The sequence below is a fragment of the Strongylocentrotus purpuratus genome, unplaced genomic scaffold, assembly GCF_000002235.5.
Source record: "Strongylocentrotus purpuratus isolate Spur 01 unplaced genomic scaffold, Spur_5.0 spur5_scaffold_2, whole genome shotgun sequence".
Classification (NCBI taxonomy): Eukaryota; Metazoa; Echinodermata; class Echinoidea; order Camarodonta; family Strongylocentrotidae; genus Strongylocentrotus; species Strongylocentrotus purpuratus.
The window spans coordinates 6,733,448-6,868,634 of NW_022145605.1; the positions used below are offsets into that span (position 1 = coordinate 6,733,448).

The following is a 135,187-nucleotide window of genomic DNA, read 5'->3' on the forward strand; positions in this document are numbered from 1 at the left end:
TTGACGGAATATTTTTGTCAATTGCGAGGATTACATAAGAGGTAATAATAGCATTCCTGACATTGCAACAATGACCGCATTATGTTGATGTATTGTCCATAAAGGTACTGAGGAGGTCTTTCTCCTTGTCTGCATGGAGGACACGCACTTTGAATATCCCCATAGAAAAAGGATAGAATGGGGCTGTAGTCTCATTTAAAGAAAGGAAAGCGATTTCGGGACAGTTCAAAATAATGCTGGGAAATGGAAATTAAAATGATACCGTTTTAAAAACCAGTTAGATATGGTTTTTGGACAAGAGGCATGAGATAATTCATTGCTCGGCAATCTGGACCTTCTTTGAAACAGAGCATCCAATATACCTGATGTGTAATAGTACTTTGTCGATTAAAACAACTACCTAAATAATAATGAACCTCTTTACCCAAGGCTGTGTGTCTTTGTCGAGCACAAAATGATTCTGCTCGGGTATGCAGGCCAGTTGTAATTAGCCCATATTGGGCTTGAATAGACTTGAATTGAAAGACCCTTTGTTTCACCTCGCGAAGTTTGGGCGCTTTCATAGGAGGAGTAAAACCTTGCCCATCATTGAATTCATGTTGTAAAGTTGTTTACAGACTGGAAAAGGATAGCATGGGAGTGTACAGATTGAATAAATGGATGTAAGTAGTACTGAAAGTGTAAAAACTTGTTTAACCTGGCAATAAGGGACTCTTGAATGTAGTTTAAAAATTGGACATGGCTTTGGGGCTAACGCTACCGGCCACCGGCTACGCTGACGACCGCCAGCTAAACAAAGACCCCCCCCAAAAAAACAAAACAAAACAAGACCCCCCCCCCTCCCAAAGGGGCTCCATTACAGTTTTTTCCTACACTTAGCTGCTCCCCCTCACCATAGGCCCTTTTTCAATTTTTTTTTGAGGAATCCATTGACATATTGTGATTCGGAACCCTTTCCCATACATCAACAACACCAACAATAATTATTTTATCACACCAAACTTTGAGTGAGATGAAAATGGGTTCTAACATCAGTTTTTTTCTTTTTCAAAGATTTATAATTTTTTTTTTTTAAAGCACTAGCTGGGAGTCGAACCCGATACCTTCCAGTTGCCAGGCGTTTGCCTATCCACTAGACTAATGTGTCACACTGGTAATCTCTATGTATTTTTTTCATATTGATACTTATTATTGTAGATGTAGCAAAAGACGTATTCTAACTAATTCAGAGAGTCGCTTGTTAAAGAAAGAGTATCAAATGTTATTTTCTCCTTTGTTGAGGAGGTGGGGGGGGGGTGTCCCCTTAAAAAAGGAGATGGACACGTCAATATCATGGGGTAAAGAAGAAAAAAATAAAAAAAATAACATGAGGTATAAAGAAGAAGCTGGGAGTCGAACCCGAGTACATACATACATACATTGTGTTGTGAAGCGATCAGTCTTATCCACAAGACCACTTTGCCTCACTGCTACTAACTGGTTCGCTTCTTGGTCTTATAGCACTTTCTGCATGTAAACGACTTTAATATGTTGATTTACTGATTTAACGATTTCGGGATGCATAATTATTCATATTTTTGCAGTCCGATGTTGTCAAGATTGCCCGTAAATGTTTTCTTTCAGTTACTGATATTTCTGATATAATAGTGAGGTTTTATGTCATTTTAATTTATTTTGCAAACTGCTGACTTAAACTTCAAGTGATATGACAATAGGCCACTGCCCTGACATAGCATAATGAACAGAACACGGATCTATTCAATTTAGGATATGCTACAAATTCTGTAACAGGGCACCAATGAATAGGGAAGCTTGGCTATTCGATTCTGTGTTCATTAGCTTGCACCTGCAATGTTTGAATAGTTACGTAGCAAATTAGTCAGCTCTTTCTGACATATGGCATCAATTAATGAATTGAAGAAAAAAAAACCGACCCTCCCTTCATTGACGGAATATTTTTGTCAATTGCGAGGATTACATAAGAGGTAATAATAGCATTCCTGACATTGCAACAATGACCGCATTATGTTGATGTATTGTCCATAAAGGTACTGAGGAGGTCTTTCTCCTTGTCTGCATGGAGGACACGCACTTTGAATATCCCCATAGAAAAAGGATAGAATGGGGCTGTAGTCTCATTTAAAGAAAGGAAAGCGATTTCGGGACAGTTCAAAATAATGCTGGGAAATGGAAATTAAAATGATACCGTTTTAAAAACCAGTTAGATATGGTTTTTGGACAAGAGGCATGAGATAATTCATTGCTCGGCAATCTGGACCTTCTTTGAAACAGAGCATCCAATATACCTGATGTGTAATAGTACTTTGTCGATTAAAACAACTACCTAAATAATAATGAACCTCTTTACCCAAGGCTGTGTGTCTTTGTCGAGCACAAAATGATTCTGCTCGGGTATGCAGGCCAGTTGTAATTAGCCCATATTGGGCTTGAATAGACTTGAATTGAAAGACCCTTTGTTTCACCTCGCGAAGTTTGGGCGCTTTCATATGAGGAGTAAAACCTTGCCCATCATTGAATTCATGTTGTAAAGTTGTTTACAGACTGGAAAAGGATAGCATGGGAGTGTACAGATTGAATAAATGGATGTAAGTAGTACTGAAAGTGTAAAAAACTTGTTTAACCTGGCAATAAGGGACTCTTGAATGTAGTTTAAAAATTGGACATGGCTTTGGGGCTAACGCTACCGGCCACCGGCTACGCTGACGACCGCCAGCTAGCTGACGACCAGGTCGTCCAGCTAGCTGACGACCGCCAGCTAAACAAAGACCCCCCCCAAAAAAAAAACAAGACCCCCCCCCCCCACCCAAAGGGGCTCCATTACAGTTTTTTCCTACACTTAGCTGCTCCCCCTCACCATAGGCCCTTTTTCAATTTTTTTTTGAGGAATCCATTGACATATTGTGATTCGGAACCCTTTCCCATACATCAACAACACCAACAATAATTATTTTATCACACCAAACTTTGAGTGAGATGAAAATGGGTTCTAACATCAGTTTTTTTCTTTTTCAAAGATTTATAATTTTTTTTTTTAAAGCACTAGCTGGGAGTCGAACCCGATACCTTCCAGTTGCCAGGCGTTCGCCTATCCACTAGACTAATGTGTCACACTGGTAATCTCTATGTATTTTTTTCATATTGATACTTATTATTGTAGATGTAGCAAAAGACGTATTCTAACTAATTCAGAGAGTCGCTTGTTAAAGAAAGAGTATCAAATGTTATTTTCTCCTTTGTTGAGGAGGTGGGGGGGGGGGTGTCCCTTTAAAAAAGGAGATGGACACGTCAATATCATGGGGTAAAGAAGAAAAAAAATAAAAAAAATAACATGAGGTATAAAGAAGAAGCTGGGAGTCGAACCCGAGTACATACATACATACATTGTGTTGTGAAGCGATCAGTCTTATCCACAAGACCACTTTGCCTCACTGCTACTAACTGGTTCGCTTCTTGGTCTTATAGCACTTTCTGCATGTAAACGACTTTAATATGTTGATTTACTGATTTAACGATTTCGGGATGCATAATTATTCATATTTTTGCAGTCCGATGTTGTCAAGATTGCCCGTAAATGTTTTCTTTCAGTTACTGATATTTCTGATATAATAGTGAGGTTTTATGTCATTTTAATTTATTTTGCAAACTGCTGACTTAAACTTCAAGTGATATGACAATAGGCCACTGCCCTGACATAGCATAATGAACAGAACACGGATCTATTCAATTTAGGATATGCTACAAATTCTGTAACAGGGCACCAATGAATAGGGAAGCTTGGCTATTCGATTCTGTGTTCATTAGCTTGCACCTGCAATGTTTGAATAGTTACGTAGCAAATTAGTCAGCTCTTTCTGACATATGGCATCAATTAATGAATTGAAGAAAAAAAAACCGACCCTCCCTTCATTGACGGAATATTTTTGTCAATTGCGAGGATTACATAAGAGGTAATAATAGCATTCCTGACATTGCAACAATGACCGCATTATGTTGATGTATTGTCCATAAAGGTACTGAGGAGGTCTTTCTCCTTGTCTGCATGGAGGACACGCACTTTGAATATCCCCATAGAAAAAGGATAGAATGGGGCTGTAGTCTCATTTAAAGAAAGGAAAGCGATTTCGGGACAGTTCAAAATAATGCTGGGAAATGGAAATTAAAATGATACCGTTTTAAAAACCAGTTAGATATGGTTTTTGGACAAGAGGCATGAGATAATTCATTGCTCGGCAATCTGGACCTTCTTTGAAACAGAGCATCCAATATACCTGATGTGTAATAGTACTTTGTCGATTAAAACAACTACCTAAATAATAATGAACCTCTTTACCCAAGGCTGTGTGTCTTTGTCGAGCACAAAATGATTCTGCTCGGGTATGCAGGCCAGTTGTAATTAGCCCATATTGGGCTTGAATAGACTTGAATTGAAAGACCCTTTGTTTCACCTCGCGAAGTTTGGGCGCTTTCATATGAGGAGTAAAACCTTGCCCATCATTGAATTCATGTTGTAAAGTTGTTTACAGACTGGAAAAGGATAGCATGGGAGTGTACAGATTGAATAAATGGATGTAAGTAGTACTGAAAATGTAAAAAACTTGTTTAACCTGGCAATAAGGGACTCTTGAATGTAGTTTAAAAATTGGACATGGCTTTGGGGCTAACGCTACCGGCCACCGGCTACGCTGACGACCGCCAGCTAGCTGACGACCGCCAGCTAAACAAAGACCCCCCCCCAAAAAAAAAATGACCCCCCCAAAAAAAGACCCCCCCCCCAAAAAAAAAAAAAAAAAAAAGACCCCCCCCCCAAAAAAAAAAGACCCCCCCCCTCCAAAGGGGCTCCATTACAGTTTTTTCCTACACTTAGCTGCTCCCCCTCACCATAGGCCCTTTTTCAATTTTTTTTTGAGGAATCCATTGACATATTGTGATTCGGAACTCTTTCCCATACATCAACAACACCAACAATAATTATTTTATCACACCAAACTTTGAGTGAGATGAACATGGGTTCTAACATCAGTTTTTTTCTTTTTCTAAGATTTATAATTTTTTTTTTTAAAAAGCACTAGCTGGGAGTCGAACCCGATACCTTCCAGTTGCCAGGCGTTTGCCTATCCACTAGACTAATGTGTCACACTGGTAATCTCTTTGTATTTTTTTCATATTGATACTTATTATTGTAGATGTAGCAAAAGACGTATTCTAACTAATTCAGAGAGTCGCTTGTTAAAGAAAGAGTATCAAATGTTATTTTCTCCTTTGTTGAGGAGGGGGGGGGGGGGTGTCCCTTTAAAAAAGGAGATGGACACGTCAATATCATGGGGTAAAGAAGAAAAAAAATAAAAAAAATAACATGAGGTATAAAGAAGAAGCTGGGAGTCGAACCCGAGTACATACATACATACATACATTGTATTGTGAAGCGATCAGTCTTATCCACAAGACCACTTTGCCTCACTGCTAATACTAACTGGCTCGCTTCTTGGTCTTATAGCACTTTCTGCATGTTAACGACTTTAATATGTTGATTTACTGATTTAACGATTTCGGAATGCATAATTATTCATATTTTTGCAGTCCGATGTTGTCAAGATTGCCCGTAAATGTTTTCTTTCAGTTACTGATATTTCTGATATAATAGTGAGGTTTTATGTCATTTTAATTTATTTTGCAAACTGATGACTTAAACTTCAAGTGATATGACAATAGGCCACTGCCCTGACATAGCATAATGAACAGAACACGGATCTATTCAATTTAGGATATGCTACAAATTCTGTAACAGGGCACCAATGAATAGGGAAGCTTGGCTATTCGATTCTGTGTTCAATAGCTTGCACCTGCAATGTTTGAATAGTTACGTAGCAAATTAGTCAGCTCTTTCTGACATATGGCATCAATTAATGAATTGAAGAAAAAAAAACCGACCCTCCCTTCATTGACGGAATATTTTTGTCAATTGCGAGGATTACATAAGAGGTAATAATCAGGCGCGGATCCAGGATTTTCCAATAGGGGGGGGGGGGGGGGGGGCCGGAAATTCGAAATTCGCGCAGACCGTTATTTAAACTTACCAATACTGACAAGGTCATATTAGAAGCACTGTACTTTAATAGTGTACTGGTACCTACAAACGGGCACCATTATTTTGGAAAGGGGACATGCTCACGTCACATCTCTTGTCCGATATCAACATTCCCCGTTTTCAAGTTATGCTCGCGCGCAATTTTTTTGACATTTCCATCAGTGGGGGCTGAAGCCTCTTGCTCCAATATCTGTTTCCTGGTTTAATAATTTGGCGAGCGAGCGAAGCGAGTGAGCGGAAATTTGAGCTTATGTATATATGTTTTGAAAGTGTTAATCGTCACCAAAATATACGAGATAAGATATAACAAATGCATATTGGTATTTTTTAAATTTTCGGGGAAAGAGAGGCTGCAACCCCATCCCGCATTAAACTGCAGGTGTTTTGAAATCAAATCAGACTCCCCAAAAAAGTATAAACCAAAACGCACGAATCCAGTTTCAAAAATCCAAAAAATGTCAGCTTCAGAGGGGGGCACATCACCCCTCAGACTCCCTCTAAAAGTATTAACCAAATCGCACGAATCCAGGTAAAAAAAATTCAGCTTCAGAGCTAGAGAGGAACCCCCCCCCTCCCCACACACCATGGGTGTCGATCCTCACGTAATACTTATTCATCAGGGGGGGGGGGTGAATGAATAGATCATCCCCCCTGATGAATAGGTATCAGTGACAGATCGACACCCATGCCACACACACATACAGACACCCCCTGTGCGCGCAAGCGCGAAATTAACGCTGGCGCTAATGCGTAAGCAGGGGCGGCGGAGCTATTTCCAAAGTGGAAAGCACCAACAAAAAAGGGCACCTACAAAGCGAAATCTCAAAGCGAAAATATACATTTTTTTAGACATTGGTATATACCCTTTCATTGTGATTCCATTATCAGGGACGATTTCAATATTTGTTTTTCTTTATAAAAAGATATTGCTTAAGCATCACACTTTCGGCTGGGTGTGATTGTCTGAATATTTATTTGCGAGCGAGCAAAGCGAGCGAGAACAAAATGTAAGATCTGTGAGGTCGCAGAGTGAAAAATTACATCTTATAAAGAGGAAAAAAACAAATCATGATGGGGTTATAAGCATCACGGAAGACTGAAAAAACTTTGTTTTAAAGTGACATAAAATTGTATCATCTATAAATGCGAGGGAGCGAGCGAGCTTTAGGGGAAATTACTCTTAGTCGCTTTAAATTAGGTGCAAGACTAATGATGAGCAAGTTAGGGGGCACGTCCCCCCCCCCCCCCCCGTGCCCCACATGGCTACGTGCCTGATGATGAGAGGTTAAGGGGACACTTATCGAAAGGGATAAAGACACTTATTAGGAAAGAAAAGGAGCATGTGTCAAGGTACAAAGAGTAATTATCAAAGATTCAAACGGGGCACTTCTTACACCTGAAAGGAGGCACTCACCAGAAATGAGATAGGGCACTTATGAGTATGGGAAATGGGCATTTGTCGACGGAAAAGGGGCATCCATCGGAAATTGATTTATCAGAGGTGAAAAGGGGCATTTATGAAAAGGGGATAGGTCCCTTATTAGAAAGGAAAAGGGGAACGATTCAAAATAAAAGGGCAGTTAGCAAAGGTGAAAATGGGCACCCATCATAGATGAAAAGAGTACTTATCAGGAGGGGAAGGGGTACTTTTCAAAGTAAAACGAGCATCTCTCAGATTTAAATAGGGGCAATTATCGGAGGTGAAGAGAGCACTGAAGTGAAAAGAATTAACTTCTCATATATGAAAATGGTCATTTACCAGAGATGAAAAGGGACACTTTTTATTTATGAAGGGCCTCATTTTTCTAAATAGCCCTTATCAGATAGGAAAGGGGGCACATGTGTTGATGAAATGTGCGCTTATCCGAGTTAAAAAGGGGAAGGGGCACTTCTTAACAAAGTAAAAGTGGCCCTTTGGAGGGTACTTGAAGAGTGGGGCGAACTTTGCCCCCTACCCCTGCCACCCGCCCCATCATCTGAAAATCCAAAATGATGTTGTAGGGGCCGGGCGCGGCTTTATCATGAGTGTTTTTATGTGAACCTCTTTTAAAAAAATATATTATGCTGGATTCCGACCCAGATTGCACACTCTAAAATGAAAGTATGATCATCCCCAATACGCTTGCAGTTCACGTATGCACCCCTTCCTCCTAATCCATCGTTACCGTCACTGCCATTTACGTATGGCCGGCCGGTGTCGTGGCGTTATGTGTCTTAGCGAATTCACGTCTGTACAGACGCATATCTATGGAAAGCCGTTGGTGACTTTATTCACGTGCCCCAGACGTATGGAACGCGGCACACGTCTGCTAAATTGACCAATCACCGCCTGTTATTTGGCAGGCGCATGCAAGGTGCGATAGCACACGCCTGTTACTTTCCCAGACGGATGCGCAGAACGCTCGTAAATTGACTTTTAAGGCAACCAATCAAGTTCGCTATTACAAAACTGCTCAGTACATGTTGGATGGGGGACACACCCACGGCCAGGCACGGATCCAGGGGAGGGCTGAAGGGGCCTGCCCCCTTCCCCGCCAAAAAAGAGAGAGCTAGAGAGAGAAGAAACAGAAGGGAAGGGGAAAGAAGAAAGAAAAGAGGGGGAAAAGAGATTGGCGGGGGGGGGGGGGGGGAGGCAACTGAGGGCCTTGCCTCCGAGGCTGTTGCCCCCCCCCCCCCCCCCCCCCCCCAAAAAGAGAGAAGGAAGGAAGGAAAGGGAAATAATTAAAAAAAAAGGAGAAGAGGAGTCAAAGGGAAGGGGGGAAAAGGAATAAGAAAAGTAATGAAGGAGGATATCAGTTACGATTTTCTCGCCAACAATATTTGTTGATCCTTGGGGGGAGGGGGGACAAAAAAAAGAGAGTAGGAAGGGAAAAGGAAAGAGAAGAGCTAAAGGGAACAAAAAAGGGAAAGAAGAAAAGAAACAGGTGAAAAGAAATGGAGGGGGTCAGATGCAATTAATCCAGCCAACAACATGTGGTTCGGGTAGGGGGTGAAAGGTCTTTGCCTCCCCATCAAACTTTAAAAAGAGAGAAGGAAGGGAAGGGGAAGGGAAAGAGATGAGAAAGGGAAAGAAAAAAAAGAGGAAGAAGAAAGGTAGGGGAGATCAGTTGCGATTTTTCCCGCCATCAAGGTGTGGATCGGGGGCGAAAGGCCCTTGTCTCCCCCTCCCCCCTCAGCAAAAGAGAGAGAGAGAGAGAGAGAGAGAGAAAGAAAGAAGGGAGAGAGGGAATGGGAAAGAGGAGAGAAAGGGAAAGAAAATGAAGAGTAAGAGGAAAAGAAAAAGGGGGAAAAGATATGGTTTCGCGCTCATCTCGCCTCCCCCAAACGAGATCAAGCGCCAGATACGCCACTAGACACCACTGGCGTACTAATTCGAAGGGGGCAGCCTCCCCCTTTAGTGGTTCATTTCTAATTCGATTTCAGTGATTTACAAATGTTGTAAAATGACATAATTTTTTAGTAAATTATACTGTTTTATGAGTTTGTTGGAAAATGACGAATTCCGAAAGTTACAGTCAGGCGAGAAAATATGCTTATTTTGAGGTCTGCACGTCAAGGCTCGCGGAACATAAATTGGTGTGGAGTCTAGGGGCGGAGCCCCCGGAAGCTCAGGGGCAATGGGCATTCATTACGTTCAGATGAGCATATTTTGATACCTTATATGACACGGGGAGGTCACTAATTGGCGTGGGGTCCAGGGGCTGAGCCCAAGGAAACTCAGGGGCTATCGGGGCATTCATTCCGTTCAGATGAGCATATTTTGATACCCCGGAAACTCAGGGATTTTTAGCCATTTCATAACGGTCAGATATAAGCATTTAGGGGCACGCCTTAGGGCCCTTGGTGGGGTCAAGAGGGTGAAGCCTCCGAAATTTCATTTAATTACGGTCAGTTGATCATATTTTGAGACTTCATTATTTTGTGACACTGGCAGGTCACAATTTATTTTCTTACTTTCTCCCTACTTCTCTTGAATATACTTTTTTTTAAATAGTGGGGGGACCAATGTCCCCGAGCCCCGCTGTTCCGCGAGCCTTGACATGTAGACTTCTAAATAAGCATACTTCTCGCCTGACTGTAACTTTGGGAATTCGTCATTTTCCAACAAACTCATAAAACAGTATAATTTACTAAACATTATGTCATTTCACAACATTTGTAAATCACCGAAATCGAATAAGAAATAAGCCTCGTTTTATTCTTATTTGGGGGAGTACGCCAATAGCGTCCAGTGGCGTATATGGCGCTTGGTCTCGCTTGAGGGGGGGGGGGGGGGGGAGCGCAAAAGCATATCTTTTCCCCCTTTTCTTTTCTTCTTCCTCTTTATTTTATTTCACTTTCTTTCCTCTTTCCCTTCCCCGACCTTCCTTCTCTCTCTCTCTCTCTCTCTCTCTCTTTCTGCTGAGGGGGGGGGGGGGGGGGGAGGGTAGGCAAGGGCCTTTCGGCCCCGCGATCAACACGTCGTTAGCTGGATTAATTGCAAGTGATCTCCCCTCCTTTTCACCCTTTTCTTTTTCTTCTTCCTCTTTTTTCTCTCCCTTATAGCTTTCCTCTGTTCCTTTCCCTTCCTCCTCTCTTTTTTTTTGGGGGGGGGGGGGCGAAGGGGGGCTGGAGGGGAAGGCAAGGCCTTTTCCCCCCTCCCCCGATCCCCTTCTTTTTACCTCTTTTCTTATCTTCTTTTTCTTCTTTCTTTCCTTTCTCTCCTCTTTCCCTTATTTCCCTTCATCTCTCTCTTTTTTTTGTCGGGGGAGGGGGGGGGGGGAAGAATTCACATTTTTCATGATTTAACTGAAAACAATTACTCTATATTAGATTATTAGTGCATCCACACAAAAACATATTATTATCAATATGACTTGGATGCTGGTGTTAAGAGATGAGATTCTCAGGGGGAAAGTGAGAAATGTATATTACCAATAGAAAGAAAACAATAAGAGGATAGCGAGGTATTGACGTCAGGCGCGGATCCAGGGGGGGCCGAATGGTCCTTGCCCCCCCCCCCCCAAAAAAAAAAAAGAGAGAGAGAGAGAGAAGGAAGGAAAAGGGAAAGAGGAGAGCTAAAAGGGAACAAAAAAGAGGAAGAAGAAAAGAAAAGGGTGAAAAGAAGGGAAGATCAGTTGCTGTTAATCCCGCCAACAGCGTGCGGAGCGGGATGGGGGCCGAAAGGCCCTTGCCCCCCCCCCCCCGGTCAACCTATAAGAGAGAAAAGGAAGGGAAGGGAAAGGTAAAGAGGAGAGAAAGGGAAAGACAAAAAAGAGAAAGGAAAAAGGTAGGGGAGATCAGTTGCGATTTTTTCCCGCCAACAAGGTGTAACGGAGGGGGGGGGGGGGGCACTGGTGTACTGATAGGGGGGGCGGGGGCGGCTTGGGGGAAATAACTTTCACACGTGGTTCATTTCTAATTCCATAACGGTGGTTTACAAAATATGCTAAAATGACATCATTTTTCCGAGATTCGTCCTCACTTTTTAGTAAATTACCTATATTTTTGTATGCGTTTGTTGGAAAATGACAAATTCCTAAATTTACAGCCAGGCAAGTAATATGCTTCTTGAGGTGCCTACATGTCAGGGCGCGCGGAACGGCGGGGATCGGGATCCTCGAGCTCCCCCCCCCCCCAACACACACTTAACAAAAAATTATATTAAAGAGAAATAGAAAGAAAGAGAGCAAGAAAAAAAAATGGTAATGAGGTATCAAAATATGCTCATCTGACCGTGATTAAATGCCTATAAAACCCCTAAGCTTTCGGGGGCTCTGCCCCCTGGATTCCACCTAGGGCCCTAAGGCGGGCCCTCAGATGCTCATCTGACGGTGATTTATTGCCTTAAACCCCTGAGCTTCCGGCGCCAAGGTGGGGCAGTGGGGGCGGTCCTCCCTTAAACGTTGGCCCCCCCCCCAAAAAAAAAAAGTAAGAGAGAGGAGAGAAAAGGCAGAAGACTTAGGAAGAAAAAGAAGCAGACAAAGAAGATTTTTGAAGGATTAAAATAAGAGTCGAAAACGGTACAACGAATCGTCTTCTTTCTATAATGACTTAATGAAACGTAAAAATTTCCGCGCTTTGCGCAGAAGGGGGGGGGCTGAATTTAGACGAGGATTAAGAGACGAGAACGGTACAGCGAATCGTCTTCTTTCTCTAATAATTTATTGAAACGTCAAAGCTTCCGCGCTTCGTGGAGGAGGGAGGGGGAAGCTCGCCCGTCCCTGTACCCACCCCCTATTACGTCACTGCTGGTCACCATTACGTACCAATATTTGGCTTGCATGATTTCAAATTTGGGCCCCCTCCCTAGGAAATCCTGTATCCGCGCCTGAATGACGTCACAGACTCATGAGTGAGTTGCCAATTTGTCTTGTGATTTTCAAAGTTTTTCATGTCATTAAAAATTCCAAACTTTCTTTTTAGTTATCCGATTTTGCAAACTTTTAGTTTGATTGGTTTGTTATTATTTTTTGAAGTGGACTTGCCCTTTAAGTCCATACAACCCCCTCTCTGTCGATTCCTTCCTTTGCTGTGGGTTAGGGGCATGATACACCAGCCCCTAGATGGCAACGCTTTACACCCCACCGCCCCCTCCCCCCCACCGTGAAACACACACAGGCAACGCCATCTATGAACATGGCCCCGAATATTTGTAGAAAACATTTATTGAAAACGTACATTTTTGAACAAATAAGAAATTTTATCGAACGAAGGGCGATATAAATGGTTTACATTCATCAGTGACATCACGAGTTCGCGGCGGCTTCTCTTCTGTGATGACCCTTAGCGGCATCTTGATAGAAAACAATAACATGCCGACACCCTTTGAGTCAGCCGCGCGGCTTCTTTCATGTACGTGTATCTATAAAAGGAATGTGCGCAATGTATGTTTCGAATTTATATATGGAATTATTTTAGCCGGGATATATTGGTTCTCACGGTGTTGGCGTGAGAATCCTCATTCACCTTGCAGATTTTTTAGAGGATGGTCATAGACATTATTCGGTGGCAAATTAATTTATTGGACTTTATTGAGGAAACATTGTAGTCGGCAACTATTAATATACTTCGGTTCCACATCGGATTTACAGAAGGGAACATTTTAATACAACTTGGTTCTTCAGAGTAATTATATACGGCGACGGGATTTTGAATTGTGTACATTTGGAGTTCATAACTGGTTAACTTTATATTAGCTACATAACTTTGTTAATTGTATCATCGCGTCGGGAATTATAATGCCGAAGGCTAAGCAGCAATCCAGGTGGACAACTGTTGACCGAACTGGGTCCTCACGTCCACGGAGAACTGCAACTGCAACAGCTCCGCCTTCCCAGCCCGTATCAGAGCCTCTCGTCCAGGCACCGCAGCCGAACCCCGGAGTGGAGCAGCGGGGACCGGGTCCATCCGCAAGTGAGTACGATTCTAGGCCGTTGGTTTGCGCGGGTATTGATACATTAAACTCAATTGGAGGCCCTGAGCAGGCGCAGCAGGTGGGGCTTATGATCAATGCCCCTCCCTTGTTGGCAACTCCTCGGGAGGTGCTGGGGTCAGCTGTTCCTCGCGCATTGCGGGATAGAATCTGGAAAGGCGAGTTTGTTGATTTAGGGGCCTTGCTATAAAATGTCCCCGTTCCAGACGGCAGCGCACCCACGGTTATTGCCCTGTCGGGGTCGACATTGCAGGTACAACCGCGGCGAGGGGTGCCGCGAATAACCTCAATAGAGCAATGGACCAGCGCATTTTTGGTATTTGCGTCTATATACACCGAGAAGCATATAGTTCTGGCCTTAGAGATGTTTAAGTATATGGACACCGTCCGGACGGCGGCTAGATTTGGCGGCTACGGCTGGCGCACATACGATGCGCAGTTTAGGCTGAGGCAAGCAAGAGAACCCACTAGATCATGGGCTGTCATTGATAGTGAATTGTGGCTTATGACTGCCACAGCACCATGCACGCATTCAACCCCCGCCTACTACGGTGATGCAATTCGTGAAAGCGACCCCTTCGGCCAGACAAATTAATAGTGTTTGTCCTTTTTGGATCTGCCAGTGGCACGATTTACTCACATTCTTTCAGAAAAGGCGCGGCCACATTAGCCGCTATGACCGGTTTGACGCAGGGGAAATTGAGAACACGGGGCGCTGGTCCTCGGACGCGCATAAGAGATATGTTCGTATTAATATGCTACCTGTTGCATAATTCATGATGTATTGTACCATATTACTTCTTTAATCATTTGAGTTTAAGGAAGCGTGTTAAGAAAAATTATCAGTTATTTGGGTTGATCTATATGTTTAAATAGTATTTATAATTGACTCATGTTTATGCATGAGGCAGTTGAAGATCAATATTGTTACATTTCATTGGTGATTTTGAAACGAGTTATCAACAACAATGAGCTGCCGGAAGTTTTCCTTTTTTCTTTTTCATTCCTGCTGTAGGTTGCCAGTCTCGTACAATCCTGCTCATAGGCGATTCCATGATCCACTGGTTAGCCGCCTTCGCGCATCGTAAGGGAAAACAAGGTTTGGGGTCGGCAGCCAACGTCGTTTGGAGAGGAAGGAGGGGCCTTAAGCTAGGTCAACTAAGTGGACATGTCCAACGGGTGCTGCCCGGTTCCTCTCCGTCGCACATCGTTCTGCACGTGGGGACGAACGACGTCGGGCAAGCTAAAAAAGACGAATTGTTCTTGCTTTTGGATACAACACTCGGACAATTGCACGAACATTTCCCCAATACCCGCATCATTTGGTCGGATATTTTGCCTCGCAGGACCTACAGCGGCTTCAGTAAAGACGAGCAGCCCAAAATTGATCGGACGCGGCGAGCTCTCAACAAGCACGCCAGGCGCATATGCCGCACGATCGGGGGCAGTGCTTTGACTCACCTGGGCATCAGGCACGAGCGGCGCGAGCTGTTTAGGAATGATGGTATTCATCTCTCCGAGACCGGAAATAATATGTTTCTTCATAGCCTTATTAAGGGGTTGGAAAACATGGCATAGATTTTCGTGGAGTTTTTTGTTATTCAAGTCATAATGAAACGTAGTAATCACGTTTGTTTCGGGTAATTGGTCTATTTTATTTAGCTCAAGCTTTGTAATTACAAAACTCGTACGTTATAGCAAAAGAGACTTATCAGGCTAGTGGTTTTTATTAAGATGTTAAGTTGATTTATTTAACGTATAGATATATATATATATATATACAGTATATGTTTCCCCATTTTGATGTTTAAAGGTAGTTATTAGGTTTCGGGTAATTGGTTTATTTAGCTCGAGCTTTAAAAGCATAAAACTTTTATGTAACGCGAAAGAGACTTATTAGGCTAATGGTTACGATTAACATGTTAAGTTTATTACATATATATACCCGGATTTTGATGCTGTGTATTTCAGTTAATGAAAATTACAAAGCTTTCTCATGAGCTTGGTCACAGTTGGGACCATGAACGCGTTTTTCATCGAAGACTGCTTTTGGTTTAAGATGAAAGGTAGTTATCTCGTTATTTTGATTAATTGGTTGATTTAGCTTAAGCTTTGAAATTTCAAAACGTGGGTATTGAAAAGATATGGTAATTGGTTGAATGCATTATGTTCAAGTTCAAGTTCGCGTACTTTGTACATATATATATATATATAGCCGTTTTGTGGCTTTGTTTTATTTACCGATTATTGCAGAGTGTTTTCATGAGCTTAGTCACAGTCGTGGCCATAAATGTGCTTTTAACTTATAGTTTTTGGTTGGAAACGAAAGGTACATGTAGTTATCATGTTATTTTGGCTAATTGGTTGGATTCAATATGTTCACGTTCAAGTTTGTGTACTTAGTTCATATATATATATATAGCCGTTCGTGGCTTTGTTTTACTATACTTACTGATATCGCGGAGTGCTTTCATGAGCATAGTCACAGTCGAGGTCATTAAGGTGTTTAATTTATTGTTTTTGGTTGAAAACGAAAGGTGGTTATCACGTTATTTTGGTTAGTTGGTTGATTTAGCTCAAGCTTCGAAATCGCACAACGTTGGTATTGAAATGAAATTAAGGTAATTGGTTGAATTCAATAGGTTCAAGTTCGTGTTCGCGTTTAAAAACGCGTAGTGAAACGAAAGTAACCCATTAGAATTTAGGGTGAAATTACTATGTCAGTTTATATGCGTACATTACGCGATAAAAATATATACGCTCAGTGGCGGCGGGCGGTGCCCGTGTGGCGGAAATTGGCATTTTTGCCTCTTCGCATATATATATGTGTATGTGTATATATGTTAATATATACATATAAAGGTTATTATGTGTATTACACACTGCTGCAGAATACCCCATGGGAAGGTTGTGTTTTGGAGAATATGATTTGGATTATTTTAATTGGCCATTGTATCTTGCAGAGCTCAATATTTATTGGTTTCCGGTAAGGGCCCCGATGATAACAGGTATCCTGTTTATTTATAACATGTACCCGCCTGTAAAGTAGGCATCTGTTCGCCTGTTTAATGCAGTGGAACCGTGTGTCTTCTTTGTATGCAGAGGGGTGTTATACGTATGTGTATATATGTTAATATATACATATAAAGGTTATTATGTGTATTACACACTGCTGCAGAATACCCCATGGGAAGGTTGTGTTTTGGAGAATATGATTTGGATTATTTTAATTGGCCATTGTATCTTGCAGAGCTCAATATTTATTGGTTTCCGGTAAGGGCCCCGATGATAACAGGTATCCTGTTTATTTATAACATGTACCCGCCTGTAAAGTAGGCATCTGTTCGCCTGTTTAATGCAGTGGAACCGTGTGTCTTCTTTGTATGCAGAGGGGTGTTATACGTATAGCCCACTTTGTGGTACTCACAGTTAAATTCCATATGAGAAGGTAAACTCTGTTCGCCCTCTTTAATGAGGAAACAGTGTCGCCTTTTTACGGGCTGTGGGGGGTTGTACACAAGTTCTCGTCTGTTGACGGCCCTGATGCAGAGAGTACTTTGGATTGGACATGCCGGCTCCATCCAGTTTTTCAGAGCTCAATATTTATGGTTTTCCGGTAAGGGCCCCGATGATAACAGGTATCCTGTTTATTTATAACATGTACCCGCCTGTAAAGTAGGCATCTGTTCGCCTGTTTAATGCAGTGGAACCGTGTGTCTTCTTTGTATGCAGAGGGGTGTTTTACGTACAGCCCACTTTGTGGTACTCACAGTTAAATTCCATATGAGAAGGTAAACTCTGTTCGCCCTCTTTAATGAGGAAACAGTGTCGCCTTTTTACGGGCTGTGGGGGGTTGTACACAAGTTCTCGTCTGTTGACGGCCCTGATGCAGAGAGTACTATGGATTGGACATGCCGGCTCCATCCAGTTTTTCATGTGCAGATACTTGTATAAATTGATCAAAAGATTCGAAAATGATACCCGGGTCCTTCCCTGGGGCAGATTGGAGCAGTGTAACGTTTAAGTAAACGTATTTTATATTCAGTTGGGAAAGTTTGTGTCGTACCCTGATAGCAGACTGACGTCTTAAAGACGTCATAAATTGGTCGTAAAGTGGTAAACACGTCGTACATGGACGACGTAATTATGACGTCATTATGACGTCTTCAAAAGACTATTTTTTCCAAGATAATTTTTGTCGCATTGACGACGTCATAACGACGTCATAATGACGTCTTTAAAGGACTAATTTTTTCAAGATATTTTTTGTCTTCTCGACGACGTCATAATGACGTCTTTAAAAGACTCTTTTTTTCCAAGATAATTTTTGTCGTATTAACGACGTCATAAAGACGTCATTTTGACGTCTTTAAAAGACTATTTTTCCAAGCTAATTTTTGTCGTATTGACGACGTGATAACGACGTCATAATGACGTCTTTAAAGGACTAATTTTTTCAAGATATTTTTTGTCTTCTCGACGACGTCATTATGACGTCTTTAAAAGACTATTTTTTCCAAGATAATTTTTGTCGTATTAACGACGTCATAAAGACGTCATTTTGACGTCTTTAAAAGACTATTTTTTCCAAGCTAATTTTTGTCGTATCGACGACGTCATTATGACGTCTTTAAAAGACTAATTTTTCCAATGTAATGTTGTCGTATTGACGACGTGCTAACGACGTCATTATGACGACTTTAAAAGACTTATTTTTCCAATGTAATGTTGTCGTATTGACGACGTGATAACGACGTCATTATGACGTCTTTAAAAGACTATTTTTTCCAAGCTAATTTTTGTCGTATCGACGACGTCATTATGACGTCTTTAAAAGACTAATTTTTCCAATGTAATGTTGTCGTATTGACGACGTGCTAACGACGTCATTATGACGACTTTAAAAGACTTATTTTTCCAATGTAATGTTGTCGTATTGACGACGTGCTAACGACGTCATTATGACGACTTTAAAAGACTTATTTTTCCAATGTAATGTTGTCGTATTGACGACGTGATAACGACGTCATTATGACGTCTTTAAAAGACTAATTTTTTCCAATGTAATTTTTGTCGTATTGATGACGTCATTACGACGTCATTATGACCTCTTTAAAATACTATTTTTTCCAAGATACTTGTTGTCGTATCGACGACGTCATTACGACGTCTTTAAAAGACTATTTTTTCCAATATATTTTTTGTCGTATTGACGACGTCATTACGACGTCATTATGACCTCTTTTAAAGACTATTTTTCCAAGATATTTTTTGTCGTAAGGACGACGTTATAACGACGTCATTATGACGTCTCTAATAACCTAATCATTTCCAAGATAATAATCGGGTAAAGACTACAACATCTAATATGAGCATAAGTCAAAGTAAATAGGGCAATTATCAGAATTGAAATTAGGGAACAACTCCCCCCCCCCCCCCCCCCTCAAATGTCATTAGTCATTATAGATTGTGCAACATCTTAACACGCACCAAGGTCTGCAATATCGATCAAGACTAAACATGCTCGCATCTAGTTCAAACGGGAGTGTGTACGTGTGTGTACAGATGCATAGTACTCAAGGCATGCAAGGCGTAGGACTACATGCACTATGCGATGTGTATGTAATGTATTTGAATTCAGAGTAAAAAAGCCGTTGCATCAAGTATCATCCTCCTGAATACTCTCGTTTTCTCCTGCAAATTTACAGTATGGGTAAGTCCTAGAATTACCTAATTTATTTACAAAAAGTACATAAATCTATAGTTACTGTTTTTTGTTCTGAAAAGTTGATATGTAGACTCAATGTATGATCTTATGTCACTATAATGTCAGTGATAGTGAGCTCGGACTTTCAACACTTGGTGACAAGATTTGGAATGTATGATCCCATATATGTATTTTTATGTAGGGTCTTGATTGAAGGTATGCATGGCATGGGGCATCATTTAAAGCAAAACAGTTTACTCATTTGCCTACACATGGGCTGCATGGCTTTAAAGGGAAATCTAACTCGAATATACAACTGCTCTAAAAGACTAAAACTAAAAGAAAGCAGAAAAATAAGAGAAGCAAACTGATGAAAGCTTTGGCACTAGATCTAGGTAGACTCGTCTAGATTAGACAGCAATAACCATCTGATTTGGGTCATTTCTTTAATAAAACTGACATTTGTTGTCATTCCCCAATACAGATGGCAACCCAGAGATCTCGTACCGTGGGGGTGGCTATGTACATATTTTCGTCCACGACATTTTCTCCCCGATTTTCTTTGTTTAGATCTAATTTCCTGATTTCTAAATCAGATGTAAATTAACGCCATTACGAACGTGTAGATGGCGCACAGTTTTTCCTTCATAATCATTTTGCCTTCGGCGTAGACTAGAAAGGATGAGATTGATTTAGATGACTCCGGCAGCGAGAGTTTAACACGGCTTGCAAGATTTTCAACATGGATGTCGATTTTGACCCATAATTTCCTTAAAAGGGACCATTAAACGGATTATTTCAATCAAGTTAGTAAGTGGAACCGATGTATTATAGCCTAGGCCTAATTTACAATTGGATATGGACGAGGTAAAATGACATTTTGGGGGATTTTGGGGGCATAACCCTACAACCTGAAATGGCCGTGGCGTTATCAAGGGAATGTGTATAGACGGTTTCCGTCTCTAAAGAGAGAGCCGGTGTGACGGCAGATCTTGTTACCTTGGCGGATCGTGTTCTCGGAACAAAATCTGCCTAGCAGATATCGTGATCAGCAGCGGATATCGTACCCGCTACAACCAAATCTGCCGTTAGTGAACACGGCGGATAATGTGCATTGGCGGATTTTGTTCCTATATAGCTACAGGCAGTGGCGAACCTGGCATACCGCGTCAGGGGGGGGGGGGGGGGGGGGGGGGAGGGTGTTTTTTTTTTTAGGGGGGAAGGGTTTTCCCCCCTCCCACGGTATTTTGATGTTTGCGATCGCGCGATTTCATGCATACCCGTACCTTACTCAGTGGCGGATCCAGGGGGGGGGGCCGAAACGGCCGCGGCCCCCCCTATTGGCGGCGCAAAAAAAAGAGAAAAAAAAGAAAGGAGAAGAGAAGAAAAAAAGGAGAAGAGAAAAGAAAGGAGAAGAGAAAAGAAAAGAGAAGAGAGAAAGAGAGAGAGAAAGAAAAAAAGAAGAAGATACACCTCCCCCCCCCCCCCCCCCCCACCTCACTCCCACTCCGATTTTGTGTTCCCAAAATTTCCGATAAAGGGTTACTTTTCAAGCAACAAAGTCCGGCCCGTAATACACACAAATCCGGCCCGCACTGACTTTACACACCGAAGATAAAGGGGTGCTTTCAAACTAAGAGAGGGAACATACATGCGCGTACCCTAGATAACACTGAGTGGGTGGGGGTGGGAAGGGGAAGAGAAAAGTCGGGGGAGAAAGGGGGAAAGACAAGGAAATGACGCTAAGTGACAGTAACGACGAATAAGGGAGAAACTGTAATCGGGAGATTTGGGGGTCATTCCAGAAGGCTTGGGAAACGTTATTGAATGGAGGGGGCCGGGCCGGCCGCATAAAATCTCCAGCCACGGATTCAAAGTTAAACGTTACAAACAGCCCCTGCTTTTTGAAAAAAATTGAAAAGGGCACAATATTTTGGATGTCTTTCAAATAGAAGCTATATACTAAACAGTCAAATTTTAAATTAACGAAAGGGCCGCTTCACAACTCTCATTTTGCCCTTCATTTGGATTCAGCTCATACCAACTCGCTTGTGCTTATATTTGAACTCATGTTGGTAGTGATAATGGACAGCGGTGGCGATCCTGGGCCCGATAGAGGGACACGTCCCCCCGGAAATTTAGCAATATAGCTAGAAAGAAATATACATGTAGCGGAAAGAACGTACATATTGGACTAAAGGATTTTCTAGAATGCATAATTTCAGCATTCTACATTGCAAAATCTCGCTTGGTCGCTACGCCCCGGCCCTCGGCCGATAACACAAAACTAAGATATGACGCTCCCGGTCGCGACTATTTCATGGTTAGTGTATAAATAGATCTTTTTTTTCCCCTTTCATTTCTACTGACCTAATTGTATGCTATCACAATCATGATTGTTTCATTTTCCCTTTAAAGCATGCGTAGCTAGGGGCGGTAGGGGCAGTAAGAGGACATGGGACGAAAAAAGGAGCAGACAAAGAAACATTTTTGACAAGTCTAAAACGGTACAACAAATCATCTTCTTTCTCTAATAATTTAATGAAACGTTAAGCTTCTGCGCTTTGCGCTGGAGGGGGAAACTAAATTCAGAGAAGGATTAAAAGTCGGGAATGGAACAACGAACTATCTTCTTTCTCTAATAATTTCATTAAACTATGAAAGGTCAAAGCTTCCGCGCCTCGCGCGGAAGGGGGAAAATGAATTCAAACAAGGATTAAGAATCGAAATGGGACAACGAATCATCTTGTTTCTCTCATAATTTAATGAAGCGTCAGAAGCTTACGCGCTACGCGCGGGAGAAGGAAAACTGAATTCAGACAAGGATTTAGAGTCGAGAATGGAACAACGAATCATCTTCTTTCTCTAATAATTCAATGAAACGTCAAAGCTTCCGCGCTTCGCGCGGGAGGGGGTATGGAAACTGAATTCAGACAATGATTAAGAATCGAGAACGGTACAACGAATCGTCTTCTTTCTCTAATAATTTAATGAAACGTTAAGCTTTTGCGCTTCACGCGGGAGAGGGGGGGGGGGGAATTCAATTCAGACAAAGATTAAGAGTCGAGAACGGTACTTTTTCTTTAATGATTTAATGAAACGTAAAAGCTTCCGCGCTTCTCGCGGCAGGGGGTATGTAAACTGAATTCAGACAATGATTAACAACCGAGAACGATACAACGAATCGTCTTCTTTCTCTAATAATTCAATGAAACGTCAAAGCTTCTGCGCTTCGCGCGAGAGGGGGGGGGGGAACTCAATTCAGACAATGATTAAGAATCGAGAACGGTACAACGAATCGTCTTTTTTTCTCTAATAATTTAATGAAACGTCAAAGCTTCCGCGCTTCGCGCGGGAGAGGTGGGGGGGGGGGGAACTCAATTCGGACAAGGATGAAGAGTCGAGAACGGTACTCTTTCTCTAATGATTTAATGAAACGTCAAAGCTTCCGCGCTTCGCGCGGGAGGGGGTATGGAAAATGAATTCAGACAATGATTAAGAATCGAGAACGGTACAACGAATCGTCTTTTTTCTCTAATAATTTAATGAAACCTCAAAGCTTCCGCGCTTGGCGCGGGAGAGGTGGGGGGGGGACTCAATTCAGACAAGGATTAAAAGTCGAGAACGATACTCTTTCTCTAATGATTCAATGAAACGTCAAAGCTTCCGCGCTTCGCGCGGGAGGGGGTATGGAAAATGAATTCAGACAATGATCAAGAATCGAGAACGGTACAACGAATTATCTTCTTTCTCTAATAATTTCATTAAACTATGAAAGGTCAATGCTTCAGCGCTTCGCGCGGGAGGGGGAAACTGAATTCAGACAATGATGAAGAACCGAGAATGGTACAACAAATCATCTTCTTTCTCTAATAATTCAATGAAACGTCAAAGCTTCTGCGCTTCGCGCGAGAAAGGGGGGGGGGGACTCAATTCAGACAAGGATTAAGAGTCGAGAACGGTACTTTTTCTCTAATGATTTAATGAAACGTCAAAGCTTCCGAGCTTCGCGCGGGAGGGGGTATGGAAACTGAATTCAGACAATGATTAAGAATCGAGAACGGTACAACGAATCGTCTTTTTTCTCTAATAATTTAATGAAACCTCAAAGCTTCCGCGCTTCGCGCGGGAGAAGTGGGGGTGGACTCAATTCAGACAAGGATTAAAAGTCGAGAACGGTACTCTTTCTCTAATGATTTAATGAAACGTCAAAGCTTCCGCGCTTCGCGCGGGAGGGGGTATGGAAAATGAATTCAGACAATGATCAAGAATCGAGAACGGTACAACGAATTATATTCTTTCTCTAATAATTTCATTAAACTATGAAAGGTCAATGCTTCAGCGCTTCGCGCGGGAGGGGGGGAAACTGAATTCAGACAAGGAATAAGAGTCGAGAATGGTACAACAAATCGTCTTCTTTCTCTAATATCATTTAATGAAAAGTCAAAACTTCCGCGCTTCGCGCGGGATGGGGGGGGGGAGCAGGGGGTGGGGGGAGAGGAACTAAATTCAGACAAGGATTAGGAGTCGAGAATGGTACAACGAATCCTCTTCTTTCTCTAATAATTTGCCAAAATAATTGCCCGAATATGAATTTGTTATATCTTTTCTCGTATATTTTGGTGATAAATAACACTTTCACAAAATACATATTATCCTCAAATTTTTGCTCGCTCGCTTCGGTCACTAGCCGAATTGTGAAACCAGAGAATTACTTTTTCGGGCAAGAGGCTTCAGCCCCCCCCCCCCCCCCCCCCCGATGAAAATGTCAAAAAAAATACCGGTATGGTGCTTCTAATATGACCTTGTCAGTATTGGTATGTTGAGTTGAAAAACGGTCTGCGCAATTTTCCGGCCCTCCCTATTGGAAAATCCTGGATCCGCGCCTGCTTACTTATGTTTTGTTGATTTGAAAAGTCTTCATAATTCGAAAAAGATTGTTTTATTGGGAGGGGGGGGGTTAGGGTTAGGGGTGTGACACCCAAATTTGCTGCCAACTTTTAAGGGTGCGACGTCATCCAAATTTGCCGATTAACAAATGCATAGCATCTACCACCCTCCTTCCCTATCCTAAATGTTAATTATTCCATGGTTTAATTAGGCTCTTATCAAATTAAAAAACCTTTTGAAGTAATCATTACCCCCTATAATATTGAAACATGCAACTAATTTGTTTCTACATCGTGATCGACCTGAAAACAAATACAAAAAAGTAATTAGCCCCCTTTTTGTATCTGAATCCACATATCAGTGATAAAAAATAATCATGCGAGCGCGAGGCATTACGAATTGATTTTTCCCTCAACAGTGACAGGAACTGGGCTTATGAAGCCCTTCAAAATTTCTGTCGGCAAATGCGTCTCTCTTTTCCTCTTTCCTTCCCTACTTCTTTCATTTTTTTCTCTCTCTCTCTCTCTCTCTCCTTTTTTCTTTCTCTTTTTCTTTCCTTTCTTTCCCTTTTTTCTTCTTTTCTTTCTTTTTCTTTTTCTTTCCTTTCGTTTCCCTTTTCTCTTTTCTTTTCTTTCTTTTTCTTTTTCCTTCCTTTCTTTTCCCTTCCTTTCTTTTCCCTTTTCTCTTTTCTTCTTTTCTTTCTCTTTCTTTTTCGTCGGGGGGGGGGAATCCGGCCCCTTCCCCCCCCCCCCCATAGGTACGCTAGTGGCTACAGGACATGGTCTGATAATTCTATCGTGAATAACATGGCGGATTGCTAGACTTAAATTGTCTGATTTGTTCGTATTGGACATCGAATCTGTAGGCTATTCCGAAAAGCATCCCCCCTTTATTGCATTGACGCCCACAGGCGACAAAGCCTTGTTGTCTCTCTTTCTTCTTGTCCATTCTTCTTGTCCATCGTTCTAATTTTATGTTAAAACCAGCATAATTGACATTTTGGCATTTTTGTTTTATTTATGCCCGAGTGGGTCTAATGGCCTCTAGAGGCCTATACATAAGACCTCCTCCCCAACTGCTGTTTTAACAGAAATAAATCATAATTTAATTACGTATTTATTTCATTTCATTAAACATTTTTCCTGTGATCCAGTCTCTGTGCTTTTTCATTTTCTTTCTTTTCATTTATAACTAAAATGAAGGCAGATATGGGAAGGGTCATGATTGGTCAGAGCAAATTGACGTGTTTGTTTGGAATCTTTCAAACTTTTGTATTACTGCATTTGTTAGCCAAGAAAACCTTTTAGAATAAAACAACCTGATTCCCATAGCAGCGTTTTAAACATTGGTAAGCCCCCCCCCCCAAAAAAAAACAAAAAAACAAACAAACAGATTCCTTTGATTTTATATGATAAATTGCAAGAAATAGAAATTATCAACGGCTTCGATCATTTCTTTAAAAATAGATTTATAAGCTAATAAAACAATATAGACCTAATAAACTTAAATTTGTTTTACCCCTATTCTCGAATCCTTACAGAGTATAATTCAGGTTATTTTGCCACCTTTAGAAGTTGTCCGCATCCAATAGACGAAAAGGATTATATTGTATTTCTTTATCAACTTAAAATTTGCCATTACTGTGCATCCCTTACAGATTTATAACATTTTTTTTTATTCGGTTGTACTGATTACGAAACTTGAATTGTGGGGCCGGGGGGAGGGGGGGGGGGGGGGTGATCGAGGCTCTTTGCATCATCCCATATCCTCCCTTCATTTTTTTTTTATGGGGGGGGGGGGTGAACTTTAAGGTCACTCTACATGATAGAAAAAACAGATTTTAAATATCATAAACCATTTTCTTAATTTCGCCTTATCGCTTTCTTCTTTTTTACGCTTAGGTGGCTTAATTCCTCTTTTAAGAGAAAACTCTTAATAAGAGCGGCCTCTTGCTCGAACTCGTACTCGCACTCAGCATCCATGGTGGTATACAGTATAGTACTACGGTACACATACAATTGCAATCGCACGCAGCCTAGCCAGCATGCATGCATGCAGCAAGCGGAGACCGTACCGTACCACTCATAAAAACGATACCTTCAGAATGGAACGATAGCTGCAAAACGGAACACTATCTGCCAGCCACTCTGCGTGGTGGGTTACAATATCTGCCGGCAGATTTTGTGACGGGAACAATATCTGCCGGCGGATTTTGTTCCGCGAACACGATCCGCCAGTCACACTAAACGCCGTCACACCGGCCGACCCTACCCCAATAAGAGGCTAACGAACGAAAGAGACGGAAAATTCGGTCTAGGCCTACCCCAAATCAAGCAAATATTCATGAAATGTTCAAATAATGCCGGTCATGATTTAAAAGTCGTTATGTTTCTAACCTGTTTCTGGTCAATTTTCTTATTTGGGGGGAGTATTTTTTCGGAAAAACATTGATAGTAGTATACACTTTCTCACAGGTTGCATGGCAAACCGCTGCACAATACAAGTGCATACAGATGGAGGGTTGCGGGGGCACGTAAGTCTGCGTGAAGTGATCTACCTCCTCATTGTACGGTAGATAACTTCACACAGGCGTGCGCCCGCCCGCAACCACCATCGGTATGCACTTGTAATGTGCAGCGGTTTGCAGTGAAAGTGAAACCTGTGAGAAAGTGTACTACCGGCCCGGGCCCAGATGTCTGGAAATTGAGCATTACGTGTCGATACGTAGAGGAATAAAGCAGTGACTTGTGTCACAAACATGTAACCTTAAACAAGTCGTTTCTATAGTCTTTAGACAGCAAATTTATCTTATAGGCTACCGCGTATACAGAAATCTTTATCTGGAAATAATCGGTTAGACCTGTAAATGGTAAACAAAATTCTTTCCCCACAGGCTGTTCAAAGAAGTTTGTAGTATATGTGTTGCACATGCATACATTATCAACCATTCATTTTGTTCTTTATTCATTTTCTCATTTATTTGTAGGCATCCTTTTTTAACATCTTTCGTCAAAGAAGCACATTGTGGCCTCAGTATATTGATGTGAAACCATGCAGAAAATGCTACTCTCTCTCAACCTTGTGGATGTTCCCTACTTCCCTAAGGATCAGCAGCCTCTTGAAACAGTTGAAGCCATTATCGGTAAATGTGTACATGTACTTGTATTATTTCTGTACATTTATTTGTCATATTGTGCATGATCACTGAGACACTGACCAATTAGACACTACATAATGGTTCATTTCATTTGAAAGGCTTATTTCAGTTATTTGTCATGAGTTTCAAATATATTTATAATTCAATTAATTTTAGATCACTAAAACCTGCAGGTATGTTGCAATAACCGACAATATTATGTGAGTTTCAAACAGTGTTTTTTTACCCTTCAGCATAGGTCAAGGAGCTTTCATTCTACCCTCATCAGCAAACTACAGGAATGCCAGTTTTCAGGCAATAGCCTGAATTCAGGCCCTGGCGAGTTATTTTCATACCATAGTTTAGGTTTTTTGTGTACAAGCTAGCACATTCTAGGTGATTTTTCAGGCCCTCTGATCAATTCTAACTGGCATCCCTGAAACTACAATTGTATTGATAATTTACCAAACAAAATCCTGAATCACGTTTTGCATTGCCCACAAATGTTTAAAATCCAAAGGTGTGTTGACTTTATGTTTGTGAGCAATGAGAAATTATTTCTGATAAATCTTACCAAGCAGTACTTTTCTGACATAATTCATTATTTAATTCATTGTTTACGTTCCAGTTTTAAAATATATAAAAGTTTGTCTTAAATTGTATTCCTTTCTTTTTGCTTTATTAATGCACTAGAATTCCTTGCGTCTATGTTTTCTGGATCTGAAAGCAAAGCATAATGCCAGAGATTCCACCCAAAAGCTAACCCATGAGTCCAAGCTGAAGAGGAATATTTCCAAATCGATGGCTCCACTAATCCGATTGGTGAGTCATGGCCCTCATCAGCAAACTACAATTGTATTGATAATTTACCAAACGAAATCCTGAATCACGTTTTGCATTGCCCACAAATGTTTAAAATCCAAAGGTGTGTTGACTTTATGTTTGTGAGCAATAAGAAATTATTTCTGATAAATCTTACCAAGCAGTACTTTTCTGACATAATTCATTATTTAATTCATTGTTTACGTTCCAGTTTTAAAATATATAAAAGTTTGTCTCAAATTGTATTCCTTTCTTTTTGCTTTATTCATGCACTAGAATTCCTTGCGTCTGGATCTGAAAGCAGTGCATAATGCCAGAGATTCCACCCAAAAGCTAACCCATGAGTCCAAGCTGAAGAGGAATATGTCCAAAATTACATGTAGATCTACACTCACCCGATAGTTAAACTGCTAGAAAAAAGTTTTTTTTTTCACTTCATTATAATTTATAGAGAGAGATTGGGGGAGGGGGAGAGGTGAGGTGTAGCCACAAACCTGAATGGCTAAGCTGTGGAACTGAAATTCCCATTCATGTCACTTACAATTTTAATGAATTACAGGGTGTACGAACTGACATAATAACAGTTTGAGTAAAAGATTCCAGTATTTTGCATATATTTGTAATTACTATTTATGAGGTTGACCTGTTTCATAATGCTTAAATGTAGTAGACTTGATATGCTCAGTCTCATGCTCACCCCCACCCCCCATCCGCTTCTTATCAGTTCTTAAAACCTGTTGCAAATTATATATAAGTTGGTAATAGAGAAAAATTGAGTGAGTTAAATACAATACAAATCGATTCCATTATTAAGCAACTAAGACTTGTTCAGATACGGAACGTGAACCGCCAACAATTTTCGAAAATGATGCAGTTTGGTTTTATGTGTAAAGCGGATGGCAACAAGTCTTTGTATGTTTTGGACTGCGCATATTCAGTGAGCTCTTTTTTAAAAATAATATACAGAAATGTAAAGCATATTGAACTCTATGTCAACATTAAAAAAACTCTGAGATTTTGTTTTGCAGCATCATATCTCAACGAGCCTTAAAGGGACTTGGTAACATTGTTCATATGAGAGAAAATGATGCTAAGGTATTGACTTCAATGCTATACTGTATGTACACTTAAAGATAATCTGAACATTTGAGTTAAAAATAGACCGTGACTATTGATGATTAAAATTGGGAAAACTGATCTAATCCATTCCTTAATTCTCCCAACTATATTTTTATAATTTGATTAAATTGAAGTGAGTGTAAATCATCACAAAGCAACGAATTAGCTCCAATACCTTTTCCAAATTTAGGCGTTGAAAGATTTTTAAAGGCCTGTTTTATATCTTATTTTCATGGAAAAACGGTTGGGGAAAATTGAAAATTTTGTTGGGAGAATTAACTGTTAAAGAGTGACACACAGTAGCGCCTTCAATGAAAACCATAAATACCTTGTGGTTTGAAAAAAAATTGGTAGTTAAAAGTATAAAATTCTTGGATTGTATCTGTGATTTTGAAAGCACAATATGGCTTACCTACATGTATATTGAATTTGCTGTTAAAATTTAAGTTAAATTTTAATTCTTTTGTGAAACTCCTGGGACTTGCCAAATGAATGTTGTGACATTAGCAATGGAATATATCTCTTTGTGCTAAACTTTTTCAGCATGTTTGCTATTTTATCTTAAACTGGGAAATATCTTCTGAATAATTATTCCACCGTCACCTTGGAATTGCCCAACTGAGCCAATCGTACTGGCGGGAATGTTATCTGATATAAATTGTATTTTATACTTGAACTTCAGCTTCTGTATTTGCAACAAAACTAATTTTTTGATATTTATAAAGATGAATGTTGCCACTAATGCCTTTTCTTATATTTAAGTCATGTGCCCGTAAGAAGCAGGTTTCTAGTACAGTTGAGCTGATTTCTGCACAGTTTTCTAATATGCTGTATCGCCAAATGTGAACATCATGGTTTTGACGGGCAAGCAACCATCATCAGAAAACTCTGCAGGTATCAGTGAAGCTCTCCCTGTTCCCCTTGCTGCCAACTTGTTCCTTTTGAGTGTAAGAAATAACTTAGCTAAGCCATGTGTTTATCATTTGTGCCATTTTTCTCCTGTGTGTGATTTAGATTGTATAGTTTTATACTTTATACTGAATTCTTGCCATGAACTTAGATATTCCCCTTGTATGTAACAAGAATTGATCTTTCATGCTCAGAAATTCTTTCCAACAACCTTTTGTTTTATGTGATAGTCTTTATCTGCATTAAAGTCTTGGGGTTGTCAGGAGCGGTTTTGCAGCATGGAGACGAGGTAGAGCTGCACTGATGAATGCCTAGCTTTCCACTATGCTGTTTTGCTGAATATGAGGAACTTCCCCAGTGTGCTGTTTGCTTGTCTACTAAAATAGTGCGGGTATCAGTATAGCTTTACCTAGTCTCTATGCTGCTAACCTGCTTCCCACAACCGTAAGACTTATAAGTTTAGCCAATATGTCATAGTTTCTTGTAGCACAATTTATAACGAAACAGATATCTTTGTGATGGCCTGTTAACTTTCTTAAAATAAATTATGAGACTGACAGAAATACACTAGGTATTTATACAGCATGTTTTGGAAGAAGTGTCAGGATAGTGATGAAAAGATTTTGTACCAATGGAAAACAAAGTTAGATAGAATAAGAAGGTATAGAAATACGTATTTTATATTTTTGTTATCCATTTTCATACCATATACGTGTACATTAAAAATATGAAAATTACTTTCTGTTTGGCATGTATATATATATTATGTGATGCAATATTTGTTGCTTTGATTTTACTGTGTGATTGTTCAGAATGTGTACATGAAGTGACTTTTACACTTTCTTCCTTGATCAGGTGGTCGTATAGATGTTATTTAGAGGACAACAAAGACGTAAAGATCATGTAAGGATAAAAGGTACATCGAAATGACCAGTAAGGTGTAAATATCACGTCAAAATTTGATGTCCATACAACGTATACAGGTCTTTCTTGGGTGAAAGTTGACGTCTTAAAGACGTCTTTATTTAACCAATAAGACCTAAAAAGAAAATATGACGTCCATACAACGTCTTTATATGGTACAAGTTGACGTCTTAAAGACGTCTTTCTTTGACTAATAAGACGTTAAAATCAGGACAAAATATGACGTCCATACGACGTCTTCCTATGGTACAAGTTGACGTCTTACAGACGTCTTTCTTTGACTAAAAGACGTAAATATGACGTCCATACAACGTCTTTCTATGGCACAAGTTGACGTCTTAAAGACGTCTTTCTTTAAGGCGAGGCGTCAAAAATATCGATACCAGCAGGCTGCCGCCTCACGTATTGGCGCATCGAGGCTGCAATTACGGCCGAAGCCTGGCTGGGGCAATTATTTTTCTTTTGTTAGCCCAGCCGGCTTGCGCCAGGCTGGGATCTGAGGCTCGGTTTCCATTCGAAAGGCGGCAGCCGGCGTATGCTTTCGAACGCCATTTCCTACCGCCAGCGGTAGCCGGCTGAGCTAATTTAAAAAAATGCAGCCAGGACGCACAAGTGCAGTTAGCTGCCGCTGGCTGGTATATTTATTTTTGACGCCTCGCCTAACTAATAAGACGTAAAAATCACGTCAAAATATGACGTCCTCGTGACGACGTGCGCGGGTGCAAAATCAAGTCTTTTTGACGTCGTGTTATGTCGTCTTAAAGACGTCTTTCTTTAACTAAAAGACGTAAATATGACGTCCATATGACGTCTTCCTATAGTACAACTTGACGTCTTAAAGACGTCTTTCTTTGACTAATAAGACGTAAAAATCACGTCAAAATATGACGTCCTCGTGACGACGTGCACGGGTGCAAAATCAAGTCTTTTTGACGTCGTGTTATGTCGTCTTAAAGACGTCTTTCTTTAACTAAAAGACGTAAATATGACGTCCATATGACGTCTTCCTATAGTACAAGTTGACGTCTTAAAGACGTCTTTCTTTGACTAATAAGACGTAAAAATCACGTCAAAATATGACGTCCTCGTGACGACGTGCGCGGGTGCAAAATCATGTCTTTTTGACGTCGTGTTATGTCGTCTTAAAGACGTAGTACAAGACGTAAATATGACGTGATATTTACCAGTCTCTGCTATCAGGGTAGTTGTTATTATTGTCATGATGTTGATATTCAGGGTAACAAGATTCCATCCTCTATTAAATCTCAAGTACCCGCAAAAACGCATCCCGTTTCATTTGTTACTGTGAATGTAAGAAATTTTATCGAACGAAGGGCGATATAAATGGTTTACATTCATCAGTGACATCACGAGTTCGCGGCGGCTTCTCTTCTGTGATGACCCTTAGCGGCATCTTGATAGAAAACAATAACATGCCGACACCCTTTGAGTCAGCCGCGCGGCTTCTTTCATGTACGCGTATCTATAAAAGGAATGTGCGCAATGTATGTTTCGAATTTATATATGGAATTATTTTAGCCGGGATATATTGGTTCTCACGGTGTTGGCGTGAGAATCCTCATTCACCTTGCAGATTTTTTAGAGGATGGTCATAGACATTATTCGGTGGCAAATTAATTTACCCTCCACCAACCCCAACTTCATTTTCCTCCTTACGTTTTTCAAGTGTATTCGATAGTATGTTTTACTAAATATTATGTGGTCAGGAAGCGTGTCAAGTGATTAACATAACGGATTAATCATGTTTGTTTTTTCCCCTCAGTCAAGTAATCTTGATGTCGAAGCAATGCTTGGCAGGTTGGGGCTTTCCTGCATCACAATTAAAGGAGATTTTATATATAACAACGTTGTTGATATAGCCGAGTAACAATTTTGGTCTCAGCTCGTTATACCATATTTTGTCGTTGTTGTTAATTCGATTATATATATTGGCATTATTGTTTTGCAAGCAATACGATTTTGTAATAATGGTTTTGTTGGTCTAGGAGATAAGTTATGATTGACATGATATGTGTTTTGTCTCACAGATATAAATGCAATAATGCATGGAAATTGTTTTACATGCTTTAGGTCAAGCAATCGAATATATACGATACAGGGTAATCTCGATTAAAGGAGATTTCATATGTAACAATGTTGTTAATATAGCAGAATAACATTCCTGGTCCCAGCTCGTTGTATTATATTTTGTTGTTACCTGTATTAGGTCCATGATTATATACAACGGCATTTCTGCTGTAGCATGGTAAATTTAACGGGACCAATTAAGAACCTCGTTATACCGATTTATCGCTGTATACAGTGGGTTTAACATTATTTAGTGAGTGTGTTCACGAATTAAAGGAGAATTGTATTCCCAAAGGACATGCAGGGTAATGCTATATCAAATTGAAAGTTTACTCGGATTTGGAGCAAATTGCTTGGTCGCACGAATATCTGCGGTTTTATCACGAATGGCTCCGCATTCGTGGGCCGTGTGGGAATTTTGTCCCGGTCATGTTTCTCAGATCAGTGGTCTGAAGATCGGGTTTGTTTCGCCCTCACCTCATCCGAAAGGGGGTCACGGAGTGGCCTCGGGGGGGGGGGGGGGGATCTAAACACGCGAATTGTTGGAATTTGCGTTGTGACATGCGGAAATTGGCATTTTTGCCTCTTCGCATATATATATGTGTATGTGTATATATGTTAATATATACATATAAAGGTTATTATGTGTATTACACACTGCTGCAGAATACCCCATGGGAAGGTTGTGTTTTGGAGAATATGATTTGGATTATTTTAATTGGCCATTGTATCTTGCAGAGCTCAATATTTATTGGTTTCCGGTAAGGGCCCCGATGATAACAGGTATCCTGTTTATTTATAACATGTATTTTATTTATTTATTTATTATAGTTTTATTTTAACAGGGTGGTCTCATTCAAGTTCATTTCTGAGCCTGCTCTCCCAGAGAGCCCTGTATTCACATAAAAAACATGTACAATAATAACATGAATTCAAAACATACATACAAAGGTAAAATATACATGGTATATACAATAATTAAACATGGGTAACGAAAAACACGCATTAACAATAAATTATAAGGAAAAAAAATACAACTATCAAATTGAAAAAACTAGATGAATGAAATGTAATAAATAAAGGTCAAATTAACGTGAAAATATGTTTACAAGGGAAACTGAAAGGTTTTGACATTCTTTTTAAAACTTTGCAGCGACTTACAATTTTTAATATGATAGGGTAATTTATTGTATATTTTAGCTCCTGAAACCGCTAAGGTTTTCGTTTTAAAATTTGTTTTACACTTTGGAATGAATAATGGACTGTTTAAAGCATAACGAGTAGAATATAATATCGGTCTTTTACTTATACATGGATTAAGATATGGTGGTGATAGGTCGTTTATGATTTTAAAAATCAAGATGCATTTCTGATATTTAATTCTTTCCTCTAATGACCGCCATTTCAATTTACTCATTAAAACATTTTGGGGTGTAAAATATTCGGCACGAAGAACTAATCGTGCATATCTATTTTGTAATTTTTGCAACTTTGTTAGATTTTGTTTCGAAGTATTCCCCCATACTGAATTACAGTAGTTTAAATGCGGTAGGATAAGAGAATAGTATAATGTAATAAGATTCTTACGGGAAATATAATTGCGTATACGTCTAATGCAGGCAATCGTACCCGATACTTTCTTAACAACTTCTTTTACATGTAACGACCATGTTAAGCTTTTGTCTAGTGTTACACCTAGATATTTCATACTTTCGACTGAGTCGAGTACATTGTCACTGTAACGAATACAAATATTATTATTTTGAATTTTTCTTTTGGAACCAAATAGTACCCGCCTGTAAAGTAGGCATCTGTTCGCCTGTTTAATGCTGTTCGCCTGTTTAATGCAGTGGAACCGTGTGTCTTCTTTGTATGCAGAGGGGTGTTATACGTATAGCCCACTTTGTGGTACTCACAGTTAAATTCCATATGAGAAGGTAAACTCTGTTCGCCCTCTTTAATGAGGAAACAGTGTCGCCTTTTTACGGGCTGTGGGGGGTTGTACACAAGTTCTCGTCTGTTGACGGCCCTGATGCAGAGAGTACTTTGGATTGGACATGCCGGCTCCATCCAGTTTTTCAGAGCTCAATATTTATGGTTTTCCGGTAAGGGCCCCGATGATAACAGGTATCCTGTTTATTTATAACATGTACCCGCCTGTAAAGTAGGCATCTGTTCGCCTGTTTAATGCAGTGGAACCGTGTGTCTTCTTTGTATGCAGAGGGGTGTTATACGTACAGCCTGTCATGATAATGAATATGTATCAGATTATGCAAATGTGACACCTGTGACCTCAGGAGGTCAGATCGCATGTGCGCGATGTATATGCGATACGCGTGATTTGATACCCAGTGCGGGGAATAAACACCAGACTATGGTTTATGGAATTCAACTACTTTGTTAGTTTGTTTGCACTTAATATCGTCGGCCTTATGCCAAAAGGGCCTTAACTGCTTTTGGCCATTCCGAGATAATCGCGTTTAAAGGTTTTGGCCTCTCTAATAATCAAAAGTTTGTGGTCTTTTTTTTTTGCTTTTGAAGCCAATTTCGATAAATGTGTTAAGTTATTAAGTTTTACATGAAATGTGTTAAATTTGTTATAAAATATTCAGAATTGTACATGCTATGTGCAAAAAACATGTTAGGGCCTTTTTGGCATAAGGCTTGAATGTAGCGTATGTTAGCGTATGTTATGCCAGAAGGGCCGTAACCTACTCGGCATTATGCCAAAAGGGGCGTAACCTACGCGGCGTTATGCCAAAAGTGCCTTAACCTGCCGTTATCGTACGCGTAACTATGCGCGTAACTATGGGCGCGTACGCGCGCATAGTTAGCGCCCTTTTGGCATAAGGAAATTTTCTTGTTTCGCAACACCTTTGGTTTGCCAGAAAGGCCCTCCTAACGCAAATGGATCATCCGTGTAGGTTAAGGCCCTTTTGGCGTAAGGAAAAAGATGAGATACGCGTTAAGGCCCTTTTGAAATTCATAATTATCTTCATAAATAAATCGAATTTCAACAAGTGAAGCACATCATTTTAAAGAGAATGATGAAATCTACAAGGTGATATTAATAACTCAATAACCCCCAAAATCGGGTTAAGGCCCTTTTGGCATAAGGCCGACGATATGTGACATTGGCGACGAGGATTAATGTTTCTTGGATGTTGAATCTGTGGCTACGAGCTGGAAAAGTTTCAACATGGCATTCGCTGGAGCGGAATTGTTAGCGCTTCGAGGAGTTCCACACTTCGATCCGACGGGTGGTGCAAGTATTGTCAGCGGCAAGTGGAAAGCTTGGCTTGAAGAGTTCGAAGCCTACGCCGATAGTCGCGGCCTGTTTCTGGACGGATGTACGCCGGCCCAGGAGGCGCAACGGAGAGCACTGTTGCTGTACACTGCGGGGCCTGTGGTAAGGGAGACTTTCAAAACACTTCCCAATAAAGGAGAGAGGAATGAGTATCAAAAAGCCACAGATGCCCTAAATGCTCATTATGTTGTCAAACCTAATGCTACGTTTCAAAGACATTTGTTCAGGAAAACAAAGCAGGAAGATGGTGAAACGGTTGCCCAATTTGTTACCAAATTACGACAGGTTGCTATTGGATGCAATTTCGTAGCTGGGGATGTAGAAAACCAAATTCTTGACCAAGTAGTTCAGTACTGCAGAGCTGATAAACTTCGCAGGAGAATGCTGGAGAAAGGAGGTGAGCTCAAGTTAAATGATGCATTGTCCATGGCTGCTGCTCTAGAAGCTGTTGAAGGTCAATTTAACTCCATGTCATTGAGAGAGAGAGAAAGGCCTAGAGCTGGTCAAGTGAATCAAGTATCATACGAGAATGACAGAAAAAAGAATTTGGAATGCTACCGATGTGGGAACAAAGGACATTTTGGGAAGGATGCATCATGTCCAGCCAAAGGAAAGATCTGTCGGAAATGTGGAGGCCAAAACCACTTTGCGACGATGTGCAAAAGTAAGGCCAAGAGCACAAGTGAGGCGAGAGGAAAATTCAGAGATGGGAAGTCCAGAGATGGAAAGAAGTATAAGAATAGAGTTCGCCAAGTGGAAGGTGAACCCGGACATGATAGTGATGATGACAACAGCCGTGGCCGTGATCAGAGGTACTATCAATTTGCTGTGAATGGTGATCATGAGAAAGTCCCAATAATCATTGGAGGTGTCACAGTCCCAGTGATAGTAGATTCGGGAAGTGATTGCAATGTAATAGATCAGATATTGTGGGAGAAACTGAAGAAGGACAAAATCATCTGCAAATCTACTAAGAGTACCAAGAGGCTTTATCCGTACACATCACAGATACCATTAACAACTGTTGGATGTTTCACAGCCACCGTAGAAGTTGGCAAGATGAAGTCGACTGCAGAGTTTGTTGTCATCAAAGAAAAGGGAGAACCTTTACTCAGCAAACATACGTCTAGAGAGCTGGGAGTGCTCCAGGTGGGAATTGTACATGTAAATGCGGTACAGAGTTATGCAGGTTTAAAGCATGAGTTTGAAGCAGTCTTCAAAGGAGTAGGGAAGTTGAAGGGCCGACAAGTTAGGTTAGCAGTGGATGAAACAGTGAAGCCAGTGGCCCAGCCTGTGCGAAGGACTCCATTTGGACTGAGAAAGAAGGTGGAGATGAAGATCGCGGAATTGATCGATCTCGACATCATTGAGCCAGTTGAACGCTCCACGCCATGGGTAAGCCCAGTTGTCATAGTTCCAAAGAGAAATGATGAAATCAGACTGTGTATCGATATGCGTAGAGTGAACGAAGCAATTATAAGAGAACGTCACCCCATTCCCACTATTGAGGAAGTCCTACAGGAGCTGTCGATTAGCAAGGTCTTTTCGAAAATAGACCTGAAGTGGGGGTACCACCAACTGGAGTTACATCCGGAGTCTAGAGAGGTGACAACCTTTGTCACTCATTGTGGGTTGTTCCGCTATAAGAGACTGTTGTTCGGAATCAATGCTGCTCCAGAGATTTATCAATATGAGATACACAGAGTGATAGCTGGGATAGAAGGAGCTGCGAACATATCAGATGACATCATTGTGCATGCATCGACCCAGAAAGAGCATGACAAGAGGTTGAAGCAGGTGCTTGGCAGACTGCGGGACGCAGGACTTACTGCAAATGCAGAAAAGTGTAAGTTTGGTGTCTCTGAGTTGGACTTCATGGGGCACAGACTGACTAGCGAGGGACTCAACCCAGGATTGGCCAAGGTGAAAGCAATTGCAGAGGCCCGTGAACCCCAGACTGCAACTGAGATGAGAAGTTTCTTGGGGCTAGTCAACTACTGCGCAAAGTTCATTCCGAACTTTGCTACATTGGCAGATCCACTGAGAAAGCTGACCAGAAAGGACACGCCATTTCAATTTGGTCATGAACAGCGACAAGCGTTTAAGTCGCTAAAGGAAAGCTTGATGAGTGCAGAGACCCTGGGCTACTATGATCTAAATGCACCGACAAAAGTCATAGCGGATGCCAGTCCAGTTGGCTTAGGAGCAATGCTGGTGCAGGTGCATGGTGATGGCCCGAGGATAGTAGCATATGCCAGCCGCTCGTTAAGTAACGTTGAAAGGAGATACTCTCAGACGGAAAAAGAAGCCCTTGGACTTGTGTGGGCTTGTGAAAGATTCCATGCGTACCTGTATGGAATAGAGTTTGATCTAGTGACTGATCACAAACCGCTTGAAGTCATTTATTCACCGAGATCTAAGCCATGTGCGAGAATAGAGCGGTGGGTTCTGAGGCTTCAACAGTACAAGTACAGGGTAGTCCACATCGCAGGAAAGTCCAACATAGCAGATCCATTGTCAAGATTGCTGAAGGATGATCAACCGAGAGAAACTTCTGTGTTGGAAACAGAAGCAGAGAGCTTTGTGCGTTTTGTGGCAGTCCAGTCAACGCCAGGTGCGGTGACAACGAAGGAAGTCGAAAGAGAATCTGAACATGATCCTGAACTCGAAGTTATCAGAGAGTGTATTCACAGTGGACAATGGGATGATTGTCCATATAAAGCATACATTCCCATCAAGGATGAACTCTGTATAATTGGTCAGTGTGTGCTGAGAGGTAGCAGATTGGTGATTCCACAGGCACAGAGGCCAAAGATGGTGTCATTAGCTCACGAAGGACACCTGGGCATTGTTGGCACCAAACAGAATTTGAGAACCAAGGTATGGTGGCCAGGATGTGAGAAAGATGCAGAGAAATTCGTCAAGACTTGTCATGGTTGCCAAATCACAAGCAGGGGTAATCCACCAGAACCAATTCGAAGTACTATGTTGCCAACAGGACCTTGGGTGGATGTAGCTGTTGATTTCCTAGGACCACTTCCGACAGGAGAATCTATACTTGTGGTAGTTGATTATTATAGCAGATACTACGAGTATGCAATCATGAAATCAACCACTGCAGAGAAGACAGTCAAAGCCCTGGCTGAAATCTTTGGCAGACATGGGTTACCTGTGACGTTATACTCAGACAATGGACCCCAGTTCATCTCAGAAGTTTTCGCAGAGTACATGAACATTACAGGAATTCACCACCATCGGGTGACTCCTAAATGGCCCCAAGCCAACGGCGAGGTCGAAAGACAGAACCAGAGTATAGTGAAAAGGCTTCGAATTGCACAGGCAGAAGGCAAGGATTGGAAGGAGGCCTTGCTGACTTACGTCGCAGTCTACCGGGCTAGTACTCATTCGACAACGGGAAAAAGCCCGGCAGAAGTGTTGTTCGGGAGAAAGATCCGAACTAAACTACCACAAATCCAGGACATTAGTGAGGATCAGGAACTCAGAGACAGTGACCTCCAAATGAAAAGTGGTGCAAAACACTATGCAGATCTGAAGAGGGGAGCCGTACATTCTGACATAGTGCCAGGAGATAAGGTGATAGTAAGACGTGATGAAAGGAGGAAACTAGACACGCCATACTTTAGCCAGCCATACACAGTGACAGCAAGAACAGGAAGTATGGTAACTGTGAAATCTCCTGACGGAGTCCTGTATAATAGGAATGTATCAAGTGTAAAAAGATACATGTCCCGAGACACTCATAACGAAGCTGCCAATCCCGAGAGGACAGATGGCAATCCTGAGGCGGTGACCGGTATTCCTGAAGGGTCGGACGATAATCCTGAGGCGGAGACCAGTACTCCTGAGGCGGTGACCAGAGATCCAGACTCAGAGGCAGCGAGCAACACATCAGGCGGTGACCAGAGACATCAAGATGGTGATACCCAAGCAGAGACAACAAACACCAACGTTCCTATGGCAGCTAGTAGACCACAACGCCAGAGAAGATTCCCTAAGCGATATGATGATTTCGTGTGATTCCAGATCAATATGGTGGGAATGAGCTCTTTGTAAAATAGCGACAGTGATATCGGAAACTACATGTGCCAAGGAGAAATGTTTGGAAATCATTGGTTGAAGCCAAGTTATGATTTAAAGGGTGTACGCCTTGCGCTGCCCATATTTGTGAAATCGACATGTTGGAGAAATCACCATGGAAACCAAGCGTACGAGGAAGTTGTGTTATGTGCTAAAATAATAAGTTCTGATACATATGTTTCAATATTACACATACATTAATCAATGTAAAAGGGTGTACGCCGAACGCTGCCCTTATTGTATGTGATAGGTGTTGCGAAAAACACAAGTTGAGTTGGAGCATCGATCAGTTTTCAAAAATGGATTCAATCATCGAAGAGAGTATTTCCAGAAACTTCAGCTTCAGCTAGTCGTATGAACGCTTGGAGATAACAGATGATTTACACGAACTCAAAACTAGAACTCAAATAGTATCCAGTGAACAGTTGAACTTTTATTTGGACCACAGACTGGATGCATGAAAGATATTGCATGAAAGATATTATATTGCATGTTATGTTTTATGTTGTTCAACAAAGTTGTTTGGAAGATAAAACATTTGGGAAAAGTTTATCGACCAGATAAATTTGTTGTTTGTTAGAAGTTGTTTTAAAAAAAAAAAAAAAAAAAAAAAAAAGAAACAAACAAAAGCAAATGCACCAAAGCATGTTTATTTCAGTAATTCACATATGGCTGAAACACAAGAACAAAAGAAATATTACAAGAATTTTCAGTGAAACTATAGTATAAAAATAGACCAGGATAAAGTTTCATTCTGGCAAAGGAGGGATGTCATGATAATGAATATGTATCAGATTATGCAAATGTGACACCTGTGACCTCAGGAGGTCAGATCGCATGTGCGCGATGTATATGCGATACGCGTGACTTGATACCCAGTGCGGGGAATAAACACCAGACTATGGTTTATGGAATTCAACTACTTTGTTAGTTTGTTTGCACTTAATATGTGACACAGCCCACTTTGTGGTACTCACAGTTAAATTCCATATGAGAAGGTAAACTCTGTTCGCCCTCTTTAATGAGGAAACAGTGTCGCCTTTTTACGGGCTGTGGGGGGTTGTACACAAGTTCTCGTCTGTTGACGGCCCTGATGCAGAGAGTACTATGGATTGGACATGCCGGCTCCATCCAGTTTTTCATGTGCAGATACTTGTATAAATTGATCAAAAGATTCGAAAATGATACCCGGGTCCTTCCCTGGGGCAGATTGGAGCAGTGTAACGTTTAAGTAAACGTATTTTATATTCAGTTGGGAAAGTTTGTGTCGTAGTTGTTATTATTGTCATGATGTTGATATTCAGGGTAACAAGATTCCATCCTCTATTAAATCTCAAGTACCCGCAAAAACGCATCCCGTTTCATTTGTTACTGTGAATGTAAGAAATTTTATCGAACGAAGGGCGATATAAATGGTTTACATTCATCAGTGACATCACGAGTTCGCGGCGGCTTCTCTTCTGTGATGACCCTTAGCGGCATCTTGATAGAAAACAATAACATGCCGATACCCTTTGAGTCAGCCGCGCGGCTTCTTTCATGTACGCGTATCTATAAAAGGAATGTGCGCAATGTATGTTTCGAATTTATATATGGAATTATTTTAGCCGGGATATATTGGTTCTCACGGTGTTGGCGTGAGAATCCTCATTCACCTTGCAGATTTTTTAGAGGATGGTCATAGACATTATTCGGTGGCAAATTAATTTACCCTCCACCAACCCCAACTTCATTTTCCTCCTTACGTTTTTCAAGTGTATTCGATAGTATGTTTTACTAAATATTATGTGGTCAGGAAGCGTGTCAAGTGATTAACATAACGGATTAATCATGTTTGTTTTTTCCCCTCAGTCAAGTAATCTTGATGTCGAAGCAATGCTTGGCAGGTTGGGGCTTTCCTGCATCACAATTAAAGGAGATTTTATATATAACAACGTTGTTGATATAGCCGAGTAACAATTTTGGTCTCAGCTCGTTATACCATATTTTGTCGTTGTTGTTAATTCGATTATATATATTGGCATTATTGTTTTGCAAGCAATACGATTTTGTAATAATGGTTTTGTTGGTCTAGGAGATAAGTTATGATTGACATGATATGTGTTTTGTCTCACAGATATAAATGCAATAATGCATGGAAATTGTTTTACATGCTTTAGGTCAAGCAATCGAATATATACGATACAGGGTAATCTCGATTAAAGGAGATTTCATATGTAACAATGTTGTTAATATAGCAGAATAACATTCCTGGTCCCAGCTCGTTGTATTATATTTTGTTGTTACCTGTATTAGGTCCATGATTATATACAACGGCATTTCTGCTGTAGCATGGTAAATTTAACGGGACCAATTAAGAACCTCGTTATACCGATTTATCGCTGTATACAGTGGGTTTAACATTATTTAGTGAGTGTGTTCACGAATTAAAGGAGAATTGTATTCCCAAAGGACATGCAGGGTAATGCTATATCAAATTGAAAGTTTACTCGGATTTGGAGCAAATTGCTTGGTCGCACGAATATCTGCGGTTTTATCACGAATGGCTCCGCATTCGTGGGCCGTGTGGGAATTTTGTCCCGGTCATGTTTCTCAGATCAGTGGTCTGAAGATCGGGTTTGTTTCGCCCTCACCTCATCCGAAAGGGGGTCACGGAGTGGCCTCGGGGGGGGGGGGGGGGGGATCTAAACACGCGAATTGTTGGAATTTGCGTTGTGACATGCGGAAATTGGCATTTTTGCCTCTTCGCATATATATATGTGTATGTGTATATATGTTAATATATACATATAAAGGTTATTATGTGTATTACACACTGCTGCAGAATACCCCATGGGAAGGTTGTGTTTTGGAGAATATGATTTGGATTATTTTAATTGGCCATTGTATCTTGCAGAGCTCAATATTTATTGGTTTCCGGTAAGGGCCCCGATGATAACAGGTATCCTGTTTATTTATAACATGTACCCGCCTGTACAGTAGGCATCTGTTCGCCTGTTTAATGCAGTGGAACCGTGTGTCTTCTTTGTATGCAGAGGGGTGTTATACGTATAGCCCACTTTGTGGTACTCACAGTTAAATTCCATATGAGAAGGTAAACTCTGTTCGCCCTCTTTAATGAGGAAACAGTGTCGCCTTTTTACGGGCTGTGGGGGGTTGTACACAAGTTCTCGTCTGTTGACGGCCCTGATGCAGAGAGTACTTTGGATTGGACATGCCGGCTCCATCCAGTTTTTCAGAGCTCAATATTTATGGTTTTCCGGTAAGGGCCCCGATGATAACAGGTATCCTGTTTATTTATAACATGTACCCGCCTGTAAAGTAGGCATCTGTTCGCCTGTTTAATGCAGTGGAACCGTGTGTCTTCTTTGTATGCAGAGGGGTGTTATACGTACAGCCCACTTTGTGGTACTCACAGTTAAATTCCATATGAGAAGGTAAACTCTGTTCGCCCTCTTTAATGAGGAAACAGTGTCGCCTTTTTACGGGCTGTGGGGGGTTGTACACAAGTTCTCGTCTGTTGACGGCCCTGATGCAGAGAGTACTATGGATTGGACATGCCGGCTCCATCCAGTTTTTCATGTGCAGATACTTGTATAAATTGATCAAAAGATTCGAAAATGATACCCGGGTCCTTCCCTGGGGCAGATTGGAGCAGTGTAACGTTTAAGTAAACGTATTTTATATTCAGTTGGGAAAGTTTGTGTCGTAGTTGTTATTATTGTCATGATGTTGATATTCAGGGTAACAAGATTCCATCCTCTATTAAATCTCAAGTACCCGCAAAAACGCATCCCGTTTCATTTGTTACTGTGAATGTAAAGAAAAAGGCGTGCCTCCATAATGTACGCGACCCATTATCCTGCCCCTGCCCCCAACAAAATAATAATTACGACCACGCTGCGCCATTCGGTCCACCCTCCCCGCAGTATTCCCTTGGTACGAGTAGACAGCGGGGGCTAGGGTACGTCGCCGCCCCCAGAAATAAAAAAAAATCACAAAGAAAATGCAATAAATTATCAATAATTCATTGCATGTGGCCCCGACCCCTAACATAACTAAATTCTCTATGTGGGCATGCCTTGAACCATAATGCAGGGTCCTACAGAGTTCCTATTTAACTAACATCTACGTTATTATAAGAACAGTTTCATTATCAAATCGAATAAACACTTACATACAGATAATGTTATATATGTTTTGTTCTTATACACATCATATTCATACCTAATATGGTGATCAGGGGCGTCGCTAGACCTTTTTCAGTGGGAGGGGGGGGGGGGGGGTGGGGGTGTAGAGGCCGACGATTACCGACAAAACTAGCCACCAATTACCGACAAAATTAAATTTCCAATATCTACAAATTTAACCCTATAAACCCGGGGCCGAAGGCTAAATTGTTTTTCCTATGGACTATCTATAGTACTTGCGTATGTGCAAATGGTCAATTTCCACGACGACACAAATATACGAATTATTTCGTCAACTTAGTCAGCATTCATAGCTATATATTTTAATGCAGACACAGAGCTAGGATCTTATTTTAGGGAGGCGTGGTGAGTGAGCAAGCGAATCACTCAAAGAGCGCGGGGGTGTGGGTGATAGGCCTCCCGCGCAAAGCGCGGAAGCTTAGACGTTTCCTTAAATTATTAGGAAAAGAAGACGATTTGTTGTACCGTTCTCGACTGTTGATCCTTGTCTGATTCAGTTTCTCCCCCTCCCGCGCAAAGCGCGGAAGCTTTGACGTTTCATTAAATGATGAGAAAATGCAGACGATTCGGTGGACTGTTCTCGACTCTTAATCCTTATCTGAATTCAGTTCTTCCCCTCCCGCGCGAAGCTCTGAAGATTTGGCGTTTCATTAAATTATTAGAGAAAGTAGAAGATTCGTTGAACCGTGCCCGACTCTTAATCCTTGTCTGAATTCGGTTTCCTTCCGCGCGAAGCGCGGAAGCTTTGACGTTTCATTAAGTTATGAGAAAAAGCTGACGATTCGGTGTACTGTTCTCGACTCTTAATCTTTATCTGAATGAAGTTTTCCCCTTCCGCGCGAAGGGCGGATTTTTTGGCGTTCCATCACAATATAGAAAAAAGAAGATGATTCGTCGTACCGTTTTCGACTCTTATTAAGCCCTATTCATCTGAATTCAGTTTCCCCCTCTCGCGCGATGCGCGGAAGCTTTGACGTTTCCTTAAATTATTAGAGAAAGAAGACGATTCGTTGTACCGTTCTCGACCCCGGCCGTCTAAATGAAGTTTTCCCCTTCCGCGCGAAGGGCGGAATTTTCGGCGTTTCATCACAATATAGAGAAAGGAAGACGATTCGTCGTACCGTTGTTGACTCTTAAACCTTGTTTGAATTCAGTTTCCTCGAAAATTTCAAACCTCTGATTTCTTTAGCTGATATTATAGGAAAGTGAAACTTCGAGAAAATACAAGTATAGTAGTTGTAGTCACTCTCGAAGTCGTCACAGCGGATAAAAAGTCACAGTTCGTAGGGAAAAAAAACTTGTCGGCCGACCGACAATATACATCTCACCGACTTCAAACTTCTGCATTGATATAGTACACGAGGATCGAGTAAGAATACCGACACAGCAACATTTACCCGTGTCTCTCTTGCTCCCTTGACGAGACGACTCCACCCAACAACCCCCTTCTCTCTTTTACTCCCACTCCTCCTCTCTCAGGCTCTTACCTCCCCTCTTTCTCCTCTCTTTCATCCCCCGTTTCTTTTCTTTCCCTTTTACTCTTTTTTTTTTTTTTTCCTTTTCTTTCTTTTCTTTTCTTTCCTCTCCTCCCTCTTTTTCTTTGTTTCTCCTTTTTTCTTCTCTTTGATTTCCTTTCTTTTCCTTTCTTTCCTTTCAGGTGTCGCACCCCACCCCCTCCCCCCTTGGAGACGCCCCTGATGGTGATTCGTTATACCCTAACTCTAAATTAGACCTTCATTGTACCTAGGCAATCTCATCTAAACGCGCTTATCTATTATCCTCTCAGATTTATAAATAATAGTAACATAGAAATATGTTGTATTCCTCCAGCACACAACACATACACAATCTCAGGTGTAAATATCGTTTTAGGAAAACGAGCTTATCAATCAATACTGCAATCTGCATGTGATTCACCTATAAATATTGCACTATTACTATGCTTCGACTACTCATATGACATATAACATAGAAATATAAAGGAATAATCATAAACTATATACAAGACGAGAAATATAGACTAAAGAATATTGATTGTCTCTAAGAAATGTGATAACTTCAACTTATGCAATATACAGCAAAACATGTTGTATTATAAGCCAATCAACATCCAAACATCAACCCTTAAATACAATTAGGCCTATGGGATAATTATGAGCAGGTTTATTCGATTGAAAACTACCAAATAATAATGGTCAGACAATCCCTTGTGCCAAGCAAATGCAAACTCTTCACATTGTTTCCAACTTCTAATCTGAGCTCTTAAGCAAACATGCCTCCTATCCCCCTCCTTGCCCAATGCAGAGTGTTGCTCAACAACACAACGTGGACGAGAATATTGAAAGTGTGAGAAAGAGAGAGTGTGTGTGTGTGTGTGTGTGTGTGTTCCCTATACCACGAGTGAGGTTGACCTCTGTGCAGAGTGACCCAAGAGAGATAAGGGAGAGATGGAAGAGGGGGAGAGATCTACTCTGTTGTTTCAACACTTTTTATCACACTGGCTCATACACATTAACAATGGCACTGTTGCATAGTATATCACCTAATTTGCAATTAGAGTAGGTTCTGAATGATAGATTGTAAATCTGGAAACTACCATTCATGATATTAGACTTACCTTTTCTTTATCAACCCTTGACTATAGCTTTATAGTATTTACAAACTCCAATACTAGGTGGAGGATAAACGTTCATATAGCAGTTCGGTACCTCGTTTATAATTTGGCATACTTTTCTTTGCATTAGAAAGTTCCAACCTCAATGGAAGTACAATGTATACTTCTTTTCTGACATAGAAATCAAATTCAATACTTTTAAGAACGGTAAGAGTACCACGTGCGTCGATCACCATGTGCCCGGCACATTTTTTGCTTGTCTGCGCTGCATGCACTCACCGTACACACACACACACACACACATTAAACTCCATATTAAACAAGGTATCTGATTGGTCGATCAATTCCAGACGCATGCGCAGTAAACAGCATCCGTCTGGAAAAAGGCACACGTGTGCTAATAAAGTAACAGGCGAGTGCTATCGCACCTTGCATGCGCCTGCTAAATAACAGGCGGTGATTGGTCAATTTAGCAGACGTGTGCCGCGTTCCATACGTCTGGGGCACGTGAATTAAGTCACCAACGGCTTTCCATACATATCGCCAGGCGATACGCGTCTTAGAGACGCGTCTCGCCGCATTCCACCGGCGATATGCGTCTCCTAGATGGGCGATATGAGTCTGCGATTGGCGAAAAGTGTCCACTCTATTTGTTAACGTTTATTTTCAGAAAAACCTTAAAACAAAAAGTTTGGCGTATTATTTAGTTGTTTTTATGTTTGAAGTGTTATGTTTTTATAATGGGGCGTTGCAAAAAATGTTGAGTTGCAATCGATTGCAAATAACTCATATTTTGCAACTATATCAAACGAAATATCTACATTAAAACAAAATGGCGATATATTTTCAATAATTAAGTTTAATGTCAGTATAACTTAAATGTCAATATATTTCTAATCATCCTCGGGACAATTATTCACTGCACAGCCATTAATTTAAATCGTGTAACATGTCTACATGCATGTATATTCGGAATACGAGTCTGAATTCTTAGACTGGGCGCGCGGAAATGTACGTACGTACGTACGTCCAGGCCGCGCATATTTTTTTTATTGTTCAGTCAAGTATACTGTGCGAATGACTGGAGACAGAGTCTATTTTTGGATTGCTGGAGCTGTACATACTCGGGCGTGTAGCTAGCAGCGGCTGTGATTAGCCACATTAATTGTAGGCAGGGGCGGCGATCCCAGGGGGACGGGGGACACGTCCCCCCGGAGATCCGAAAAAGTGCAAAAAATGAATAGCAAATACTGACTACAGACTGCAACACACTTATAAGCTCTGGAGGGCCCAAGAGTACAGCGTTTAGACTAATAAAAATGCAAACAAATATTCTCGCTCGTTCGCTATAGCATCCCTTGCATAATATCCTTCAAAACATACAAGTAAATATTGTAGAAAATCTATATATTCCATTGGTATCACGTAAGCACAGTTTACACTGTATATTTACAAGATTAAGAGTTATAGAAATAGATCAGTGCTAGTGTGCTACAAAAATGAATATTCCGCTTGCTCTTTTCAGTAAGGAGTAATACAACATATTAAGTGTATATATTTGCCAGGCTGATAATTTAACATCGGTAGAGCAGTGGTCTTGTAATCCGGTGACCCGGGTTCGAAACCAAGTCAAGGCGCTAGTGCCCTTTTGGAAGGCATTAATCCTCATTACCAGGCCCCTCGGAGAGGACCTAAAGCCGTCAGCCGTCTGGTTGCTTACTAACAAAACAAGCATTTATGCTTTCTTAGCAGTCAGGTAAAATAACCGCAACCAGGCTGATATTTGCCATTTCAACTCCCATAGCGATATCAATATACATGTATATGACAGAGGTCTAGAGTGGGAAATAGAAATCCCATCCATGCCCAAGCTTCCTACTGATACTAAAATTTACCTCCTAAACTGATATTTACAACCCTTCGGACTGCCCACTAGTTACCAGCAAAGTAAAAGAGGTATATTGCTTGGTTTTATAATATAGTTTTGCTAAGGAAAGTAATTTTTTAATACAACAAAACTTCAAAAAACCTGTGAGGGGATAGTCAGTGCCGTCACCTTCGCCCCTCTCGTTCACAATGCTCCCTCGTCCCTCGCACTGGCGTACTGATGGGGGCTTGGGGCAGTTGCCCCCCCCCCCCCCAAAAAAAAAAAAGAAGATTCAAACGTATTTCTCACTTTTTTGTAAATTATACTGTTGTATTCGTTTATGGAAAATTCCCAAATTTACAGTCAGCCAAAACTATGCTTATTTAGAAGCCTACGTGTCAAGGCCCGCGGATCGGGGGGCTCGAGCCCCCCGCCCCCTCACTTTTTTGAAAAAGTGTCGCAATATATGCTCGTCTGACCGTAATTAAATACCTAAAATGTCTGAGCTTGCGGGGATCCACCCCTTGGGTCCTACAATGGACCCTAAGGCGGGCTCCTGGATGCTTATCTGACCGTAATTAAATGCCTAAAACCCCCGAGCTTCCAGGGGCTCTGCCCTTGGACCCCACTAAGGGCCATAAGGAGGGCCCCTATATGCTTATTTGACCGTAATTTAATGCGTAAAACCCCTGAGCTTTAGGGGGCCCCTTGACCCCACGTCAATTAGCGACCTGACAGTGTCACAAATAAGGTATCAAAATATGCTTATCTTACCGTAATTAAACGCCTAAAACCCCTGAGCTTCAGGGGGTCCACCCCTTGACCCCCTTTGGGGCTTTTCGCCTGGACCCCAAGCAGTAAAGGCAATATAGTCTCAAACAAATCTACACATTCAAGCTCACTCACACATGATATATTGCTTTCAAAGCTACTTATTATTTCAAGTTCATGTATATACAAACGGCAACAGTTTCAATATAAAATGTAAGTTCTTCTCACTTAAAGGACCCATGACATCGAATTACAAGTGTGTTCCTGTTGGTGTGCAGTCCTGCAAACATCACATATTTTGATATGTAAACTTCTGAATTTGGTTCATAGATTTTTAAATATTTGTTGAAATATTTGTTTTTCAAACTTGCTAAGCTCCACCCCAAAAACCTCCAGATCTCATTCCCCTTGTGACATCATCTGTCAGTCATCAATGAGCTAACTTGAGAAAATGGTATGTATCTTTGCCGAAGTCGACCACCTGTTACAATACGTAATACAATAGCAACATATAAGTTGCTATGTCAGACATGCTGTAGCATCACCAGGAAGACAAAGGCAATGATGATGTATTGTACATTATGTATAGAAGCATGCAATTCTATTATGAACGTGTGCAAAGCTGGGGGAAATTACATACCATTGTCTATTCTAAAATATTAGTTTAATCTGACATGTCTGACATAGCAACTTATATGTTGCTATGGTTTGTGGTATTGTAACAGGTGGTCAACTTTGGCAAAGTTACATGCCACTTTCTCAAGTTAGCACATTGATGACTGACAGATGATGTCACAAGGGGAATGAGATCTGGAGGTTTTTGGGGTGGAGCTTAGCAAGTTTGAAAAACAAATATTTCAACAAATATTTAAAAATCTATGAAACAAATTCAGAAGTTTACATATCAAAATAAGAGATGTATGCAGGACTGCACACCAACAGGAATACACTTGTATTTCGATGTCATGGGCCATTTAAATCATTGGTCTGGAAACAATTATTTGCCCATTGTTGCATATTGTATTACATTTTCACTAACGATGAATTTACATTGTAATGCAATTTTCACGTTTCCCAGGTCTATTTAGGAGAATAGAAGATTGATATTGTTAAGTTGTTCGATAACATCACTCAATTCGATTTGATTGGAGATATATCTCAGTAAAGGCTATTATACTCTCAAACAAATCTACACTATTAAACTTCAAGCTCACTCACACATGATATATTGCGACACTTTCAAGGCTACTTATTATTTCAAGTTTATGTATATACAAACGTCAACAGTTGTTCGATAACATCACTAAATTTGATTTGATTGGAGATATATCTCAGTAAAGGCTATATAGTCTCAAACAAATCTACACCATTAAACTTCAGTTTATGTATATACGAACGGCAACAGCTTCAATATTAAATGAAGTTCTTCTCACTTAAATCATCGGTCTGGAAACAATAATATTTGCCCATTGTTGTATATACTTGTCACTTGTTATATTTGTTATATGATACTAAAGCAAATCGTTACGCTTATCGATAGGATAATGTGAATAACGTGTCGAATAATAACATCATTGCGTGCTATTATTAACCGGACTAGACATGTAAACAAAAATTTAAACATGCATACACTTTTGCCAGCAAGCAAGTTTTTCAACAAAGAATACAAAATGTGAACAACGTTTTACATTTTAGTCAGGACAGATTAGAAGATGCTTTAAAGCATGCCCTATAGTTGAACTGTAACAGTTGTCTTCTAAAGTCTTCCATATATAAATTTAAAGGAGGTCAATAATCATTATGAAGGTTGACACATCAATTATATTGTGTATACATGTAACAATTTGAAAATATTTTTTCTTGGGGGGGGGGGGGGTGAGGGCGTGGGCAATTCAGAAAGGGACCGATATGTGAAAAATTGGGTAGTACTACTAGCCCATGGACTGTGGCCTAAAATGGAGGTTTACTAATATCCTTCAAAATGTACGAGTAAATATTGTAGAAATATGTATTCTGTTGGTATCACGTAAACACAGTTTACATTGTATGTGTACAAGATTAAGAGTTATAGAATAAGATCTGTGGTACAAAAATGAATATTCAGCTTGCTCTTTTAAAAAGTCCCTTCCTGCCTACTTACTAACATTTACCTAATATATATTTACAACCCTTCGGAATGCACACTAGATACCGGCAAAGTAAAATTGAAGTGTGAAAAAAGTATATTGCTTGTAATTTTTATACTATAGTTTTGCTAAAGAATGTAATTTTGTAATACAACAAACCTGTGAGGGGGTAGCATAGAGCTATATAATAAGACTTATCATATGGCTCTATGGGGGTAGTCACTTCCGTCACCTCCTCCCCGTTCACTGGCGTACTGATGGGGGGGGGGACCAGTACCCCCCCCCCCCCAATAAAATCAAACATGGTTTATTTCTAATTTGATACCAACAATTTACAAATGTTGCTAAAATGGCATTATATTCCCCTGGAATCCCGGGCTCTACCCCCTGGACCCTTCCGAGGGCCCTAAGGTGGCCCCTAGATGCTCATCCGTCTGATCATAATTTGATGCCTTAAAACCCTGAGATTCTGGGGGCGCCGCCCCTAGGCCTCACTCCAAATTAGTGACCTGCCAGTATCACAAATAAACCTTATCAAAATGCTCATCTGACCGTTATTAAATGCCTAAAGAACTCCTGAGCTTCATGGGGCTCCGCCCTTGACTCCCGCCGGGGCTTTGCCCCTGGACCCCACGCCAATTTAAGCTTTTTGCTTCGCTCGCTTTGCTCTACCTGATCGTAAACACTTGAGCCCCCCCCCCCCTACACCCACACACACACACCCCAACGTTTCTGCTCATTACGCCACTGGCCCCTCTTGCTCACTATGTTCCCTCGTCCCTCGCATTTCGTCCGTCCCCCCCCCCCCCCCCTGGTCATGAAAAGAAATCGCCGCCCCTGATTAAGATTGTAGAAGCCCTAATTGATTGGAGAGCCAGTCAGCTAGCGAATTTTTATTTACACGCTAGCGAGGGGAATTTCTCGATTAATTCCAATGGAACCGCTTAAAATTCCAATGAAACCGCTCGCGAAGAGTCTAGCCTGGATCGGAGAGCTCGCTAGTGCTATACGCTAGTGTGAATTTAAAAGACAATTTCTAAAGACAATTTCTCTCTTGAAAAGGCTCTGCCAGGCCCCTCAAGCTCTTCCATGTTGTATGGATCCATTCGAAAGCAAAATAAGCCCACTCAATAAATAATATATATTAAAACGTCATAGCGATTCATCCAAAAAATAAATCCACGTAAGAGGCATTTTGAAAGTTTTAAGAAAATTCCTTCAAATTCCAGGATATTGGGTGTTATTTTTCAGGAAACTTTATTTAAACGAGTGGAAGCACTGGCGGTTCTGTTTTTTTTTAAACTGTAACAATTCTCCTTGGATCAGATTAAGACCAAAAACAAGCCTCATTATCTTCAGTATACAAGTGTCATTTCGGACCTTACAGCTTTCATAGAATTCGCTTCTGGACCGTCAAAGAAAAAGTTTGAGAACCCCTGGTCTACGCATTATACACATCAGGACCAACTTGACAACTTGACACAAATTTGAGGGGGGTTCGACCCCCCCCCCCCCTTGCGTACGCGCCTGCATGTGCATCCCTTTCCTCCTTATTCCCTTATCCATCGTTACCGTCACTACCATTTGAGTAGGGCTGGCCCCCTCCTTAATAACGACTCCCAAGCCATCAAGAATGACCCCATAATTTATAGATTACCATTCTGCGGTTCTTTGGAGGGGCCGGCCGGCGGGCGCGGCCTTTTCAGAAGTGTTTCTACTCTAACCTTTTCATGCACTACGGCTTAACATAAACAAGCATGGTAAGATTTTTTTTAAAAGAAGCATAATTCCGACTCAGTTTCGCATAACCTAAAAATAAGAATACGGCCAGTCACCCCTCCCCCCCTCCCCTCAATGCATCCGCCTTCACGCACCCCCCCCCCCCCTTCCCCTTGTCTTTCCCTTATTCGTCGTTACTGTCACTAATTTTTAGTGCCATTTCGTTGTCTTTCTTTCTCCCCGGCTGCTCTCTTCTTTTTCTTTCCTCTTTTTTGAACTCTCTCTCTTTTCTTTTCTTTTTTCTTCTCTTTTCTTTTATCTTCTCCTTTTTCCCCCCTTTTTTTTCTTTCTTTTTTTCTTTCTTTTTTTCTTCCTCTTTTTTCCATCTCAATTTTTTTGCGCCGCCAATAGGGGGGCCTCGGCCGTTTCGGCCCACCCCTGGATCCGCCACTGGTAATAATAGCATTCCTGACATTGCAACAATGACCGCATTATGTTGATGTATTGTCCATAAAGGTACTGAGGAGGTCTTTCTCCTTGTCTGCATGGAGGACACGCACTTTGAATATCCCCATAGAAAAGGATAGAATGGGGCTGTAGTCTCATTTAAAGAAAGGAAAAAAACTTCAGTTCAAGACGGTTCAAAATAATGCTGGGAAATGTAAATTAAAATGATACCGTTTTAAAAACCAGTTAGATATGGTTTTTGGACAAGAAGCATGAGATAATTCATTGCTCGGCAATCTGGACCTTATTTGAAACAGAGCATCCAATATACCTGATATTTAATAGTACATTGTCAATTAAAACAACTACCTAAATAATAATGGACCTCTTTACCCAAGGCTGTGTGTCTTTGTCGAGCACAAAATGATTCTGCTCGGGTATGCAGGCCAGTTGTTAGCCCATGGGCTTGAATAGACTTGAATTGAAAGACCCTTTGTTTCACCTCGCGAAGTTTGGGCGCTTTAATATGAGGAGTAAAACCTTGCCCATCATTGAATTCATGTTGTAAAGTTGTTTACAGACTGGAAAAGGATAGCATGGGAGTGTACAGATTAAATAAAGGGATGTAAGTAGTACTGAAAATGTAAAAAACTTGTTTAACCTGGCAATAAGGGACTCTTGAATGTAGTTTAAAAATTGGACATGGCTTTGGGGCTAACGCTACCGGCTAACGCTACCGGCCACCGGCTACGCTGACGACCGCCAGCTAAAAAAAGACCCCCCCCCCCCCAAAAAAAAGACCCCCCAGAAAAAAAAACAAGACCCCCCCCCTCCCAAAGGGGCTCCATTACAGTTTTTTCCTACACTCAGCTGCTCTCCCTCACCATAGGCCCTTTTTCAATTTATTTTGAGGAATCCATTGACATACCACTCATGAATCTTGAAATTATCTTGAATAAGTGCCCTTTTTAATCTCTAGTAAGTGCCTCTTTTCAGGTACGAGAAGTGCCCCTTTTCACTTTTAATAAGTGCCCCCTTCACCTCTGATGATTGCCCTATTCAAAACTGAGAGGTGCTCTTTTTACTTTGACAACTTCCCCTTTTTTCCTTTGTAAGAAGTGCCCCTTCTCCTTTTAATAACTACCCCTTTTTTAAACTCGGATGAGCGCACCTTTCATTTTAACATGTGCCCCTCTTATTTTCTAATAAGTGCCCCTTTTCCTTATGATAAGTACCCCCATTAAAAAGAGAGAGCTCCTTCCCCTTCTCATAACTTCCCCTTTCCCTTTCTAATAAGTGCCCCTTTTCCTTATGATAAGTGCCCCCATTATTCTTTTAGTACTGACGGGGGCTCTTTGTTATACAAATATCCATTGAATTGGTACATTATGATACTCCTCAATTATTTGCTATTTCATCATTATCACTTTAATCAGCATTTTCTCTCTTACAAATTTACAAGCTACATAGCTGTTACTGACTTTCATCCCGTGATGACATTCTCTCGATTTTTTCCCGTTCTGCACATTATTTCCTCCTCATTATTCGGAGCAACCTTTACATTATTTCTTTCGAGGCGATTTTGTGTGTGTGTGTGCTATTTTGGACAGGCGCGGATCCACGGTCCGATTCTACCGCCCCCCCCCCCTAGCCTCCCAAACCGGTAAAAAAATAGGATAGTAACGTAAATTTTACCTTAAAAAATTAAATAAAAACGCCCCCCCCCCGACCTGCCAGTGACACAAATGCGGCATCGAAATATTTGTGCTTCTCTGACCGTAATTAAATGCCTAAAACCCCTGAACCCCCCCCCCCCCACACACACACACCAATTTACACTCGCTACCCTCTACCTGATCGTAAATACTTTAGCCCCCCCCCCCCCCCCCCCACTTTGATAAACGTCCCGCGGGGCCTGTGTATATATACGCATACAACACTGATCTTTATGATGTCTTTAACGTGACATATAGCTTCTTCTCAACTTGCAAACGAGAAAGAAAACAAGGTCATTAAAAGGGATAAAGCGACAAATAATGATTGTGATTCAAATTGATGCGAATATTTGTTTGAATAAGCACTGCAATTCACCCGAATCTTCTTTGTAAAAACAACTTTTATAAATCTCAGCCATGCTTACTGAGTTGAGACGTTCCATTCAATGTAAAATACTTATTAAAGAATACACTTCTCCTAATCTGAAAGTGATCTTACAACACAGTGGCAGATTTGCATGGCTGAGATTTGTAAAGGTCGTTTTTACAAAGAAGATTTTGGTGAAAAGCATTGCTTATTAAAGAAAAAAATCCTATTTGTCGCATGATCCTTTTATTAAATAACCTTGTTTTCTTTTTTGTTTGCAGGGGGAGAAGAAGCTATGTCACGTTAAGAAATCATAAAGATCAGTTGTATTATGCGTATATACATATGATACCAGAACAAAATGTTGATTATCAGAATGTCATTTTGGAATACCTCTTTACAAATACCACATTGTCTTTAGCCCGTATTAGTATTAGTATGAGCCAATATAAGGCTATTATTCTTTATTTAGTTCAGTATAATGCTTTTCCTCAAAAATAATTTCGCTATTTTGTTAGGTTGAGACGCTAAGAAATGGTTTCAAATGTACATGACACAAACCCTGAACCATTGCAAAATGATGGTGGTTCTCTCTCTCTCTCTTTTTATTTTAATCATGCATTATCAACTACATATAAAGCAGCAACCAAAAACTTAGGGTTATCTGAGATAGGTGAAAGTAATAGTTAAAAAGAAGGTCATGCTAAAACGGCGCTTTACCTCCACCCCCCCCCCCCCCCGAAAAAAATATAATAGATTAGTGGTCCTCCTGTCCAGCATCCCCCCTCCCGCTTTAATATTCACCGGCCGGCTGAGTCGGCGCAAAAATGTTCCCAAAAAACTGGACCCCCCCTAAACAAATATATGTGCATTTATCCAGCCCCCCCCCCCCCCCGCTCATTCGCCGATCGCCGGCTGGCTGATTCGCCGCTAAATACTTTCTCAAGATTTGGCCCCCCCCCCCCCCACCTCTTGCCGCCGGCTGGTTCGCCCCTGATTTTGGACCCCCGTAAGTGATGTTTTCCTGGCATCTACTTACATGCGAAGCATCGTCCACGAGCCGCATAGCGGCGAGGCGATTTTTGTTGTTGTTCTTGCTATTTTGAACCCCCGTATTGTTTTCCTGGCATCTACGTTTTTCTATGCACATCACATTTTCACTTGGCAGCCCAAGGGGGCCGGGGGGGGGGGGGGAGGAGGGGGTTATGCGTGTTACCAAAATGTCCGGTAAAGGGGTACTTTTCGTGCGACAAAGTCCGGCCCGAGAATTGTAAAAAAAAAGGGGTCTTTTAACTTTTCACCCGGAGATTTCTTTAAAAAGGGGGTGTTTTTTGTTTTACTCCTGAGAAATTATTCCGAATTTAGGTGGGTACATTGAGCAATTTTCATGAATAAGGGGATCTCCAAAGCAGGAAAAGCACGCGAAAAGCCCGCGAAAGAGGGGTTCGGAAATGTTGGCAGTCCTCAGATAGGGGGTGCTTTCAAAAAGAGGGAACAAGCATAATGCGTACCCTAAATAACACTGAGTGGGGGGGGGGGGAGCGGGGTTTCTGCCCTTGCGCGATCGCCTCCAGCTCCAGCAGACATATGGCGCGACAGCGTGCACACGTACCGTTACTAACGGCGCAGTAGGCCTATAACCACTGCTGACGGCGGCACTGCACTGCGAGCTGAATCGGTAATAATAGGCCTACTCATAGAACGGTAAATCTTGCACGCTAATCTAAGTTCTATTTCATTGGTTTAAGGTTTGAAAATTGAAACTCAATATTGTGTTAAAGTTATAACAGAAAAGATAATCTTTATTTTATAATTCCACGGGGGCGATTTTTAATTTTGCAATCGCCCCCGTGAGCAACCTGACGGGGGAGATTATGTAGCTCACGGGGGCGAATCGCCCACCGCCCCCGTGTATTTTGAGCGCTGATCACGAAGATCACAAAAAGACACTTAGATTAACAGAAAAGGAGAGAGCACTTAAGAGTGGTCGCTTGTAAGGCGCACCTCCTCTTATTCATTGAGAGATGTCATTAATGTCATTGGTTACTAGTTTAAAACACACTAATGTCACTAAATAATGAAGACTTTTAGGCACTTTATAAATAAATTATGAACTCACAGGATCGACTGACAATGCTCATTGATAATTTATACCTAAAACACAAAGTTTAGATATAGAGCACAATGTATCATTTTGTATTTAACAATCAACATACGTTACACAAACAATATGTTAATGTAAAACCAAGAAACCCATAGTATTTAATGCCAGTAATGCCTGACCTTTTTCACATTTCGTCCTTGCAGTATATCCCTTTACGACTTAGCCTTCTTAACACTGAGAAACTTAAATTAATTTATATATTTTGTATGAAACATCAAGTCAGTTCACTAAATCATATCGGCTTCCGCAAGACCACTTTCATAGGCATTTACCATGTCTATGATTTGCTATGCATACGGCCCATATACCTACCATTCCTTAGATATGCGCTCCCAGTCTTTGTGAGACACTCCCCTGGCCTATTATTTATTCTATATTTATGATTTGTAACGTTTTTTATGATGCCAAATAAACTGAATAATCATAACATTTAATTTAGAGCAAAACGACCAATATTAATTTGTTCTCACTACGTAGACTTTGTCAGAGGCAATATTTCCCTATTCTTTCTCTCTCCCCCTCTCTGACCCTCTCGATATCTCACCCTCTGCGTCTCTCTCAGCCCTCTCCTCCTCCCTCTCGCAATCTCTCTCTCTCTCTTTCTTTTTTTAATACAATTTGTACCTTTTTAATAGTTTTATGGGAATTTTGTGGACTCTGTTTATCCCCATATCATCTGAGGTGACCTCTGCTCCCGAATGAGGAAAGAAAGATCATGAGACTTAAACATAACAGGAAATAACACCCACTTATAGTATTCGGCCTAGGCCGACTTTGTGAAAGTATGCGGAAAGTCCCCAAACATGATTTCGCAGAAAAAGTATACTTTCATTACTGCAGGCCTACTACTTGTACTTTGGCGCAATTTGATTTTTGCACTCTCGCAAACAATGCCTCCTGTTCATCAAAGCGTGAAAACATACCAAACAAAAATGATACTAAATAATTTGGGATAAAATGCTCTTTCATGAGAAGTATAAAAATTTACTGTTCATAGAATAATTTAAAATAGTTAGCAATTTTCTAGGTGTAAACTTTTGTGGACTCTGTTTATCCCCATATCATCTGAGGTGACCTCTGCTCCCGAATGAGGAAAGAAAGATCATGAGACTTAAACATAACAGGAAATAACACCCACTTATAGTATTCGGCCTAGGCCGACTTTGTGAAAATATGTGGAAAGTCCCCAAACATGATTTCGCAGAAAAAGTATACTTTCATTACTGCAGGCCTACTACTTGTACTTTGGCGCAATTTGATTTTTGCACTCTCGCAAACAATGCCTCCTGTTCATCAAAGCGTGAAAACATACCAAACAAAAATGATACTAAATAATTTGGGATAAAATGCTCTTTCATGAGAAGTATAAAAATTTACTGTTCATAGAATAATTTAAAATAATTAGCAATTTTCTAGGTGTAAACTTTTTTTCACTCACACGATATATAAATCTGACCCATTCATACAATTTTGAAGAAAACAAATGTTAAAGTTAAAAAGAAAAAAATAGTATTTGTTTAAAGATTGAGATAAGTATGTTTTACAAAACGTGATTTGGCTGTCACGCTTATGACCCAGGCGCTGATTCAGGCGGGGGTCCAGTCGGCTCGTGCCCCTCCCTCCCCCTTTTTGGCGGCAAAAAGAAAAAGAGAGAAAGAAAGAAGAAAAAAGAGAAAGGGGGAAGATATATATATTTTTTAATCCGAGGTATGGGTGAGAGTGTTTGTGCAGCGCTGCCCATCATCCAGTGACGTACGCGTAGGCACCACAGCCTCGGCAAGTCCGACCCTTCCTAGTTTCTTCTCGATATTGTCAAATTGTTGGTCCCATTTTGCCAGATTTTTAAAATTTTCTTCCCAAATCTCCTCTATATTCCTGATTCTTCCAAATTTTGCTTGACATGGAACCCCCCCCCCCCCCAGGTACGCCACTGCTATCATAAAGAGCTAAGCGTTGTTGTATCGGAAGTTGTGCAAAAGTAAAGGTCCGTTCATACTAGCATTGGAAAAAGGGGCACCTACAAAGGGAAAACCTCAAACCGAAAATATACAATTTTTAGACATTGGTATATACCCCTACATTGTGATAACATTAGCAGGGATGATTTCAATGTTTTTTTTTTCTTTTTACAAGTTTACATGGTCCAAGATACTGCTTAAAGAGAAGGTTGATTTCTTGGGAGAGCTGAACAATAAATTGTAAGCGTTTTCATTGTTATAATGCAAGTGTGGAAGAACATCAGAGAAAAAGTATTCCTTGAAAAGCATGGCTCTTCAAATGCGTTTATATTATATATATGACATGTAACAGCTTACAAATGTGGGCCTGAATGTTATGCCACATATAAGACTGCGCCAAATTTCTTATCATTTTGGTGATTCCAGAACCTTGTAGTACATTCCAACATTTCTTAGAAAAGAAAAAGAAAAAGAGCACATGTCAAAGTAAAAGGGGGAATTACTAGAAGGAAAATGGCACTAATATGAAAAGATAAGGGGCACGTGTCAAAATAAAAGGGGTACTCATTGGAGAGATAAAGGGGCACTTACCAAAGATATCAAAATATAAGGGGCAATTATTAGACGTGAATGGGCACTTATCAGAGGTGGCAAGGGGCATTTCTTGTACCTGAAAGTTGGCACTCACCTGAGATGAATAGGGGCGCCTGTGAGAATAGAATGGGACACTTATTATAATGGAAAATGGGCACTTGTCGTAAGAAAAGGAGCACCTATAAGATTTTAATGGAGGGATTTATTAGAGGTGTGAGTAGAGGCATTTATGAGAAGGGGAGATGGCTCTTATTAAAAAAGGGGGCATTTATCAGAAGGAAAAAGGGCACTTGTTTAGAAAGACGATGTATAATATAACATACCAAGTTTCGTGCTCGAAATTTCCTTTACGTTTACGTCTTGGACCTAAAAGACGAAAAAGTCATTGCATATAACATATACTTCACTCCTTTGCGTTTGCGTGTCCCTTCAGGCCATTAAGTACAGAAAAATGAAGAAAAAAAATACAATTAAAAAAAAAAATTATATTCACGTCTAGGACGGAAAAAAAAATGGTTGCATATAATATAAATGTCAATCCTTTGCGTTTGCCTGTCCCTTGGGAGCCATCATACATTTTCTACTTTTTCGCTTTTTTGTTGTTGCTGAATTAGGTTCGCTAAATCGCGCTTTTAGGTAAATGTGGTTTCGCATTTAGCAGCAAAAAAAAATCTTTTTTTGCCGGGGCCTTGTTTTGTTTCTTTCTTTTTCTCTTTTTTTTAAGTGGGGGGGGGGGGGGCTCTAGCCCCTAAGCCCCGTCGTAGCGGGGCCTGCTCTTTCTGCTCTTGTGCCTTCCAATGTAAGTTTTTCCGTTTCCAGGATCGCCATTAAATATAATTTTTACAATTGAGCCATTGAAGATATAGCGATTTTCTTTCTTTCTTTCTATTTCTCTTTATCATACTTTTTCCAACAAATTGAGGGGGCTTAGCCCCACCCCCCCCCCCCTCCCCCACCGAGCCCCGCCATTCCGCGGGATCGGCTGCCGACGTGGATAAAAGTGCATGCGCTACCCGCAACACGCTTTCGTCATCTTTGCACCTATATAAATCACCTAAAAGCAGAACATATATTACACCTGATCATTTTAACTACAGCTTCAGTCGTCTACTCATAGTTGACGCCCTAAGTTCATTTCGACGGTACTTCAAATTTGTTTGACGATCGTTTCATAAATTTGGCAACGCTTTCGCTTCGACAAGATTGAAAGGAGATCGGGTAAGACCAACTACTCTTTTCAAGAATGATCACATTAAATTAATTAAGATCGCAAATTCAAACATTTAAAAGCAGTTGCCCGTTGTCGAAATATCAATATTGTATGAATATAGTGGCGTTTGATATTCATACATCTTTCTGTATTGAATGTACTTTAAGCGTGTAGGCCTAGATCATTCAATTGATTAGTATAAAACTAGCTAGTCTCATCCCGTCCATCTTTTTTTGAGGGGGGCATAAGAAAGACCGCATCAATTTGGATGATTTACATACGTGTATAGTTACCTGTTAGTTGAGTTTCATGATAGCAAATTATATCATTTTTTTGGCAGATGTTTCTGTATAGATTAAAAAATCAAATACAAAATATTAATATAATAATAATATATAGTATATATTATATACCTCACTTTAGAAATCCAGCCATCTGATTGGTCGAAATTGGAGTAGTGATTTTAGCCATGTCCGTAAAGAACCGTAAAATACCAAAACCGGTCAATAGTCTTTTGAAAAGCGCCCTAGGGCACTTTTTAGAAGACTATTGACTGGTAGGCACGTAGATCTAGACTGCATAGGGATATATGCGTTCAATCTCAATTGGATGGATTTTAGCACACAAACCTGAGTGGTGCGCGATCAGACACCCTATTGAGACTATAGGTCTCGATAGCGTAAACAAACTTGATTACCATGATTGGTAAGTCGCACATGTATTCTATGACGGTTTTTTGGTATAAACAAGTTATAATGACTGCTTTAATATTCGAGGCATAGTTGTTTTTATAGGCTCTTAGGGAGGTTACATCGTGCAATCGCCCCGAGGCGTGTAAAAACAAATATGTCTCTCATAGCAGTCATTATTACTATAATATAATTCATATACATTAAATGTGACAGCTGAAATACACAAAAAACTGCATATAAAAATAATTGAAACTTGAAAGTATGGAGGTATTTTCAGAGAATCATGATAAATGCAGAGGCCAACTATCATTAGCATAAATGCTTGAGTTGATAACGCCGGCTTCTATTTCCCACGAGAGTTTCGGGCGCCAGTATGAACTCATTTACATACAGCCAATCAGAAGAGTCTAGCTGGGTAGCTAAACCTGCGCATGCGCACATGGTAACCGTTAGGGTTAGTTATAGGGTTATAATAATCATGAAAACCACCTTTCATCAACCCATCGTTAGCTCAATGAGTAAGGACAGCGTAATACAATGTTGGAGTAGGCCTAGTAGGTGCGAATCTAAGTAATTATTCAGTTCTATTTTTGCCTGTATAGATAGTGAGGCAATGCAGGAAATAATCAAAGTCTAATTGTTTGTGACCCGGCTCTTTCCAAGCTGCTAATGACGTAAAACATATTAGCCAAGCTACTGGGGTCCGGAACTCTCGTGGTAAAAACAATGGGAGGGGGGGGGGGTACATGACGCTGTTATAAGGGGCTGTAGGAGAATAGAGTGTCAGGTATCAAGATTTTTTCAGAAAGTAGCCTAAATAAAAAGTGGGAAGAAAGAAAAGAAAGGATTTTCTTATTTTGCAAGTGTATGCATGTGGGTGTTGTGCAGGTGAAGTAAGTGTTCGATTCGTTTTGTTCATAAACTGGTCATTTTACTTTAATTTATATAAAGAAACAATTAAAATCGTTGAGACCCTTGTAATGTTTATAACTATTTGGATATTAAATATTTTGTCATCGAGGCTTTGAATGAATAAAGAGATTAAGAGTGTTTAAAAATTTCAGGTAAAGCCTTCAAAATATCTGGACCATGGTGTCTTATCGATTTATATGCCATAATAATTTTGGGGGATACGTAAATGGAAGTCGGATGAGTGTCGTGTAGGATAAGAATGTATACTACTATTGTGAACAAAAATATTTCGAAATGCCAATAGTATAGTATTAATCCAAAATTAATACATAAAGAGTGCAGTTTGAAAAATGTGAATGTCAACAAATTGTAATGATTTTAGTTAATAAAATATTGGATCAGTATAGGCTAAATAATGTGAATGTGTACAAATACGGAGTGCTTTCTTTTGGAGACGATATATTAACATAGTTTTCATCGTATTACTATTATCCCATATTACAATATTACAATAAGATATGGATGACAAAATAAAAAAATCGTAATGCATAAAGAGTGACTTTTGTAAAAGAAAATATTTGAATTTATATAGAATGCCTATGCCCCTCGAGACTAACATGTAAATGTTATTAATATGACTATTCCATATTAGATTTGAGTTTTGTAACTTCTTTTTCAATTATGGGCATGTCATTTAAAAAAACATTATAATGAAGTAGGCCTACATGTTTAGAGTGTATGTTTTAGAAAAAATATAAATAGTCTTATTACTATTTAGAGAGAGTTTATCGGATTTGAGCCAAGATGGTAAAAAATATCATTTGAAATGTGATTTTTTTTTCTCTCTCTTTGCTTGATTGTAAGATAGAGATGTAAAAATATATATATTGTCGGATATAGATGTAAATGGGATTCAGGTCTTTGCTGGCGTAATAATTTCAGCCCCCCCCCCCCCCGAGAGCATCATTGATGCTGATGAGGATTACCTGGATACAACAAATTATCATTATAGATGTTAATAATTATGAATTATCATTCCACAGGACGATATCATGAAGGTACTCATTTTGATCAGTGTTGTCGCCATGGCGACCGTGGGCAACGCCCTCTACAGCTGCCCTCAGTTCTGGAACTTGTTCGAAGGTAACTGCTACCGTTACCAGGGGGATAGATTGACATGGTCGGCTGCTGAAGCTAGATGCAATAGATACTTTAACAGTGCAGGAATGGGACATCTAGCTTCGATCCATAGCCTTGCAGAGAACCGCTTCGTTTATGAGATGTTCAAATCAAGCGTATCCATAAACGACATTCCAAATTGGGTGGTAGGTTTTTACACTCGTTTTCCCGTTGAAAGTAATGCTAAAGTTTCCAAATATGAGATTGCCATGTTAAATTTCAAGAGATCAAGCGAAGAATTTAACAAGAGGAAGGACTGTTGCCAATTAAAATGAACCTCCTTTGGAAAGACATTAATCCCTCTTTGCCGCACCTGACTCAGGTGAGGTAAATGGATACCCGGCAAGATTAAATCAAATGCATGAGCTCTGTAAAGGCAACAGTGCTAAGCCAGAGTGATAACAAAAGAGCGCCATGAGTGGCAGTGTTTCAGACGTGGGCGCTATATATATATACAAGTATCCAATCTTGTAATTACTATGATCATAATCATCACCGTCATTATTGATATTAATATTGTTGTTGTTATTATGATTAATATAACTATTATTTTCATTATATTATTATTTTTATCAGTATTCTTATTAGAAGTAGAATTACTATTATTATTGTTATCATCATGATAATAATAATAATTATCATTATTATTATTATTATTAATATTATTAATATTATCATTATTAACATTATTGTCATGGAGATAAAAGCGCAATTGTCATAAAACACTAATCCTCAATGACCGACAATCCAAGGGAATAGGACTTCAAGCCGTCGGTCCCCTATTTTGCCAAGAACAAAAGTCCTTATAGTTTCTCCAAAGGGCCACTGTCGATGTTTTATAATGACCATAACATGAATCTGCCTTGCTGATGTAATTTCTCTTCTTTTAATACTTCTTTAGCATAACCCAGTAGACCCCAATCCAATCTACGGGATATGGATCGGACTTCACCAGACTGTGGCTGACGGGCCCTGGAAGAACTCTGACGATACAGACCAGGACAATTTCTTCAGATGGAGGAGTCTAGAACCCAACAACAGCTACTACGTAGGTGAACAGGCGGAAGACTGCGTCCACATCTGGCACTTTAACGATGACTCCGACATTCAACAAAAGTGGAATGACATGTACTGCAACGAGGTGATGTCCTTCGTCTGCAAGATGCCAGCGGACGGACAGATGCGTCGCTAGACCTTTTCCATAGGGGGGGGGGGTAGAGGCCACCGATTACCGACAAAAACTAGCCACCAATTACCCGACAAATATATTAATGCCAATGTGCCAATGTCTACAAATTTAACCCTTATAAACCCGGGGCCCAGGGGCACCCCGGGCACATACAATGATGTGCTCAGATCACTTTTTCTTCGCCCCTGATAGGTTGGGTGTGTTGCATCACACACCCTCCCCGTTAGCGACGCCTCTGCGGACGGGAGTCGTGTGAGTAATAAGGGGTCGCCATTTTCTTTTTGACACAGCGTGAGATTGAGGCTACCGACCACCTGCCTGACAAACTTTAACCAATCATCAATAGTATCTATTTTAGGTGTTAGTTTAAACTCTCTCTCTCTCTTTCCTTCTCTATCTCTCTCTCTCTCTCTATATCTCTCTATTATCTACCTTAATTGATGGCGGGGTACCGAAAACTATTCTATCCTATTCTATGCTAGCTTGACTTGTATGAAAGTAAATTTAAAAAATCTCTTCTTTGTGTCTCTTTCATTTAGGTCAACACGATTGTGTTTAATAAGTACTGCTTAAGTTATCATGATTTTATCTACTGAATAATGATGTGAAAAGAGGTTATTTATAAGCTTTTTACAAGTCTTATTTCTAAGCCAGTATATCTCTATCTAATACAATATTTTTGTTACTTATTGCTGTCTTCTACCTTCCTCCGCCTGTTTTTTTTTTCTTCAAGACCGGCTTTTCTTCAGGACCCCCTTAGGCCTAAAGACCATTGAATAACTTTCCTTCTTTTTTTTACAATTACAAAAGATAATTACATTTGGGGTAACGCCATTAATAATCACATGAATATCTTTAAAAGAACACTGGCTAAACATAATACCAGAGTGTATGAGTTAAATCCTGCCACAGGGCTAGTCCTCATTGTGCCAAGTCACAAATCCCCCCGTGCCAAGTTTATTTTGAGATAATCGGATTAACGCAATGGTACTATCAATACCGTATGCGAAACACTAGGCACAATACAATGGGCATGAACAATAACTGCTATTACGAATGCTTGCAAACATGCAAAAGGCAGCGAAGCAGTTAGCTTGCTCACGTGTACAAAGCACTATAACGGTAGCGTGCATGCAAGCTTATGGCAAACATGGATTACATCAGCATTATCATTTAATGCAACAAAAGCGTTGACAAATTGGATTAATCTTATCAATAATATAACCATCTCTGTAGACAAGGTAGTAGCAGAAAATCGTGTAATAATAATAACATTCGGTTCTTGAATAGCGCATATCACATTATAAAACGTCTCTATATGCGCTTCCAAAGAGTTTTGGAAATTATTACTCCTGCAGCCGTAATCAGCGCACAGTGCATTTCAAGGAGGTACCCATTTACCTCACCTAGGTCGAGTGTGGCAAATGTAGATTAATATCTTGCCAAAGAACATTAGTGCCGCGACGAGACTCGAACCGCGGACCTTGTGATCCACAGTCCGGTGACGTATCGTTTAACTATAAATGATTCGTCACTTGTAAACACGATCGCAGCTGCTTTCGTAAATGTGCAAACATTTAAGATGCTTATTTCGTATTCGAAACATTATTTTTCTATGAGGCATACAATAGGGTATTGACATTGCAACTGAGTGAAAATTGCGCGAAAGTAGTTGAATTATATTTTTGCTTTTCAACATTTTGATCCTCTGTACTTTCTGGCACAATTGGCTAATAAAAAGTGGGAGAAACGTGAATGACATGGAAAGAACATTCTTAAAGTGATGTCCATTGCGCTGTGTGATGTAAATCTATAATGAGCGACAAAGTTGAAAGTGAAGATCACAAGAAACGTTTACAGGCCTTTGTAGACCTCTCCGAACCAGGCGATGAATATCAAGAAGGGAAATCCATCCTTTATAATAAGTTCATTTTCATGAAAGCAGAAAAATAAGAGTTTCCCCAAGGTGACATTAACGATCCACCCAACTTGAAGTTCCCATTCCTATAATAAATACAACTTTAACAAATTCAAAATCGTCTTATTTGTTGTCCGATTTCGTTCAAACTTTCACCAGTCGGCTTGTCTATTTTGTCTCCTTCCTTTTAGTGTAATTTGTTGTTAAGTTTGAATTTTGAATTTCCTTTGAGGGCAATACAAACTATAGGATATATTTGAAATTACTTCCATCTTCATAGCCATTTTAAAGCACACGTGCCGAATGGTCATTATTTTGAAGAGCAAGAAAATCAACAATATGGGGCCGGGAAAGAAACCTTTCATTCGGCCCATTCAGCCAATGGTCGGTGAGCAATCGTGCTGACGTCAACAGTACAACTTTGTCCGTCCCACAGAAAGGATACCCACGCATAATTAACCGCAAGTTGGATATAACTCTTCATTTGACAAAAAAAAATAAGTCAGTAGTTCTTTGAAGGACATCGATTTAAGTAGGCCTAGACCAAAGTTGCAGTTTTGTTTCAGCATTAAGAACCACAACATATAATACATTCAAAGTCAAGTCTGAAGTGCGGTGGCAGTAGTAGGTCCTACACCTTGGTTAATTATGTGGGGGTGCCGCTTATGAGTATATACAATTATGAGAGAGAGGAGAGTTTGGTGCTGTGGGTGCGTTGATGGTAGTGTGTGTGGGTGTGGGGACGTGTGTATTTATTTATGAGGCATACAGAGAGAGAGAGAGAGAGAGAGAGAGAGAGAGATAGGGGAAGTGCGAGAGAGGGGGGGTAGAGTGAGAGACTGAGGGAAGAAAAGGGAGAGGGAGAGAGAGCGAAAAGGGAGAGTGATTTGGGGAAGTGCGAGTGAGGAGGGAGAGAGAGAAACAGAGAGGAGAGGAGAGAGGAAGAGAGAGAGAGAGAGAGAGAGAGAAAGAGAGAGGGGGAGATGGGAAGGGGGGAGGGGGACTTAGTTTTCATAACAAATGTTTTCTTTTTTTTCCTGTTGGACTCGCCTTCTCTTTTCATACATCATGTTATTTATTTGAAAATTCCACCGAGATTCAATATCCATTTGAGAAAAAATAATGTCATCAGCTCGTATCCTTTCTTTCTCTTTTTTTGACCCCCGATATGCGACCGCCACTGTACCCACAAGTTTTGACGACATTTCACTGAAACGTGTGCATTGAAATTGATAACACGCCTCGACTGGAAATGTTGTACATGTATGGTAAAAGGGGTTGTAGTGGTAAATCATGATTGAACAAATATTTCTTGCATTTGAAAAAAATGAAAATATATTTTTCTCGGGTACCTTAAAAAAATTAAAAAAAACATCATAGGCCATACAAACTATACTTTAATGGATTGACTGTATATAACTTGCTTGGACCAAATAAAATGCCAGGGGTAAACACAAATGATACCTTATTATTTCTTACTCCCCTTTCTTCCTTCATTTCTTCCTCCTTCCCTTTTTTTAATTGATGTTGTCGGTGAATATTTTCTTTAGGGATGGAGGATTACCCCCTCCCCCTACCCCCCCCCCCCCCCTCAACACACTCATCGCCAATCTTCTTCTTATTCGTTTGGTATTATAATGGCTATTAGTGAAATTTGACTATTGTTGCCAATTTTTATATAATAATAGTCATAGTTGTGATATATTGGAGGCAAGACAAATGATACACGTCCGACACGGATAAGTTCCAGACTAGGAGTGATCTTTATTAAAGGGGTTTCACTGTGGCCCTGTAGGCTCATTACATAACTTTGTCTGGCATAAACATATACCAGTAGGTGGCGCTATTACATACATTGATATGGATTTACGTTGATCAAGATACATCACATCTTCCCCTTTAAAGATAGCAGGGATCAGTTATTGAAAATCGCGTTTAAGTATACATCAATGTCTGTTAAGTGATATTAGATTGTCTTACCATAATTGTGTTTCTGAATAAACGAATTAATATTTAAGGTGTTGCTGTAATAAAAGCATTTTCCTTCTCTACTATACTCTCTCTTTTATTCTTAGCCTAATTCCTCCAACCCCTTTGCTCATTTTCATACTACATAATACATAATGTATTTAGCTATCCTACCGTTTCGCTAGTCTACACAACATCTTTTTTTTTCAACGTGAAATATGGTAATGTGGTTTTCTTTCCACTTTTTTATTTATTTTTTTATTTTTTAATAAAACAATAAAAAAACTTTTATCAACTTTACTCGCGTTATTGCGAGTATCTCTTAATGCTAAAGATTTGCCTCATTTGTAGTTTATTTAGGTTATTTATGTTCCTATTTGGCCCATCCTATACAGTTGTCATACGGTTATCACTTGTATTTAACATGAAAGTACCAAACGTTCTAACAAGCCTTCATTATGCCTGTCATTATGATTACCAGTGTTAGGATGTGGGCACACTCAGGAATTATTCAGTGTGGTCTTACATATCCAGCCGCTCTGGTGGTTTGGATACTCTTCCACTTCGGGTGGTGGTGGGTTGTGAGGGTGAGATGCTTTCATAACTCTGTGTTTGTTGATGAGGTGGCAAGGTCGCGCTGTCTGGGGGGCTGTCTGGGGCGCTAGCGGGGGAAGGGATTGGAGGCATTGGGCGAATGTGTTTTCGGTTTCGCCTGTATTCGCCTTGCTCTGTTTGAATGACGTAGCTCCGTGGGGTATGTGCTGTGCCAGCCACACATCCTTGTCGCCATGTGCCGGGTTTGGCGCGAAACACGACGTTCTGGTTGGTGCTCAGAGATGGGAGGGGTTTGATTTGAGCACGTGCGTTGTAGTTGGTCAGCTGTTTTCGCTGCCTTTCCGCCAGGTCATCTTGTAGTGGGGGTATGGCCTGAGGGCGGAGAAGGGAGGTTGATACTGGGATGCGACTTCTCAGTAATCTCCCGTTCAGGATTTGTGATGGGGCAAATCCACGCAGACCATCTATGGGTGTGTTTCTGTATTCGAGCAAAGCGTACATCGGATCATTCTTACTCATGTTAGCTCGCTTCATGAGTGTCTTCACCGTCTGAATGCACCGCTCAGCCTGGCCATTGCTTTGTGCATAATGGGGGCTCGATGTGTGATGGGTTATTTCCCACTTTTGCACAAACTCTCGAAACTCGCTACAATCGAATTGACGGGCGTTGTCTGACACAATCATGTCTGGTGTGCCATTTCGCGAGAATATTTCTTTCAAGCTTGTAATGACCTTGTGGGCTGTCATTTCGGTGAGAATCTGAACTTCTGGAAATTTGGAGTAGTAGTCGACTACAAGAAGGTAGTTGGCTCCATCCAAGTGGAAAATGTCAATTCCAAGTTTTGACCATGGTCGGTCAGGTATGGGGTGTGACATGAGGGGTTCAGATTGTTGAGCTTTCCGTGTAGTTTGACATATAACGCATCTGGCTACCTTGTCTTCAATTTGTGCGCTCATTCCGGGCCAAAACAAGACCTGTCGCGCTCGCGATTTTAGCTTCACAATTCCCAAATGGGACTGATGTAGGACATCGAGCATGTCCTTTTGTAAGTCGGCCGGTACTACTAGTCGGCTTCCTTTCAATATGAGGCCATCTATTTCTGTCAACTCGTCCCGGAATGAGTGGTATGGTAACACATTGTGCGGAATGTCGCGTTTACTTTCTGGCCAGCCCTCGAGTATGAACGCGTTGATCTGCTTGAGGACTGGGTCGCGTTTCGTCTTCTCACGGAATTGCTCTAGTCTGCGGTCAGACATGTGCATTACGCAATCGACAGTTTCTATTCCGATATCGGTGGTCGGTTCGCAGTGGCGCGCTGGCCTGTTTGTTGGCAGTAGCCTGCTCAGTGCATCGGGCACGAACATTTCTTTACCTGGCTTCCATCTTAAGTCTATGTCATACATCATGAGGTGAAGTCTCATTCGCTGTAATCTTGGACTAAGCTTATGTAGCGGTTTATTGAAGATGCCAATTAGGGGCTTGTGATCAGTGAATATCGTTACCCTTTGTCCAAAGATGTAGTCATGAAATTTCTTGCATGCAAAGAGAATCGCGCTCATCTCTTTTTCGATTGGGGCATAGTTGTGTTCGGCATCGTTCACACGCCTTGACGCGTAGGCTATGGGGCTAGAGTCGTCTTGCATTAATACGGCACCTAGCCCTTGATTCGAGGCATCTGTTGCCATGGAAACGGGTTTCTTTTCGTCATACAATTTGAGAGTGGGGGCAGACGTTATCTTGTTCTTAAGTGCATCTACTGCGTGCGCATGTTCGGCCTCCCAATGCCATGCAACGTTTTTCTGAGTGAGTTGTCTTAGAGGTTTCGTAATTTCCGAAAGTTTGGGGATGAACTTTCCGAGGTACGTAATCATGCCGAGAAATGTTTCTACCTCTTTCTTGTTAGTCGGATACGGGAGATCCACGACCGATCGGATTCTATCCGCACTGGGCATTACGCCTTCCGGTGAGATGATATGTCCCACATACTCAATCTTATCGGTGCGAATAACCGATTTCGCCTTGTTGAGTTTTAGGCCGGATTATCCCACTTCTGACACCATGTGATATATTGGAGGCAAGACAAATGATACACGTCCGACACGGATAAGTTCCAGACTAGGAGTGATCTTTATTAAAGGGGTTTCACTGTGGCCCTGTAGGCTCATTACATAACTTTGTCTGGCATAAACATATACCAGTAGGTGGCGCTATTACATACATTGATATGGATTTACGTTGATCAAGATACATCACAATAGTCTATATATCCAGTGTTATGTAACAAAAAGAGAATAGTATTTCAAATTAAAACACTATCCGCACACAGTTCCAACTCACGCTGGCCCTGTCCTTTCTAAGATGCCTTCTTACCAGCCCAGCGAGTTACGACTAAGCCGTACGCTTCTCGGTAGATAAACTCAACCTAGGTCACTCTGGCATAGACAGGGGGGGGGGGGGCGTCGTGTACCTGTATGTTTAGAGGGTTTATTTGTTTACATTATAGGAGAAAAGCAACAGCAAAATCAGGCAAAAATCAAAACACTTGTGGGCTTTATAAATTTATATGAGTTAGTACACGAGATTATTTATATAGTGCATGACTTCTAATTGCTATTATTATTTTATTTGTTTTTAATTTTTTTTTTTTTTTTTTTATTTAAAGTAGGCCTTAATAAAAGATATACAATCCAAACTTCAAATAATTAATACGCTAATAGGCCTAAATAAAGTTATACACAACATACCTATTTTTCTCTTCTATTCAATTTAAAATTGATTGCAGTTTCTGTTTTTCTTTCTATTTTGTTGTTTTGTTGTAATTTAACCCTCTATATAATCGCTACGTGATTGTGTTTTGTTGGTTTTTTCTCGTTATTATTTGTTTGGTTAAAGACACCATAGACGTTGTTGGCGAGTGGAATGAATGAATGAATGAATGGTAAAGCGGTAATTTATTTGTCAAGATTCCTGAACAATGGCGTCTTTGGTAACAGAAGTGTTAATGAATACAGGTAAATAAATCTATTGAAGTATTTCACATATTTTTTTTAGATCATCTGCCATCTGTAAATGGATAAGATAGAGAGCAGTACACCTCTGTAGGCCTACTACTAACTAACGACGTTGTACCGTAACTGCTGTCGTCTGTCAACGCCAGCGCGCTAGCGCCACACATAGCTGTAGACTAGACCTAGAGGTCTAGAGTACCGAAGCTAGCTGTGACGTCATAAAAATCTGTTTTTAGAATTTCTAAATTTGTTCTTCATTTTCCGAAAGAGCATCAAACATTATGTCCAAATGTCGGAAATCAATTGAATATGTTAAGTATTGGCTGAGATATGACCATCTTAAAAAAAGGAACTCGGAGTCGGACTCAGTCTGTGTTATTTGCTCTGGCTCTGCCCCCACTCCCGAAAAAATAGACTGATTTGTTTGGTCTGTAGTCAGTGTAGATCTAGTCCCATAAAAAGCATACACTAAAAATAATATTTTCCTGATCTGAAGAATAAATCAATGTGCAATTTTATGTTTTTTAATGTTAGCAAGGGGGGTGGGGGCAGGCACACCAGTATAGTATGAAACTATGACTAGCTAACTCCCATTTCAGGTGTTGGATATGTACAGGTCTAGGTCTGCTTGTAATTTGTTGTATTGTATTGTTGCTCTTATTCTCCCTTCAGGTTTGCTGGAGAAGGAGGACCTAGCCACTCGCATCGATAAGGTATCAACCCAGATCGGCGAGTTAAAGGCGGAGATCAGCCATGCCCTGAGACAGCGCTATGTGGACTTCATCCCGTCTCAAGACAAGATCGAGAAGATGCACACAAGGGTCAGGTCCTTGGATACTGAGATGCAAGACCTCGGGGACAAGATACAGGTAGAAAGGAGGTTTACAGTTAGCACGAGGGGGGTGTTTCACAAAGATCCCAAGTCAAACTTAACTCTAAGTTGGACTTTAAAATAATGGAGAGCCTTTTTTAGCCTTGAAATAAAAAAATTATTCAAAAGTAAAAATTCAAGTATTTTAGACTCAAATATATAAATATAAATTCCACATCAAGAACATGAAATCTCCTTGATAATAGAAAATATGAATGATTTGAATAAACATTTTATGCCTTTTAAAATAAATTTTACAAAATATTTTCATAGATGCTTATGGCTTTCCATAATTGTTAAGTCCAAATTAGAGATAAGTTCAACTTAGGATCTTTGTGAAACACCCCCCTGTACATACAGGTAGAATACCCTATCACATTGATGAGACCCATGCGGATGAGACCAACATCATTTTCAAACCGACAACAGATGAGCAAAAAATGACCAGAGTGGCCCGAAGTGCACAGTGTTTAGTTATTTGTGAGTCAGTTTGGCAATGTGAGGTACATAGTCCTAAGGAAGATTAACCTGTAATTTAAGATACACTGCAATTAATAGTCCTAATAGGACTATTAATTGCAGGTTATCTGAAACAAGACACTTATTTCCTTGACCACTACGTTGAAATAAATTTAGGGATTGTTCACATATTTACTTTTTTTATGATGGCTTTACTAGCAGAAAACCACTTTTATTGCAAGGAGTCTTATCACAATTTACAGCATTAAATATTTATTATGGCAAGTTGTGTTGTGTCAACCTTTTTGTGATTATAGTATTGCCTCAAAGTGCATTAAAGATAAAGACCAGTTATGGTCATGCGATTGCATTGTGAAAGAAACGTTGTGGAATCGATCAGAAAAGGTTGATCATCTAGCATATAAGTATTGGTGTGTTCTGCAAGGTTCTGGAATCATCAAAATGATCAGAAATTTGGCTCAGTCGTGGTAAAGTTACAAGCACTGTACACAGAAAGATGTATATGGGATTACGCGACACGTGTGCGATATCTATCAGGTCCAAATAGATATAATACTTTACCAAATATATCAAATAGTAGGCGGTTTCTCTGCAAAATTTGTATCATTACCTATTAGTCAAAACATATTCTTTCACATGATTGGTAATAAGAGCTTCCATTTCATTTTTTGAGAGGGGGGCGTTTCCAAAACTGGTCTTTACCTTTAAAGACAACTCCATGTATATGATATTAAGGGACTCAATTACCATGGCCATGACTTCTAGTATCAGCAGGTCCCATCACGGCTTCAGTGCACTATCGCACCGCTACAAGGTATGCTTTATTCAGTCACATGCATTGGTTTCCTCATTTACACTTCCTAGACTCAGCTCACAGCTTAACCCGATGACTACTAAATTGTATAGGTCCCATAGTCTTAACACAGGGACCACCAGGTTCCCGTAAGCAAAGGGTTAAGTTTGACGGAATGAAGCATGCCAGGCGCGAAAGTACATTAGCACCCTCTACGCTAACAGAGTTCCAGACTTTCATTCCAGTACATGTAGGTCTCCAACTTCAAATCGTGACCCCCCCCCCCCCCCCTCCCCCTAAAAAAGTGTGAATGGAGGGCAATCACATATAGACCCGATAAATTTCAATGCAAACCCCCTATGAAGAAAAGTTAGTACTTGACTCTGCCTATCAATATATGTGCATTCTTCGTTCTTGTTTCTTTCTGCCAGGGGGACATTCGTATAAAGCTGAGAACATCTACTAGTGATGTGGTAGAATTAAGCAAACAGCTTGACCAGTCTAATGCGACCATTGCAGTCCTTACAACACTTTGCAAGGTAAGTCTATGTATGTGATGTATTATTTTTCGTTCAATTAATCTGAATAAGATTAATTAATGCATTATTCACAGCTCTTGGAAATGGAGGTGAATTTACAATTTCCATACAAGTATAAATTACCAGATGGCTGGGTGTTATTGACTGCCCAAAATCACCTTGGGAAGCATCAGTATCTTGATATGATGGCCTGGGATGGTATTCTGAAAACATGTATGTCAAGTCCCAGAGTTAACAAATCATTAAAGGGATCCGGTAACTTTGTCTCAGATTCTGAAACAAAATTCTGGATTTAGCTCATGCTGCAATGATAATTATAAACCTTTAGGTCATTTAGGAACCCCATGACTTTTACAAGCCGATCGCCTTTCTGATTATCAAGGTATTTATGATTGGAATTACAAATTTTAAAAACTGTTTGCCAAACAGTTTTCATAACACTACAGTCTATTGGCGAAAAACGAGTATGGTAAAACTGGTCACTCAAAGATTTTTACTTTTTTTAAGGCACTTCATGATCATTTTGAAGCGCATTGTTTTAAGGGCTTCCATATTACACCATATCACAGACACAGACAACACGTAGGGCCATGTATCTCAGATTTGTAAAACTGGAAACATTGTTGAACAATGCCTTAATATGTTATCTTTTTGTAGCTTACATCCCGAAAAATCCATTTCTCATTGATTCTCTAATGACAATCACTGTTAGCATGTACTCTTAGCCAAAAAATAATATGAATATTGCCCTCCTACCATGACAGGCACACAAGGACATAAAAGAGTTCAACACAGGGATACTCTATGAGGAGTATGTACAGGCTGCTGACATCTTGCATTCGCTGGTAAGCTGTTTAAACAACAATGAACTTCATTTTTTTTGTTACCTCTTTAAGATTACCAGGAATGAGCCATTGTGTTACTGGTACTGTTTGGGAAAGGGAACTCTGTGAAATGCATACTAAAACCTTTTGCATCAAGAAACTTTAATATGCAAGTAGTGAAGTGTTCCAAATAAATGAATTTCTCCCACTCACAAAATTTGGAACATTTTCTCGCAAACAAAATTTCCTGGTTTTACAGTACTGTAACAATTATATTGCTATCCATCTTTTGCTTGTTTTACAACCAGTATACGATTTCATGCAAAGATAATATGATGTGGTCACAGGATCATAAAAGGAGAAAACAGTCTTGATTAAGGGTACTTTGTATGATTATGACATTTTGTTTTGCTGTGTCTAAGCTTATGACTCATTAAATTATTTCAAAGATTTATGATTTGGAATGTATGAATTACATGTACAGTAAAACTTGAATCTAAAGACTTCTCATGGGAGGCAAGGAAAGCATTCTTTATAGGCAAGTGGTGTTTATGTACTCGCTATCTTATCGAGAAACTCTGCTCATGGTCGACAGAAATTGCGGTCTTTAAAGACAGATTATCTTTCTACACAGGTGGTGGATCAAGCAAATATGACTTATATAACACTTCACTGCCACATATTTAAAGGTTTATTTTCAAGAAATCTCTTTTTATTCTATTTCGACCCCGTTCTTTTTTTGACAGGAGGGCCAGCTCAACATGCTGTATAGATCCGGATACCATGAGATGAAGATAGTGCAGTCACTGAAAGTAAGAACTCTTTTAATTACCATTCACAGAATTCTATCTGTACAAGCTATGTCACACATTGAAACTAAAGTATGATTTTAGGAACTCATTCACAGTAAATGATATGTCAGGCGTTTAACTTATTATTATTTAGGTATTCATAATAATTGATATTTAAATGCTATGTCAGGCATTGAAAGAGGTTTGCTTTTTGAGGTACCATTTACAGGTATGGAACTTTCAAATGATATCTGCTATGCCAGGCACAAGTGCTTATAATGAAGACAAGTTGTGTGGATATGTTTGAAACCGAGTCTATGTGCATAATGCAATTTGTTTAGATAGAACCTAATGCCATAGGTCCTTTGGTTGCTTGTCTACAAGCCTAAACTTTGTTTAATTGCAGTAGGGCTGCGACGAGTAGTCGAATGCTCGAGTACCCGCACGGTTGACAACTACTCGAATATTCGGCCACAAAAAAAAAAAAATTCCCAGGCCAACGGTTACCCGTGCCAGGGAGAGCGGAGGCCGCTGGCATGGTGTCGTCTGTAAAAATGTTTCGGAACTCAAGCACTGTCAAACTCACCACTCAGAAACTGGGACTAATGTCCAGATTTCTGTTTGGACTTGGAGGAAAATGGATTATTCTGCCATCTTTGGTTTTTAAAACAGCATTGTTTACTGTTATTATTATTATTAAATCGGCGCCTTCAACTGCAATTCGAAGTAAAATTGCATGCGTTTTCGACGATGGACTTGGGATACTGCTCCAGTGGTATGGTGGTGGCAAAAAAAAATCCAAAAAAAAATAAAAAATTATAAATAACATGGCATCCGAATATTCGAGTATTCACTTGTAAGCCTGGGAGTGTACTTGGGTACCTCATTACACTGTTGTGCACAGCCTTAATTTGCAGTCAGGTGTCAGAAACTCAAGGTTCAAAGCTGCGTTGCGCTCACGGACTGGGTGAACAATATTATGATTTATTTATTGTCTGCAATATTTTGTATGTGGCTCATGATGCACCATCACTTGAACCCTGTTTTTCAGAGCGAGGAAACCGTTGTGAGGGAAACATTATTCTTCCATCTTGGAGAATCTTGGTCGAAGACTGTCATGTTTAAACCTGTGGAGGGCGGTAAAGGAAAAGCCTCAAAGTCCATTATTAGCCCTCAGCTTGTTGTAGGTAAGTATATCTCAGATTAAATTGATGAAGTCCGGTTATCTGTTCTGTGTATACATCATTTTCTACCAGACACATCATTCTGTTTCCCCCTTTATTTTCAACATTTTCCTTGGCAATTACAAAATATTTTGAGATTTGTCAGCATAAATAAATCTGTGAATTACAAATTTAGGTACTCTTTCATGAGAATCATCTTCAACTCATGGTATTTTTTGTGAAGGATCATTGTAAACTTCAGCACTAGATATTTGATTTTGCCAAAGTGCAAGCGTTTCAGAGAGCACTTTATAGGGCGCTGTATCCTATACCATCACAGCTTTATCATTAAAAAAATGAATAGAAAGCAAATTTCAGAGAGCTCAGCACTCTATAGGGCACTGTATCCTATACCATCACAGCTTTATTATTAAAAAAAATGAATATAAAGCAAATTTCAGAGAGCACTCTATAGGGCACTGTATCCTATACCATCGCAGCTTTATCATTAAAAAAATGAATAGAAAGCAAATTTCAGAGAGCTCAGCACTCTATAGGGCACTGTATCCTATACCATCACAGCTGTATTATTAAAAAAATGAATATAAAGCAAATTTCAGAGAGCACTCTATAGGGCGCTGTATCCTATACCATCACAGCTTTATTATTAAAAAAATGAATATAAAGCAAATTTCAGAGAGCACTCTATAGGGCGCTGTATCCTATACCATCACAGCTTTATTATTAAAAAAATGAATATAAAGCAAATTTCAGAGAGCACTCTATAGGGCGCTGTATCCTATACTATCACAGATTTATTATTAAAAAAATGAATTTGAAGCCAGTTCTTAAAAAAAAAAAAAATTCTGAGGAATGCCATTTGTCTATTGACCTTCTTGTATCCATTTCTATTCTCCATCCAATGCAGTTCAAGCTGAGAAGTTTCAATGCACTCTCCAGGCCATGGAAACCACAGGCTGTCTCACCAACAAGCTGGAGAGTTTCAGTGAGTCTTGAGATACACACAGAATGGAAAGAATAGCATGTGCATCTATTCTATTTTGGGGCTAGCCTCGTACTGATTGCAACCTTTATTCAGTGCCCCAGATGATCGTTGCATAAAGAGCAAATTTAGAGATAAATGACACCGGTATAATTAGGGAATGAAATGAATGCAAAAACATTAACATTAACATTAAAGTTTACCAATCTCCACAAAATTGGTTTGAATGTTAGTAGTTCCATTGTGTAAGACTACATTAAAGATAAAGGTGAGTTCTGGTAATGCAATTGCATTGTGAAAGAAAAGGTGTGGAATGGATCAGAAAAAGTTGATCATGTAGCATGTAAGTATCGGTGTGCACTGCAAGGTTCTGGAGTCATCAAAATCATAATAAATTTGGCCCAGTCTTGGTAAAGTAATAAGCACTGTACACAGAATGATGTATATGGGACTACACAAATGGTGTCTGGGCTACCTACCTTAATTTCCTTATCTTGCTATGCTCATTACTCAGCCAGTATACATTTTCTTCCAAAATTGTTTGGCAGATGACATTTTTTTGTAACCTTGAACATTCAGTGTAAGTTTCGTTTGATTCTGTGAGAATTCATTTCCTTTTTTTTTACCAGAACTCAAGTTTATCTTTAAAGACTATTAGTAGACTACTATATTTAATACTATACTAACAACTTTGCTAGGGTAATAATTATCCAAACCTCTATGGAAGTGCCTCACAAGAACAGTTATCATGATAATTTATTATTTAGCCAGTCTTATCAGTGCCCTCATACTTCTAATTTCAGGTAAGAAGTTACTTGAGCATGTACTCCACCCAATCATCAGGAGAGCCGATGTCCTTCCCGCCACAGATTCAAATCCACAGGTGAATATTTCTCATCAAAATATTGCCTTGATAAATTTGTTGCTACTTTTGTTTATAGCTGAAACTTGATAACATGGCTTTTTATGATTTCATGACTTTATAACCTTTATTCAAACTTTGTTACAGCACTTTGTTATAAAGGTACCTCATAGAGAACAGCAAAAACTTGCTTTGCCTTTAAAAAAAAAGGGGGTGGGGGAATAGAATTATCATTAACATGTATGAATAAGTGAATGATTAATTAGTGATGCCCCAAGGGTTTATTCTTGTGAGACAGTTTATAAATCCGCCCCCTTCTTCAAATGGGAACAAAATGTAGCACACAACATGGATTTTTACCGTTCTTTCTTTATTGTGTGTGTCACAGAAAGTGACAGTAACCATGGTGAAGTCGAAAGTTGAGCAACTGTCCTCCATCCCGTCTCCAAATGCTGTCTTTGACAGTATCCTCAAGGTCTTTGAAGCCCTTGGTCCGCCCCTCTTGAGCCACATGGTGAAGCGAGGGGACCGTGGTCGGGAGGCACAAGTCATCAGTATCATGAGTATTCTAGGTAACTTTGAAAGTCCTCTAGTTGCAATTCATGTGTAATTCATTCAGATTCAGAGTGTACAAGATTTAAATGCTAACATGAATGAAAAGAATTGTAAAGATGGTGTTGAGAATGAGACATATTCATTCCATTTGAGGAGATGGCATAGTCAAGTGGTTTGACACTTGACTGGATATGTGAATGATATGTGGTTTCGATCCCCAGCACAGCACTCTTGTCTTTCAGAAAGGCATAATGTCTACGTTGCCTCTCTCTACCCATGGTTACCTGGTAATATGCGAAAGTTATTGTAGTATGCTCAGCATTGTTGGCATCTGTAACTTGAGACCTGGCTGGAATACTTCCCAAGGAGTGAAGAAGGTAATGCATTGTGTGTGGGTAAGCTTGAATCTGATGAGCAGAATAATGTGTCTGTAAAGTGCGTAAGAGACATTTTAGATATACCAAGTGCTGCATAAACCCAGAATATTGTTGTTATTCTTGTACAGCTTTTAACACCAAGGAAATACAGTTATCAGGAATATTGATGAATTTTCTCTCAACTGGAATTACTCTTCTACTCTTTCAGGTTCTCTAATCTGGCCAAGCATGTCTAAAGTCCTCATCAAGGATTGCTTAACTCCCTCCATACCAGTCACTAGTACAGAGGTATGATGTATGATGGTGTTCATTGTAGCGTGAAATGTCTATATTTTTTCATGTAGTTTTGCCACGTGCTTGTAGTAGTTTGCCGTGTCATCATCTGCTCCAGGCTAGGGATAAAGTTACAATTAAGTTTTAGGTTAGATTTAGGGTTAGAGCTCGGGCCAGGTGTAGTGTTTAATCTAGGGTGACAGTCTGCAAATCAACTAGCATGAGTAATTCACCACAGAGCCTCAAATATTTCAATCTTTATCTGAACTCGTTACTTGCTATCAACAAATTTCGAATTGAAAGTGTCAAAAAATTAATATGTTTGAGAAATATTAACATTATTTGATATTTCAAACCTACATGTTTCTCTCTCACAGTCTCTAGAGCTCACTAATACTTATTTTCTTGTTTCTCTGGTTTTTCTCTTTCACTTCCACCATCTATGTCTCTTTTTTGCTTTATTTAGTTGGATGACTACAAATTGATATTCGATGCAACAAGGCAGTTTGAAGAGGCACTTCAAGGCTTAGGTTAGTCGATTCAGATGGATTTCTATTGCTTTGAGCCCTATACACTGTACAATGTGACTTAACTCGAAATAATTTCTGATTGCCATAAGATATCTTGAAAGTGAAATATTCACATTCAAGATTGTAATTAATCTTATGAATTAAAAAATTAAACATCAATCGGCTCTGTAAGCCTTCAGGCTCACAGAAAAGCTCTAAATAGCTGTAGTATGTGGGATGTATTTTTGACAGCTCTGCAGCACTGCATCAAAGGAAATTTGGCAATCTCTCTGGAGAAAAAGTTAGGAGATGCCCCATTTCGTATTTCTAATATTGTATGCCTTCTAGTCCAGACTCGTCATAGAAGAGCTGTTAATTTGATTTTAAATGGACAACATTGATTGCTACTTTACTCCAATCCTCATTGTCTCTGAATGATATAGTGGTACTCCATTCTAATACATTCCTGCATATAGATATGTCACAGTACATGTTCCAAGTCACTTCCAAAGTTGATGTAAGGTCTTTTTCATTATTTTTTTCTTCTTTCAATTTAGGCTTCATTGCACCGGATTCACACCCTCTAACAGACTACGGCATGAACGTCAATGTCCATTTTGCCAATAAAAGGGTAAGTGATATATATACCATTGTCCTGCACCAAGAACTGTTGGTTGAAACCAGGAGACTATTTTACTCACCCACATAAATTGATTTTCTGGCTTGACAGTCATTTGTGTGAGTGGGTAAGTGGTTTTAGACAGACCTTAGTTTGCTTTATAGATTTGTCATATAGAATAGAAGTCAAGTTATATGAACAGAGATGCAAACTGTCGCGGGTGTGAGCCCTGGTATGGATGTCCTTTGGCAATATGTTAATATTAATTTGCCACTCCATAAACAGGGGAGCAATGGTGACCTACATGTCATAGTAGGATTGCAGTGCCATATATTCCTTTACAATGACCATATGACTAGAATGCTCCCCGGAGAGTGGAGATGGTTATACAAATAATACACAGCAGTGAGGGCATTAGTAAGAATTACCCACACAAGGTACCTTTGGAACAGTATAACCACGCCCAAGGCGATAGCAGAGGATGTTTGGACTGTTTTGAAGGTACTGAGTGTGGGTAGTTTTACTATTGCCCAAACAAAATGATGTGTATTATTTGTTTTAGAAGATTATGTTTTATTTGTCTTATAAAATAATGTTTTGTAACATGATTTTACTAATGACTGGTCATTATCAAAATTATGTGTTAGGCAAAATAAATGCCTGGTCATGTGTACGCTCTCAACCAATCATTGATTAGGAGGGTCATCTGACATCATCTTATAAAATTGTTTAAGATATGATTTATGTGATTGAATCCAATGACTGGATAATAACATTTGAAAGCACTCACAACTATTGCTCCATATTAAACATGATATAATCCAGATTTCTCATTATTATTATATCTGAATTACTGGTTATTTATTTGATGCAGTGTCAAGCATTGCTAGTTGAAGCTAGGAGACTGATGCAGCAGGATCTTCATAACACAGTGGAAGTTGGAGGGATAAAGACAAGTGCAGATGAAGAGGTATTTATTTTGCAGTATATGTTTTCTACTTTTCTAATTTACAAGTTTTTGAGACTCATTGACAAAATGTCCCTTTCAAATTGTTAATTTTTTTCTTTTCCATTTCCATGCAGGTATGTTTAGTTCAAAGGTATTATTCTTTGTTAGAACAGCATAGCAATACAAGCATTACATTTTATTGTTGCCAATTTGAAAACTAACTTTCTAATGTGTTTGCCTCTGCCTTTGTGTAGGGGTCCGCTGAAGAGAAGAATCCACTGGGACCAGGGTTGGCAGCCTTCCCACGTTGCCTTATCACTGAGAGTGTGCAGAAACTACTTGACATGTGCAAGCAGACCTTGTATGAGGCTTCTACTAGTCAGGAACAATGGTATGTACTATTGAGAGGGAGAGGGAGAGGTAGAGAGGGAGGGAGGGAGGGAGGGAGGGAGGGAGGGAGGGATGCCTTATCACTGAGAGTGTGCAGAAACTACTTGACATGTGCAAGCAGACCTTGTATGAGGCTTCTACTAGTCAGGAACAATGGTATGTACTATAGAGAGAGAAGAGTGAGGGGGAGGGAGAGAGGAAGGGAGGGAGGGAGGGTGGGAGAGAGAGAGAGAGTGACTGCAGTATACTTCACGCACAGTATTTACGCTGTGTTTTACAGCTAGCTAGCCTAGTAATGTCCTTTGGCAAGACATTGATCTACATTTGCCACACTCCACCCAGGTGAATTAAATGGGTACCTGGTTGGAATTTATTCCTTGAAACGCAGCGCGCGTAACAGCTGCACTGCTAAAGCCAGGGTAATTATGCTGCATTATTGTAGAGCGCTTAGAGACTTCTGACAAAGTAAGTGTTAGGCGCTATATAAGCACTGTAATTATTATTATTATTAATTCAGATTACAGGGCCGGCGATCGCGAAACGGGCTACTCACTCGACTTTTTACTGAGGTGTGATGAGCCCGCCCTTAAACATGTATGTTTGCATTTGCATCGCAGCAATTGTGATTCATAAAAAAAGATGTGTAGCAAATGGCAGAAAATGTGTCGCAAATTGCGATGCGATTCCGGGAAAATTATTCCCTGCATTTTTGAGTTCCAAATCCCTCCCTCCCATATAGATACTCTGTGAAATATAACATCACTCAGGAATTTTGAATCTGTCGGTTCATACATTGTTACATTGAACTGCAGTGCATGCATTATTGTTATGATTACAATGGATATTACCCTGTGGCTTTTCATTGCAGTTGTGCAATGTATTCAGTTGTTTTTGTATGGAATTATTGATACAAATCAAGTTTTAGCTACGCTCCTTTTATCTGTGTTTTTTAATTTTTTCCTTTGCAGTTTTCAGCTGTTTTTCACAGTGAGGAACATGCTGCAGCTCTTCTGTGAGGTGGTACCTCATTATCATAAAGCAAGTCTAGTAAGTATTCAAATAAGCATTGCCTAATTCGATTTACTTTGTGAGAAATAAGTGGAATAGACGTTTATTACTATTTATTTTGCTATCCTCTTTGTAGATGTCCTTTACCATCTTCTTTTGCACGTGCTATTGTTTGTCACACAAGAAGTAATAGGAAAGGGAAAGGCTTTTAATCGGCCCCGTCTTATTAAGCGTTGCCAATCCCAAGTCCTCCAATCACTTCCAAGTTTGCAGTCTCCTATTCTCTTATGTACATACTTGCGATGGATATCAATCACAAATAAGTTGCGATTAATGTCAACTCTTTATAAGACAGGGCCCAAATGTTGTGCATTAATGGAAATGTAACTCTTAGTTATTATTCTTTCATTTTTGTGCATCACCTCCACAGTTTTAACTTTCTCAAGCAGTAATCCTCCGCCGTGATAAATGTTTCTGTTGTTTTTCTGCATAGCCCCTGTTGTCTCAACTACCTTGAGCAGTTGCCCTTCATCATATTAACCGTTTCTTTTGTTTTTGCAATCTCAACTACATTGAGCTTCTGCTCTTCAGCACAATATGTCTCTTTTTTTCCCCCTCTCAAATGTTTCCTATTTTCTTTTCTGTGTCACCTCCGCAGTCTCAACTACCTCGTGCAGCTGCCCTTCATCATAATAACTGCATGTACATCAGTCATCATCTCTTAACCTTGGGTCATCGCTACCAGCACACCTTCCCATCCCCGCTGTCGGACGGAGCCTCCATATTTGTTGACCTTGTACCCGTGTTCAGGAAAGAGGCCGTCACACCCTTCCTAGCCCAAATGGTGAGAAATGGTTGTTGTATTACTTGTTTCATTTCCACCTGTCATGTTTTGACTACAAAATTCCTTTACATACAAAACTTGTTGCTTTTTAAATGAGCATTAAAGGGATCGTTTAACAATGTTAAATCTGAGATACACAGCCCTACGTGTTATCAGTGTCTGTGATATGGTGTTATATTGAAGCCCTAAAAAATTGCGCTTCAAAATGATCAAGAAGTGCCTCAAAAAAGTAAAAATCTTTGAGTGACCGGTTTGACCATACTCGTTTTCCCCAATAGACTGTAGTGTTATGAAAACCGTCAGGCGAACGGTTTTCAAAATTTGTAATTCCAATCATAAATATCTTGATAATCAGACAGGCGATCGGCTTGTAAAAGTCATGGGGTTCCTGACTTACCTAAATGTTTATAATTATCATTGCATCATGAGCTAAATCCAGAATTTTGTTTCAGAATCTGAGACAAAGTTACCGGATCCCTTTAACCATTCAATATACACCCTTTCAGCCCAACGATGAGAGTTCACTCATTGAGTAATTAACCTGTTGACTTCTGAATTCATATTTTTCTTATTCGTTTAATAAAGGAACCACCCCGTTCTTGGAGGCAATGGGTTTACTAAAAATTATTCACTACTTTGTATCCATAGGAAAAGGTGCTCGGTATTAAAATCTGATTATTATTGTCTTTGTTATTGTAATTATATGAATTAATCTCATTGTTATCATTTTCATCATGTTTATTTTAATTGACAGAGATCTCAACGAGACCTACTTCTTGAGTCTGTACGGATAGCTGAAGGGTTCCAGAGGGTGGCCGATGCAGAGAATGTGACGTCTGCTAACCGTGCTATCAAACAGGTAGGTTAGGGGGAAGATGCAAAGAGGATAAATAATCTGTTCCATCCTCAAATTGGCAACAGTGTGTTTTTTCTTTCACTCTTACATTCTTAATTCAAAATATACCTTATGCAATGTTAACATTTATGAATAGAAATTACTATGTGCAACAAAAAAAAGAAAAAAAAAAGAAAAAAGGGCAATGTGTGTAGAAAAGTAGAATTTCGAATTCCATTAAATGTTGCTTATTTAAAGCCCCACTGTCCTACTTGTAGCTACGATACTTGCTCCCTCTATTTAGAAAACTTCCCCAATTGGTGCCTGTTGGTCCCCCATGATCGTCTATTTCTTATGTTATTTGAGAGCTGAGTTGATGAGATGGCCACCTGTCAGTGACCTCGCTGTGTGGTCTAATCCCTTCTGGCCAAACTAGTACACATGAGCTCTAAAGCTGTCAGATTAACTTTCCTGAAGAAGATTTTACTTATGGGCTGCATTATGCACACTACATGAGTCATCAGTCAGCCAGTTGGGTTTTATGATCCCCAACTTCCCTTATATTTTGTATTATATCCACATGCATGTATACATTTTTAATGTTTTTAAAGAGAGCAAAATAATTTACCTAAAATATGAAATGGGGGAAAATGAATATTTATTAGTCAGATATGCTTAAAAATAACAAACAAACAAATGAAGAATAAAGACAGGCCATAGGTCAATTGCAGGTTCAGTAAAGATCAGTGTTGATTCTTTTTTTTTTCTTCAAGGTGATTCATCGATGGACCCATCTCAAGGCCGTCTGGGCCGAAGTGCTACCTGACAATGTTTACACAAAAACCATGGCAACGCTGGTCAACACGGTTCTCATGCACGTAGTAGAGCAGATCACTAGACTTGAAGTAAGGGCACGATATCTATGAAGATGTTTATCACTTACCAGGGTCGTCTATGGGGAGTTTGATTCTGATTTTAATCTCTATTTTTTACTCTTTAGTAACAAGATAATAGTTCGTTTGAGAGTTGCAGAGATCTGGGGGGTGTTTCACAAAGACTAAGATCGACTTTAAGTTGGACTTAAATATGGCAGGCTGTTCATGCCACTAGTTGCTTTCACCATTTTGATCTTTAGAATATATTATTTTCCTTCAATAATGAATTATCAAAAAGTATAAGTTCTGTAGATTTGTGACCATGATTTGTACGTCCCTTAAGAGACCAATGCCAGTAAATGATGAGCGCAAACAATGGCATAGACGGCCTGCCATAGTTAAGTCCAACTTAAAGATAAACTCCAGTACTGGTAAAAAAAAAAAATTAATTCTCACAGAATCAAACGAAACTTACACTGAATGTTCAAGATTACAAATAAATGACATGTGCCAAACAATTTTGGAAGAAAATGTATACTGGCTGAGAAATGAGCATAGAAAGATAAGGAAATCATGGTAGTACTAGCCCCGACACCATGTGTGTTGTCCCATATATAGCTTTCTATGTGAGTGCTTGTTACTTTACCAAGACTCGGTCAAATTTATTATGATTTTGATGACTCCAGAACCTTGCAGTGCTCACCAATACTTACATGCTACATGATCAACTGTTTCTGATCCTTTCCACACCGTTTCTTTCACAATGCAATCGCATTACCAGTACTAAAGTTTATCTTTAAAGTTGGTCTTAGTCTTTGTGAAACATCCCCCTGTTATGATTGCAGAATTGTAAATTGGTAATCATGATGCAATATTGCCAATTTGCTATGGCTCTGTAGGCATACGTATGTGTTAAAGATGTAAATAATGGTTTGTTGGATGCTCCTAAGGGGACAATGACAGAACTGTTGTTCTTTGTTCCAATGCTTTGTGCATTTTTTAAATCCATATCATTTCAACGCTGTCACACCTAGAACATCAATGGGGAACATCTTTATAGACATATGATCTTAATAAGAAGACTCCCTCCAACGAGTCGAGTACTGAACTCTCTCATTCTGCACAGAATAATTTAGGAAGTGTTCGATTTCCTTACAACTAAATCAGGGTTTCATTCAAAATGGAAAGCTTGAAGGACACGAAATGCAGACTTCAGAGACAGGTCTTTTTTTAAAGGGTCATCTCAGTAGAACGACGACCATGAGAGAATATCTAAAAGGCATATGGGACACAGCCCAAGATACCGAAAAAATAATAAAGTTCAAGAAGATCCATGAGACCGGCAGCCCACGAGACTCATACAACAAAGAAATAGAAGAAGATTTTTAAAAATGAGGTCTTGTGGGGTGTAGATGCCCGTCTACCTGGTAAATTATTCTTCTCACCCTTCTCTTCCATCTTCAGGACATCTCAGCTGATGACGCATCTCAGCTTCATCTCATTTTCACCAAACTGAAAGATGAGACACCTGACATTCTTAAGCCATCAGAATCAGAGGTAAGACTTGGTCAGGTGGTATACCTAAAATTACCAAGTATCACTTTCCCCCCCCCCCCCAAAAAAAAGAAGTTACTCTTCAACTTTTGAAAGTAGAAAGCTAGTGAGGGTCAGGGTAGGGACCATGTTATGGAATTTCTTTGAAGTACTTCCTCTTATGTCTTAATAGTTATTTTTTTTAAATAATACATGCAAAATTCTTGTTATTGTGAAATATAACAAAATTGTGGATGAGAGTGATTTTCACTGCAAGGAACTTTTATGAATTGATAAAAGTTCAGTTTTGTGTCACTTTTGATTCAGTTATTTTGCAATATGAAACTCTCACGAATCTGAATGACTTGAAAAATTCACAAACATATCACACACACAAATATATCAAGTTTTATGGTGTTCATTCAAAATAGACATTTCCTTGACTAAAGATTGGTTGGCTAACATCAGCCATACTTCTGGAACTTCCAGGGATCCATGTACTTAAATTCTAAGCCAAAATAATGAGCAGTTGAACTACTTAAGAAGAACATTGCTATATTGTTGGGTAATACCTTTATGACAGGGCATTATCACAGGCCTGACATTATAGCAGCAAACCTCTTTAGCTTCTGATATCATATTTTCATATTTTTGTTCTCTCTAGGAACCTGTTATCATGGAGGTGATGGTGAAGGAATGGAGGCAGTTTCTAGAGCTTGGTTTCATCCTCGAGGCTTCAATGCAAGCCATAGTAGACAGATGGGCAGACGGAAAGGTATCATGATTAATATACATGAAATATATAATGGTGATAGTTATAAGATGATCATTGTGTAACAATAGTAATTACTATGTTTGTCTTATACAGTAGGCTTACGGTTGCACCATGTGAGAGAGGGGTTGGATTGGGGAGTCCTGAAAAGGATTGTCGCTAATCTTTCTTCCTTGAGAGTGCGTACCGGTAGTCCTGAAAAGGACTGTTGGTAGTCTTGCAAAAAGACTTGGTTATCTTTCTTAGCTTATAGTTCTAAGGAGAACTATAGCGCTTGGAGAGGATGGGTAGTAGGAGTGGCTCGACGTTTCGAACAGGATGACTATCCATCGTCAGAAGTGTTTGTCTTGTTCTACTTACCTTCATTTTCTGCTGCTTGTCAAGGTTTTGGCACAAAAAACCTAAAAGTACCTCATTTGAAAAGATGTTTAGAGAATAGAAAACTATGCAACATCCAGTTATTTATGGATTATGTATATGTAGAGAAGAGATAATGAACTATTCCTTTTGGAAAGAGATAGAGAGAAAAACAAGTTGGCCAGCATGTTATTTAAAAAATAAACAACTTTATTCCCTTTTCACTTGATCATATTCAGGGTCCTCTAGCTCTGGCATTCACAGCCTCCACAGTGAAGGGATTGATCCGAGCACTTTTCCAGAACACCGACAGAAGAGCCAACGCACTCAGTAAAATCAAGCAAACGTCATGAGATCTACCCTATTCATGATGGAGTTTTAAGCTTGGGTATGAACATCATTCAAAGACTTGGACAGGAGAGTCGTTACACTTGAGGATATTCAGATGATGTCACATTTGAGATCTAATCGGAACATGGACACGTCATCTTAGTGGAATGTCGAGCCAGATTTTGAGTTTTGTTCCACAACAAGGTTATGAGAGTCATGGCATTGGGTAAAATCAAGCAGACATCGAAAGAACTATTTGGAACATTGACTTTTAATCATGATGTTTGGATCCAAAGGTTGATGCGTAGTGGAAGTTCAGGTCATGATGATGAAGAACATTTGCTGATGGAAATATTTTTAAAATTCTTCAAGATCTTTATATTGAAAAGAACTGAATTTCTAAGATCCATATTTCGTGGCATTCTGTTGTCTTCATGAGAGGAAATCATCTTGCCTCAACATAATTCTAATTTGCAGCCACCAGACTACTATTGTGAAAGTCTGCAGCTCTTAAGACGAAGTTGTGTATCCAGTTACTATGACAATAACTATCATGGTGCATGTACTAACTTTATGATTAATCCATGCTCTCTTTGGAAAAGTAATAAAAAAAGTACCAGCATAAGTCTACCAACAGTTAAAGGTATATGGAATCATAATGAAAATGGGAGATCTTAAATGAACTGTCTGGATAAGTGTCTGAATATGAAGTGAAATGATGTTGAACTACTGAAATTCTTATTTATTGTGGATTTCCTTTAAGATGGGAACTTAATTAAACTGTGTACCTACATTTGCATGAGATACATAATTTACAACTACATCAAGTAGCCCCCCCCCCCCCTTCTAAAAAAAGTTAACAACAAGAAATTGATATGTTGCCTTTTGCTGCAGTAGAGCTGTATGAAATGCTTTTGTCTTCCATAAAATGTGAATAAAAAATGTGTAATTTATGTTTTGATAAACATGAACAGAATAGATTCTTCAAATTTTAAGAAGTCTGTTTATGAGTATGAACATGTATCTGTCCAAGCAATTGTAACATATGAAACCCTTTTAGCTGTTTAAGGTGCCATATGTTTTGCAAATGATGTTGCAAGGCAATGATGTGCTTAATGTATGTGACCATCACCTTAAATCACCAATAAGTTACAAACCTGATATGGGGGCAATTGAGGGAAAATCGGAATTGTATTTTCAAACAATCTCTTTTCTGTCTTGTGTGCATGAAAACAGGTTTGAAATGTTACATTTTTGTTGTTGTTGTTGTTTTGTTGGGGGGGGGGGGGTCAAATAAATGGGACCTGATTCATTTAGTATCATTTAGTATTCTTATTAACAAGCTATCCAACATAACTTGCTTTTGCTGTGACCCCACCCCCCCCCCCCCCCTCTGTAATTGCCATTACCCCTTATAATGCAACTGTATACACATTTTTAATGGGGTTTCGTTAATTCATGGTCAAAACACCCGCTTCCCCTAAAAAACACTATTTAATCTTATATGGGGGTCATGACCCCCTTATTTTTGTTACACAAGCCCACTGATTTACTTCTCTTTTTCACATGATTGGTGAAGTCTTCCATGTACTTTAACCCTCAGGTTTTGTTGAATTGATTTTCTTGAAAATGGTTTCTTAATAATATTGTACATGTGTAAAACATCATCAAATGAAATGTCAATGCTTCAACAAGTATTGGAATCTCTGCAAGAGTCATGTTCAACGGTACAAGGAAGATGATATATGGTGAAGCAACATGAACAGAAATAATGTAGAGTTACTGTATGTTTCTATGGCATTCTTCCTATTTCTCATTGGAGAAAAGACTTTATACATTTTTATTTTGGGTTGTAAAAATTGTGCGCTTCTAGCCCTCTATGTTATACAGTTAACAATTTAATTATTCATACCCTTTGTAAACTTGATGTTTTGTGTTTTGGTAACTCAAGAATGAAAGCTGGACTGGATTGAATACTTTTAAATGTAAGCTTTGATATTTCTCATGCCCAAGATAAAGAAATTAGGACAAATCAATTTATCACATACTTACAAAATTACAAAACTTGGTAAGGGTATGAATATTTAAGGTGTTAACTGCAAGTGTACCATAGAAAATTATATACATGTAAATGTAGTGTTTAATCCAATCTTTGTCCACACTTACTGCCTTAGTATTTTATTTTGAAAATTTGTTATAGGTTAGGCAGTCGATATGGAAAGAGAGAGAGAGAGATAGAGATACAAATCAGAATTCCTTGTTAAATAGCTTTTTATTTACATGCCTTTCTTTTTATGATTGTTTAATTTTTTTGCTCTGTCAATATATGTATTATCATGTTGATTAAAACAGAATATGAATATGCTGCTTCATCATCGAGTGCTGGCTTATAGTAGACCATTGCAGCTTTGTCAGTATTTAGAGAGAGAGAGAGAGAGAGAGAGACTAGGGGGAAGAAAAAGAGCGAGGGGAGAGAGAGAGAGAGAGAGAGAGAGAGAGTGAGAGAGAGAGAAGCAAAAATTGATAAGACAAGTCCTAAAAAAGACAATTGCTATCTACACTGCCTATTCTTTGGAAAAGTCTTTTTTCTTTCTCTGTCTTTTTACATTATGGAATTAACCAATACTAGATCCTGAAAAATCCTGATCATGAATTGGAAAACATAATACAAGACTCATTTTTGTTTTCTTCCTTTAATTTTTTTTAAAAATTTGTTTATTTTTTACTAATTTTGCGTGTGACCGGGTTGTCAAAACCCCTAAAAATAAAATTAACCTTTTAACCTATTAAACTTTGCCCTGTCTAAATAATCCGGGTGGTCATGAAAGTTCAAATAAACAAAGTGCAAACTTTACATTTTTACACTAGTGTAATTTAGTGTCTTGTAATGAGTTGTGGTAAAATTGAATTAGCCTGTCAACCGGTTTAAAATAAAATAAAAAAACTAAAAATTGTACCCTTACAATGCGAATGTTAATGCACTGTAATGTTCTTGACACGAGGTGGCGTACGTGAAATCCATGTAAGATGTCTGCTCTTCACGATTTACCTTTGAAATGTAGAGACACTGCGGATTGACGTGCGATTTACATGAGATAAATAACTTTATATGCATACGCTAAGATATAAGGCACTGGAAACAGTCAGATTTAAGGTAACATTTTTCGTTTTTGTAGAAACTGAACGTTATCTAAATATTGGTCTCTCTATTGTTGTCCCATGTGTTAACTTTTGTGTTAGTTGAAAAGAGATGAATCAATGATAGACCATTGAGTGACCAGTGACCACTATGGCTATGTCTTGCTGGTGTGGCCTGTGGTATATTGTGACTTTTGGCCTATGAGTGCCACATGCATACCATTAATTACACTGAGTATGGACAGTGCCATGGTGTTATAAATATAATACACATCTGAATTGGCTTTTCATGGATTTAGTTTCAAGTTTGTGGTTAAAAATGTAGAAAAAAAAGAAGAGCTAGTTGCTCATGTGATAGGAAGAAAACTTTATTAGACCTACTATTACTTTTAGTTTGGAGAATCATTTTCTTGTCCATTCTCTACTAGACTATTTTTACATAAACTGATAACCACCAACTACATTCTTTTTTAGGTGAGCTAATGGCCAGACAATCACCTGACCCCATCTTTGTTCTGAGAGGATCGAACCATCCAGTCAGCTGTGTCAAGTTTGCTCAGGACCCATCCACACACAGAGAACACTTCCTTCTCTCAGGGTAAGCAAAGGAAGTGTGGTCCAATGGATAAGTCACTAGACAGTAGATCCCAAGGTACAGGGTTCAAGTCCCTGTACCTTGTGATCCTTTAGTAAGCATCGATCTACATGTGCATCACCCGGGTATATTCCTTAAAATGAAGTATTATGCTCTTTGGAAACCACAGTGACTTTATATCATGATATGGTATACAGAATACAAGAATGAAATATTAGTATTACATTTTTAAGCTGTGAATTCAGAGTCCTTCCTCTCATTACTTCATTCAAGCCCTGAGCAAAGTTTCCCTCTAAAATCAAGTATTATGAAATTAATAACTTCAGTATCAACATTTCTGACACAGACAGTATCTCTTTGTGACTTGTATACAGTAGGCCTGTAGCCTTATACTTGACCCCATGTTTCTCTTTTTTATAACCTTGCATATGCAGTTGCACTAATGGTCAAGTGAAGATATGGGACCTGTCCACCAGGAGATTTACTTTATCACTAGATGGTCATCATGGACAGGGTATCTTGACCGTTGAAGGACTGACCGATGGTCAAATCATCAGGTCTGATATTCAAGTTTGTTTTGTTGTACAGAGTACAAGCTCTTAACGATATGCCACATTGTCTTCCAGAAAGAACAATTTCAACACTTATCCAAATATGGGAGCTCCCATGGATTGAGATGTTCAATTTAATTGAACTCTATTTACATCAAGAACTTCTCTCATGAAGTTATTTGTATGACTCATTTCTGTAAAGTTTTTGTAGTACTGTAAAGCCTCATTCAGATACGATACGACACAGAATACTGCAGTGGTTTATTTATACAATGATGCAAGTGTAATACTCTTCAAATTATGTATATATATATATATATATATGACACACACAGAACTCACAAATACGTATAAGACCCTTGTTGCACTCAGTTGCCATTCTTTTCCATTTAAAAAAAATTGCTGTGGTTTGCAGCTTCATATCTGAAAGAGCCATAAGGGTTAATCATAGATAAAATGCCATGTCAGTGAAAAAAATGTTTTATTTAGTTGCATATATTTTACTGCTACTATTATGTATAACTAAATTAATCATTCCAGCATCTATTTTTATATGGTGTGACTATAGAAAAAGAAATTCACTAAAATATGTATATATGTATTTAGCAGTGGAGATTGGTTAAAGATATTCCTATAGCATCTTGTTATAACATCAAAGAGTTTCAGATGAATTCAATATTTGTTACCAACACTTTGTAATACCTTTAATTGGATGATTTAGCTATTTAAGAGTGCATTGACAAATATTTAACCTCATCATTGCTTTGCTCCTACGTATTATCATTGTAGTCATGGACGTGATGGCTGTGTTCACATATGGGAGGTAGCAGATGGGAGATATGACATCAAGACCTCATTCACATCAGCTACTACCAACTTCTGCCCATGTGTTATGTGGCATCAGCATGGTATGAACTAGCTAATACTCTTCTACACAGTTAAAAGATTACAAAACATTTGTTATGATGCTTTGTAGTAGTATACCGGTAAGAAGAAGAGTAACGATGATGATGATGATGATGATGAGGTTGATGCACAATAGTGGGTTCTTATAAAGCACTCGTGTCTATCATACTTGATTCTCCTGGTGCTCCAATATTAATACCCCAGCTTTAGCATGACTGCTATTATTGCATACCGATACTAGAATCTCAAGGAATTATTTCCTGCCAGGTATATGGTTTAGTGTGGTTAAATGTAGACTTGCCATGGATGTTTAATAGTGAGATATGGCAGGGACTTGTATCCCATACACTACATCACAACTCCAAGACTTTGAATTAACACAGATACTGTAAATTCTCTTCTTTTATTTCCCTTGTCAACAGGTGCAGGCTTCCTTGCTGTGTCTGGAGGTCAAATGTCGGAGGTCAGGGTAATTTCTCTGAAGGATCATCAGGTCATAGCTAAACTGCTGCCACCGGATGGCCATAAATCTCTAGGTAGGTAAAGACTTCATTCAATTCATTCTTCATGATCAGCAACCAGGAAAATGGAAACTTTTGTGGAATCTAGAATTTCCTTAAAGGCATCATTTAACAATGTTTAAGCTGAGATGCATGGCCCTACGTGTTATCAGTGTCTGTGGTATGGTGTAATATTGACGCCCTAAAAATATTGCGCTTCAAAATTATCTAGAAGTGCCTCAAAAAAATTAAAAATCTTTGAGTGACCGGTTTGACCATACCGATACTCGATTTCCCCAATAGACTGTAGTGTTACAAAAACCGTCAGGAAAACGCAAAATTTGATTTAGATTTCCAATCACAAATATCTTGATAAAAGTTATGGGGTTCCTGACTCACCTATAATTATCATTGCAGCATGAGCTAAATCCAGGATTTTGTTTCAGAATCTGAGACAAAATTACACAATCCCTTTAAAACTTTCTACTCATTTATCTTTTGTTTTACTTGATTTAAGATATCTACAGCCATAGTTTTTTTTTATCCTACTCTTCATCTTTAATGCATCTTAATTGATTTTAAATGTAAATTTGGAACAACTAAACGTCAAGCTTTTAGGTTCAGTTACAAACCAAATGGGAGGGTTTCACAGAGCTCCCACTTTGTGATTGATTGACTACAACTCTAAACCTTGACTTTTGGAATTTTTTTTGATTTTTTCCTAAAAAATTCACTGATCTGTTTCTCACTTCTCTACTTCATCAACAAAACCATCATCTTATGCTTTCATGTGCAATGTTATGATTGTTACGTTTTAATTACAATCTCTAGTGATTTGTATCCGATGTGAATCTTCGATCATCATCTACAACATATGTTGAATTGAATTTGAATTGAATCTTGTTTCAGGGTTGACTTTTCCTTTAATGTCTCCAACTATATTTTGTTTCACACAGGTATGCCGATGTGCATGAAGTTCATGGATGAGAAGCAACTCTTGATTGGTTATGAAGATGGAACTGTAGCGCTCTGGGATGTGTCTTCTTGCTGTATAATGAGTGAGAGCAAAGTTCATCAAGAACCAGGTCGGTAGGCCATTTTCCTCTCTTCTTTTGTCTTTAATCTCACTTTGAAAATAACTTAATATTGTCATTTCAAAATTGAAAAAGATGCTAAGTCAGTGACTAATCATAAAGTTTAGGGACTTTCCACATAATTGTTTGTGCACACCATATAGCTACACAGGGTCAGCTGATCATGTGTTTACTATGTGCAATACCAGTAACTCTAGGCACTGTACATGGGGAATACATTACTACAGAACGTCCTTCATTGAATGGATAAATGAAATGCAGAATCGATGTAGACCAAACAAAATTCTTTCAAAGTGTCAACATCAAAGTTTCAAGACCACTATAAATGATTCTCTTCTAACTTGTTCAAATTAGTATGTATGATGTTCTAAAATGTGTTTATGAAATCGATGACATGGGAGGGGTTAACCACATTGGTCTTTCTGTGTATGTTTTGAACCTGCTTAATTAAATATAGGTAGCACATGTTTTTATCATTGTTTTTTTTTCTCAGTGATGTGTCTGGAGTACTGTTCAGCGTCTAATAGAGGTATTTCAGGCTCCTCCACAGATCGGCTTGTTTCATGGTGCATCACACCCGAGGTAATTAAATTTGAACTTGAAGTTATACTTAACATCTCCACTTTCAAGGGAATAGCATAAAATTACTGTGAAAAAGGCATAGCCATAGCCGATTGATACTTGAGTAATTAGGCAAGTCAAATGTGTTTGGTCATTTAATTGCCCGCACGTTATCAAGTGATGAGGAATTATGAATGCAAATTGACCTAAAGGTATGTAGTTTCACTCTTTTCACTCTTTATTTTGTCAGATCCAAGCTCTAGTAAGGCTTAATGATCAATAATATCAATACTATTGCCTATTAAACTGTAGATATGGTCATTAATATATGGGACATATACTTTAGACCTGCCCAATTATTTAGCTGTATTTGTTGTGTGTGTCATGTGTGATACATTGCTATACTGTGGATCAAACGATTCAAAGTCCAAGGTGTGGCACTAGTCCTTTAGCAAAACAAAGGATATTCTCCTACTGTAGCAAGCATGGGAGACTTCAGAAAAAAGGGATACCAGAGGTATATTCTCTGTAACAAGGGTAGCATAAATGTTGGTGCATACTTGTTTACATGCAACATTGCTTCGGTCCTCTCTAAATGCCCCTGGCATGCCACCAGGCAATAGTTCTCTCAATTTGGGGCATGGGTGAATAGTGTCCTGTCAAGCAATCTGGTAATGACCGAGTCTTATGACCGAGTTTTGTGTTTTCTTATCAAGGGCAATATATCCTCGTATAAAGAGATGGCCCTTACAAACCCAGGAGTGGCAGCGCTGACATTACGCGCTGACAGCAAGATCTTAGCATCAGGCGGATGGGATTCAAGGTAGGACTTCCCTTTGGATTGCCACATTGGTTGGAGTATACTATGCATACAAACAATATGTGTGAAAAATGTTAGCGGTGGCTGTCCAATGTTATTGTTCCATTGGTCAACTAAAGCGGGTAAAGTGTTAAATGTTGTTTGATGCACCTTAAACTTAAAAAAAACTGATAACCTGCACTGGCAAATACAGATTGCAGAGAACGCAATGGGCCTTTGTTTGTTTCTTCTAAATTTCACTCCCAATTGCCATTCATGTAAAAGAAAAGTGGTTTTTATTGTGCAATGTTGTGTTGTAAGGGAGTTTACTGCATCATGTCAGAGCAAGCTTTGTAGCCTTGGAAAGGGTACCTCTGGTTTTATGAAATGGAAATAATCAACAGACATATTTATTCTTAATTCTTCACATTCTGCGATGATCATATCTTTCCCACTTTTACTTACCAATCTCCTCTTGTTCTCTCTCTCTCTCTCTCTCCTTTTTGTTGTTCATACAATTGCCACTTATTGAATATTAGGCTTTATTTAAGTGGACATTTTCTGACAGTGTTCAACTGAAAAATGAACATCAGTAGATCGATTGTTAGTATTACCTTCGATCATATAATTAATATATCACATCAGAAACTGCTTGCCAAGTTCAGAGCAGATAGGTTCATTCGTGGGCTTGCTCTATCCAACTTCCTTTCTATTATATTTCTTCTAAGTACATGTATTCTTTCTTCCTTTTCTGTTTCTAGAATTCGTGTGTGGAGCTGGAAGAAGCTCAAGCCACTGGCAGTTCTGACCTACCACACTGAAACGGTCAACTCGCTTGATTTCTCTCCATGGATAGAGGGCAAAGGTCATTTGATGGCTGCAGGAAGCAAGGACACTCATATCAGTGTTTGGTCACTTTACAATGACCCAAAGACTTGAAAATGTAACAACCAGGGATGGAACACTCATGACCTTATTTTATAAGAGGTGCTGTGATCCAGTGGATAAGTCACTCGACTGTGAGTTACGAGGAAAAGGATTTGAATATCCGCAACATCACTGAAGTCCTTTGACAAGACATTAGTCGACCTTTGCCACACTCGACCCAGATGAGGGAAATGATAACAGTGGAAACGTGTTATAACAAGGTCCTTGGAACCAAGGAACAAGGAAATTCCCTCGTTATATCAGGAATCTTGTGTTATCAGGGTACACTGAGGTTCCACTGTACCAGATATATTTCCTTGATATGTATTTCCAAGCCTCTTTGGACATGGTGATCATCTGGTGTATACCCTACAAGAACAAAACATATTTTACTTCTTCTCATGATGGAGAAAAAAATATTTACTCCTTATTCCGTTGCTAACCCGCCAGTTTTAATAGGAGCACACTAGTATTCGATGATGCTCATTAACTTGAGATGCCACAACATTTTTTAACAGATGTATAAAATTATGTAGACAATTAAAAAAACAAATGAAACAAGTCGTTGTGCATAAGGCTGTCGTTATTCTATTCTACTTTCCATTTGTGTATTTTGTTTTGTATAGCACCTTGAGTAAGTTACTAGATAAGTGTACTAGATAAGTGTACTAGATAAGTGTGCTTTATAAGTTATTATTATTATTATTATTAACTATGAAAGAAGTATGGAAGGCCTATTATAAGCCTACAATATGCTAACAAAATAACATACACAAAAGCATGATGCAACACTGAAAGTTATCTCCAAAAGGTGCATTTATTTTCACACCAAATAGATTTACAAGAAATACTTTAGAGGAAAATCCAACCTTGATAGCAAACTATTATAGAAGAAAGCAGAACAACCGGAGAAGTAGACTGGTGAAAGTTTGAATGCCAAACAAATAATGAAGATTTATGAACTTTTGAAAGTTGTTAATCACAGTAGGTAATCAAATTGGCCGGCTCGGTGATGTAGTGGTGGACAACTTTCCTATTTGTCCTAACACACAGAATGACTAAAATTCAAATTTAACTCGGGAGCGTCTTTTATCTTTACAAGACCATTAATAATTTGCTATCTATAATAGATTTTGATTAGTGCGCCAAGGGAGAAGGCACTTCGCATAAAATACAGATAGTATTGATATTCTTGTACACTACAAAGAGGAGAGTTGTCCTTGTGTACATCATAATTCACTGAGAAAATTGCCAATCGAGATTCACAATCATTTAGTGATGTCATATTTCAAATACTCATAATTCACTTATTATTGGTCAGATTTATTTCACACCTTCACCATTCCGTTGATATTATTTTTCTGCTTTCATCCAAATGAACTTATTAGAAGGGTTGGATTGCCCTTTAAGAATGAAAACATTTGTCTCAATCTGAAATTGCACTTCAGCAAGAAATGATTTATGACACGTCATTTGGTGAGAGCTTAAAGGGCACAAATCATATTTTGATACAAAGTGTTAAAGCCCTTCTTGCTCTTAGCAGATGATGTATTCAGAGTAAGAAAGTAATAACTGTAATAGCAAAACTTTTATGAATATTCACGAAAGATCAATGTGAATGAAAGATACCATTGAATGTGACCATAGAACATACTGAATTTTTCTGCTCTACAAGTAACTGTGTTATGCAAAAGGAGAAACATGAATACAAGAAAACAGATTTTTGCATCATATCTAACTTAATTAAACATAACCAAATACAGATGCAATTCTTGATTTAGAAAAGAGTGACATGTAAAAGGAATAATACATGTGGAAACATAACTGTACTTAAGACACTCATAAGTCAAAAATTCTAGCCCAAATCTTCCTCATAAAACACTGACAAACATATTTAGACACAACAAATATTTGCTTATGCCCGTCTCTCTCAATGATAACGCATATATGCGATGAATATGTTTTCATCGGACATAACTCTAGTGTACATGTACATATTAGCCCCACACTGTGTAGTGATATTGCTGTAAAATTGCTCATTTCTAAACTTAAAACTCTGGGTACAACAAACGGCAATGATTGACCTTTCTTATCATTTCAGCAATACTAAATTTACAGTGTAATTCTACATCTCTGCATGTGAGGCTACACTTAAGGCAGACTTATTGTCCTTCTAAACAAATATAAAAAGGCTTAAATTAAAAAATAAATCTTCTGGAAATGATCTTGCCTTGTCTTGTACATAAATCTTTAGTATATTTACATGAACAATATAGATACAGAATTACATGAAATATAAAATACTGTAATATAGTCTATACAAAATAGGTGTATGAGGGACATCTATATACTTTGAATAATGGACCTACATGTATATGCATCTACAAAAACAACAAAAGATAGTACTTTCAATTTCCACAAAATCTAACATCTAAACGGAACATAATACACATTAACCATCATTGTAGAATTACAAGTATTGGGTCCACAAACATGTATGTGAAGTCATACAAATGATGCACCACAAACCAAAGGTAAACCTATATGTAGGTTTATTACCACAATTGAAATTTTAAGTTTGTCTCTCTAAAAATGAATATCTGAAATACCATGCACCCCAGGGTTTTAACTCTTAGTTTTAACTTGGCCCATGGAATCACAGCAAACACAGGTGATTCGATTTGAAGAAGTAAGTTGAAGGTTGTAGGTCAAGGAATTTGTTAAAGGCCCACTGCACTACTTGTAGCTACTTGCGCCCTCTATATAACAAACAATGACTAATCGGTGACCATTAGTCCCCCATGATCCTCTTTTTCTTATGTTAACTGAGAGCTAAGTTGATGAGATAACCACCTGTCCAGTGACCTTGCAGGGCAGTCTAATCCCTCCTATAAACTACGGCAGATAAGCTTTAATGCACTCAGAAATTTAAAAAGTAAGAAAGAAAAGAAAAAAGGGTGGCAATACAGGCATATATTACACCATCTCTTTTCATAATCCCACCCCATAAAAAGGGGAGAAATGCTGATTGAAGCAGAATATTAGCGGTATACAGATTCATAAATGAGAATCCTTCATTGATTGTATAACATAATTCACTTAAAGAGCATGTTCATTGACTTAAATCTAATCTTCTATCAGTTGTACATGTACATCCACAAATGCCTTGTTTCATGAAACGTATTGTCAAAAATAAATTACAGTGATTGGTATAAGTTCCCCAAAACAATGCATTTGTTTAACCATGAGGAACAAATAATCAAGGACCTCTGAATGTTGTTATTGACAAAAAGTATTATGAAACACGGCCGAGATGTACATGTGTATGCATGTGTACTTCATGTAGCTGCTAATGGATAATTTTTAAATTTTAACAAATCTAAATCTCAACCCATATACAGCTTGTGCAAGTAAGATACACATAATAGAACTTTTACGATTCTTAGGCACCCTATATACTTGTATAGACATAGATGAATGCTGATATTATCAAGAGATAGAATGCTTTGCCTTCATGTTTAAAATAGGCAATCAACACAGAATACATGTACAATCATTTTGCCTAAAAGTGAATACAAGTCATTGGTCCAATGTTTTACGATGTGCTTGACATGAAATATCACAGTGCAACCTCGTTAAAAAAAAGATCTTGTGACTAATTGACTACTTAAATTATTGTTTTATATTAAAATGTTGTTTATATGAAGGCTGAAAAATAAAGAAAATATAAAGACATGAGATCTTTACCAAGACAGGGCCAAAATGTTCATGTTGCTGATTCCAGAACCTTGCAGTGCACACCAATACTTATATGCTGGATGATCAACCTTTTCTGATTGATTCCACAACGTTTCTTTCACAATCGCCTGACCAGAACTCAACTTTATCTTTAACACACACTCGAAACTTATACAGAAATCCAGAAACACCATATCAAAGGTCATCAAGTAAGTTTTAGGATGAATACACAAATAATTAATTCATGATTAGATATGCATTGTAGAGGCCGTTTGATATGTTACTCAAGTTATACTTCCAGGGCCTTGTAACACCTGTAAATCCTCATGGTCATATTACATTGAGAAATGCTGAATTGAATATTGTTCTGCCATTCCATTGCAAAGCTCTGTGTTCCAAAGTCCTGCACTACTTTCATTTTAATGAAAGAAACAGATTTACCATTAACCCATAATTGTAATAACATAAGAATGATATATCCATAAAACATACCAAAATATATTTCTCTAGAATATAATTCAATATATTTGATATACACATGTAGTTGTATTTTTCAATGACATTGGAAGCTGCATTGATTTCCTTCTGATCAGTTATGTACAATGTTTAAACAATTTCCTACCATGATTGGAGATTCAATGTTGTTTGACAAAATTGGACCAAACTGAAATATGTCATTAACAAATTGCATCTAACAGTAACAGAGTAAAAACATATAAACAAATACACAAAACAAAACAAATGAAACACCGTCACTTGCAATGGTCACTGGAAATGATGGTCTTATGTTCATTTGTATAGAGTCATAATAGAAAAAGACCACAGTTCAAGAATTATGCTCCATGACTTAACACAACTCCCAAAGTGATAGCATTTTAAATACTTACACACCAGAATTTCCTGCAAGAATGTAAAATCTATACAACAATCACCATTTTTCAAAATAAAATTCCAAAAGAACAGGAAAAATAGTGTATATGTCAAGTCATGTGAAGTAGAGAGAATAGGCCAAAACACCAAAAAGATGATTTCTTTTTATTTGCTGAAAAATGGCTAGCATTCTTAATGAAACAGTAAAATGGCACTGTCAGAGAACAATCACTACAGCAGACTTCCCTCAACCAAATAATAAAATGTACACTCAAAATATCTGTTTTGTTTGAATATTTTAAAAATCACTTCTTTGATGAATAACCCGCCCCTGTGCACTACCATGATACAACATGGAGTATTCACGATGCAATGTCACCTTCTAATGTTCTCTCTGAACATAGGAAAGAATCAATACCATCATCAAAACCCCCTAATAAATCTCGGTTTCTCGCGCCTATCATGCCTTGAAAATGTGCACCGCCCTCACAACGTACTGCCTGCAGATGGGGCACTCGTTCATACGCTTGCCACAGTTTGTACACGTGACCATGTGACCACATTCAAGTAGGATACAGTCAATCTCAGCATCCATACAGATCTTACATAAGGTGCTCTCATCATCATCATCCACGGCTGCCACTACACCTGGATAGTACAACAAAATGCAAACAAAATATTCATTATTAAATCATGAATAAAAAATGTATTGGTTTTTGATTGATTGAGAGCTCGTAACATTGCCAGAAATATTTCAACTATTTTAAGGTTGCTCTGAAAAAGTACTATATGAGAGTACTATTTGGGACATTTATTTTTAATTGATTTTTTTTTTTCTTCTTCAAAACTTAATAAAATGAAAACAAAATATTTAAAATCTTCTTTGATAAAAATTGACATTTATTTGTTCTATATTTTATTTTTTCCCCCAAAAAATGGTAATTGTTGGTTTTTGGATGCAGGATACAAACAAAATATACCGGTACCATGCCTTCTATTCGAGGTACTGGTATAGTATTAATGACTGCTTTGAGAGAAATAATTGTTTTTATACGCTCAAAGGAAGGTTAGAATTGTGCTATTACCCGAGGCGTGCCGAGGGTGATAGCCCAATTGTAACCTTCCCGAGAGCGTATAAAAACAACTATTTCTCAAATATTAAAGCAGTCATTAATACTTTTATATGCCAAAAAAAAAAAAAAAAAAAAAAAAAAAAAAAAAAAAAAAAAACTTTTTTCGAAGATGGGACTCGATCTCTTGCGTACAAAAGGTGATGTAACTAAGATCAGCGCCTTATACCGCTCGGCTATCGCGCTCTGTTACCAATCATAGCAGTTTTTTCTTATAAATACATTAAAATGGATTGAAACGGCTTCGCGTGGTGGATGCTTCGCGGCTGCTCCATTAAACAGGCCCTTCTTTTACTTTTGCAATGCATATTGGCACGAATTTAGATCAAGATCTATCGGCAGATGTTGTTTTTTTGTTTTTGGAAGTTTATTTTCGTCTTCATGACAACAATGCAAGATAAAATTGTCGGTAAGATCGATCGAGATTCAATTGTATTGAAATTACCGACCAATTCTTCGCACACGTACGGTATCCTCGATCGCTCAGACCATTTTTTTAACATGTAAACCTATGGGGTAACCATGGAGACTGACCTATTTTGGAATTGGGATTTTGGACTGTTTTTTAACCATGGTTACCGGGAATTTTCGGGAACAGTTAAAGTTTATGAATGCAATTTCGACCAATCAGATTGCTGGATTACTATTAAAACTATGGGCCTCGGTGACTCCAAAAGTACTATTTGCTTCGGGGCAATGCCCCTCAGCAAATAGTACTATTGGAGTCGCCTCTTGCACATAGTATAGTATTAATGACTGCTTTGAGAGAAAGGTTACAATTGTGCTATTGCCCGGCAATAGCCCAATTGTAACCTTCCCGAGAGTGTATAAAAACAACCATTTCTCGAATATTAAAGCAGTCATTAATACTTTTATATGCAAAAAAAAAAGAGTCAACTTATGACATCACCTTGGCCTTACACTAGTTTATCTGCACGTTTTTTTTATGAGTGTATATTTGAGAGTAGACTAGATCTAGATTCTAGTCTAAGCAAGATATTTGTACAATTTTGGGGGTGAGCCGGCCCTGTGGGGAATATGGAGAAAAACCTGCGCTTTCATATGACACCTCACCTATTGAGTATCACCTTCAGGATCACAAGCAATATTAGTTTGAATCTCTGGTATTAAAACATCGACCAATTTAGCATGAGTGCGCAATGGCCAATGCAGAGGGATGTGTGCAACTCTACGGGAAGGATTTTAGCACTAGGCCTACTAGATCTATTTTGAAAAAAAATTATGGAGAATTTCATGTACCCTTTTTGGTGTTCTTGCTGTCAGCAAGTCTTATATTTGATCATCATCAAGAAGTAGAAATCTTGGGAGAGTTTCTTCAGCCATTTTTGCCTTGTTTGGAATTCAGTACAATCGAGATTGCTGTATAAAAAATACTGACCAATTCTTCGCACACGTACGGTATCCTCGATCGCTCAAACCAGTTTTTAACATATGAACCTATGGGTATTTCACCAAGACTGAACTATTTTCCCGGTAACTGGAATTTTACAGAAATAGTTAAAACCATGACTGCAATTTCAACCAATCAGATGGCTGGATTTCTTAAGTGAGGTATATAATTTTAACTAGAACCTCTAAAGACAGTGTATATTTGTATATTATTCCCACTCCAAAAAGATACAATACAAAACAGTACTATGAAAAAAATTAAAACATTGTGTCCTATAAAAATCAAATTTAGAGTTTACAAGTACATGCTCATGTATGACATAATTTTATCATAACCAATACCGTATATCAAACTGAAATCAAATGAGAACGAACTAGATGGAATTTTGACTGCCCGCAGTCGAAAATGACGCCTCCGCCATAGAGCAATTTAAACAAGTTTGGAGTTTAAATCTACAGTGGTTCTTGAGATATCATGATAACAATCTCAATGTATGGAATTTCATAAGTTGACCTCTGTGACCCTTGACCTTTGACCTACGTGCTCCAAAATCTAATCAGATTGTCTTCCTATGGTGATACACACTATCATTAAGTTTGAAGTTTAAATCTCCAGTGGTTCTTCAGATATTATGATATGGTGATACATACTATCATTAAGTTTGAAGTGAAAATTCTCCAGTGGTTCTTGAGATATCGCGATAACGATCTCAATGTATGGAATTTCATAAGTTGACCTCTGTGACCCTTGACCTTTGACCTACATGCTCCAAAATCTAATCAGATTGTCTTTCTATGGTGATACACACTATCATTAAGTTTGAAGTTTAAATCTCCAGTGGTTCTTGAGATATTATGATAACAATCTCAATGTATGGAATTTCATAAGTTGACCTCTATGACCCTTGACCTTTGACCTACGTGCTCCAAAATGTAATCAGATTGTTTTCCTATAGTGATACACACTATCACTAAGTTTGAAGTTTAAATCTCCAGTGGTTCTTGAGATATCATGATAACAATCTCAATGTATGGAATTTCATAAGTTGACCTCTGTGACCCTTGACCTTTGACCTACGTGCTCCAAAATCTAATCAGATCGTCTTCCTATGGTGATACATACTATCCTTAAGTTTGAAGTTTTTACATCTCCAGTGGTTCTTGAGATATCATGATAACAATCTCAATGTATGGAATTTCATAAGTTGACCTCTATGACCCTTGACCTTTGACCTACGTGCTCCAAAATGTAATCAGATTGTTTTCCTATAGTGATACACACTATCACTAAGTTTGAAGTTTAAATCTCCAGTGGTTCTTGAGATATCATGATAACAATCTCAATGTATGGAATTTCATAAGTTGACCTCTGTGACCCTTGACCTTTGACATACGTGCTCCAAAATCTAATCAGATCGTCTTCCTATGGTGATACATTCTATCCTTAAGTTTGAAGTTTAAATCTCAAATGGTTCTTGAGATATCGCGCTAACAAACTCAATACAAGGAATTTCATAAGTTGACCTCTGTGACCTGTGACCTTTGACCTACGTACTCCAAAATCTAATCAGATCGTCTTCCTATGGTGATAAATACTATTCCCGAGTCTTAAGTTTAAATCTTAAATGGTTCTTGAGATATTATGATAACGGTCAAACGGGACGGACGTACGGACGGATGTACGGACGTACGGACGGATGTACGGACGTACGGACGTACGGACGTACGGACGTACGGACGGACAACCCGAAAACATGATGCCTCCGGCACCACCTTCGGTGGCGGAGGCATAAAAAAAGGAGAATAAGCCCTCTAATAAAAAAAATTCTTGTTTTCTTAGCTATAGATTAGCATTAATTTCAATGCATTGCACATGATTTAAGCAAATAATTAGGATTTGATAAAGTTACATACCCTCTTTGGCTGTCCCCGCATCTTGTTTTTGCTCTTCTGTGAGAGGAAGAAAACAGAACAAATTGAGTAATACTACCAGTAACATAATTACAATTACACTCTTTAGGTCAACAAAAAATATTTATTGTTGCACAACCTTTGCATGTCAAGTACAAGCAGGACAGGAAATCATTTCTGTTTTGACCATCAAACATCGTTACAACTGGCTACATGTACTGTATGACTGAATTTGAACGAAACTGAAATAGAACTGGATATGGATTTTCAAAAATATCCCACATCCCAAATTGTCATGAGTATAGCAATTCAAACAAAATTGCAGGATGCTGAGTGCCTCCCAGTTGGTTGGAGAAAACGCCTGATCAACTGTGAATGGTAGTGACATCCTCATGACTGGCCACTGACTGACTCCATGGTCCTGTTTCATATAACTCTTTAGTCAATAAGAAAGAAATAAGTTCAAAGGCAGGTTTGCTCAAAATCAATCAGATACACTTGTTTCAGTAAATTAAATGGGGAGGGGCCTTGATGTCTCGTAGGCCAAGAGGCTTCGAATATCATGCAATCTTGATACTAAGATTTGTTAGTGTTCTTGACCTTGGTCAGATTGAATAGGCCTTACAGTTTCAAGATGTGTGGTGGCTATTTGGATAGCAGTGGAATAGATATTTGGCAATAATTACATACATCGGTACTTGATGTTGTTTACATACAATGCCTTATTGTGTAGTATTACATTACACATGCAGGGTGGCTGAGATTTTAATACTGTAACATGAGTGCAAGTTACCAGCCAAATTTATGAAGATATTGATCGCACCCACGCCGGTGAGAGAGAGATAGAGAGTGAGCATAGGGAGGGGGAGGGGTACACAGGGAAAGCAGGAGGGTGAGGAAAGATTGACAAAGAGAGGGTGAGGGAAAGATAGACAAAGAGAGAGAGAGAGAGAGAGAGAGCTTGGGGAAGGGGAGGAGGGAGGGGGTAAACAACAGGGAGGGGGGAAGAGAGTGAGCAAGAGAGAGAAGGTGAGTGGGAGACAGACAGACAGACAGACAGACAAAGAGAGAGAGTTAAAAGAACTAATCAATGCATGCAATCAGTGTCTAATTATAGATGGATGCTACATCATGTACATGTACATGTATATCAAGGAAAAGGTGACAATATAGACACAGCAGGACAATAACACATTAATTGGACCGTTTGGTCGTTTATCTCATTCCTTGCATATTAAGTGTTTCAAGCTGATACAATACAATGTGTGGAGCATTTGACAAATTGTAGGGCTGTATGCACAGGCATTTTTTTCCTTCAGAGTAATCCTTAAATCCTCAATAATACATGGCCTCAAATAAGAAATAAATAAAAAGTGGAATCTATAGAAATGTATGAGCTGTCAAATTATGAATAACAGGTACAAAAAAATGTGTGTATGAGTGTCAATTTTACTAGAAAATCAAGGATCTTTTCCAACTTCTAAATATATTAAACTAATTTGCACTACCGGTAGTTACTTCAAATTTTCGTCCCCGATTGGAAAAACTTGAATGTTATGTTTGAATCAATCTATCTGTATGTTCGCAGATGGACTTTGTGCCCCCAAGGGCATAATACGTACATGTACATGTATTTTAACTTGTCAATTGTACTTTATCCCTATGTACCGTATTGATAGTACATGGATGTAAATGCATGTACCTTTTGTATACAAAATTCTTTCTCATATTAGGGCTCGGGGTCACAACCACACAATTAGAGCATTACATTTGACCTTTAAAAACCGGAATCACTGCCAAGCTGAATAATGTTTTCATACATGGACAGGTACTGTTACAGTATGTGTTATTTTGATCAAAGAGTATTAATCTTGATAAAGGCAAAAGTGAATGCCACTATGCCACAATCAGCACCGAATTGGGATCGATTTACACTATAGATTTCCAGGGTCAGTACATGTAGTTAGTCTATTACTTTGCCTGTTTGTGAAATGGCAGAAATATCATATCTTGTACTTCATTTGCTTCTTACATAAATGCCTACATAGTACATGCAGTCTAAATACAGTTCATCCTACATGAACCAAGTACCATGGCAGAATTGTTTCTTTTTCAATCTACATGTACGACCGAGATGTTAATCATTTACGCATTGTTTTTTCTACAATACCTTCTTCAAGTCGTATAGCTGCATTCTCTTATTATATCACTCTTCTATTAAGCCCCAGGTATAATTATGATTTTTAATTAGAAATTGCACTAAATTCATTTCATACCTACACATATATTTCTCACTTATTTTACCCAACTCCCCAATTCATTATTTCATTCATATGTTCTTGTACATGTATTACTATTTGTGCACCTATATAGCTCTTTACAGAGCGAATTTATTTTCCATTTCTTTTTCACATAATATAAACAATAACAAAACAATAATAAACATAATGGTATAACAGAAATAAGCATTGAAATATCTTTGATATTGTTTTTTAGTCATTGTATAAATGTAAAATGATTTAATTACAAGAAATGAAAAAAACGAACCTACTTGAAAGCAAAGCTTGTTAGATGTAGGTTCGCACAATAATATTTATACTTTATACATTTATAACTTAATTTTGAAGAAAAATTACGGAATAAAAAAAAACATGACAGACAATAGAAGAAAAAAAAATTAACGAGACAAAAACAAATCAGAAACATTAGCAGAATGACAAGATGATGATAAATTAAGAATATAAGAATGAGAGAGTAAAAAACAGAAGAGGGGGAAGACATGCAGGAAGATAAAAAGAAGACAGAGAGAGGGGGTTGAGGGAGACAAAGAAAGAGACAGAGAGGGAGAGGGGAACTACTTCTTCTGATTCGTTTGCAACAAAAAGTGCTTGAGGGCATTTTTGAAACCACTTAATGAGGGCTTTTCTTGTAATGTGCCAGGAAGGGCATTCCAATATTTTGGGCCAGTGAAAGTGAAAATCCTGCTGGAAAATTGCGTTCTTGGCTATGGTAGGTGATAATATTTTGCTATTCTCGTGGGGTAACTATGAAATTCAGTATTTTTGTTAAACATATTTGAAAGAACTTGTGGCAATTCATTTTGTTCTAGTGTATACATAAATATACCCAAGTTATAGGAAAATAAGTCATGAATCTTCAAAACATTATTTGCGTGAAAGAGTTCATTAGTATGAGCGCGAAAATTGGTTATGTTAAGATTGCCACAATTATATATGTATTTTGTTTTTTCATCTGATTTATAAAAAAATAACTTTAAAAAATGTAATTCGGCCTTTCACCACCATTAAGCCTTTACGATTAAAAAAATGAAATTAAAAAAATCCACAACAAAATGGGAAAAAAGCAAATCTACCGGAACATAGAAATCTCTCTATTTCACTTAGGCATTAGGCAGGGAGAAAAAAATTAGTATACTAGTTTAAATACAATGGAAATTGCAATTTAGGTCCGTCTGTTATGTCCAATTATAAGTTTAACTCACTGACCAAAATTAGCCATAATCACTACTTCCTTTCTTGGAGATGGTGTATTTCCTAAACCACTACCCTTCCCAGAACTGCAGGATACATGTATTGGTATGTATGTATACATGTCCAGGGGCGGTATTCTGAACCCTGTGTTATCTCTAATATTGTTGTATCTTTGAAGATAAGATAAAGTTGGTATTCTGAACACTGTTGTAACTTTTGTGTTATCTTTTGTTGTATCTTTTCTCTCATCTTAATTATTGGCCGCGACTGCGCTCATACTTTGGTGCGCTTGTAATTGTGCGTATTATTAATAAAGTGGCATTTAATTCTCATTTGCATATGCGCACGGGAGATAATATGTCGAGATAATTGGTATTCTGAAAGTTGTTGTATCTTTTATCTTATCTTATCTTGCACGGTATTTACAACAATATTTACAACAGGTAGGGGGTTGTTGTATCTTTCGTGGTGATATAATGGCGGCAATATTTTTTGCCCAGAACCAACTTCGTGCCAATAGACGAGTTAGAAGAAGATTGTGTGTTGACCGGAAACATCACAGATGAGAACTTTCTAAAATATTACATGCTAGGATAGGACTATTTTAATGCTCTCATCTTAACCAATATAGTGAAAGCGTGATTTGTCTTCATGATCCACATTCAACAGCGCATAATGATGACGCGCGTAATAAGTGCTCAAATAACTAATTACGCCCAAGATTAGTATGCGCTAGGCGCATCTTCAGATATGGCATAAAGTATTCCTATTGGTTGATCTACTTATCATGCTTATATAAAATAGATTTTGATTGGTAGGGTCCATAAAAATGGGCGTGTCATCAATGGTCAAAGATAAGATAGAGGCGGTCCTTCAAGAGATAACACAGGGATAAAACAATGTTCAGAATACCAACTTACAACAATATTAGCGCTGTGTTATCTCTGGAAGATACAACAAAAGATAACACAAAACTTACAACAATGTTCAGAATACCACCCCAGGTATTGAAGGGAATTCCCCAAATAGTTCCTCCTGTACACGTACACTGATTGCATGCATTGAAGCAAGAGTCATATCACACACCTCTCGCTGGGAGGTCTTTCCGGTAACAGTGCACAGTCTATTTTTAGATGAATACATGTACATGTACATGTAGCGTATGGCTTGAAATCACACCGAGACAGACATTGAATGTTACAATGTACGCTGTCTAATGGACATTTTCATTGATTTCTTTTTCAGAGAACCCTTTGGAACTCTAACTAACAGACTGTTATATTTGCTTCATATGCAATACACTGAAAACTAAATGCAAATATAATTTACATTCTTTCTTGTTATATTAGGCAAACCTTAGCAAACTTTGGGGCATGAAACAAATGGTAACTTGTTTATTTAAAAAAGAAAAAATATTACAATATTTAGATTTCAGCATATCAATGCAACCAATGAGGATTTCTTTTGCCTTTCCAAAAGTGATATTTTTTTTAATCATTCAGATTCATCTTTCCTTTTCGTAGTATATACATGTATGTAAATGATTTTATTAAAAATGGGTTTTTATATAAAACATGTTATTTTGTAAGTATCAACTAAGGCTGTGCACAACAGTGTAATGAGGTACCCGAGTACACTCCCAGGCTTACAAGCGAATACTCAAATATTCGAACGCCATGTTTTTTTATAATTTAAAAAAAAAAAAAAATTGTTGTTGATTTTTTTGATTTTTTTTAATTTTTAATTTTTGATATTTTTTTTGGCACCACCATACTACTGGAGCAGTATCCAAAGTCCATCGCCGAAAACGCATGCAATTTTACTTGGAGTTGCAGTTGAAGGCGCTGATTTAATAGTAATAATAACAGTAAACAATGCTGTTTTAAAGACCAAAGATGGCAGAATAATCCATTTTCCTCCAAGTCCAAACAGAAATCTGGACATTTAGTCCCAGTTTCTGAGTGGTGAGTTTGACAGTGATTGAGTTGGGAAACATTTTTACCGACGACACCATGCCAGCAGCCACCGCTCTCCCTGGCACGGATAACCGTCGGCCTGGGATTTTTTTTTTTATTATTTTTTTTTTTTTTGCGGCCGAATATTCGAGTAAGAGAAATCGTACTTGAGTAGTTGTCAACCATGCGGATACTCAAGCATTCGACTACTCGTCGCAGCCCTACTATCAACATCATTTTCATTTAAAACTCAGGACCATCTTCCGTTTTTCATTGATATCGAAATACCTTGTTATATTTCCATTATGCACATATATATATATATATATATATAACAACAAGCAAAGACAAAACAAACAAACCCTCCAAAAACCAAGATTTAAGCAACACTTTCCAAAATAAACATATTTCTCACCTTTCATTTTACGCTGCTGCTTCTCTTCGTATAACCTCCTCACTCTGTCCTCCAGTTCATATCTCTCTACGCATCCCTTGTAGTTGACAAAGTGGGCCGTCAGTATTTCTTTGAGTTGCTTGACGTTGAGTGATTCAATGCCTTCTACGGTTTCCAAATCACTCAGAGATGCTCGTTTTCTTAAGGGCTGGACAGGCGTTTGCTGATGAGAAAAGATTGAAATGTTTTTTTATCTATGTAACATATTATTTTTACACGTAGATCTAACTAGTGGGATTTGAAATGGTATAACAGTCTATTTCATGGGCAGTTCGTGAGAGACCAGGGGGGGGGGGGGGGGGGTTCACAAAACTTGTCATCAGTGACAAATGACAGTTTTTGTTATAAGCTAGTGAAATCATTGCTTCTGATTGGTTATCAGCAGATTTGTCACTTAATTTGGTCATTTGTCATTGAAAAAAGGCTTTGTGAAAGGGTCCCAGAACTCTCTTGCAGGATGAACAGGCATGCATGTACTGTATGTGCTTAGGAGGAACAGTTACATCGTTTCCATAAAACTATGTATTTTAGATCTAATTAATAGTATTTGGAGGCCAGTACACTGCATTTATCATCCGTGGTCTAGAAAGACCAACATTCTACTATTACAAATTTATACCTTTCTGTATATATCAGAATAAACCCAACAGCATACTTAACACTCTGATAACAATATAGTTTGTATAACAAAAAAATAAAAATAATTCACAATAGAAACTCAGATACATGTATGTGAAATATTCCAGATTAAGGTTCCGTTGTTTATAGGTCACATGAAAAGAGAAAAGCAGGACACTGTTAGCCTTCTGAGAAGAAAGGTCAAATTGACTCTAAATGATGGTTAAATCAGCTATCATTTTGACTTGCATTAAAAATATTTCAAAAATCCACATTTTTTTCATTTGGAAGTTCAGAAGCACTTATTTAATATCATACCACCCTTTGTGTACAAAGAGCACCAACTACATTTTTTTTTCCTTTCAAATCTCACCTCATTATTCTGGGTGGGTGTTGCTTCACTGTTCTGGTGAGATGGCACGGTTTCTTGAGAAGATGCTGTAGCTGTAGTTGTCGTGTTTGATGATGATGGTGCTGGGGTTCCACTCGTCCAAGCTGTTCTTGACTGAGGTCTCTGGTCACTTCCCTGTAGAATATTAAGAGGACAATTGAGCAACAGTTGCTACTGACCAACCGTTCAATAGTGCTGCTGGATAATCATTAGTTATGACTGACCATAGTTACATGTCAGGGGCACCAAAAAGACCATCACCATACTACAAAGACAGCATATTTTGTATCTGTTAATAAGTGTCTCTAATTTAAACTGTTACATTAAAGGTACTATGTCCCATTCGCAGGCCAAAAAAATGAAAAGGTTAAATTCCAACGGCATTTGAAAGATAATACTAATTAAGAACTTCCCTAAACAAAGGGGGGCTTGAAAATGTCTTTAAGTGGAAAAATAACGACTATTAGTTGTCGAATTGACTTAAGAGCTATAGAGCCAGTACCGTATTAAGTAATAGTCTGATTTTCAGACCATTGTACCGAATGGTTGTACGTTTTATGCTGCGCAAAGATTCAATCAATTTAATTTTGGTCATTACAAGAAGTGGGTTATTGATGTAGACAAATGTTCATGTACATGTACCCTTTACAGCTCATTTTATGTATATTATTACCAAAGAAGAAAAAAAAGCCAGTCAGTCACTCAATAGTGTCTCACAGTGAAGTCTAGCAAGTAAACAGGTTTCCCTCCATAATTTGAATATTAGGACACTGCTAACGTTTAAATTTCACAGATAGGACATACATGACATATTCATTTTTCCTGCAAAGTTCTACAGAATTTGATGTTGGCTGCAAAAGGGACATAGTATCTTTAAGGTTTAAAAGTAGGCCTGGATAGACAATTTGGCATACTAGAGATATCAAATCATTCTACCGATGAAACATGAAATCATAGATCTGCAAAGAGCCATAAGATCATTGACTGTGTGCTGAAAAATTTAAGAATAAATGTTTCAAAATTTGGTAGGATGCTTTGTAATAGTGACCGACTAGAAAGGCCAATGTGTAAACTTAAATCTAAACACTCTTCCCATTAACAGCAAAGAAGCACAAGCTCATTATAAACTCTGTGTTGAGTGAATGATAATGCCATTATGCATTTACATGTAGTTGGCAGACAGAATTATTAGTAATAATGGATAGTAGGAACTTACAGATGTACTAGTACTGTTAAATGTGTTGCTGGTGAACCCTTCCCCGGGTGAACCACTCGACGTAGTGGTGAAGAAGTTGAAGTTGGGTGGATCCACACTGCTCCCTGTTCCCTGGTTGGATAACCTTGAGAAAATGTCATTGAACACCTCTTCGATCCCCTGGGTCACCCTCTGTCCTTGTGGCGGCTGCTGGGGCTGGGGCTGTGCCTGTGGGTAACTGGCCCTGTTCCCTGGTGTGGTGCTGGTCCTATTGTTAGACGACGTTGACGCTGAGGATCTCGTGGCCCTTCCCGCGTTACCCCGTGCTGTGGGTTGAGGATGCATGTGGACGTACTGAACCACTAAATCCACTAGATCATCCTTCTCTGTGCAGGATTGGGTGGACACACTGTGAGTGTTCAGGTAAAGCCTGAGATCCTTGATCTTCAGGGCCATGAGTTCTGCCCGTGTGGGGCTCCGTTGTATGGCACTGCATGCACTGCAGCATTTCCGGGGCTCCTTGACGAAGCAATTGGAGCAGTAGTATTTATCACAGTCTGTGCAACGGTACTGAAAACACAAAGGATTAAAGATATGTTAAATCACTCTATTACATGTATACATGTACATGAAAGTAAAATCCACATGGAAACCTAATCCCTCTTTATGGCATTCCGGACTTGCACATTGCAGAATTCCAGAGAATTCAAAACTCTGCTGCCAGGCTTGTAACACGCACACGCTCTTGTACGCACATCACTCTAGTACTTCCCAAATTGCATTGGTTGCCAGTGATGTACCGCATTTAGCGCATTATGTACAACATCTTGGTTTTAACTTATAAATGTATTCATGAATTGGCACCAAATTATCTGCAAGAACTAATCCAGGAATACAAACCATCACGCAATCTACCGTCATCTTTACAAGTGTCTACTTCGATGTCAACTCTTTCTTATGGCCATTGCTCTTTTTGCAAAGCTTCTGCTAAACTTTGAAACAAACTACCTTTAAATGTCAAAAACTGTCAGACTGTCAACCAATTCAAAACATGTCTTAAGACACATTTACTCAAAATTGCTTTTGATGATCAACTTACTCTGTTTATTCATGTTTTAGGGTTTATTTACAATATATATGTATGATTTTTTACATACATGTATGTAATTATTTGTCATTGTATTTTGTTTGTTAAAGCACTTAGAGACTTTGACGGAAAGCGCTTTCCAAGCACCATTTTTATTATTATTATTATTATTATTATTATTAAAGATATTTCATCGAATTTCATAAAATGTATCTGTATTACAAATTTGAGACGTAATGTAAACCAGCTAAGAAAATTGAAGGTAAGAACAATGAGCATACGATCTTCACTGCTAGTATGAATCTTGCTGGTTCTATAGCCTAAAAATATTCCATTTAAAATCTTTGTACATGGAGAACAAATTTGGATGACTTCTTTTTAAACAAACTGCATGCACTTTACCGGTAACTTACAGTAATAGTCTGAAAGATTGTTCTTATCCGTGCAGGATTGAGTGCACACTGAAATACAAGAAAAGGTAACCCAAAAAAACTGGTGTCCTCACCTTCCTCTTAAAGACATGGAAGGACGCTGAACAGGCTTCACACACCATATTGCAGTTTTCGTCTACAGGTTCACCGTAGCTACTCTGTCGGCTGGACGGCCTGCGAGGAGTATTATCCCCACCTGAATAGGCTGTTGATGATGATCCCGCTTGCACTCCCACACCAACACCCTCGCCCGCTCCCCGTGGGCTGGCACCGGCCGAGGGATCGGCAGCACCGGTATAACAGAACGCGTAGGCCGTTGGACTCACAACAGGCTTGCCTGCACCTGAACCCATGGGGTGCAGGTTTGTGGGTGAATGGCACAGGGTAGATACATGTACTTTGCACAAGGGATGATGCCAAAGTGTAGAGATTCTCAATGCTGGTAAGTCATCTGAAAACATGAAAGTAAAAATGTTTGGAAATTTCAGAACATGGATAAGTCTACATAATTTAAAGATTATACCTGTTGTTGAATGGGAAATATCAGCAACAACTAAATTCAGTAGTGAAGAAGACACATGCTCAATTCAATTTGAAAACCTGACTGACATGCAGACCTGCTGACAAACATGTAATAATGACCATGTCGTAACATTGGACAAGCTATGCCTCTGGGGCCCGTTCTTACTTTTCCCACTTTTATAAACTGATTATATGTGTTTCTTTACATATTGTAAAATCCTCAAAGCGACGGCAGGCAAGCCATAGTTCGAAGTAGTGCTGTAGTCAAACGTTTAACCGTCCGGTATCCGACCGCCCATGGCGGATTCCGTTTTCAATTGGACGGTTTTGTTTTCCTGATTTTTTTTTTTTTTTTTTTAAATTTTTTTTTAATTTTTTTTTTTTTTTATAATTTTTTTTTTTTTTTTTTTTAAGTTTCGATTTATGCCCCTCCACCTGGCACTATGCCTGGCAATGTCTCCCAGCTCAGTAATCTGTGTGTTGACTCACCACTCCAAAACTAGAACAACACTCCAATTTGTGTGTCATCTTGGTTTGAAAGTAATCTTTGTAATAGATCTCATCATCTCAATATGTAGTTTATAATAATAATTCATCCAACTTTTACACAAGGTTCTGTCCTAGGTCCTCTACTGTTTTTAATTTACATTAATGATCTTACACATTCTTCTAAAAACAACATTGTTACTATTATTTGTGACAAGTTCACAAGCACAAATCGGCCCCTTTAAATGCACCTCGCAGTTAAATGAAAGTTGCCGACAGAGTCGGTAAAAAAAAAAAATAAAAAAAAATAAAAAATAAAAAAAACGATTTTTTTTTTTTTTTTTTTTTTTTTTTTTTTTTTTTTAAATCGTTTAACCGAAAACCGTCCGGTTTTGACTGGCGGTTAAACGGAATTGGAGATATCCGTGATGTTACAGCACTAGTTCGAAGTGTATTCTTTACTTTTCAGACTCATTTTGCCTTTGAGATAAATTCTATCTTCAAATGTGTAAAATGCATAGTTTTAAACATGTGTTTTAGCGTTTGGAATGTTAAATTTTTGTCATTTGATACTGACACATAAAACATTGGACACACATTTCATTACATCGTATTTTTCTAAGATTGGTGTAGTTTTATAAACTATCAAATGAAAATATCCGGGGGGTACCCATCTCAAGAACAAAACTGATTCACCGGTCATATAATGAAATACTCACAATTATATTTTACAAGTACTTCTTTTGTATAATCTACACAAATTAGGAAGTACCGGTATATTGCATTTCTTATTTCTTGGTATCATTTTCAATCTTTTTTATTACTAATTCATTTAAATAATTGCATTTTCCCTAATATTACGGCACTTTTGTAATAATCTGGTGGTATTGCGACTAAGGCTAAGTCTCGGCTCCTCTTCTCGCCGATAGTAGCCTATCGATCTCACGAGATATCTATCTAGTAAGCTCCTCGTGAAACGGTTTAGGAAGATCAGAGATATCTCCGTAGTTGGCAGATAAAGTTACGACTATCTTGTCGTTGGTTTCTAGGAACGAGCCCCTGGTGCTTAACTGTATTCTGTACTAGAACAAAACATAATACATCGTTGTCCATTGTCTGCATATTGGGTCATTACTATTAGAACTTGAGAACCACGATACATACATGTACATGTAATTCATTATAAACCTTGGCACAAGTACAACTACAAATGCTTACAGTCTTACAGATTAGAAATCCTATTTTACAATTTATAACGTGAGAGCCAACGCTCACCACTTTGTCGTTGGGTTTAACTTCCATATGGCTTTGCATATTGTGCAGAATAAATCTGTCACTCTAGAAATATTGAATGGTGATTTAGATTTATGTCCGTTCAAGATACATCCAAAATTCCTGGTTCCAGAGGGGAAAATTAATTTGCATTATAACTTATAACTAAAAACCTACTTCTGAGGTATGAAACTTAGATCAAACAGTTTTTTAGTTAAATTTACATAACACAGACTACATCTCGAAGTTAAAAAATTATCATAGAATCTAAACTCTATTCTATTTTGTTTTCTCTAAATATCGGCAAGCACGAAGTTTGCAACATGCAACCAGAACACAGTACCTTACACCCTGCATCTTCGAAATAATCTGCAATTAACAAGCGGTCATTACAAGCATGACAAGAAAGAAGAAGAAGGTGGTTGAAGATTGTGTCTGTTTTTATTTATTTATTTTATTTTTCCATCATCTACAGTACATGTACATGCAGACTATGTTCTCCTCCTTAATTACAGGTATCCCTTACAGATTGCGCAATCTATTTTCAATTAATTATTTTTTTAGTACTATTCATCCTACAAATGTTGCAGTATGATGGGAGGTTGGGTGTCCGGATACTTAACGAACATAAATTAAAGACTTCTCTTTTGCCAGGGGATCGGGATCGGGGGGGGGGGGGGGGGGGGGGGGGGGGGGGGGTGGCACACGCCACCCTGCGTCCTCAACGTGAGTCAAACTTAACTTCTTAAGTTGTAAAATGTTTTACACAGTTTCACACACATATATGGCGCACCTGACCATGCTGACACTTCCCGACTTCCGAATTCGAAAGAATTAATGACTAGAGATCAAGTAGAATCTAGGCTATATCAGGCCTCTCGCCAAGAAATTAAAAACGCGTGGCGCGACCTAAGGGAAAATTTGACCCCCCCCCCCCCCCCCCCCCCCCAAAAAAAAAAAAAAAAAAAAAAAAAAAAAAAAAGTAAAAATTTGATTTTTTTTTTTTTTTTTTTTTTTTTTTTTTAATTTAAATTTCTTTTTTACAAGTATTACAAGTAATTTGATGAATTTTTAATACCATACCTGCCAACCCTTACGAATAATTCAGAATATTTTGTTTTTGGGGATTTCTAGGACCAGAAAATCCGGAATTGTCTGATTTTTCAACAAAAAACAAAAACAAAAAAAAGTTCCTGTCGGGCCCGTCAGGAACGCGTGGCGCACGCGCCACGCGTTATCTGTGTACGCGAGGGCCATGGGCTATATTATTATTATACGAAACTGCCGGTATCGGAAGACTCTCCACCATGTCCATGGTATCTGGATTCTGAGTTATTTACCTTGCACCTGCATCATGGCCTTGAGTTGAATCAATCGATAATCTAGATTCTAGGAATTTATTTAGACCTAGAGTCTAGTCTAGTTAAACAAAATTTATTAGCATTGTTAGCAACTGTTTCTGTCATGTCTTTTGTTCGTGATGTTGAAGAGCTGTGGAGCTGTGTCAAGGAGTAGATTCTAGATCTAACTTAGATCTAACTGTGAATGTGTGATGATGATGTGTTGTCGTTCAATAAAAGTTGACTTGTTGATCTGTTGAGGCATCTGGGCATTGTCACTGACATAATTTTACGTATGAATTTAAAGGGAAAATTAAATAAAAATCTTCTCAACGTATTTAATAACACCCAAACCTTCTTATACGGCACATGTTAGATATTTCCACGTTATTTCCACCGACTGGACGTTAGACATGTTAGAAGAGTAGAGAATTCCTACAAACCTCACGTCTCCATGTTTGTCTCCATTCATCTCTATGCGAGTGGAGTAACCAGGAAGTGAAACAACGTCGTTGCATTTGCAGTCTCGCACACAAAACCTATGAGTGATTGGCCTCCAAATTTACAACCGCACGTATCTCAAAGAGTTTAAATAGCGCGAACCCTTTTAGTGCTAACAAAGTGATGGTGGGGACACCACCTGTTTTGTGTTTTTTTTTTCGATTCCGGATGGGATTGAAAATGGTTATACAATTATGTTCCTCCTTTTTGAGTATTTTCCCTTCATTTCTTGTTTTAAATTAGAGTGTCGAATTATAGCGTCGGATGCTAGTTTATTTCTATGATACCTATATTATAGTCTACTATAGTTTCAAAAGAATATCTAATTATCAGTTTAATACAAAATAGGTCCATATAACATTGTTTGTATTTTCTGGCGCCTATTTAATACAAGTAGATATCCTATGTTGGATGTTTGTTCAGTGGAAAAATGAAAGGAGCGATTGGGTTCAAAGTGTGAGTCATTTGTGAGGAAAACGTTTTCATTTTTACTCTTTGATTAGAAGCCTTGATCCGCATGGATTCTGCGGTGGTGCCTTATACATGGCTACGGTAACTTTGCTTTGAGTTTTCATTCCAGATGCAATTTGATTCATTTCCCTTCCTATCTCATTGCTTGGGCCTCAAATCATCATTTGTCTAGCTTGTTTGTCATCTCAGAATCCTTCTATTTTAGTGTATAGTCAGCTTCCTACAATCTTGGAGATTCGGCGTGCAGAACTCTGAAAAATTGTGATTCGTATAATTTAGCAAGGGTACAAATCCCTATTGTATAATGCGGTATAGGAGCCTATAATACAGCCTAGCTGAAATTATAAATACAAGAATATTGTATTGCAAAAATAGTCAATTCTTAGTAATTGCCAAAATAAAACCAGACGAAGAAGAATTTAATTAGCGTCAAATTAGGACAAAGCGCCGAGATCATATACGTTAATTGATGGCAATTTAACCTACAGGAAATTTCGGGATCATGATTGCACGTGACCAGTGGTGTAATGAGCAAAAACTTTTGGGGTCAGAACAAAATCCTTATCACCACCAAGTAGCATAATGCAGGGGCAGCGGAGCGTCTTCCAAAATAGGACGGGGGCACCAACAAAAAGCGCACTTTCTGGAGAAAAAAAAGGGGCACCTACAAAGGAAAACATCAACAAAACCTAGACCATTTTTAGACAATATGGTTTATACCCCTACATCGTCATGATTGTGACTACCAGGGATGATATCGATATGTGTGTCTTTCTTTACGGGGTACAAGATAATAAATAAGCAACATACTTTGCAGTTAGGTGTGATGGTCTGAATATTAATTTTCAAGCGAACGAAAGATTTGTGAAGTCCCTGTGCAAAATATGACCTATAAAGAAGACCCCCAAAACCGTGATGAGTATTAAAGGCCCACTGCACTACTTGTAGCTACTTGCGCCCTCTTACAACAAACTATGCCTAATCGGTGACCATTGGTCCCCCATGATCCTCTTTTTCTTATGTTAACTGAGAGCTGAGTTGATGAGATAACCACCTGTCCAGTGACCTTGCAGGGCGCTCTAATCCTTCCTGTTAACTATGGCAGATAAGCTTTAAGCACAATCTAATGACTGAAAAGTTCCTTTAAAAGTAACATAATTATAACATCAATAACATCAAGCTCTAGAGAAAATTAAAGAAAAGGGGGCTCTAAGTGCATGTTATGGAGAAAGGAAAGACACTTATCACAAAGGAATAGGACAGTTTTAGGTGGCGGATTCAGGATTTTCTTACCGGGGGGGGGGGGGGGCACAAAATTGCATGGGGTGAAATATATGAAAAACGCTGGAGCGAGGCGTCAGCTGCAAGGGAGCGGAGCGTCCAACGGGGCGGGTCTGGGTCTCCAAGAGTAGGAAGCATTTGCAATTTTAGAACCACATTAGGCGCGTTTCCAGGCACTTCCTGAAGAAATATGACGTAAAATGTATAGTCGCTCCAAGAGTAGGGATCTTTTGCAATTTGAGGAACCTCATTTGGCGCATTAATGTCCATCGGCACATCTTGGATAAAAACGAGGCCTTCTGATTGGTCAAAAGTAAGAGTCACGTCGCGAGACGTTGTATATGCTTCGTTGCTGCACAATGCACAAAGAGTTTGGTCTGGTACCAGTAGTTCTCGAATTATCTCGAGTGTATAAACTGTGTTGTTATCAGGGGTGTCGCTAGACTTTTTTCAGTGTGTGTGTGTGGGGGGGGGGGGGGGTGTAGAGGCCACCGATTACCGACAAGTATATTAATGCCAATGTCTCAATGTCTTCAAATTTAAATCTATAAACCTGGGGCCAGGAACTAAGTTATTTTTTTTATTAGAGAAAGAAGACGATTCGTTGTAACGACTCTTAATAACTGTCTGAGTTTTCAAAAATGTTTCTTTGTCTGATGAAAAGTCACAGTTCGTAGGAGAGAAAAAAATGCCGGCAGACCGACATACTTTTCACCGACTTCAAACTTCTGCATTGATAATTCTAGCACACGAGAATCGAGCAAGACGACCCGACACAGCTACATAATTATCTATGCATATCTTTCTTTCCCCCTCGACGTGGGGATCCCGCCCACCAGCCCACCCCTCTTCTCTCAGGCTCTCACCCCCTCCCCCTCCATCTCCTCTCTTTCACCCCCGTTCTTTTGTTTCCAGTTCTCCTTTTCTGTCTTTTCTTTCTTTTCCTTTCTTTCCACTCCTTCCTCTATTTCTTTTTCTCTTTCTTTCTTATCTTCTCTTTGCTTTCTTTTTTTTCCCCCAACAGCTGCGCAATTTTACCGACAATGCCCTGGCAGGTGGGGCGTCACCCCTCCCCTTTAGCGACGCCCCTGGTTGTTATCCCATTATTCTTTTATAAGAAATGCAATTCCTCATGCTCTCGCCCCTCTATAGCGTGTTTAATTCTCTTTCATATTTTTCCTTTCTCCTTTAACTCACACAAATTCTCTCTTTCCTCCTTTTTTCCATTTCCTTTTCCCCTCTACTCGATCCGTCTTTCCCCCTTTCTTCCTTTCCGCTTTTTTTTTCTCCTCTCTCTTCCCCTTTCTTATTCCCCTCCTTTTCTCCTCCCTCTTCTTCTTTCTCTCTTCCCTTTTCTTTCTTTTCCCCTCTTTTTTCTTTTTCTCCCTTTTCTCTCCCCTTCCACTTTCCCTTTTTTTTTACGGGGGGGGGGGGAAGGGGGGCACGTAGCCCCTTTGCCCCTGAATCCGCTACTGGTTATTAGAAAAGAAAAGTGTGCTCGTGTCAAAGTAAAAAGGGCAATTATCCGTGCCTTTAGAGGTGAACATGGCACTTCTTGCACCTGACAGGGGCACTCAACAGAAATGAAAAGAGGCACTCGTGAGAATCAAATGGGGAAGCTGTTGGGGGAGAAAGGCACCTATCAAGTTTTGATAGGGGCATTTATCAGATGATAAAAGGGGTATTTGAAAAGGAGGAGGGGCTCATATAAAAAAGGAAAGGGGCACTTATCCAAAGGAAATATGGTACTTAATAGAAAGGAAAAGGGGCACGTGTCAAAATAAAAGGGGCACTTATCAGAGGTGACAAGTGGCATATAAGAGAAAGTAAAGGGGGTGTTCCCCCCTCCCCCCCCCCTCCTACCGGGAGTGGCGCCCCTGGCATAATGGTAAAAAATGAGAGAAAAACCCAGAAAATCATGTCATTTCAGCAACATTTGTAAATCACTGGTATCGAATTAGAAATAAAACACGTTTGAATTTTATTTGGGGGTCAACTGCCCCCAAGCCCCCCCCCCCCTCCCCCATTAGTACGCCAGTGTACGTGGCAGTCCCAAATTTAATGAATTGTTGATATCCATGAGTGTACAGCAATAAATAGCTCTTTTACAAATTAATGAATATCACTCACCACTTGCCATGAATTTCATTAAATAATTAAAACTATAGTCAATAAACGTGGAGTTCTTTTGCACTGGCTCACCTCCATATACCCCCGGCCGCGTATTTTTTTTTATTTACACGGCAGCGAGGGGAATTTATCGATTAATTCCAATGAAACCGCTCGCGAAGAGTCTAGACTAGACTGAATCGGAGTACGAGTACCTATAGCAGTGCAGTATGTGCAGTATATTATAAAGGGAATTATACTTAACATGTAGATCTAGAGAAGGAAACGATGAAAGACATCTAAAGGAAAACAAGAAAACAAAATAGATGCCTTATGCAATAAATAATGACGGCATTATGATATTATATGCGACACCATGGCACAGAGAGCGTGAACATAATTTACATGCCCTCGGCCACGTACCAACAACAAAGAGTACATCGACAACACAATTCATATTCAGTACAGGCAGCGTCATTTTTTTTCAGCGGCACAGATTGGGGCTTTAAAAAAAAAAAAAGAGGTCTTGATGTAACCCTATAACCCTAACCCTAAACTTTCCCATAGGCTCAACACGCACCTAACCCCAATCTGTGCCGCAGAAAAAAAATAACGCTCCCCAGACCCCCTCGATTATGACATCACAAACTGCTAATACAATCGATGCGCGCAAGGTTTAGGATGAGCGCGTGACAACAGACACGTCTACTGTCTAGACGTATTGTGACGTCACACTTCTGACATGAAACAAATTTGACCTAATTGAAAAGTGCGCGTCATCCTAAATACAGCGTGCCATGCTTATGCGCAATGAGTACGCATGGAAATTTGTAAACAAAAATGACAAGAAACGTTTTGTTATTTCTAGATCGACTGTGGAAAAACCTCTTTCTCCCACTTCCTTGTAAGAAAGAATAGTCTACGTGCTACGTGTTGATGATTAAAAATGGACGATTAGGTGAGTAGCTATTTTTTTCCCAACAGGAAATAGGAATTGAAAGGTTTACCGCCATCTACGTACTGATGAGCATCTCGATCGAATGGTGATGGTGAAAGTCATTTATATAGGCCTAATATGGTTGTGCATGATGATGATGATGATGTTGATTGTGATGTTTGGTGATGATGATCCATGATGATAACGATGATCGATAGTGATATGATGACGATAGTGATGATTGATGGTAAACCTAATGATGATGATGAGGAGGATGATCATGATCTAATGATTATTCCTAAAAACGGGGAGTAGATCGAGGCCCAGGGGGGCAGGCACGTAGCCAGAGTTTGATGTTGTTGTTGTTTTTGTTTTGTTTGTTGTTGTTGTTTTTTTTTGGGGGGGGGCACATAGATCTATGGAGGGGTGACCAGCAAAGTTCGCGGACATTTTAGAACATATTACAAAATGTGATATTCGATCTATGATTTCTCATATTCTACACAAATTTATTTATTTCAATTATTACCAAATGGACGGCAAAGTTTTTACTACAAATTTGTTCAAATAGAAAATTCATCGTCGAAGGATGCCGGAGATATCGCGATCTAAAAATTCGATGTCCGATCGTGCTTGCGCGCTGCATCAAAAAAGTCATAAAAATAACGAGACCTAAGTTCACGCACGGGGGTTTACAGTTGATTTATCAAAAAAAGCGATTCATAAAAATAAGGTAATATCATAATTTGCAAGACAAGATATCATACAATCAGTTGGTACCACTTTTACTTACAATTTTGAGGAAAATCTGCTCTCAAATTGAAGATTTTCAGACCCTTATCGGTAAGTTGAAAATTTTTTCGGAACGGACGCAAAAGATTGCAAAATTTGCCGATCTGTTGTCATATTTTCACAATTTCGTACCCAATTCCAAAGAAAATTTCAATTTTGAGTAATTTTATGTTCCTCTTGCCATTGGTGATATCAGATTTTCGAAATCTTACTGATTTTCGAGATAGCGAACTTAGGTCATGCGCGAACTTTGGTCACACGTCCATACATGTAATCGATCGAGGTAAAAAAAAAAGGGGTCTAAAAAAGTTCAACCGATCTTGGACATTTTAGGGGGCATGTGCCCCCCCCCCGTGCCCCCCTGTGTCTACGTGCCTGCAGGGGGTGGGGGTATCGTTGGATTCCGGACAGCAGAGGCGGCGGAGCGACTTTCAAAGTGGGGGGGGGGCACCAACAAAAAAGGGCACTTTCTGGGAAAAAAGGGCACCTACAAAGGGAAATCTCAAAGCGAAAATAAACAATTTTTAGACATTGGTATATATCCCTAAAATTTGATTACATTATCAGGGATGATTTCAATATTGTTTCTCTTTATACATCGTATAAAATATTGCTTTTTAAAGCATCATACCTTGCAGTTGGGTGTAAAGGTCGAAAAAATCATTTGCGAGCGAGGAAAAATATAAGATTTGTGAGGTCACAGTGCGAAAACTACATCTTATAAAGAGGAAAAAAACAATCCTCATCGGGTTATAAATAAGCACATTTTCATAACAGCAAACTGAAAAGACCTCTGATAAGTAACATAATTATAACATCTATAAATGTGAGCGAGCGTAGCGAGCGAGCTTTGGGTGATATTGCTCTTAGTCGCTTCAAATTAGGGGCACGTTTAATGATGAGAGGAAAGAGGGACACTTATCGAAGGGAAAAGACACTTATTTGAAAATAAAAGGAGCACGTGTCAAAGTACAAAGGGTTATTATCAGAGGTGAAAATGAGGCACTCACCAGGGATGAAAAGGCACTTATGAGAATGAAAATTGGGCATTTGTCGACGGAAAAGAGGCAACCATCAGATTTTGATAGGGGCATTTATGAAAAAGGGATAGGTTCCTCATAAGAAAGGAAAAGGGGCACGTATCATTGTTAAAAAAAGGTTAATTATCAGAGGTGAAAAGGGGCACTTATCGCACCTGAAAAGGGGCAAACACCATATATAAAAGAGGCACTTATGAGAATGAAAAAGGGGCACTAATAATAAAGGGAAATGTGCATTTGTTGAAAGAAAAGGAGCACCGATCAGATTTTGATAGGGGAATTTATTGGAGGCACGTGTCAAAATAAAAGGGGGTGTTATTAGAGATGAAAAGAGCACTTATCAGGAGGAAAAGGGGGCACTTGTCAAAATAAAACGATTGTCTCTCAGAATTGAATAGGGTCATTTACCAGACATGAAAAGGAGCACTAGTAGGAAAATGAAAAAGGACTATTTTCATAGGTGAAAAGGGGCATTTATGAAAAGGCGAAGGGCTCTTTGTTAAATGGGGGCACTTATTATAAGGAAAAGGGGCACTTATTAGAAAGTAAAGGGGGCACATGTGAAAATATAAGGTGCGCTTATCCGAGTTAAAAAGAAGTAGTTATTAAAAGGGAAAGGGGCACTTCTTACAAAGGAAAAGGGGCAATCGTCAAAGTAAAAGGGGCACCTCTAAGATTTGAATAGGGCAATTATCAAAGGTAAAGGAGGCGCTTAACAAAAGTGAAAAGGGGCACTTCTCGTATCCGAAAAGAGGCACTTACTAGAGATTAAAAAGGGCACTAATGAGAATGGAAAATAGACACTTATTGCAAAGGAGACTGGGAACTTGTCTGGGAAAAGAGGTACGTGCCAAAATAAAAGGGGCACATATCAGAGATGGAAAGGAGAGGGGGCACTTTTAAAATTAACAGGGGCACATATCAAAGTAATATATTTCAGAAGACATTTATGTTGAGCAATATCACAAAGGACAAATATTCACGATGGTTAGAGTTATTTGATGAACATTTTTTGTTAAAAATCGAAGGCTGTATGTTGTGCCCAGACATGCAACCTCCACTTCTACTTCTACTTCTACGACGATATTCAGCAGGATCCATAAGTCAGGATGTAGTGCTGAGGAATAAACTGTCTAGTTCTTGGTCTAGATGCTGGGTGGAAGCGCTCCCTTGAAGCCCTCCAGTGAAGTAGCGTCAAGGGTGATCTTCGAAAGTGCATTCCACGCAGTTACTGTCCGAGGGAAAAATGAGTTCTGGTAGAGTTGGGTGCGGGATGGGATAGCCAGCAACTTCTTTGAGTGATACTGTCGTGTGTTGCTGGCAATCATGGGTGCTGTGTAATGGTGTGCATTGATGGCTACTGTGTTGTTTTGGATCTTGTACATGAGGTGGAGGCTTGCAGCATTTCTTCTCCTCTCCAGGCTCTCCCATTTCAGATGTTGAATCATGACCGAGACACTGGCCATACGACGATATCTCTGGAGGGTGAATCTTGCTGCTCACCTTTGTACTGCCTCGATTTGGGATATATGCTTTTTTTGTGAGGGTTCCAGATCGAGCAACAGTTTTCCAGATGAGGTCTAACAATTTAAGAGAGAAATTAATAGGCTTGTTGGCGGGTCTTTTGTGAGGTTTTGCGGAGATTTCCAATCATATAGATATAGTCTAGATCTAGTATGGGCTGTCGGTTTCGCTCAAAAAGCCAAAGGGAACTCACTTGATGAAAATACTGTTCTCGTTGACATTCAAATTATATTGAAAACAAATGAACCTCAGTTTTGTTTAAACCGCCGCGCCGCTATAAATGCTAAATCGGGTAGGCCTACTGTCCACACCTCTAAAGGACACATCTCTTTTGATTCAATGAATGGAGAATCAGTGACCATCCTTTGATATTTATTTTAAAGATGGATGACCGTGATCGACCTGTATCAACCTTTGAGGTTGGTGAGAAGAAAGCACTGCCGCCTATTCCTGGGACTCCACCCAATCAAGGAAAAGGACGCCATCATCGTGACAACGTTGAACAGGTGAATAGATCCTTTCCTCTATATCATCTTAATGACTTAATTACTACAGTCATATAGTTTACCGGCACAACATTGCCAGGTGATGTAGCCTCTTGCCTGAATATAAGATTTCTATTGTTTTAAAACTCATTCCGTCATCAATATCATAACAACAAAAAATGCAAACACGTATTCGGGAACCTAGTTGCCCAAATAATTATAAGAGGTGATGTTTTTCCTAATAATGGTAATCTAGTAATAATATTCTGTATATAGGGGACCTCGGGAGCTACTCCTATTACGTATGAGTATGTTTCTGCTAAGATTGCATCAATAAGTACTACTCTGACAACAGAATGCCTGTTGGTACATTATTCAGGTATAACAAATAGTTAACAAATTAATTAATAATTAAGGGGCTTAAGGGATGTAAGTACTTTTAAATATCGACAACTTTCTCAGACACCGATGATAACAGCCACGAACATCACGAAAACATGATCATGTTCTATTATAACGACCTTCCTAAAACTTTAAAAGCATCCTATCATTATGAGACAACAACGTTTGTTGTAGTACGAACCCGTAACACAATCAAATCTAAACTGCAACACCTTTATGCCTTTTATTCTAGAATACTCAAACCGAGCTGAACGAGTTCAATGTGATCGGATCAACTAATAATATCACAGAGAGAAGGAATTACCGTGGCAATCGGAAAGACGCTCCTATCCCGTTGACAGGAAGGACGTCACCTCGAAAGAAGAGGACTGGCATCAGGGTTGAAGCCAACAAGAAAAAGCACCATTGTGGCTTGTTCGACGCGCCACCCCCCAAACCTGAACGCAGGCAACCAACGGGATTCTTCCACCCGGGCTTGGCCAGTATCCAAGGAAAAAGCAATACATTCCAGCCTCATGTTTCCAGAGTTCAACAGAACGCGAAGAAGTTCATGGCGAAGGAGACAAGGTACAAGGTCGATACCGTACATGGACACCGTGTACCAGTGGCCCAAGAGCTTGATTTCAACCCAGGTCATGTACAGAAGCAAAAGTGGAAACGTCGACTGTCCCCAATCAAACGCAGGTAGAGCAAAGTGACGAACATGTCGAGAAGGACGGCGAAGTACAAACAGAGCAGGAAACTCACAAAAGTGAAGAATATGATGAAGGCGTCCCAAAAGAAAATTGTGAAAAGCCTTTTGATGAATCAGAAGATATTCTAAGAGGAAATTGCGAAGATATTCTTGATGACTCAGAAGATAAGCAGCCTGCAAATACAGAACGGGATGAGATGAAGGTTACCAGTGAACCGAAAGCAGTCGAGGACATTGTCGATGTGCACACGAATGAGAACGTCGTTGAAGATTTACAAGTTGCAGGCAGCCTTGAAGAGGGTGCATTGGCGTCCCATATTCCGAAGAAGAACCTGACAGAATGATAATTTCTCGGCAAGATGGTGATGATTGTACAACAACTCTTTCTGAATCTAAAGATTATGATAATGCAAGGGGAGAATTCAGGTCCAATTCGGCAAAGTCAATTAGAGTCATCGATACAGTTCGAAAACTAGTGGAATCCATGATTTCTCGCACTTCACCTGAATTGTGCGGTAACGCCGAATTGAATTCTTCCTTATTTCCTTCTTTAAATGATTCATCTTCTGACAACAAGCAACTCGTCTCCTTTGGAATTCAGACGGATTGGAAGGAGCTAGAATCTGTAGATGGGACGAACATCTCTCTTCTTGATGATGGTTGTAGTAGCTGCGACAAAAATGGCATGGGAGGGCCATGTATGAACGAAGAGCAATCCACTACACAGAGAGGCTCCAGGTTATGTCCACCACAAACCGAAGAACGCCAACAACTTGGCTACGCCGAAAGTTATTCAAGCGACAAACTTGATGCCGATAGTAGCGATGGGGGAATTCAGAACGCGGATGATAATATGGTTCATGTAACTATGAGTAGAGGAACCATGACTCCAACAAAACAGGGGTGGAAATCACTTGAAGGTACTAACAACCAGGACCAGGAAAGTCCTGTCGGTGATGGACCAACCACTCCGCTAGCAGACCGTCCGTCATCGGTTGCAGACCAGCATATTCTAGAAGTCCCGGGGTTAGGGCGAATGAACATCACAATTCAAGCTCAGCATGCAGTTCAACCTGAGATCAGTGACATGGACGTGGTGACTGAATCTTTATCAGGCAGTGACGAACAGCTTCAAGGGATTCTGATAGGGGATAGCGGTGGGGATTACACTTCGGCGGCTCGTACAGAGTCTAGGGTGTCAATCTACACGTTCGGTCACGGTGATCAGCGAATGGCGATTTCATCATCATCGCTCGGCAACATTCCTTCGCCGCAACAGGATGTCGGCAACATACTGGCTAGTGAGTCAAGATCGAGAGAAATTAGTCGGGCATCTAATGTTGATCCTGCGGAAGAGAGAGCCCAAGATTCCCGACCCTCAAGTAGGGATCGGCCACAGACGGTCCAAGAACTGATCGACAACTTGATTGCCGAGCGTCTCAATGTTGTACCTGAACGGGAACCTCAGAAAAATGAATCGGTTACGGTTGAGGAGAGTGAGAGTCCGCTGGCTGACGTAATCACGTTATTCCCCTCGAAAAATGACGAAGTTACAGATCATCAGTGCGATGTGTTTGGAAATGACACCCATTCGAACGGAAATCACCCCGAGGTACTTCTCACTGAAGAAACGCTTTCTACGAATTCACAATCTGATGACGTCGAAACTGTAACCCCGACGGGAGAAACGAATTTGTCAATAAAATCGGATGAGTGTTTTGAGAGGGAGAGTGGAAAGAGCATACGGAAATGCGCAGATCATGAGCTGCAGGATGCATTTCTTGCAATGGACGATGCCGTCGCTGCCGCCAAGTTGATCATCCGCTACCTGGGTCGAACTGACGCACGGTTGAGGTCGGCCTTGCATAGGACAGGACCGTGTGACGACGACGTCGTCAACTGCCCCGCTGCCGAGCGCGTAGCCCAAGAAGCACATGCGTTCGCTGTCAGAACGCAGTCCGTGTTCATGACGTACTTCAGGCTGGCAGAGGCGGAGGACACTTTCAGGGAATTTGTCTTGAAGGAAATACCCGGGACAGAGAAGGAAAGAAGACAACTCAGAAGATGGTGGACTATCAACCAACCCGAGATTGATGATATTCCCGACGACAACAGTGACATACTAGAAGGCGAGCCTGAACCGTAGATGGCGGATCAGAATTGACACTTTTAATGGTTTAGTAAACTTTCGAGTTATTTATCACCAGAAGTTCATATGAAAGAAATGAAGTATCCATATAGAATTGATGCGTACGCAGGATTTTTTCAAGGGGGGGGTTTTAAAATATTTTGCTCCCGAAAATTTGAAAATCGCGCCGGCCG

General features: G+C 39.2%; 6 protein-coding genes and 1 long non-coding RNA gene across 8 annotated transcripts; 6 read left to right on the forward strand and 1 right to left on the reverse strand.

Moving 5' to 3' along the window:
• The first annotated feature begins 27,138 nt into the window (after positions 1 to 27,138).
• LOC115926627 lies at positions 27,139 to 28,365 on the forward strand. Its single transcript, XR_004065176.1, has 3 exons — positions 27,139 to 27,259; positions 27,947 to 28,075; positions 28,352 to 28,365. It is a non-coding gene; the product is annotated as an uncharacterized LOC115926627 (long non-coding RNA).
• Positions 28,366 to 36,314: 7,949 nt separating this feature from the next.
• Positions 36,315 to 40,460, forward strand: LOC115926349 (uncharacterized protein K02A2.6-like). The gene has a single exon (XM_030990970.1). It carries the CDS (start codon positions 36,315 to 36,317, stop codon positions 40,458 to 40,460), a length of 4,146 nt encoding a protein of 1,381 aa, XP_030846830.1.
• Positions 40,461 to 62,126: 21,666 nt separating this feature from the next.
• LOC762510 (alpha-N-acetylgalactosamine-specific lectin) lies at positions 62,127 to 66,944 on the forward strand. Its single transcript, XM_001198156.4, has 3 exons — positions 62,127 to 62,291; positions 64,931 to 65,212; positions 65,968 to 66,944. Exons 2-3 carry the CDS (start codon positions 64,940 to 64,942, stop codon positions 66,256 to 66,258), a joined length of 564 nt encoding a protein of 187 aa, XP_001198156.3. The 5' UTR covers positions 62,127 to 62,291; positions 64,931 to 64,939; the 3' UTR covers positions 66,259 to 66,944.
• Positions 66,945 to 73,402: 6,458 nt separating this feature from the next.
• LOC584335 (centromere/kinetochore protein zw10 homolog) lies at positions 73,403 to 93,624 on the forward strand. The gene is made up of 21 exons (XM_784196.5): positions 73,403 to 73,708; positions 74,378 to 74,574; positions 76,281 to 76,388; positions 77,153 to 77,233; positions 77,959 to 78,024; positions 79,055 to 79,190; positions 80,095 to 80,172; positions 80,973 to 81,052; positions 81,420 to 81,603; positions 82,172 to 82,251; positions 82,703 to 82,766; positions 83,303 to 83,376; positions 84,239 to 84,334; positions 84,568 to 84,704; positions 85,672 to 85,750; positions 86,370 to 86,555; positions 87,310 to 87,414; positions 88,164 to 88,295; positions 89,730 to 89,822; positions 90,463 to 90,573; positions 91,167 to 93,624. Exons 1-21 carry the CDS (start codon positions 73,672 to 73,674, stop codon positions 91,278 to 91,280), a joined length of 2,238 nt encoding a protein of 745 aa, XP_789289.3. The 5' UTR covers positions 73,403 to 73,671; the 3' UTR covers positions 91,281 to 93,624.
• Positions 93,625 to 94,254: 630 nt separating this feature from the next.
• Positions 94,255 to 101,121, forward strand: LOC584360 (guanine nucleotide-binding protein subunit beta-like protein 1). Its single transcript, XM_011672896.2, has 9 exons — positions 94,255 to 94,411; positions 94,870 to 94,993; positions 95,425 to 95,547; positions 96,331 to 96,449; positions 96,870 to 96,983; positions 97,904 to 98,032; positions 98,535 to 98,623; positions 99,319 to 99,425; positions 100,163 to 101,121. The coding sequence occupies exons 2-9, from the start codon at positions 94,878 to 94,880 to the stop codon at positions 100,338 to 100,340; spliced, it is 975 nt and encodes a 324-aa protein (XP_011671198.2). The 5' UTR covers positions 94,255 to 94,411; positions 94,870 to 94,877; the 3' UTR covers positions 100,341 to 101,121.
• Positions 101,122 to 103,243: 2,122 nt separating this feature from the next.
• On the reverse strand, positions 103,244 to 119,460 carry LOC584382 (E3 ubiquitin-protein ligase RNF34). Of its 2 annotated transcripts, XM_030991522.1 has the most exons (7): positions 119,084 to 119,460; positions 117,513 to 118,061; positions 116,279 to 116,431; positions 115,249 to 115,450; positions 109,391 to 109,426; positions 105,361 to 105,584; positions 103,244 to 105,326 (listed from the first exon to the last, which is right to left on the reverse strand). In XM_030991522.1, exons 1-6 carry the CDS (start codon positions 119,360 to 119,362, stop codon positions 105,397 to 105,399), a joined length of 1,407 nt encoding a protein of 468 aa, XP_030847382.1. In that variant the 5' UTR covers positions 119,363 to 119,460; the 3' UTR covers positions 103,244 to 105,326; positions 105,361 to 105,396. The 2 variants fall into 2 exon arrangements, with proteins under 2 accessions (XP_030847382.1, XP_030847381.1); XM_030991521.1 differs by having other exon boundaries at positions 103,244 to 105,584.
• An 11,410-nt stretch (positions 119,461 to 130,870) lies between these two features.
• Positions 130,871 to 132,975, forward strand: LOC105441608. Its single transcript, XM_030991034.1, has 2 exons — positions 130,871 to 131,790; positions 132,404 to 132,975. Exons 1-2 carry the CDS (start codon positions 131,668 to 131,670, stop codon positions 132,857 to 132,859), a joined length of 579 nt encoding a protein of 192 aa, XP_030846894.1. The 5' UTR covers positions 130,871 to 131,667; the 3' UTR covers positions 132,860 to 132,975.
• Positions 132,976 to 135,187: the final 2,212 nt, after the last annotated feature.

Coding starts and splice junctions, on each gene's coding strand:
- LOC115926349 (XM_030990970.1), top strand. CDS start 36,315: ATGGCATTCGCTGGAGCGGAATTGTTAGCGCTTCGAGGAGTTCCACAC.
- LOC584360 (XM_011672896.2), top strand. CDS start 94,878: ATGGCCAGACAATCACCTGACCCCATCTTTGTTCTGAGAGGATCGAAC. Junction 96,450..96,869: donor TGTTATGTGGCATCAGCATG/GTATGAACTAGC, acceptor CCTTGTCAACAG/GTGCAGGCTTCCTTGCTGTG. Junction 96,984..97,903: donor GGATGGCCATAAATCTCTAG/GTAGGTAAAGAC, acceptor TGTTTCACACAG/GTATGCCGATGTGCATGAAG.
- LOC584335 (XM_784196.5), top strand. CDS start 73,672: ATGGCGTCTTTGGTAACAGAAGTGTTAATGAATACAG. Junction 77,234..77,958: donor CTGACATCTTGCATTCGCTG/GTAAGCTGTTTA, acceptor TTTTTTTGACAG/GAGGGCCAGCTCAACATGCT. Junction 83,377..84,238: donor TCCATTTTGCCAATAAAAGG/GTAAGTGATATA, acceptor TATTTGATGCAG/TGTCAAGCATTGCTAGTTGA.
- LOC584382 (XM_030991522.1), bottom strand. CDS start 119,362: ATGGGTTCAGGTGCAGGCAAGCCTGTTGTGAGTCCAACGGCCTACGCG. Junction 118,062..119,083: donor TCCATGTCTTTAAGAGGAAG/GTGAGGACACCA, acceptor TTGTGTTTTCAG/TACCGTTGCACAGACTGTGA. Junction 109,427..115,248: donor GCAGCAGCGTAAAATGAAAG/GTGAGAAATATG, acceptor TTCCTCTCACAG/AAGAGCAAAAACAAGATGCG.
- LOC762510 (XM_001198156.4), top strand. CDS start 64,940: ATGAAGGTACTCATTTTGATCAGTGTTGTCGCCATGGCGACCGTGGGC. Junction 65,213..65,967: donor ACGACATTCCAAATTGGGTG/GTAGGTTTTTAC, acceptor ATACTTCTTTAG/CATAACCCAGTAGACCCCAA.
- LOC105441608 (XM_030991034.1), top strand. CDS start 131,668: ATGGATGACCGTGATCGACCTGTATCAACCTTTGAGGTTGGTGAGAAG. Junction 131,791..132,403: donor ATCGTGACAACGTTGAACAG/GTGAATAGATCC, acceptor CTTTTATTCTAG/AATACTCAAACCGAGCTGAA.